Below are 144,179 nucleotides of genomic sequence, written 5' to 3' on the forward strand. Positions count from 1 at the left end.
ACATCTAAATACATCATTCAATTAAATATCATATTTATTTAATTTTTAATCATTATAATAAACATCTAAATACATCATTCAATTAAATATCAAATTTTGTAAATAAATTAAATGAACAAAAAGTTTCTAAAAAATATTTTTAAAAAAATTAAAACATATGAATTAATAAATAAATTTTAAATCTTAAATTTTGGTTTCAATATTTTTTATAACTACCAAATTTATCATATTTTTAAATTTGATTTCAATCATTATCTTAAACTAACAATCTTATCATATTTTAAATTTTAAATTTTGGTTTCAATATTTTTTATAACTACAAAATAAAATATATTTTTAAATTTAATTTCAATCATTACCTTAAACTAACCATCTTATCATATTTTAAATTTTGGTTTTCATATTTCTTATAACTAACACACTTAATATATTTTTAAATTTGATTTCAATCATTATCTTAAAATAACAACCTTATCATATTTTAAATTTTAAATTTTGGTTTCAATATTTTTTATAACTACAAAACAAAATATATTCTTAGATTTAATTTCAATCATTACCTTAAACTAACCATCTTATCATGTTTTAAATTTTGGTTTCCATATTTCTTGTAACTAACAAATTTAATGTATTTTTAAATTTGATTTCAATCATTATCTTAAACTAACAATCTTATCATATTTTAAATTTTAGTTTCAATTTTTTATAACTACTAAATCAAATATATTTTTAAATTTGATTTCAATCATTATTTTAAACTAACAATCTTATCATATTTAAAATTTTAAATTTTGGTTTCAATATTTTTTTATAACTACTAAATTAAATATATTTTTAAATTTGATTTCAATCATTATCTTAAACTAAAAATCTTATCATATTTTAAATTTTAAATTTTGGTTTCATAATTTTTATAACTAACAAATTTATTGTACAGTTAAAAATTATGTTTCAATATTTTTATAACAAAATTTAATTATTAAAAATTTTAGTTTAAATATGTTTTGTAACTAAAAAATTTAAATTATTTTTAATTATGATTTCAATATTTTTCATAAGTAACAAAATCAATATCTTTTAAATATTTTTTTCGATTTGTTTTTAAAAGTTAGACAAATATAATATATCAATATTGAAAATTCATTGTTTCACCAATTTAATCTTAATTTTAACAATCTAATCTATTCTTAGTAATAACTAATATATTTTTTACAAATAAAAACAATACTTAACATATAAATCAGAAAAAATTATAAAATTTCACTAACATTACAAAACAACATTACATTACGAAACAATTTAAATAATAATTGACAAATAACAAATTTCCAAATAAACAAATTTAGAAAAAGAAAAATTGAAAAAAAAAATTATTCAACAAAAAAACCCATACGAATCAGCAATCCATATGACACATACGTATTGGCGATCCCTATGAATCATACGGACTGATGATCCGTATGGGATTTTTTTCCAGAAAAATGTCATTTTTTTGTTGAAGAAAAAGAAGAAGAATCACAGCAGCACGGGAAGTGGAGGAAGAAGAAGAATTGCAAGAAACAACCATGAACATGAATGGTGATAAGAAGAAGAAGCGTCGTAGGAAGAAGAATATGAACAAGAAGTGTCGTAGGAAGAGCAAGACAAAGGGTTGTAGGAACAGGAAGAGGAAGAAGAAGGCCGTAGGAAGAGAAAGAAGAAGGATGCACGTATCGTATGGACGAAACTGTAGCTTTATTTATATTATTAGGGTGAAAGACATTTTTGCCATTTCACCCTACGTGCAGGGTGCCCCGGCAAAAATGCTGGGTGCACCAAGTAACACCCTAAGATGGATCAGTGCTTTGAAGATGTTCGGTTTTTTTGTCTTTTTGGTCGAAAGATGCTTAGGCATTTTAGTCCCAAAGTGAAAAAAAGCCTTTCGTTGTTGGACATGGTGGCGCTTTGGTACATACTTTTTTTTGTTTTAAAAACTCAATGTTATTTTATAATTTGTCACTTGGAGGATGCTTTTTTTTTTTTTATCTTTTTCTTAACTATCAAACCAATCTTATAACTTTAATGGATTTTTTTTTCACATATGAAGTTGCGTTTGAAGATGTAATAAGTGTTGCCTGGCTTTTCGGCCTCCCTTCGAATAATCCTCTATCTTTTTAATTTTTTGCTCTTTGAGACCTTTTCACCCAAAAAGTTGAGTGTAACCCGGTAGATACCAACAAAGAAAAACCCATAAATTAAGTGCAGGTTGTATAATTTTTCTGTAGGAGAAGTGTTTTAGTAGGGGGAAAAACATGTCTAAAGTTTTATGATGATTAAACAAGTTTTTAAATGATAAAAGTAAAAATTGTCATGTTAGTCTTTTGCATCAATTTCATTACATTACTAGAGGAAAGTGGAACTAAAGTCATTAACCTTAGTCAAAATCACAACACACAATTATATATTATTTACAAAGTTATTAGATATTTATAACTTTATTAATCAATTATTCATTACACTAAGATTCGACTATGTAAAGTTTATAGAATGAGGAGAGAACATGTGGAAGCCACAAGACCTTTGTGTCTATTTCTCTCCTTATGAAAAATTTCGGTACAAGAAGATGAGTTTTCCTCATCTAAGTGCATTACATAGTTGCATTCATGCACACCCGATTAGGCAATTAGTATGCATATTTCCCAACGGATACCACATATTTGGAATTTAGGGCCACTCCAGGCGGCAGGGTCTTGAACTTGTCCAAATTGGGGTTCATGCTTGCCCCACGATCAATTCCCTTTAATTATTTCATTTTTGTTCTTTTGCTTTTTAGTGATTATTCCATAACTAATATCCACACATGACAAAAACAATTGGGATGCGTATTTAATTAGATTGATTTTAAATGAATATATCATCCACTTGAAGATTATGTAAGAAACAAAACCCAGTTGAGTGCCTTTATTTCTTTCAAATACTATGAGTATTTTTTATAAAAGACAATCTTATTAGAATTAAATACATTTTTTTTTCAAAAGTTAAATAAAATTATATGATTAATACAAAATTTTATCTTTGAATTTAACATAATTACATATTTAAAATTAAAATTCAAGATCATTCATTAAACTTGAAAAACTACCATATATAATTTAGACGGCAGCTGAGTATAGCCAATTATCCTGTACTTTTGCTATGTATAATAATTATTGCCACCTTGCCTTTTGAAAGCACTAAAAAGTTTGGAATGCATGATATCGATCATCTAGTCTCCTTTGTTCTATCTTTGTCCTTCAATAAACTACACCACTTAAAATTTGAATGATTTTTCTTCCTCTCTTATGAGTCTTATCAAACTCTTAAATTAAACTGAAAACATAATTTATTTTGGACAATCAAATGATTCAAATGTTAGATTATAGGTATAAATTACAATTATCAATATCATATAACATGATTGATAAATAATTTTATCTTTTAAGTATGTAGTTCTGGATTCAACATCTGATTCATACATATGAAAATGTATGTATCTATCGAAAAACATTAATTCCTTAAATAAATATCAATACCTCCTTAGATTACTTTTTAACTTTCAACTCAGAAATACATTAGTTCACACAAAAAAATATATAAAATTACAATTGTACAAGCCTTTGTTTGGGGAATTATCTAGGTACGCCAACCTTCTCACGGCGAGTATAAACTTTTAGATTTAGAAGTTAGATTGTCTGAATATTCGCTGATACTTTGGATTCAGGATTCATATTCTTTTAAAGTTACCAAAAGCTGTAGAAAAAAGTTAAAATATCTAGTAGACATTTTCATAATTATCCACTATTGTTATGAATTTTCTTTATATTTTAAAGTAATAAACTATATCTTACATTCATTTCTCAAGGTAAGGAGTGCAACTTATTCTCAATATTATTTTCTAAGGTGCGTGGGGTGGGCATTTTTAACGGTTCAACGAAACTAGGAATTTTATGCTGGCAAAACAGAAAGTGTCTCTTGCTTATTTGTACATTGTGTATCCCCTCGTGTATGTAATTGTGGATTGGTTTTGCTATTGTTGGGTCTAAATCGTCCATAGCAATCAACAATTTTAAGGAACCAAAGTTACCAAACCATGGATTTAGAAGCTTAAAAACAACTTACATAAAATTAAATGATTTTGTCAAAATGATCGAGTTTATCGTTTGAGATTGAAGCCATATTTTTCCAAGGACAGCTTAAAAAAAAGGTAATTTTCGGCTAAAACTAATATGCATTTACCAGTCATTCAGAGCACTTAAAACATATGCAAACCCAAGTTTGACAAAATGATGGATTAATTGGAATATCTTTTTTATATGGAAAAAGCATCTGATCTTAACAGTTTATATGTACCATATAATCTAGTACAAGCGTTGAAGTTTCATAAAAAAGTGTAAGCGATGAAGGAAAGAAAAGTAACTACTACAGAATGGTTCCGGTGACTATAGAAAGAAGATCGATACCTAATTTGCATACATAAGTTTGTTTCTGGGGTAGAAATCTTTCTTTATATATTCTAAGAAAAACACACAAAAAATGTTTTCTAAATCATTTATAAGAGCATCTTTATTACTAAGTTCTTATTGAGTTCTTATAAGTAACAACTTGCTTTTGTTGAATTCTTCCATTAGTGAGAAATGACGTGGCTGCCGGCTTGAAGAATTGGTTCTTATATAAGAATTCTAAAGATTTTTGTCATCATAAAAATAAAATTTCTCTTACTCAAATGTAGTGTAGAGCTCATATTGATTATACCATTAGAGTAAAATATGGAGTTCTTAAATCTTAAGTGACAATAAAAGTCTCACAAAAAGTGTGTTAAGAACCCAAAATGGGTTCTCCAAGTAAAGTTGTTCTAATAATCTTGTACCATTGTACCTATAAAATGGTATTGAGTAATTTTCTTTTTTATAATATGATATCTTGTTTATCATCTCCTTTTTCACTGCCTTCTTCTTTGTTGCAGCGAGAATAAATACATATGAAGATACTTTGATACTTAAAGTCATAACTGTTTCCAATATAATAAATGAGAATGAAGAATGTGTTACTTTGAGAATTTGGATCCATGAGTCTTACCTTTAAAGTTAATGATAGTGCTATGGTTAGATGCTGATGAGATTGATAGTGATTATATTACTTTTAATAATCTATTTCCTTTAATTCAATGGTTCGCTTGTGTATGATGAGGTGTTTGGCTTAGACCAATGGATGTTCTGTCTATGATGGTAAACATATGTAAATGTCTTAACTTTTGTACATGAGATGTTTCACTACAATCAAAATCAAAGGAGTTTTTAACCATACTCTTAATCCTGAAGACATGGCAACAGGATCGGATAGGGATGAGTATTGTCTCCCCAACATATACCTGTCCCGATACATGACGGATTAAAATTTGTTACCTCATCTCCGTACCCGTTGGGTATAGGGTATCTTCGTCCTTGTTCGATCCTCGGTTTAGATTTGTAAAAAAATTATATTGAAAATTTGATTTTAAAAAAATTTGATTGTTACACATTTATTTTTAATTACTTGTATTTGCAGCGCATTTGTCTACAAAAATCATCAAGAAAAGAATATTAAATTATTTAAAAATTATAAAAAATTAACGAGTAATTAATAAAATTTTAATAATTTCATCATCAGGTCGGGTACGGGAATGAGTATGGGACGAGTAGTGACATTCCTGTCTCCGACTCCGATCCCGATTAAAAAAGTCGAATAATCCCCGAACTTGTACCCGGCCAATTCAGATATTTCTTGGCAAAATCGGTTTGAACGGATACTCACGAGTACGAATTTCATTACCATGCTTGAACAGTGACCTGAGATCCCCTCTAGATACAAATCTTATTCAATTTTGACAATAAAATTCTAGACATACATCAATTTAAAACATTTTTTAAAGATAAAACTTGATGAAAATTCCCTACTTAATCACGTTAGGATATTTAGATTATCTAAATCTGAAGTGTCTTAAAGAATGAAAAAAAACATATATAGTGTGGGTGACCCACTAGCTTTCAGAGAATGATTTTGGGAGTCTCATGATGAGTTGATGACCACACCACCGAACACAAACAACTCTACTGTGACAGATCTATACAAAACTACGCTGATAGGGACTCAAAACGGCACCTTTATCCATACTAGTTCAACTGTGATTAAAAATATCTTGTGCTGGTTGGTCACCAAGAGGTGGATGAGTTGTACCCAATTTCCTCATCAACGTCGTTGTTGAACTAATAGTACATTATTAGATCTTTCAACAGGTGATGAATTCAAATTAATACTATATTTAATTATGCGTGTATGTTTACTTTAACCAATCCAATTTGGTGATTAATACAAAAAGGTTGGAAGGTCAAAGCATATTAAAATATCATGAAAGCTTAGATTGTAGGTTAGCAAAATACTTAACCTAATCAACCCATCTTTGATTGTAGATATCCCCATCACAAGATAACCATGATTTTGGTCTTTTGCTTGTAAGTGAGTTATATCCATTGGCTTAATTTGCTGGGTTCAAATAAGAATTGTTTTGATGTTATCCTCAGCATCCATTTGGTTTGGTTGCCAAGTTTCATATTTTTTATTCGGTTAAGAAATTACAGTATAAGTAAAATACTTTTATTAAAAAAGGAAGATATATTGTTAATAGCAGTACATTTTTATTTAGAACATATTCGACAAGATATTTGTTAGTGTTGAGCTAAGCTAACTATTTTTACTGACCAAAAAATTTGTTTCACTGTTTGATAAATAATTTTTTTAATAATTTCTTAATAATTTTTAGTGTTTTTTTAAAATATTATTTAAAATGTTAGTTATTAATTTTTTATATTTTCTTCTATTTTTATCTTTCATATATTTATTTAGTTTTTTAGTTATCCTTTTTAAATAAAGAATTTTGTTAAGCAATATTCTTAAAATATTAGTTAAATAATTAAAAAAAGAAAATATTTATTATGTAAATTATAGAAGAATGTAAAAATCAGTGGGAGCGTAATTTTTTGCTTTCCAATAAAAACATTTTTACTTTAAATTTTTTAACAAATTCCTCTAGGGCTTGGGTTAACATTTACATTAAATAAATTATAATTTTTTTATTATTTTTTATTTTATATTTTTCAGTCACTTCAAAAATTAATTTTATTAAAAATTTATAATTTAATAAGTTAATTTTTTAGTTTGTAAGCAGTGACTCACTTTTTGAGTTTTCAACTAATTTTTTAACTTGTTTATTTTAATAAAATATTATATTTATTATATATATATATATTTAAAACTTTTTTGTTTTCTTACTATATGCCTGGAAACTAGAAAGGCACCGTGCAGTTCTGAGAAAGAGCCAATTGAATTATTTTTCTCCTTCAACAGTCTGACTTTATGAGAATGAGTGAAAATTAAATTTTCAACTTGAAGCTAGATTTAGGTAACTGGGCCATTCTATGTTGCTGCTTTATACGGAACGAGAAGAGAACCATAGTTCACGTTACTCCAATTCAGAATATATGGAATTGGAAGAAAAGTCACTTTATTATTAAGAGTGAAAACAAAACCAAAAGCGAAAAAGTAAAGAATAAAGGAATGAGGAGGAATGTCAATTTTGAGTTATCACTTTTAGTTCGTTCTTTTATTCAAAGAAAGGACTAATACTACTAATTTTTCAATAAGGGTTTGAAAATTTTCAATTAGTATATCTTAATATACGTTTTATTGTATGCTCTAAAAATTAAAACACTTAATTATTTCCCCACTCATGGTTTTTTTTTTTGTTAAACTATCGTTTTCTCATTGTTGATGATTATGCCTTCATAACTTATGGATAAGGAATCAAATAATGTGTGTATTTAATTTATTGATAAACGTTATTGTACGAAGCTGAAACATTTCAACGTGGTTTTAATAAGTCAGACTGAGAGATATAAATACCATATGCAATGGAAAAGGTACAATTCTGTCAGTTGGTGTGTGAGACATTTCAGCGTTTTATAACTTACATAATGGGTATTTATGCTGCTCAAAATATGAGGTCAAAATAGTACTATAAATTACCTTTATTTATCACAAATTTGAATTATAGTACTATTAATACAATTCGTTAAATTTATAATGTATATTTTTAATTGTGAAATGAGATTACCTTTAAAATATAATTTCTATATTTAAAGATATTTATTTATCACAATTTTGAATTATAGTATAGTTTATAAACTGAAAAATATTTATTCATTACAAATTTTAATTATGTAAACAATATTTATTTATCTGATACAATTCAAAAACTAAATTCTAGTTAAAAGGAGGTTGCAATAAAATATCTAGAGTGTTACACCAAAAAAAAAAATCTAGGGTGAGAAACTCAAATCACGATTTGAAGAACATTATTAATTTTAAAGATGTCTTAACAAACAATTATTATTTCACCTTAAAATTAGTAATTTTTATTCTAGGGTATAAAACAAGCAAGGAATTATATATGTCATCACGTTAGTATTTACAAGTTCAACAGTAAACTTAGCCATTAAGAGTTAACCACTCGCGTTATTAATGGATTAATAAACCATGGACATGATTTCGAAATTTACTTAAATATTTTTTTTTTGTATACGGCGAAATTTAGTTTATTAAAGTCTGAATATTCTGTAACAAAAAAATGGAAACATAAAATAATAAATAAAAATATCCGGAAACATTAAAAAAAAGTAAGTAGCAAAATTCATCCGCAACCAAAAGTATAATAGAGTAATAAATTGATACTTGAAAAATAAAAAAAATAAAATTTAATTTCTAATTATAAAAAAATTGATAAATTAATCATAACTTTAATAATTAAATTTGATTTTTTTTTAAAAAAAACTAATTTATAATCACCTTGGACACGAAAGTTGCTTATTTAGGCTTTAACAAATATAAAATTAAAATCCAACCACTCCACCCAATTTCTTCTTCTCTCTATCTAACATCTTCCAATTCCTTTCGCTATCAGTGTCTTCAAATTTCCCTCGTTTCAGAGTGAGAGAAGCTCAAATCGTTTGGAACGACGTCATTCGGCGAATTCAAAGCTCGTTGAATCATTCGTCGCTCTCTCTTCAGAAATCGAGACTCCGCTTTCACTTGTATATCTATCTTCAAACATTGTTCTTCGCTACAAATCGAAGCCACTGTTGCGGTCAGAGGCAAAAAGGTTAGGTTACTCTCTCTCTCTGTTCTGCGCAAAGCGTTTCCGAAAAATGCATCGGAGCGAAGGGTTCTCGTGTGCTCCGATCGAGGAATCGCCGGCGGCTTGATGGAAAAGGTGCCATTTTGCGCTCCGGTCTTCGCCATTCCATGGAGTTCATGGTTCGGTGTTGTAGCTCGTGCGCGCTATCCAGATTTCGTTTTAGCCTTCGATTCGCCATTGTTGTTTTCGAGGTGAACTCTCCTACTTCACGAGTTTATGATTTGTTTTTTTTTTTGTGTTCGTTTTTTTGTTTAATTTTAGTTCAATGTTGTTCTAGCGTCTGTGTCTTTGGATTTTCTAAGTAAGCTACTGAACTATGCTTAGGATCTAATTTGTAGCTGAAGATTGTGAGTGGAGATTTAGAAGAGAATTGATGTTTGAACGTTATATTTTCGGACCTGAAATATGTCATTTATTGTTTAAATGTTTTTTTCTCGAAGATTTTGTTCTCTGTAACGTATATTTACATGATTTGATGAGGTAAAAAAAGAGAGAGAAAAATAAGATGAAGATTTAGGTTGTGTTTGATTTCTATTTTTCAAAAACTGTTTTTAGTTTTCAAAATGCTACTAAACAAGGTTGTTCTGGTGGATGGTGGTGCAAGGCACAAAGTCGAGTGTGAAATTGTGGGAGAGGTTGAAGAAAATGAAAGCAGGAGAAGAATATGAGAAAACATCTCTCAGCTATTTCTGTTTTTTAGTTTTTAAAACACTTTTTTTTGGAAATTATTTTCAAAACTTGTTAGTTTTTGGATGAGAAATTGATTGCTAAGTAGTGAAAAATTGTTTAAGAAATATTTTTTTTATTAAAAAAAGTGAAAAGAGAATCAAACATGTCTTTAGTAGCTTCATAGTAAGTAACATTGAGCTTATCGGTTCAAATTTTGAAGTTTCTATGTTGATGATATCTTTGTAGCTAGTGTTTCATTGGCGTTTTTTCATATAGTCATTGCTTGAAAGAAAAAATTATTAAATTAATAAGTTTTGTTTCATATTGTTTGTTTAATATATTGCTTTTAAGAGTGTAAAGTGTTGACAGTATAGTTGCTAAAAATGGATATCTATTGTTAATTCCTGCTTCAGATTGTATTGATATTGGCATGGTTGGAAGTCAACAATGCAAAGCTCCAAGAACACCAATTTCAATGGGGAGGTTTGGAAGGGAGGATTGAGAACATTGCCTCACACTCTTGCATACATGACCAGATACTTCAACAGAGAAAGCGACCTGGTCGCAAGGTTTATTCAGTTACCCCACAGGTGTATGAGCCTGGTCTCTCAAAATCCCGCCAGCATAAAGGTAGGGCACTACTTGGTGTATCAACATCATTGGAGTCACAAGGAAATGAAAAGCAACCTATTAGGATATATCTAAATTATGATGCTGTTGGTCACTCCCCGGACAGGGATTGTCAAAAAGTTGGTGATATTGTCAAGGTGAGTGTTTAAAATGAATGAGAAAAAAAAAAGAATTCAGTGTTAACATTGTTATGCTCTTTCACATATACTCTTGGTACAGTTAATCTTAATCATTAGTTTTCTATGAACAGCTTGGGGAGCCTCCCATGACTTTTCCTCCTGGTTTGCCTTCTTGTAACCCTCTTGCTGATCCTCCAGTCTTTGGTGATTGTTGGTATAACTGCACTTCTGAAGATATCTCGGGAGAGGACAAAAAACATCGCCTTCGTAAGGTTTGTTGTGATCCCACTTCTCTCTCCTTTCAATTATGATTTATTTCACTAGGTTGATAATAAAAAAGTCCTACCTGGTGCCATATAGAATTAAAGATCTGGCTATATGTATAGTCCAGAGAATGGCCAGATGTGGGCCTATAATAGGTAGCCTTTCCTTGCATTCAAGAGGATGGTTACATGGCTTGAAACTGTAACTTCTGAGTCACATGGCAACAGCTCCAACCGTTACACCAAGGCTCCCTTACATTTGACCATTAATCTTATGTGATTCTGTCATCTTTGGCAGTTTTCTATTTATTGTAGGGCATGGTGTTGCTAGAGCTATAATAATAGTTGCAGTACTAATATTTACATGAAGATTGGATAGAGATATTTATCATTTGTAGAAACTTATTGTAGGCATTAGGTCAGACAGCTGACTGGTTTAGGAGAGCTTTGTCTGTTGAGCCTGTCAAGGGAAACTTGAGATTAAGTGGGTACTCTGCATGTGGACAAGATGGAGGTGTGCAGCTTCCTCATAAATATGTTGAAGGTATGATTCATTTGTTGCATGCCTTTTGTTGAAAATGTAGTTCTTATAATGCTTGTAGTTAACGGTACTTGTGAATTTATGGAGATGACCTTTTTGTTCACTTTCCTAGAGGGAGTCTCTGATGCTGACTTAGTTCTCTTGGTGACTACAAGACCTACAACTGGGAATACACTTGCTTGGGCTGTGGCATGTGAACGTGACCAATGGGGCCGTGCTATAGCTGGTAGATTATCCTATAGCTGTGTTGGTTTAAATGGTGGTCTTTATCTTGCATTTGGGTTGCTTTGGACCTGAAAGTGCCTTTTTGTTTGTGTGTGTGTGTGCAGGACATGTTAATGTTGCTCCTTGTCATTTGACAGCTGAGGCAGAGACTTTACTTTCAGCTACTCTGATACATGAGGTTTGTTTAGTTTTTGTGGATAGAAGTGATGAGATTGGAAACATGGCTGGTAATTTTGTGGCTCTGTTGATTGTGTTTGATACTTTTCAGGTTATGCACGTTCTTGGTTTTGATCCTCATGCCTTTGCTCATTTTAGAGATGAAAGAAAAAGACGCCGTATTAAGGTATTTGCTGCTTGTGTCGTATGATTTTTTTCCCCTTACAATAGAATGGTATATTCTAGATATATAAACCATTGGTTTTCAAGCATACTTTACTCCATGTCTGGTTATTTGAATTTTACAATGAGTAACATGACAACTTTTCCCTTCTTTAGATATAGATAGTTGTTTTTGTTCCCCTTATTGTAATTTAATTTTATTATAGTTTACTTTGTTAGACATGAAGTTTGGAACACTTGATAATTCAGTTTGTATTGATGGGGACAAATTTTTATAGTTCTGGAGTTTGCATACACTTTCAATATCATTGATTTGTCTTTAACATGAGGAACTTCAATGAGTGCAGGACTTTTTGGGGAAACTTTGCAAATTTGTGACATTTAACCTAACCCTTTTCTTTTTAAGCGCTCCTTTTCCATTTCAGGTATTTACATGGTCACATTTTGGAAGCTCATCATTACTTGTCTTTACAGGTTACCGAACAAGTAATGGATGAAAAGATTGGGCGGACGGTAACACGTGTGGTGCTTCCTCGTGTTGTCATGCATTCTCGACATCATTATGCGGTAGTTGCTAGGGAACATATTCTTTATAATTTCAATGTCATTTTTGCTTTTTATATTTCCAATGTGATATTCATTAGAAGATTAAACTAATGATTGATGAATGTTTTATTGGCAGGCATTCTCAAGAAATTTTACTGGCCTAGAGTTGGAAGATGGTGGAGGACGTGGCACATCAGGTTTTTAATTTAATCATTTTTTTTCTTAGTGTAACTGTCATCCTCCTTTTCCTTTGTTTTTGCTCTTTCCACTGGAATGCTATAATTTTATTACATCGGTAAACTGTTTTTGCAATTCCTGGAGCAGGCTTGAATTTCATTTAGAACAATTTATTTGTGTATTTAAATTTCCAATCCATCATCCTTCCTCTCAACCTTTTTTGTTTGTAAGAATATTACTATCCCAGTGCTTAAGTCCAACCAATACTAGTAGTAAGACTAGTGAAAGTTGCAGTATCACGTTTATAAAAATATGCTCTAGTGACATGAGTTTTATGGTTTCAAATTTATATATTATGTGCAAAAAGAAATATTGAAATATTTTTCCCTTCTTGGTAAGATTATAAACAAAGCATTAGCTTTCAATTCTGTTGCTTTTTCCTAAAAGACACTAAAAATAATCAAACAAAAATATGGGGAAAAAAAATGGTTTCTCAGAAAATATGATGCATGATGTTTAAGTGCTTCTACCTACCAACAATTTCATTAATCCAAGTTTGGTAATTGGCTTACAGGGTCTCACTGGGAAAAGAGACTTCTGATGAATGAGATCATGACTGGTTCTGTGGATACCAGATCTGTAGTTTCAAAAATGACATTAGCTCTCTTAGAAGATAGTGGATGGTACAAAGCCAATTATAGCATGGCAGACCGACTTGATTGGGGTCGCAACCAGGGTACTCAGTTTGTTACCTCCACTTGCAATCTCTGGAAAGGGGCCTATCATTGCAACACAACACAGTTCTCAGGTTGTACCTATAACAGAGAGGCAGAGGGTTACTGCCCAATTCTAACCTACAATGGAGACCTTCCTCAGTGGGCTCAGTATTTTCCTCAAGCTAATAAAGGTATGCATTTTCATGTATTCATTTCTAATATTTAAGGCTATGCAAATCTGTGTATGATCTTGAACTGTTGATGCCTCCCGTCTATTGTCAACCATTGCTCAAGCCAGATTATTTTTATATGTTTATTAATGGAAGACTAGCCAGACAGCCCAGACTTTACAAATTCCAATTAGAACATTATAGTAGGATGGATAAGAGGGTAAGGTCAAAGTGGGTAAAAGGTGGACAGTTAATGGTGTAACAGAATTAAAAGTTAGTTACTGTCGTAAGTATGAAACAGAATTATATAAATAGGAGGGGGCAGTTGTAGAGGCCGGGGGAATTTAAGAAGTGGAAGGAAAAGGAGAGCCAAGGATTTTCAAATTTCCTCTTGGAGTGCTTAAGGGAAAGGAACTCCCTGAATCTACTTATCCTGTATACACCCTATTCTCATTTATATCTATCTTCTCTGGACAGACTTGAGGAGGAATGATAGAAGTCTCGTATCTTTTACCTTCTTTTCATAATCATATTCGTTTCTTATCTCTGGTCTTGTTCTTGCAGACTGTCGAGCAATTGTTGTAGTTTCAAGGCTGCTATATTCTAATTTATTTGGAGCTGTTTCTTTTATTGTCTTATTAGTCATTGTTTTTTTTTGTCATTTGTTGGAAAAGTAAATGGTTTTAAAACTAAATGATGAGTTTACTAGTGAAATTGAAATTTCGTTATTCACTTGTGTTGCAGGTGGACAATCCTCATTGGCTGATTATTGCACTTATTTTGTTGCATACTCTGATGGATCATGTACAGACACTAGCAGTGCACGTGCGCCTGATAGAATGTTAGGTGAAGTTCGAGGAAGTAACTCTAGGTCAGATTTCTTCTTCAAATTTATAATGTGGTCTGTTTTTACATGCAATTTAATATAAGACAAGGTGAAGGAATTCTAAATGCTGTTCCTTTTCATGCAGGTGTATGGCCTCATCATTAGTGCGCACAGGATTTGTACGAGGTTCTCTGGCCCAGGGAAATGGTTGTTATCAGCACAAGTGTATCAACAATTCTTTAGAGGTATAGTTTAGAGTTTTAATAATTAGGCAAATGCTGTTTTTCTTAAATCTGTCCATATTTGAGTAGAGGATACTTCATTAATATTTTGGACAAATTGCTACCGCTTCTTGTCTTTTCTCTGGCCTCTATTTGAATTGATTCTTACACTTCCCTTCTCTTTCCTTTATTGAGAATCCACTGAAGCTCCTTGTTTCATACAGGTTGCTGTGGATGGTATCTGGAAAGTGTGTCCTCGGGCTGGTGGACCCATTCTGTTCCCTGGTTTTAATGGTCAATATTTACTGTTGTTTTGCTTGTTTACACATTAATGTTAGATACCTAGTAAGTTGAGGGCTTGTTTTTTATTATATTTTGCAATAGGCGAATTAATCTGCCCTGCATATCATGAGCTCTGTAACTCAGAACCAGTGGTCGTGTCTGGGCAATGTCCCAGTGCATGTAATTTCAACGGAGACTGTGTTGATGGAAGGTGCCACTGCTTTCTTGGATTTCATGGTCACGATTGCAGTAGATGTATGCTCTCGTTTCCCACAGTCTTAACTTTAGTAATCTTTTTTGCTTTAACTGCTAAAATACTACCTTCTGTCTAGTGGCACAATATAGTTTTACTTTTCCTTCTATTAATTCTTGCTCTTTTCACTTATCCCAGGTTCCTGCCCCAGCAATTGCACTGGCAATGGCACGTGCCTCTCCAGTGGAATATGTGAATGTAAAACTGGCTATACTGGCATTGACTGTTCTACTGGTAAACTCCAAATTCTATCAGTTTCTCATATTTTTTATACTCTATAATATCGTTAGTTTCTTTATAATCTAAAACATACCTTGTAGTTTCTTGCTTAAACTGTAATAGTAGATAAATAACACCAACCTTGTAGCATTAGTAAGGTAATCAGGGATGAACTTTTGAATAATATTTTACGTTGTTAGCCAATATGAAGGATATTAGAGTACTTGAACATATTTACTGTATTTAGGATAATTAACCTGTTTTATGTAATTCATGAAGGCTTCTAGTTTGTGTACTCCCTCCACCACCCCTGAATTTCTTAATTGCATTTACATATTAAATAAAACAGAATTAGTCAGTCTTTTTAAACAATACTTTTAGTTGGAAAACATTTATTTAGTTATTGTCCAACCATAATTAATTTGTTGACTTGTCCCTGATATTACATGCAGTTGTCTGTGATGAGCAATGCAGCCTTCATGGTGGGGTTTGTGATAATGGAGTTTGCGAATTTCGCTGTTCTGACTATGCGGGATATACTTGCCAGAACAGCTCCATGCTCCTCTCCAGTCTTTCAGTTTGCAGAAATGTTCTGGGAAATGATATTTCCGGGCAGCATTGTGCTCCCAGTGAATCTAGCATACTACAGCAGCTAGAAGAAGTGGTTGTCATGCCCAACTACCATAGATTATTTCCTGGTGGGGCTAGGAAACTATTTAATATATTTGGCAGCTCCTACTGTGATGAGACAGCTAAAAGGCTTGCATGCTGGGTAAATTATATCTTTCATGCCTTCTTTAGATCCATCTTTTTCCTTTTGTAATGTAGTATTTTAATTTTCCCTTTACTACTTATTTCACACATTTTGATGCATTGTGTGTGACTTTCCATCGGATAAAACAATAGCACATACCAAATTTAGTTGGTTTTAATATAATATATAATATATTGACAATGGCTATTCCGTTAGTCACAAGGTAAACCTGTTTTCCGACTAACCAAGATGCTGATCCTAACATGTGCCTTTTGAGGATGGCAGAATCATAAACTATAATTCATTCCTAAATCGTATAATGCTTAGTAACCCTGTCTCTAGAACTTTGACCATTAGGTGGTAATGTTGCTTATTTGACTAAAGATCTTGGTACTTAATTTCCAGATCTCAATCCAGAAGTGTGAGAAGGATGGAGACAACCGGCTACGAGTATGCCATTCTGCATGCCAGGCTTATAACCTAGCATGTGGAGCTTCACTGGACTGCGGTGACCAAACCCTTTTCAGCAGCGAGGGGGAGGATGAGGGTCAGTGCACTGGCTCTGGTGAAATGAAATTGTCATGGTTAAATCGACTGAGAAATAGTTTTTCTTTGAGAAACAGTTCCTCCAAAGGAATATCTGTAAGATATAGGCAGTTTTAGCTTCAACTGTTTTCTCTCTTTTCGGGAAGGGGGGGTTTGGATTGTAATTGTGAGAGTAATTGGTGGCATGTAACGTCGTAGATTTAGGTCCCTTGCTCATCCAAAATTGTCTAGAAAAATGGGGGATGAGAAGGTTACAGATTTGGCTTTCGAAGAGAGCCTCTTGTAGAGAAAATTGAAAGTCTTTGGAATTGGATGCCATGAGGGAAAAGAAAACGAAGCTAACATGGTTAACTGACTTTTGGCCGAAGGCCATCAAAAGGGAAAAAAAATGCTTCAGCCTTTTGTTTTTAGTGTATTTGGAAAAGACCTTTCGAGGATGCTTGTGATACGCTCTGACACTCGTGATTGGTTGAAATTTGTAGAAAATCATCAATTTTAATTTTTTTATTATTTAATGATTCTCGCTCCAAATTTAAAAGTGAAATTCACTGAAAATATTGTTGATTTTTAATAAATTTCAGATTATCACAAGGGTTAAAAAATAGTGTAAGCTAACATTCCTCCCGGTTTTTTTTTTGTTGGTTTCTACGCCCTGTTCAAGGAATAACTTGGTGCTCCGAAAAGAGTATTAGAGTGAGAATAGTAGTATATTAGATATGAAGTAAATTAGAACACGTTAATTTTAGTAATATCTTTTTAGAAAACAAAATTCGCACTAATCATCAACTCAACATTGACAACTTTTGAAAGCAATTAGTATCGAATATTCATGATAAACACTAAAATTGATTAACAAAAATGACTAGAATTAAAGTTAAAAAATAGCATGGTACACCAGAAGAGGAAATTATAGCTGGACTATATTTCTGTCCTATTGACAAGAGATAGCAAAAACAAACAAATATATACATAATGGTCGGAATTGTAGAGTTAAATAACGTAGCGAATGGTTATGGAAAAATTAGTTGGAAGTTAAAAAATTAATTAGTAGTTAGAAGCTGATGATTGGAAGCTTTTAAGTTAGTTTATTAAATTATAAATGTTTAATAAAATTACCTGACAAATATAAAATTACATAAATGACATATTTAAAAAAAGTAATAAAAAATTGAATAAATATTTGAAAGATAAAACATAAATAAAATAAAAAATTAAAAGTTAAGATTTTAAAAAATATTATTTTTAGTGATGTTTAAAAAAATATTAGAAATTATTAAAAAAGTATTAGAAGTTACTTAAAAAAAATTATTTATTGAACTGTCAAATAAATTTTCAAACTGATAAAAAATTAAAAACTAACTTATAACTTATTATTAGATATCATTAATTGTGGGATCTAATAAGTTTTTCTACTTATTTTTTTTCATATCTTTTCACTGTGGCGCCTCTTTCTTCTGCTGTTTGTCATCTCTACCTTCTTTCTTGCTGTCACGCCTTAATGGGATTTCACTACGAAAGGAAACTTGCTTTCTTTATATTTTAATTTCTTTTAATCATGTGAATTAATTAGAAGAAAAGTTTTAACAATAATAAGAATAAGAAAGTGATTCCAAGCGGGAAGAGAGCATAGAAATAACAATTTTCAAGAATAGAAAAGTAAGTTAGAATAGCATGCTTTCTTTTAAAAATGGAAAAAATAAATGAACACTTCAAATGCTATTAAACACCCAGTGAGATAGAGACAAATATAAGTATTATAGGATTTATGATGTGATAGGAATAAAAATATAGAAAAAATAAATAAAAGATATTGATCAGGTATTTAAAATGAAAGGATGTTTATTTATTATTATTCTTTAAAAATTGTTTAGTTTGGAGAATAATAAATAATTCTACACTACAAATTATCTTTAATTCTCCTCATTAAACTTGAAACTAAAATAAGGAAATTTAACTAAATTTAAAATTTAAAATGGAAGACACCAAATTAGATCGATTCCTATTGAATTATCATAGAGATTATATTTGATAAAATTAACGATAAGTTAACTTAACACTTATAAGTTATAAGGTAGGAGTTGAAAAGTTAGAAATTAACTTATTTAATTGAAATTATTCAACAATATTAATTGATAAATGTGAAATCACATAAAATATATATTTAACATGTTTTATATTTAAATTTATTTTTAATACTAATATTCTTAAAAAGTAGGATAATATTTTTTAATTTTTTATTATAAGAAAATGGTTATGACAATCATTAATATTTTGCATGAGAATTGATGGTGGAATTACAAAGTTGTTATGATAATCATGTTGTTGAGTTTAGGCGTGGAGCCTCATTTGTGGGAAGGGTCACTTGATGAGTTTTATTTAATGCACAGTTGTGTTAGTGGGTTTTAGGCGGGGGATTAATTGTGTTTTTATTATGTGATTGGAATATTAGATTGCATATGAGTAAATTTTGGTATTTTTTATACCCATCAATATAAATTCTTTGTTCTACCAAAAAGAGCAACTTATTTTAATAAATTATTTAAGGCAACTTATGAAAAATAAATTTGTATTTCAGAGAAACTTATTTTAATGAAAGTAACTTTAGTGAAATAAGAATCACCAAACATATTGTAAAATGTAAGTATTACCAAACTCTCGACGGACACTTATTATTTCAATTACAATTCTGTCTTGGCTTATTACATTACATTATCTAGAATCTATGATCATACTCATAGTTTTATTATTTTGGTCTATAGTATAGTATAATTTGGTGTATCCACAAATATTTTTTTCCATGTAGATATTAATGAGAAGGGCAAAAAGTGATAACATAATCAGATCCAGAACAAGTGCAAATGCTTGAAGGGTCATCGTAAGCGTAACTGTAAGCCGCGGGGCACGCATTCTTAAAAATCTTCGAATAACGCGTCGGCGAACACGTCTGCGGCGAGGAGTGATCGCCGGTGCAGCAAAACTCCGCCGTGTTGAACGCCGCGCATGCGCTCTTGCACGCCACCACTGCGCCGCCGCCGTCTTTCACCTGCAACTCCGCTGGACACGCCGGGTTCAAGTCCTCCGAGCACCCCGCGTACTTGCAGTCACCGGTTCCGCCGGTAGCCCGCACGCCCACGCCCACGTTGTAACCGTCCACCAGGCTCACGTCGTAGAAGTCCTTGCCGCCGGATCCGATGGTGAACTCCGCCAGCGTCGCGGGCGGAACGCCGCCTCCTGTGCACCTCATTCCTCCGGCGCAGTATCCGGTTAAGCATTTTCCGTTGCCGGAGGCGTCGAAGTTGCACCCGGTCCGGGGCCATAAGCGGCCGGACCAGCCCGACGGGGCGGTGAGCTGGACCGATGAACCCGGCGCCATGGGAAAACCGCCGTCGCCGATGGTGGCGGCACCGTTGCCGGAAAGTGTGCCCGGCCAAACTGTGTAACTGCAATGATTCTCCAGGGTAAACACGGTGGCATATGCTACATTGCCTGCAAATATATTCATGCATAAATTCATTGTTTAATAAGAATAATAAATTGTAATTTTACACATATTTCCAAGGAACTCATGTATAAAAAAAACTAATTTTATGCTAATCAGAAAGTTTTATTAATATTATTTCATTTTATTAATTTTAAACAAAAAATAAATTTAATTCTAAAATATCCTTAGAACTTGAGTAAAAAGGTTATTTAAAATAGAATTAAAATTAAATAAAAAATATTTTATAAATGATAACATTAAATATAAAAAATTAATTGAATTTATTTATATTAAAATTCACATAATCTGCTATTAATGAGAATCTAATCCAAATTTTAATTTATTTATTATTAAATTTTTAATGTATTTATTATTAATTTTTTTTACCTCACATGACAAACATAATATGCGATTAATGGGAATCTAATCCAAATTTAAAAAAAAAATCCAAAATGCAATTAGCAGATCGATCATAAAACTTTTAAATTATAATTATGAGAATTTTAATTATCTTCAATATACCGTCAATTACTCAGAAATTAATTATGATAAGTATAAATTTTAAAATAATTATTATAAAAATTAACAAATTAATTAGATTAGAAATTTGTATTACAGTTCTAAAACATACAATATATTAAAATACTATAATTCTTTGGTTTCTTTTCCGTAAAAAAAATTAAAATTCTATGGTTTCTTTAGAGCATACAATATATAATTGATCTCAATGTTACGGAAAATAAATGTAGCTGGTGTGGAAGACCTTTAGTTCACGGCTGCAGTCACACAGTTTTTTAAAATCTTAATTACAGTTTTAGACAATCTAAAATGCATTCGACTAAAATTTAAATATTATAATCACAATTGCAATTAGAAAGAGTAATTTTATTTAAAACCTTAGCATATATATATATATATATATATTTGCTAGTATTAAGTATTAACAATAATTGAATGGGAAGCAAGGGGATCATTGTTTACCTAATATAAAGAGGAGCAGGTGGAAGAGTGCAGAGGTTTTTGAGTTTGGGATTAGGGCCATGATTTTGATAGAAAAACAAGTAGAGAAGGTTGAGAATGGAAAATGGAGAAGTAGGGAAGCCAATTTATAAGTATTTGGAGGAAGTTATGAAGTAGTTCTTATTTAAGAATTGGCCTCAATCTTTCTGTGAGAAATTTAATATTGTTGGTCATCATCTTGTTATGGGATGTGCCAACTCCAAGAGTCTTGGTTATCCACATACATTTGCCATATGTAAATAACTGACCTTTAATAATTATAAATTCTCTTGAAAGAGATTTTTTTATTGGGTTTGACTGATGAGTATCCTTAGGATATTGCTTTTAAGGAATTAAAATAAATATTTCTTATGAAGATTATAAAAAAATCTAAAAAAGTTATGAGTTATTTTATTTTATGTATTTCAATAAAAAAATTATTCTTTTAATTTCTTAATTAATTAATATTCTAATAACACTTATTAATATTTTCTATTTTATTTTATGAATAATACATGTCATATCTCAATATCATAATCACATTTTTATTATCTTTTTCTTTCCTATCACATTATATGGTAGCTATACTTTTTTTTTTCTTTCTAAAAATAACTTTTATTTTTTCTCTTCCTTGATGTCATCTAGTACGGTGATATGTTATTTTTTCCTTTTTTTATTATTAATGAAACTTACTAAAGCTACCCTCAACACTCGCTCATTTTTTAGAAAGAATATGTTAATAAAACTTACGAAAATTTGTTAACGTGTAGTCACTTGTTTTTTTAGACGGGATATTTAATCAGCAAGTTACAACTTGGATTTTCCAAAAATCTACCCAAGATTTATAATTTGTTAAAATACTACTCTGAAAAATAAATAAACGCAAGTTATTATATCCCTTTATTAATACTTTTAATAGTTTCTTTTACAAATTTTTATTTAAAAAAGTACCTCATCTCTTGTTCATATGCTCAAATTAATTGTATGTTCGGAATAACTTATTTATGATGTATTTTGACTTATGATATATGTAACACCCATGGATTTACAATTATATTTGCATTATCAAGCTCAAGTACATCATCCAATAGGAAATTAAGTCTAATCTCTTGGGTCCATATATATCCAGGAATGAATCGGAAGAATAAAGGATGAATGAGTACCCTCAATTGTTTTGATTTAACAAACAAAGCGATAAGTTTCTCAAGTTAGAATAAGCAACACGTTTCTTTATAATAAAATGATGACTTTATTTTATAAAACGACGATAGAAAAATGCTTCCTTTTATATTATACGTATTGCATCTATAGTTTATATGCTTAGTTTCCAAATCCCAATTTTCCAAAATGAAATTTTTACAAAGAAAAAAGATAAGGAGTTGGTAGTTGAAGAAAAAAGATAGAGATTGTGAGGTTGAATCTCTCTTACTAATAATAATCAACATCAAACATAGTTCATGTAAAAAACATTCAAAGGTGCAATATCTAGTAAATAAAACTATTTTTGAGTGCATGAATAGGAAGATTGGAAGAAGAAATTGATAAATGTAACAAATTATATGATAAAAAATAAGAAGAAAAAACAAGGTAGAAGTGAGATCGAAGAGATGTTTGATATTTCCGATAATAATAAAAATCCTGCTCAAGTTACAACATCTACAAAATGGTGAAGTTAGTAGCTCTTATATCAGACTTTTTTCATACACGAAGATCAAATCGCTATCAAAAACAATCATATCCTAATGGAGAGAATGGATATTGCTTATACCGTGATTAATGTCCCAAATTTCATCATAAAAAATAAGATTATTAGCCAACATTTTAACCCAAAGAGAATCTTTGTTAGTTATTAGGCTCGAGACCAACTTGCCCCAGTAACGTTACATTCATGAGGTGAGAATCTTGAATGCCCAAACCTCCATCCTCCTTAGGAGAAGTCACAACAGATCAATTTATCAGATTGAAATCCCTTTTGTCTCTCCAAGACGACCAAAGAAAATTTCTAACAATTCTGTCCATGTGTGCTATCTGTGGTTTATGAGAATTAAACTTGTATAATTTAAATATAAAATTACATAAATGACATTTAAAAAAAAATAAAAAATAATAAATATTTGAAAGATAAAACAGAAATAAAATAAAAAATTAAAAGTTAACGTTTTAAAAAATATTATTTTAAGTGATGTTTAAAAAAATATTAAAAATTATTAAAAAAATACTTAAAAATTTATTTATTGAATGGTCAAATAAATTTTCAACTAATAAATAAAACTAAAAACTAACTTATAACTTATTATTAGATATCATTGTGGGATCTAATAATTTTTTCTACTCTTTTTTTTTCCTCTCTTTTCACTGTGGCGCCTGTTTCTTATGCGGTTTCTCATCTCTACCTTCTTTCTTGCTGTCACGCCTTAATGGGATTTCACTACAAAAGGAAACTTGCTTTCTTTATTAATTATCTACTTTAGGTACAAACAAAGTAGCAAACGAATTTTTTGGGCGATGTCGAGAGGGCGAGGGAGGCCGAAAAAGACGGCGCCATCGTCACCGGCGAGCCAAACAAACATTGTTGAACAAGCGATCGTGAACAACCAAGATGAAGATTCAACAAAGCACCAAGTTGTGGAGGAAATCGAAGTTGTCGATGACGATTCATCTGTTTCAATGCCAGAAACCCTTATTCCCAAATTAACATGTGATGCACAGGGTGATCTGAAAGAAGAGAGGAAATTATGGATAGATGTTCTCAATGATAATAGAAACCCTGCAAAAGGAATGGCGATTGAGTATGTTCAACCAACCTTGGTGGATGGGGAGATTGAAATCGCTATAGATGAGGAGGATATCGTGTCTGAGAAAAAATTCTGGGAAAATGCCTTGGTCATGTATGTCCTTGGTGGAGAATTGAGCATGAATGGGGTAAAGCATTTCATCACTAAAGCATGGAACTTTGTCCAACTGCCTGCTATCTATTACCACGATGATGGCTATTTTTTGTTAAAGTTCAACACGCACAAAGACATGGATGACGTTATGTTAAGAGGCCCTTATACAGTCAGAAATATGCCCATGCTGCTTAGAGAATGGAAACCGGGATTCAACCTGAAACAAGATATGCTGCGAACATTGCCGATCTGGATACAACTGCCACAGCTGCCACTCCATCTTTGGGGAGCAAGGAGCCTTGGTAAGATAGGAAGTGCCCTTGGGAAACCGATAACAACGGATGAGTGCACCGCTAAAAAATATCGAGTATCGTACGCTAGGATATTGGTGGAGGTGGATGTTACTCAAAAATTGCCAAATGATATAACCATCAGAGATAGCGAGGGAAAGAAACTAAAGCAGCCTGTGCATTATGAATGGAAGCCGATGTTTTGTGATAAATGTCAAAAGTTTGGACATCACTGTGAAGAAGTGAAAGCAAAGAAGGTCTGGCAGATGAAATCCAAGCAAGGTAGCACTTCTCACGCTCAACCAAAGGAAAATAGCACTGGTTTGTATAATATAGAAACTGTTGACAATGGCTTGGAGAGTAAAAAAAGTGTTGAAAATGGGCTGAAAAGTACACAGGCTGCTGGAAAAAATGCAGGCTCATCTGGTGTGAAAGGTACAAACAGTGCAGATTTTCAAGCGAATACATCTACAACTGTCCTTAATTTGGTAGCATCTGGTGATATTGGGAATGTGGCTGAATATACCCATGAGTGGTCTAGCAGGAGAAAAAACGGTAAAGATAACGGGAAAAAAATTGTAGTTGATTGCACGCCTAACTTGATCCGATGCACGAATGGCTTTGAGGCACTAGAGGATTTGAATGACCCTCTAGTGTATCAAGATGGTGCTCCATGATAATTAGCTGGAATGTTAGGGGGCTTAATAATGTAGGTAAGCTAAAGGAGATAGGCTCTCGTCTTCTAGAGCTTCGGCCTACGATCACGATCTTAATTGAGACAAGGGTAAAACAAGTTAAGGCTCGCAATATTCGAAATAAACTCAGGTTGCAAGGTGAGTTTTTGGACAATTATTCTAGCCATTCCAACGACAGAATCTGGTTAAATTGGGATACTAACAAGGTTACCATAAAGTATATTAGGGAGACAAGTCAACTGCTCCATTGTGGCGTTTATGATCTGACAGGTAATTTTCTTTATTGGATCACAGCGATCTATGCCCTTAATAAGCTGGATCAGCGTAGAACTTTGTGGACTGATATCGAATGTATTCATGGCAATCAACATGGTCCTTGGGTCTTGCTTGGTGACTTTAATAACGTTTTGAAAGCTAAAGATAGAGTTGGTGGTAATTTGGTCACCGAGTCAGAATATGAAGACTTGGCAAAAATGATGCGAAATACGGGAACTTTTGAAAAGGATAGCATGGGTGACTACTATACTTGGTCGAATAAGCAAACTGATGGTATGATCTATTCTAGAATCGATAGGGTGTTGGGGAATGTGGAATGGTTCCAAGACAACATGGACACAATGCTCCAAATCCTGCCTCCGAGCGTATCGGACCACACTTTACTTTGTTTGGCTGATCCAGGGAATACTACAGGTCGGCAATTTCATTTTAAATTCTCAAACTGTTTGACAGATTTGAAGGAATATCATAGCACTGTTAGTAATAGTTGGAACGAACCATTGAATGGTAGACCGATGTATGTGCTTTGGGAGAAGCTCAAACGGCTCAAACCTGCTTTGAATAAAATCAACAGGCCTCTGCATCATATCCAGTCTAGAATAATGGAGGCTAGACAAAATCTGCAACATGCCCAACAAAGCCTTGTAGAAGATAGATGGAATAGCAGTAAAATTGATACTGTTAAGCGGTATACAGAGGAGGTTATCAATTGGAATTCCCTGGAAGAGAAAACATTACAACAAAAATCCAAAATTGATTGGCTTCGATTGGGTGATGGAAATAACTCATATTTCCATGCTACCATAAAAGCTAAAAAGAGTTCCAAAAGGCTGAATTTGCTGCATAAGGATGACGGTACGGTTATTACATCTCATGACGAAATTCAGGACGAAGTCTTAAATTTCTATGAGGGTTTAATGGGGACAAAAGATGGTAATGTGCGTCATATTAATATTATGGCCATGAGAGGGGGGCCTCAACTTAGTATGGAACAGAGGGAACAACTTGTAGCCCCCATTACCGACCAAGAAATCCGTAAAGCGTTGAATGGCATTGGTGACACAAAAAGCCCGGGAATAGACGGTTTTGGAGCAAAATTCTTCAAAACCAGCTGGAATATTATAGGGAAAGATGTGGTGGCTGCTGTTAGAGATTTCTTTGAGAATGATCGGATCTACAAGGCTTTCAATTGTACTTTGGTAACTCTCATTCCAAAAAATGAGGAAGCCAAAACTATTAAGGAATATCGACCTATTGCGGGGTGCACTACAGTATATAAAATAATTTCTAAAATTATTACCGCTAGAATGGGTAGGGTGATGGATAGTATCGTTGGTAAGAACCAAGCTGCTTTTGTCCCCGGCCAACAAATTCATAATCACATTCTACTTGCTTACGAGCTGATTAAGGGTTACTCTCGGAAAGGTGGGACTCCCCGCTGTATGATGCAAATAGACCTCCAGAAAGCTTATGATATGGTTAACTGGGATGCACTGGAATGTATTCTTAAAGAGATTGGTGTGCCTCAACAATTTATCAGATGGATCATGATAGCTGTGACCACTATTTCTTACCGTTTCAATGTCAATGGCTGTCACTCTAACCTTTTGCAGGCTAAGCGTGGACTCCGTCAGGGAGACCCCATGTCCCCCCTCCTCTTTGTTATTGTTATGGAATATCTGAATAGAATTCTGTATGACATGCAGAAGAATCCTAATTTTAACCATCATGCTAAATGTGAAAAGCTTAGTATTACTAATCTGGCTTTTGCAGATGATTTACTTCTTTTTTCGAGAGGTGATCCAATATCTGTGGATCTTATGGTGAAGGCTTTCAAGAATTTTTCTGAGTCCACTGGTCTTATTGCTAATCCTAGTAAATGTAAGATTTACTTTGGTGGTGTGGGGGACGATAGCAAGAGGAATATTCTCAATCTTACTGGTTTTACTGAAGGCCCTCTTCCTTTCCGTTACTTGGGGGTCCCGCTCACTAGTAAAAAACTTTCTATTCACCACTATATGCCTTTAGTGGATAAGATAGTGGGGAGAATCAATCACTGGAGCACTAATCTTTTGACTTATGCAGGCCGTGTTCAGCTTATAAGGAGTGTGACGTTTGCTATTGCAAATTACTGGATGCAATGCTTTCCTATCCCGAAGTATGTTGTTCACAAAATTGAAGCTATTTGCAGATCTTTCCTCTGGACAGGAGGGCAAGAGATAAAGAGAAAAAGTCCAGTTGCTTGGGACTCTGTGTGCAAACCGAAGGATTATGGAGGGTTAAACATCATTGACCTTTCGGTTTGGAATAAGGTAACTATGCTGAAACTCCTTTGGAATCTTAGTGGCAAATCGGATAGTCTTTGGGTGAAGTGGGTAAATGCCTACTACTTGAATAAGGACACACTGATGAATGTGAGTGTAAAGATTCACAACTCTTGGATTATGAAAAGTATCCTGAAGCATCGTAGTAGCATTTTGGATATCCAATCTATATGGGACAGCATGCTAGAGAAAAATCGATTTGGTATGAAGGAGGTTTATAAAAGTCTTTGCACCAACACTTCAAAAGTGCGCTGGCGTAATCTGTTTCGGGGGAATACAGCGAGGCCTAGAGCTCTGATGACTCTATGGCTTGCTTGTCATGGGCGGTTAGCCACTAAAAACCGTCTGAAAAAATTTGGTATGATTGAAGATAGTAAGTGTTGCTTTTGTCCTGCTGAAGAATCTATTAATCACTTGTTTTATGGCTGCCCGGAGCTTAAAATTATTTGGACTAAAGTTCTTGATTGGGTTCAAATTAAGAGAGTACCGCGTGAGTGGAATGATGAGTTAGAGTGGTTAATTTCATCCACAAAAGGGAAGGGAAAGAGACATGCAATTTTGAAACTAGCCGCTGCTGAAACTTTATATGGAATCTGGAGATACCGTAACGTTAAGAGTTTCGGTAATACTGTTGATAATACAAAAATAGCGGATAATATTATAGATATGATAGTTTACAGAGGTTGGTATAGTGGGTATCTTAGAAATCATATAGCTAATCTTACGATGGGTTAATTGCTAATCCTAGTAAATGTAAGATTTACTTTGGTGGTGTGGGGGACGATAGCAAGAGGAATATTCTCAATCTTTTAATAATGTGAATTAATTAGAAGAAAAGTTTTAACAATAATAAGAATAAGAAAGTGATTCCAAGCGGGAAAAGAGCATAGAAATAGCAATTTTCAAGAATAGAAAAGTAAGTTAGAATAGCATGCTTTCTTTTAAAAATGGAAAAAATAAATGAACACTTCAAATGCTATTAGACACCTAATGAGATAGAGACAAATATAAGTATTATAGGATTTATGTAATAGGAATAAAAATATAGAAAAAATAAAAGATATTGATGAGGTATTTAAAATGAAAGGATGTTGATTTATCATTATTCTTTAAAAATTGTTTAGTTTGGAGAACAATAAATAATTCTACACTACAAATTATCTTTAATTCTCCTCATTAAACTTGAAACTAAAATAAAGAAATTTAACTAAATTTAAAATTTAAAATGAAGTACACCAAATTAGATCCATTCCTATTGAATTATCATAGAGATTATGTTTGATAAAATTAACTGATAAGTTAGCTCAACACTCATAAGTCATAAGGTAGGAGTTGAAAAGTTAGAAATTAACTTATTTAATTGAAATTATTTAGTAATACTAACTAATAAATATCAAATCACATAAAATATATATTTAACATGTTTTATATTTAAATTTATTTTTAATAACTAATATTCTTAAAAAGTAGAATGATACTTTTTAATTTTCTATTATAAGAAAATGGTTATGATAATCATTAATATTTTGCATGAGAATTGATGGTGGAATTAGAGAGTAGTTATGACAATCATGTTGTTGAGTTTAGGTGTGGAGGCTCATTTGTGGGAAGGGTCACTTGATGAGTTTTATTTAATGCACAGTTGTGTTGGTGGGTTTTAGGCGGGGGATTAATTGTGTTTTTATTATGTGATTGGAATATTAGGTTGCATATGAGTAAATTTTGGTATTTTTTATACCCCATCAATATAAATTCTTTGTTTTACCAAACAAGAGTAACTTATTTTAATAAATTATTTGAGGCAACTTATGAAAAATAAATTTGTATTTTAGAGAAACTTATTTTAATGAAAATAACTTTAGTGAAATAAGAATTACCAAACATATTGTAAAGTGTAAGTATTACCAAACTCTTGACGGACACTTATTATTTCAATTGCAATTCTGTCTTTGCTTATTACATTATGTTATCTAGAATCTATGATCATACTCATAGTTTTATTATTTTGGTCTATAGTATAGTATAATTTGGTGTGTCCACTAATATTTTTTTTCCACGGAGATATTAATGAGAAGGGCAAAAAGTGATAACATAATCAGATCCAGAACAAGTGCAAATGCTTGAAGGGTCATCGTAAGCGTAACTGTAAGCCGCGGGGCACGCATTCTTAAAAATCTTCGAATAAAGCGTCGGCGAACACGTCTGCGGCGAGGAGTGATCGCCGGTGCAGCAAAACTCCGCCGTGTTGAACGCCGCGCATGCGCTCTTGCACGCCACCACTTCGCCGCCGCCGTCTTTCACCTGCAACTCCGCTGGACACGCCGCGTTCAAGTCCTCCGAGCACCCCGCGTACTTGCAGTCACCGGTTCCGCCGGTAGCCCGCACGCCCACGCCCACGTTGTAACCGTCCACCAGGCTCACGTCGTAGAAGTCCTTGCCGCCGCCTTTGCCGGCGGATCCGACGGTGAACTCCGCCAGCGTCGCGGGCGGAACGCCGGCTCCTGTGCACCTCATTCCTCCGGCGCAGTCTCCGGTTAAGCATTTTCCGTTGCCGGAAGCGTCGAAGCTGCACCCGGTCCGGGCCCATAAGCGGCCGGACCAGCCCGACGGGGCGGTGAGCTGGGCCGATGAACCCGGCGCCATGGGAAAACCGCCGTCTCCGAGGGTGGCGACGCCGTTGCCGGAAAGTGTGCCCGGCCAAACTGTGTAACTGCAATGATTCTCCAGGGTAAACACTGTGGCATATGCTATATTGCCTGCAAATATATTCATGCATAAATTCATAGTTTAATAAGAATAATAAATTTTAATTTTACACATATTTCCAAAGAACTCATGTATAAAAAAAACTAATTTCTCGCTAATTAGAAAAATTTATTAATATTATTTCATTTTATTAATCTTAAACAAAAAATAAATTTAATTCTAAAAAATCCTTAGAACTTGAGTAAAAAAGTTATTTAAAATAGAATTAAAATTAAATAAAAAATATTTTATAAATGATAATATTAAATATAAAAAATTAGTTAAATTTATTTATATTAAAATTCAATAATTTTTTTTATATAAGAGTCCAAAGAAAAAGCAATTTTTAATGTATCTATTATTAAAATTTTTTACCTCACATGACAAACATAATCTGTGATTAATGACAATCTAATCCAAATTTAAAACAAAAAAAAATCCAAAATGCAATTAGCAGATCATAAAACTTTTAAATTATAATTATAAGAATTTAAATTATCTTCAATATACCGTCAATTACTCAGAAATTAATTATGATAAGTATAAATTTTAAAATAATTATTATAAAAATTAACAAATTAATTAGATTAGAAATGTGTATTACAGTTCTAAAACATACATTGTACTACTATAACTCTTTGGTTTCTTTTCCGTAAAAAAAAACAAAAAACTCTTTGGTTTCTTTAGAGCATACAATATATAATTGATCTCAATGTTACGGAAAATAAATGTAGCTGGTGTGAGAATGGCGGCTACAAAACCTGAACTGAAGACCTTTAGTTCACGGCTGCAGTCACACAGTTTTTTAAAATCTCAACTACAGTTTTAGACAATCTAAATTGCATTCGACTAAAATTTAAGTATTATAATCACAATTGCAATTAGAAGTAGTAATTGTATTTAAAACCTTAGCATATATATATATATATATGGTAGTATTAAGTATTAACAATAATTGAATGGGAAGCAATGGGATCATTGTTTACCTAATATAAAGAGGAGCAGGTGGAAGAGTGCAGAGGTTTTTGAGTTTGGGATTAGGGCCATGATTTTGATAGAAAAACAAGTAGAGAAGGTTGAGAATGGAAAATGGAGAAGTAGGGAAGCCAATTTATAAGTATTTGGAGGAAGTTATGAAGTAGTTCTTATTTAAGAATTGGCCTCAATCTTTCTGTGAGCAAATTAATATTGTGGGTCATCATCTTGCTATGGGATGTGCCAACTCCAATCCTCTACTCACTCACCGAGAGTCTTGGTTATCCACATTTGCCATATGTAAATAACTGACCTTTAATAAGTATAAATTCTCTTGAAGGCTAATTTTTTTATTGGGTATGACTAATGAGTGTCCTTAGAGCATAGAGCATTGATTTTAAGAAATTAAAAAAAGAAATTATTATGAAGATCATAAGAGTCTAAAAAGATCACAAATTGTATAATTTTACGTATCTTAATAAAAAATTATTTTTAATTTCTTAACTAATATCCTAAGAATATTTATTAACATTTTTATTTTATTTTATGAATAATACATGCAAAATCTCAATATTATAAACACTTTATAATTAATTAACACATTTTTAAAAATATTTTTCTTTCCTATCACATTATATGGTAGTTATACTTTTTTTTTCTTTCTAAAAAAACTTTTATCTCTTCCTTGATATCAACTAGTACGGTGATGTTCTATTTTTTCCTTTTTTTTTATTAATGAAACTTACTAAGCTACCCTTAACACTCACCTATTTTTTAGAAAGAATATGTTAATAAAACTTACGAAAATTTGTTAACGTGTAGTCACTTGTTTTTTTTAGAAGGGATATTTAATCAGCAAGTTACAACTTGGTTTTTCAAAAAATCTACCCAAGATTTATAATTTGTTAAAATACTACTCTGAAAAATAAATAAATGCAAGTTATTATAATAACTTTTAATAGTTTCTTTTACAAATTTTTATTTAAAAAAGTATCTCATCTCTAGTTCATGTACTCAAATTAATTGTATGTTCGGAATAACTTATTTATGATGTATTTTGACTTATGATATGTGTAACACCCATGAATTTACAATTATATTTGCATTATCAAGCTCAAGTACATCATCCAATAGGCAAGTCTAATCTCTTGGGTCCATATCTATATCTATATCTATATATATCCAGGAATGAATCGGAAGAATAAAGGATGAATGAGTAGCCTCAATTGTTTTGATTTAATTAACAAACAAAGCAATAAGTTTCTCAAGTTAGAATAAGCAACACGTTTCTTTATAATAAAATGATGACTTTATTTTATAAAAAGACGATAGAAACTGCTTCGTTTTATATTATACGTGTTGCATCTATAGTTTATACGCTTAGTTTCCAAATCCCAATTTTCCAAAATGAAATTTTTACAAAGAAAAAAGATAAGGAGTTGGTAGTTGAAGAAAAAAGATAGAGATTGTGAGTTTGAATCACATTCTAATAATAACCAACAAATTAACACAAAGGTGCAATATCAAGTAACAATTATTAACACAAATGTACCATTCAAATACAATTATTTTTTAGCTGCAGACCTATCAAACAAAAGCTTAAAATTAAATAGTTCGCCAATGTTAGAAATATTTCGCAAATCTGAAGTGTAACATATGATGAGATTTTAGTAGTCAAAATTAAATATTTTAAAACGAAATTTGTGCTAAATATCTTGACACTTAATTCCCATATCGTAATCAAGAAGTATGAGAAAGGATGGAGACCATAGATTAAGAATATGTCATTCTGCATGTTAGGTTTATATAATCTAGCTAGCATGCATGTTTGAAGCTTCACTGTCACTGGAATTGGATTGTAAATTTTACAGGGTTATTGTAAGGAAAAAACGGTGGCATGTAACGTAACATCTTGGATTTAGGGCCTTCTCATCCAAAATTGTCTAGGAAAAATGATGGGATGAGGTGGTTTCAGATTTGGATTTCAAAGAGAGCTTCTAGTCGAGAAAATTGAGAAAGAAAAAAACTATGCTTCATTCTTTTTCAGTATACATATATATAAGAAAGAGGCACACAACATAGGAGCTCAAGGCAAAGACAATTTTCACATTCTCTATAATGTTTAGTTCTACTATTGAACTTTAATTAATACTCTTCTGTCAAGATATAAATATTATCACTATTGATATGGCCCAAAAGCCAAAGTAGGGTTGTTTATATATTTGTTTGATTTTGCCATCTATTGTCAATAGTGTAACGACATAGCTCAACTATGATTTCCCTTTTTCGGAAATTTAGATATGTTTGAATATCTAATGCTATATAGTATAATATTGGTTAAATTATTTACTATTTCAATTCTAGCTCTGTACAAACAAACAAAAAATATGTACCAAAAAATCTAGCTAATAGTTGTTTACTAATAATAATAATAAAAATCCAATAGTTGTTTTGCGCCCAACTAGTTATTAAATTTTCTTACTTTCGATATTTTTGGGTAAAATTGAACAGGACCTAAAGACAATCCATCCACAAAATAAAAGTAGGAGAAAAATGCACGACACCAAATTAAACAGATTTGAAACAAAGATATTGAATCATCACAGAATTTGCAAAATGTAGGTAATACCATCGAAAAAAATCAACTATTTTTCAATTCATCAGTGTTATAAATTGAAAAGAATACAAACAAAACAAAGATATATTCACCAAACCAAAGAAAAAAATATAGATCAAAACCCCAATGGCCAAATCCAATATTTCCTCCTAAGTCCTAATTTCAAAGATGAATGGAGTGTATAGTGTATGAAAATTAAGACGATCCCGTGGGGCAAAATGTGATACGGTAATCAGATCCAGAACACGTGCAAGTGCTCGAAGCATCATCGTATGCGTAACTGTACGCTGTGGGACAAGCTTTCTTGAATATCTCCGAATGATGCGTCGGCGAACATGTCTGCGGCGTGGAGTGGTCGCCGGTGCAGCAAAACTCTGCCGTGTTGAACGCTGCACACGCGCTCTTGCACGCCACCACCGAGCCGGCGCCGTCTCTGACCTGCAGCTCCGCCGGACAAACGCCGTTCACGTCCGCCACGCACCCCGCGTACTGGCAGTCACCGGTTCCGCCGGCAGCCCGCACGCCCATGCCCACATTGTAACCGTCGACAAGGCTCACGTCGTAGAAGTCCTTGTTGCCGTTGCTGGCGCTTCCGATGGTGAACTCCGCCAGGGTCACCGGCGGAACACCGCTTCCGGTGCACCTCAGTCCGCCGGCGCAGTCTCCGGTGGTGCATTTTCCGGCACCGGAGCCGTCGAAGCGGCACCCTGTCCGGGCCCAAAAGCGGCCGGACCAGCCGGCCGGCGCGATGAGCCGGACTGCCGAACCGGGTGCCAGGGCGAAACCGCCTCCGCCGAGAATGGCGGCACTGTTGCCGGAGAGTGTGCCGGGCCAAACTGTGTAACTGCAATGATTTTCCAGGGTAAACACTGTCGCATTTGCTACATTGCCTGCAAATATATTCATGCATAAATTAAAAAATTATAAAAAGTAATCTAAAATCCTTTCACAATTAGCACATAATAAAATTTCATTAATTATAATTAAAATTAGGGTTTTAAATTTTGAATTTTCTGGATGATATGATATTTTTGGAATTTTTCCAGATATTAAAATCCATCTAATAGATTGAACTCTACTAATAAACTTTTGAGTAAAAAACCAAAAGCTGACTTCCCTCAAATTGACACATATATATAAGTATTTTTTTATATATAATTTATTTCATACTCAAAACATTAATACCTTGAGTTCACGGCTACAATTACGGTTTGATACAATTTATAAACTACTTATTTAATATTCAGTCACAATTGAAATAATTTAAAACATTAGCTCATATCTATACATATATAAGGTATTAAGTATTAGCATGCATGTGGGTTAGTGGGGGGATATGAATATGAAGCAAGGAGATGGATCGTTGTTTACCTAATAAGAAGAGGAGCAGGTGGAAGAGTGGCGGGGTTTTTGAGTTTGGGATCAGGGCCATGTTTTTGATAGAGAAGAAAGAAGGAAGAATGGGAAGTTAGGGGTGGCACTTGGAAGGAAGAATTGAAGTGGTGTGAGAATGGGAAAAGAGGGTGTGGGGAAGTGAATTTATATTGGAACTGTTTTGTATTTGAGCGTAATTGCCATTTAAGAATTGGGCCCTATCTTTTCGTGAGAAATTTAAGAATGTGGGTCATCTTGATATGGGACGTGCCAACTCCATTACCCCTCCACTCACCAAGACTCTTGGTTCTTCGCATTTACCACTATTTGCCATTGCTAAATAACTTAAAATAGTATGGCACGGTTAATAGTGAAAATTGTATTTATTTTTTGAAAGGAAAATATTTTTAAGATAGTAAAAAGAATTTATTAAATGATTTTATTAACAAATAAATGTTTAAAAGTGAAACACATAATCCATTTACAATTATAAGTTTTTTTTTTAAATCAAACAATTAAGTTTCTAGTTTTCAACTTAATAGAGAATTGTTTAATATTTAATGTAAATTATGATAATAATTTAGATAAATATATCAATTTTAGTTATAATAAGATTGTAATTCATAAGATAATAGAACAACTTTTGATAAAAATGTTTTCAATTCAATAATAAGTATATAAGTAATTTCAATAATAATAAGAAATAGAGATTGAAAAAGTTGAAGTTTTGAAAAGAAATGAAGATTGAAAAGAATAAAGGATTTAGAAATGTATAGTGAAATAAACAAACATGAATTCATAAAAGTAGGAAATTGAATACATACACAATGACGATGACCTACTGAACATTTACCAATTTTGATGGTAAGTGTATTAATATTTTGAGGAATTAAGTGATTGTGTATCAAATCTCCTAAATTGACGGTCAACCATTTTATTTATAAAACTAATGGTTGAATTATATGATTTTGATCGTGTACAGATACATCCCTATATAAATTAATCTAATATTAATAACTGTTTTCGTGTAACTTCTCAAATACTTTACTTTCCAGCGCTTTCTAATCCCAAATGTAAATGAAGTTATCGAAATAAACACTCTTAATCGAAATAAGTTCTTGATTGCATATCAAGTTTCTCAAATTCTTTTCCTATTCCGTCTTTTTGAAGGAATTCTATGGTCGTCTCTAGATAAATAAATCGAAATTTAATTTTTATAACTTAATTAAATTTTAGATAACAAAGGTAACAAAGACAAAATAATTGTGAGTAATGGTACGGAAAAAAACTATTTTTGAGGGCATGAATAGGAAGATTGGAAGAAGAAATTGATAAATGTAGCAAACTATATAATAGAAAATAAGAAGAAAAAATAAGGTAGAAGTGAGATAGAAGAGATGTTTAATATTTCCAATAATAATAAAAAAAAAATCCTGCTCAAGTTACAACATCTACAAAATGGTGAAGTTAGTAGCTCTCATATCAGACTTTTTTAATACACGAAGATCAAATCGCTATAAAAAACAATCATATCCTGATGGAGAGAATGGATATTGCTTATAGCGTGATTAATGTCCCAAATTTCATCATCAAAAATACGATTATTAGCCAACATTTTAACCCAAAGAGAATCTTTGTTAGTTATTTGGCTCGAGACCAACTTGCCCAGTAAGGTTACATTCATGAGGTGAGAATCTTGAATGCCCAAACCCCCATCCTCCTTAGGAGAAGTCACACAGATCAATTTATCAGATTGAAATCCCTTTTGTCTCCCCAAGATGACGAAAGAAAATTTCTAACAATGCTGTCCATGTGTGCTATCTGTGGTTTATGAGAATTAAACTTGTATCATTTAAAAAAATTATTTGCGGGTAAACATTTTTATGCTAAGGTGTTAAATATATTTTGTTTTAATTTTTTTTAATTTCCTTAAGATTATTTTGTCTCCCATGAGGTCGCTTTGCATAATTTAGTTGAGATCCTCAAATTTCAATATCGTGGATTCGGCCAATAAGTGCTTTTAATGACATTCAAATTGCATTCTAAGCTATCGAGTTCTAGTAAGTAACTTAGTAGCTTGTGATTGCTTCGCATATGTTAGCAGCTCACACATTTAATCATTTATTAGGAAATACATCAAGTTAGTTTTTCCATTTTTTTCTGTCAAAAAGGTTCTTGAATGACATCAATCGATCATCAAATGGGGAACTTGATTATAATTATCATTTATTGACCAATTTAATGTTAATGAATATTTTTTAGATTTAAATGTAATTATGATCTTTATGTTTAATTTATGATTTTAGTCACTCTACTTTAAAATTAAGATATTTGATTTTTTTTATTTTAAAAAAAATTATGATTTTAATTTTTTTTATAGATATTTATGTCTTTTATTTAGAAAATTTACATTTTTTATTGGGAGGATAAAATATCTTAATTTTAAAATAAAAAATAAAAATTGTGAATTGATTCCAACAATATGACCAAAATTACATTTAAACTATACTTTCATTCATAATATCGTATTAAATTTCACATTAAGAAAAAAATATAAAAATTAATATAACGATGGAATTCATATCATGGCACATAAAAATTAATAAAATATAATAAAAGAATATATATCCATTTGATCTAATGCAAATCATAATTATCAATAAAATAAAAAATATAATATGTGTAAAATAAATTTATATTATTTAATTATAAATTATCATTTAAATTATTTTAAACTAATTATGATATATATAATGCATTGTAATTAAACAACTATTTAAAATTTGTTAGACTGTCAATGCATGATCTATTTTATCATATAGAATTCGTAGTCGCGTGCAGAACATAAAAATCAATTCAAGATAACCAAAAATCATAAATTAAGAAGTAGTTAAAAGATTTTAGATTAGGCTTAGGATATTATATTATATTTTAATGTTATTTAATTCCTTAAAACCAAATGATTTTTATTTTTGTGAAACCTGAAAACCAAATGATAACTCTTGTGATTTGTAAAGTTGTTATTCAATGACTGACACCAATTAGGCTATATAATTATATCCCTCATTGGCTATGGAGGCAACGAAGAAATATCTCAGTCTTCATTATTATCTTCCCTTTAGCTCTCTCTTTATTTTCACAGCAAAATGAAATTGGGTCTTAACTTAAAAAACAAAATTATGTATTAATAAAAGGGAATTAGAAACTGCCACAAGAAATGCCAGAGACCACCCACAGCATTACAAAGAAAGTTTGTTCAAACATAGATAGTAACCACCTAACATCATAACACGTTCCCACCCCAACTCGTGTATATATGCAGTAGACATAAAAACCTGCATCACAACACGTCCCCTTTAGCTCTCTAATGCTAGTTTTCGTAGCATATAGTAGTAGACATTATTTTGGCTTTCGAACAACGAACTATATATGTTAAAAAAAAAAAGAAATTTACTTTATGTTATACAGAGCAACACACTTATTTAATTGAATGTGTAAAAAATATGATTTAAATATGTGAAGAAATGAAAATTTTATTAATTTATAGTTCATCTCCAAATCATATTGATTATAATTTATAAATTAATAAGGGTGTGTTTGATTTATATTTTTATTTCCTGAAAATTGTTTTTATTTTTAAAATATTAGAGTTCTGAAAATATGTTTTATTTAATTTTTTGTTTTTTATTTTCATGAAATAAAAGTACTGAAAATTCATGATATATTGATTTCTTGTTTTTTTGTTTTTTTAGATTTGTTTAAAATTACATTCATTATCATTATCACAATTTCATTTTATCCGAAATGAGATTTTTGTTTTCAACTGCACCTTATTGTTTTTATTTTCTGGTTGTTTCTTGTTTTTATTTTCACTGAAAAAGTTTTCAAAAATTCAACCAAACACATTTTTATCATCATTTTCTGTTTTCAGTGAAAATGAAAACAGAAAACAATCAAACCAAACACTTCCTAAAATTTTCATTTCTTCAAAGTCGGGGCCACGTAAGTTGCAAAGGCTGGACAATGGAAGTTGGCAAAGAGAGGGAATAAATCATGACCATGGAATGAAGGTTGGGATGATGGTCTTTGTTCCAAATTAAACTCTTTCCTTTTAGAATTTATGTATGAAATTTTTTTATAAGTTCTTTTTTAATGTATTTAAGTTTTATAATTAAATTATGATATAAATTTTTATATATTAACCTTATTGATTTAACAGTTGTATATCGAAATATGTACCCGAATCAAATTAAAAATGACTGACAAATCTTTTATCTTTCAATTGTTTTTTCTTTAGAGAATGTTTGTTCATTAGAGATTTCAATTGTTTTTTCTTTAGAGAATGTTTGTTCATTAGAGATCTCTGAAGGGGTTGGATTTAGATTTGTTCAAATCCATGATCCACTCAATCAAAATTTAATGGGTTAAATTTTTTTTTTTTAATTTTTAATACTCAATCACAAATTGAGTTGAGTCAACCAATCAGAATATTAATATTTATTAATTATTTTATAAAATCAATATTTTTTATAAGCAACAATTTTATTAAAATATACTTGAATTCAACACATCAAGTATTATAGAACAAAATGAGAATATATATTCATTATCCAAATTTATAAGCTAATATAAAAATGATAAAATAAAAGTAAGCAAATAAAATTCAGCAGGTCACAATGTTACTCAAAATATGGTCACAATGTTACTCAAAATATGCGTGGCCTAACTCTCAATTAAATTTATTGTAATTGCAAGTTATAAAATTCATTTTAAACTTTCAAATCTTTCGTCAAATCATATATTCTTATTTTTTTTTTTTAAAACTTTCCTGTACACAAGAAATACTAAATAACTTAAATTTGTACGAGCACTTAATCACTGAACCCACTAATCATTGTTATGACTTATAGTCTAATAATAATAATATTTTATTTTTTAACAAAATATATATTATGTATATTTTATATAAATAATAATAATAATTTAATATTAAACAAAAATTTCATGGATCAATTCAATAAGTTTATAAATCAAAATTCATGATCCAACTCAAGAGTTTACGGATTTAAATAAATTGATTTGGATTCGATCAAAATAACAAAATATTCAACTTAAATTATTTGGATCAATTCAGATTCAGATTTATACGTGATTCATACTCGTCAACACCCATAATATCCATATCCCATCAGCCTTTAATTGACCATTTTTGTTGTCACTAGTCGTCAATAAAAATTGGCTTTGGGAAATAGTTATATCAAATACTGATTTTAATACAAAACACCAGTTGTAAAATGATCCCTTCGATTTCCTGGTTCTGTCTGAGCAAAATTATGGGGTAAAAACAGCAACAAATAATTCACACTTCAATATCAAGTTCAAGACCAAGATCATACATTGAGAACACTATTCACTCTTTTGATTCTTGCTGTTATGGAGTGCATGGACATAGCTACTTAAAGGCATCAATTGAAAATTGAAGCGGGTTGCAAGAGTAAGATATGCACAAGATAGACCTACATACAGTTTGAACCAAATGACAGAAAAAAATGTAAAATAAATAAACATGGCAGTAAAAGAAACTATCACCATAAAAGAGAGTAGGCTCTTAAATCTAGAAATTTCATTTTCATTTAGTTGGTTAGGGAAATGGCCTTGAATCTTGAAATCCGAAAGCAATTGGTCCTTGATCTGGAATGTGTCGATTAACCAAGAAGCAGCTTTGGTTTCAGAAGCTGGAATCTCCTCCACCGGAATACGCCGCACATGCAGGTGCACTTCTGAAGGGTCAACACCAAAAACATTGTCCAGAAAGGAAGGACACTGATTCTTGTATGCAATTGTCACATCGTATACTGCATGTAATTGAATGACAATGTTCAACAGACTTTAGCCGAGAAGAATTGAATAGAAAATATCACACATAGTTACAAAATTGTGCAAATAGACCGCAATTGTCATGTCACAAAATCTTTGAACATATGGTACAAGCCAGCTTGGATCAGTGAAATAGCATTAGAGATATGGAACATGAACATAATGAAGACACACAAAGCTCAATAGTCACAAGATGAAGAAAATGCTAAATACTAAACTAACATTTGCCGATAAAAAAAAACATTTGGTAATACAAATTGCATAATTTCATAAATAGCCACCACAGAGTCATTATGAATTGACTATAGTATATTATAAAAAAGGAGCAGAAATTATAATAGAAACCTGCATCCAATGAGCCTCGCAGAGCTTCCAAGCAAGCATGAAACCCCTTTGTTTTCGGAAGTAATACATTTGTCAGCACAGGGAGCCCAGCTTCAGCAGCAAATTTTTTACTAGTTTTACTCTTCTGATCACTACATAATAAAAGCAAACAATGTGTCAAATGTACCTCTCAATTGAATTATATAATTGCGTTTGTAATGTATAAAAATATGATCACCAAATTTCAGCATGCTACACAAAACACAACGTCAAATGCATACAGACAAAATGTCAAATAAAATAATTTGTGGAACTAAAATGAGTTAGTGTTACTATCTAATGATGATAAAAGAAGTTGGAAATTAAAAGACAAGATTCAAGGTGAGAGGGATATAAGGTTATACGTATAATCAGTTCCTTCGGGAAAAAGAGCTAGCCATAAGGGATCTTGAGGGTCCTTAAAGGTTGAAAGTTTTTGTTGCAATATTTGCTCATCTATCTCCCACTTCCTCTCCACTGCAATAAACTCCAGAATGTGAAATCCCCAACCAAAGATAGGTAGTTTCATCAAGCTGCTCTTAAGGATGTATTTTATGCATCCCAGCCTCCCCTTTCGAAGTGCGAGATCCCACAAGTACATCCAATCAACCTCAGTTCTGTGATTAGCAATAAGTAAAACACGTTCCTTCATTGGAACACTATCCCCCGAAAACACAACTTTAGTTTTGTTAATCTTTTCAAATAGTGAGGGCCACAGAGACAGCCAAAGTCCAAAGATGAATGACACTGTCTTCCTACTACAACGTACGCTGAAAAGCCGCAATCCTACAACTGCCACTGGCACAAAATAGACTAAACACATAAGAGCTGTAGAAAGAAACACCACTAAACATATCAGACCCCTTAACAACCTAAATGGGGTCAAGGGGCGGTGCTTTAATCTATTTTCAGATTTGACTGGCTCGCAAACTTCCATCTTCTTCAAGAACCTGTTGAAAAAACTTCCCTTCTGCAATAATGTACTTTAGTGTTATTTGATAATCCCCATTTCTGGACAAGTATATTAATAACAATATCATGGATCCACATTAAAAGTAGAACTTGTTTATCAAAACAGCAAGTATTTGTTATATCAAAGTATAAAAATCATTTAATACTTATTTTTCAAGTAACTAAAAGTATTCATAGGGTATATTAATTGTTCTCTAACCAGAGTCTTTCAATAGAACCCACTGTCAATAAGCTAATTGGGAAGTAAAGTATTTAGTATTTGCAACAAGTCCCACCCTGATCCAGAAAACAGAAATATAAGAACATTCACTTGGTTATAAAATTCTCTGTGACTATATAGATTGGGTAAGCCTATATTCACTGAAATAGTAAAAGGAAAAGTGAAAATCCAATCTTAAAATTAGTGAAACCAATTACATGGTTTTTGATGTCCAAGCAGAGAGGAGGCAAGGTTTCAAGTTAGTTCCTATTTTTAAAGTGACCTTCGAATTTGCTAACATATTGCAGCAAATTGCAGTTATATTTAGTAGTTACAATTTGCTGTATAGAAGTTACAAATGGATTGTAAAAGATGCTTTTCCAAAGACATAAGTAAGTTGAGGTTCAGTATTGCTTTCAGTAGACATTCCCAAGTAGCAGAGGAATAAGACAGTAAGTACCTATTCCTTTTAATTGCAGAATGATGGATTGTACAGTAGCCTGAAAACTAGGAAAGAATACATTCCAATTTATTAGCCAGCGAAGATGAAATGCCAAATCATCAAACATGGACACAGTAAAATCTCCAAGCACACCATAATGCAGCAAGTGACTAAATGGCAAGTACGATTAATGATTAAGAAGGAGAGGTATATATTTCTGCCAAATATTTGTTTTCATTTTTTTCACTTATAATTTTTTAAAAAATACCACCTTAATTAAAAACAAGGTTTTATTATTATCTGTTTTTCACTGATTTTTACACATATTTTAAAAACAAAAATCCAAATGAAAACAATGCAAAGACAGAAAGCATTTTTTAAAACTAAATGGTATTACCAAGGTTTTAAAAAAAAGGTCTGGGCCACAATTTCGGCCGCAACATCAAAGTTTTTAGACAATCTGCAACGAAAATTGTGGCCACAAAAGCCACATTCGTCCGTAATTTCCCGAAATATCAAGGACTACGACAAAATTACAACTAGGATGAAATCGCAACTGCCACTGCAATTTTAAACCTTGGGTATACTAGTTGAGAGCAAAAACAAAAACACAAAACGGAAAAATAATACAGAACTTGTTGAGGTAAGAGAAACACCTCTGAAAAAATAACAGGGGATTGAAACTTTCAAGACATTTCTGCTAGCAACACAAGATGCCCCTTTATAGAATTATACAAGTCACTGCCTCTAACACTGTGCACTCCAAAACCATCTTTCAATCTTGTCTTATATCCAATCAAATGTTCAACCAGAGATGGCAAATTGAAACCTATCTTAACACACCGAATTCTCTGGATTAAGACCCCAAAGAATAATATCCTCCAATCTATCAAGCACAAGTTATTGGCGAATGAATAAGTACGTTTGGAATCTGAAACCTTGTTTGCAGAGAGTATATATCAAAAGTTATAACGTGATAAACATAAATCATATCGTGGAGAATATTCGAAAATTCTAAAAACCCTCCTATAATACCGGAAATTCCAACACCCCCGTGGTTGAATTCAATTCTGAGCATGATTTTAAATTGCGGTTGCAGTGAGTCAGAAAATCTTTTCATTGTGGCAGATAAGGCCGTAATTGATGCGGTTGCGGTCAGTCAAAATACCTTCCTTTGGGGACCAATATTTGATTACTAAGCAAGCACGATTTAAAATCCTCAAAAGAAAGAAAGAAACACGGAATTGAGATTCGATTAAGAAGACATAGACATAATAAACACGCAAGAGAACAGAACAGATTTATGAATAATAGATAAGAATATGAAAATGAATAGTTTGGTTGACTTTAAAATAATAAAAAAAAAAACTCACCTTGCGAGGGAGATTCTCAGGGTTTCCGATATTTGAATCGGAAAAGTTATTTCTTTTTTCTTTTTTGGTTCTGTCTTTGGTTGTTGTGAATGGATATGTGTTATTGAAATGAAGAAGAGTAATGAATGAATGAATGAATGAATGAATGAAACAGGAATAGGAATAACGAATAAATCAGAAACTGGGGGAGAAATCAGAAGCGGCGCAGCTCAGGGAGGTGTACAGTGTCATTGGTCAATACTCAATACATAGTGAACAGTTTTTATTTTTTTTATATGAAAAATAAGAGTGAGACAAAGCCAAATTGCCTACGTATTGGGGCCCACTTTCAGATCCCGATCCTGTTCTACCGACTACCAGCGCTTCCCTTGTCATTACTCTTTTACTTATTTTAACCTTATCTTTCTGTTCATTCATTTTCTCTCTTTTATCAACTAGCACGTTCAATTCATACTAAAAAAAAATTCTATTACTACACTAAAATTTGTTCATTATGTATTGAGTATTGACCAATGACACTGCACACCTCCCAATATGTGTTTTTCTTATTATTTTTAAATATGCTCCCATGCGATTTTTAATAAATAGTGTCTTAAAAGTACTTATTGGTAAGATCTTTTAAGTATTTGTTGAATCTTACTAGTTGGTCGTAGTAACTCTTTTATTTTAACTAAACTATTCAAGAAGAGAAATTATATTTGTAAAATAAATTATACAACAAAATATATAACTAAGAGAGAAAATAAAGATAAATTTAAAATATAATAAATTATAGGATGGAACATAAAAATAAATACAAAATCTAATAGTGTATAAATTATTATAAAAATTATCATACATTTATCACTTCCCTAAAAAAAGGAGTAGTACTTACTCTTAAGGAATTGAACTACTAGGTAGTATTAAAGAGTCAAAATAATTATTACTCGAAAAAATTATCTGTTAATACATTAAATTTACTTATTTATTTATTACTTTTAATTAATTAAAAATGTTTATTTAGTTCGGTAAAAGTAAAGTGTAGAACAAAAGTCTTGACAACAAAATGACACCCTTTGATCCACCAACTTGCTTGCAGAAGACAACTTGTTATCATTTTTATGGTGGAATGTTGCTGTTGGCGAATCGTTCGAGGAACTCCCCCAAGACCTGAAAACACAGCATGGCATTGGTAATGAACATTCATTATTGTTGCGGTACTTTTTCGGAATTCTAATATAAATAAAAATAATTAATTTAAAAAATTAATGGATATTATTTAATTTTTTAATCTCAAATAAAAATAAAATTATTTTTAAAATATTTTTTTATTAAATTTTGTTATCATAAATAAAAGTAAATCATTAAAATTAAATAAAATATTTTAAAAATAATAATATTAAATATAATAAAATTAATTAAATTTACTTATTATATTTAAGTTTAATATATGATATCACTTTTTTTTATTTATATATAAGTTTAGAGGTAATAATTTTTATTCATGTTTCCCATAACGTTGAGAATAATTTATCGACCTAAGTTAACTGCTGCTACACAACATTTCTTACACATGGACAGGGTGACTGACTAAAAAAATACTAGTACAATGTTAATTAGGATTTTAATCAAAATATTAATTAAGAAATTAAAAGGATTAAATTATTATTTTAATTTAATTTGGTGTTCTGATTTTTAAATGATTTAATTTTATCTTATAAATTTCAAAATCAGTTCAATTAAGTAATTTCATCTAAATTAAAGCTAACCATACGCAGTGGGGACATGTCTTGCTTTTACACTTTTTGGCTCTCTAATAAGTGCTACTGCACTAGTATTGCACTAGTAAGTAGTTTTCACATACTTACGATTTTAAGCCTCCACTAATTGTTATTATTTTATTTTATAATCAACGTTTAGAAGGTTCGTGGCGACAGAGTGGTTGCAGATCTCACTTCTATTTCGCAACATTTGACAAGTAAAGAAGCCAAATTTGGGCTTTGTATTTTTAACTAAGGGCAATTTCATAATTTTGATTTTTTTTTCCAACACCATATATTTAATAGTTTGTTTGTTTTAAGAATATTTTTATTTGTAATCTTAAAATATCTTTATTTTTATTTTGTTTTGAAGATTTATACAAAAATATGAAATATTTTTATTGCCGATATTTCCTATGCTATAATTAAATTTAGTCGATGTAGTAGTCTTATTTGTCTATTTCTTTTTTTTAACACTCTTTTGTTAAATAGTACTCTTATTTTTGTGTATTTATTCAATTTGGTTTGAATAAAATGTATTCTTTAAATAAAAGCATATCAAACCACGATGTTATTTCTCTCCTTTCAATTATGTGAAATGACATAAAGCTATGGCAATATAAAACAGAAGATAGACAAAACAAAGAAAAATGTGACAATTTTGGAAGAGTAATAAGAAACGTGGGTTAGAGCTTCCCCTTCTAGAAGACCTACAAAGATAGTATGTCAATATTTCGATGCAACCGCTGTATAATAAGACTTATTTGTTTGCTAGTGGTCTTGTATGATGTATCATGTAATCTGGATTGTATAAGACTTAAGGGTACAACTTGTATCCAATTTATCAATATATATTTGTTTTTGCCGGAAATAAAAAAACAAATTATACTCCTCTTTCTTATATTCATGACTTACTATTACACTCACCACTAGGGAAAGAGGACAAATGTATGTTTTTGCACGACATATGGGACATCAACATCGAATTAGAAAATAGCATCAAAATTTGAAAACCAATGTTCACTAATTGAAGTTCCAGAACCAGTATTTGAAAACCAAGGCGTCGCAACTCCCAACAACCTGGCCGCCGTTGCCGCCACCGCTCCTGTTGCCGTCAAACTCGTGCCCACCCTTTTGCTTCAGATTTTGTGGTGCTCGCGGACCAGCTCAAGAAGGAGAGCGAGTGGGAGACTCTCAAGGCGGCCATTAAAGCCAAACTCCGAGTGTTGCAGATCTGAGAACTGCCTGCAACTGCCAGTTCTTACTGGGTTTAGTTTTTCAAATCTAAGAGGCGTAGGTGGCAAGTTGCAGATCGACAGTCGCAAAGAAGAGTGGCGGCGCCGACTGGAGGAGCGGTGAGCGCTGGAGCAAGAACGACAACGACGGGGTGTGGGTGTTGGGTTCCGGTTATGTGAGATTTATCACCTGCTACATAAACATTGTTCTACGAATGTCCCGTGAAGTGATGCTTAACAGACAAAACAAATAACAATTAGTTCAAAGCCAGCTGGAACTCGTCACTTTCTTTTCTGCAACCAAGGCAAATGGGATCATAATAATCATAATTTCATATTCATCACGCACTAAACATAGTCAAAACACACTTCCACTCTGTTTTTTTTTTAAAAAAAAAAATTATCCTTTTGCAATTGCATCTTTCACTATCTTTTTTTTAATCTTCATGTAAAAACCAAAAACAATCAACAATACCTCATTCTTTCCTCCTTTTGAGGTTCTGACTTGGAGGATCTATAGCTTTGTCAGCTTTGGTTTCTGCACGTTCCCAACTTCTTCTTTTCCCTTTTTTATCATAATTTCTTTGCTTAATCGTTTTGGGTTGATTGTGAATGGCCTGAATTTGCGAACCCCATTTCATCACTTGTAGAAAGTTGCAATTTTGTTTTAACAACCAAGGTGTAGTTCAACATCTCCCCCCCCCCCCCCCTCTTTGTGTTGTTTTTTTTTAGATTCTCATGATATTGAGCTTTTGTCCATTTTTTCTTTTTATCATCGTACATGACATATGCAGCCTTATCGATTTAAGTTAAATCACGTTGACTTACCGGTTAACATGATTTTATATGGATATTTAATGTGCGTTAAGATGAACATGAGTAAAATTGATTTTGTAAAATTAATTTAAAAGTAATGTGATTTTTGTTTGGATATTTTTATTATAAAATTAAATTAAAAGTAAAACTTAACATAAATTTTTTAATCCAATGTAAAAATTACTCAAAGTTACTTAAGTAAAAAAATCTTAAATAACGTGAAACTAAACATGTAAACATAGATCTAAAATCAATTCTAGATCAATTTTTTAATGTCAAACTAAACACATACTTACATGTTTGTTTTTACATTGAAAAATTGATTTTGGGTCTGAAATTGATTTGATTTGACTTTGACGAATTGATTATGAGTCCAAAATTGATTTTGAATACATTTTCACATGTTTGGCTTCACGTTGGAAAGAATTTAAAATTAATTATGGGTTGAAGTAACTTTGAATAGCTTTTGTGTTGGATCCAAAATTTTGTATTGAATTTTACTTTTAACTTGATTTTATAATAAAATATCCAAACATAAATCACATCACTTCAAAATCAATTTTAACTAAAATCAATTTTACGAAATCAATTCCATTCAAAATTAATTTTACCAATGCTCATTCAAACATACACTAAGTTGAAGCAATTTTAAGTGATTTCTACATTGAATAAAAAAAATTATGCTAAATTTTACAAACTAGTCAAAACATTCGAACATAAATTACTTCATCTGCCAAGACCCAGTCACTGTTAGTCGTTATTTACGATTAACTTTTGTATTGAATAATTATATGAAATTAGTCTCGTTCCTCTAATTTATGATTATTTTTGTAGGAATTGTACATATTTTCATGATTAGTTTGATTTTATATAGTAGATATTCTCATTTTGTGAATTAATGTTGAAACCACTTCAGTTTCAGGCTAAAAGAAGAGAAGGTTCATGAAGTTGATGTTCCGCTAAGCGAGGCATCCAACTCGCTTAGCGTGTTGGGAAACCCTAAAAGAGGATCAGTCAGAGATGTGCTCACCTAGTGCGCCACAAGCTCGCCCAGCGAGTCGTTTGTCTCTTCTCGTGCTCAGTGCGCCTAGCTCGCTAAGCCAAAATTCACTTATTCGCACTTAGCGAGCCAATCTCGCTAAGCGAGCCTTCAGAATCTAAAACGTCAAGGAGCCTTTAAAACACTGAAGTTGGCGAAAACTAAAAAAGAGGAGTCGAAAAACAAAGCCAAAGGAAAAGCTAGGGCGACAGAAACGAAGCCACCAAGAAAGTCTAGGTTAGAGGAGTTAGATTAGGGTTCTAGAGGTTGAATGAGACATCCTCAACCCTCCTTAGCCATTTTCTTCCCTCAAAATCTGTCTTTTGTATTGAAAGTTCATTACTTGTAATGGAAGGCTAAACCTCTTGGTTGAGGAGTTCTGTTGAACCTTTGATGTAAAATTCTCTTACTATATGTTTAATGTTGTTTTTATGTGTTCATTGCTTCTATCCATGCTTATTTTTTTCATGCTTGTGGCTTGATTACCCATTTGTACGTATAGTTAGGATTTTTAGTATTGGGAAGTGCTTTAAAGCCTTAGAACTTGATAGAGCAAGCTAGAAAACTGTATGTCTAGGAATGAAGTGCAGCGATTTAGTCCATATTATGCTGTAAACTTAATGTAACTCTTTTAGGCGAAGTTTATTGAGGGATTAAGGACGAGGTTTAAAGAGAGTTAGGCCCATTCACTCGAGGGATCTTGGTTTGGGTAATTTCTCAGCATAAGAACACTAGGATAACATTAAATAAAGAAAATTATATAGCAATATCAAGGTTGATTCAGTAGAACAACCCAACGCTTTCTCACTTGACTATTTTTACTTCTTAAACCGTAGATATTTAGTTTATAGTTAACTAGATTTTCATACAAAAACTCAACTTGTTATTCACTTGCTTTCAATTTATACAAACAAATGTTTTCTCACTAAATATACAAATTTCTGAGCGAAACAAATTCCCTGTGGATACAATACTCGATTCTTACCATTTTATTTACTACTTTGAGCGAATCTGTACACTTGCCAACGCATCGCGAACAATCACCTGCCTGATAACTCACTTCTCGGCGTTTACTGTCAGCGTGCTTCTTCATGGCATCTTGAGCTTTCATAAGCTTCTTGCGAATGGCTTGGAAGGTTTCTTCTGTATCAATCAATATATCTTCAACAACATCGATATTAGAGGACCATACAATGTATTCTGGAAAATTGAAGGGTTTGTGACCAAAGGTTATCTCATATGGAGTGGTTCCTATTCCCACATTCCACGAGGTGTTGTGGGACCATTCTACCCAAGGGAGAAGCTTTCCCCATGTGCCCGACCGGTGATGAACAAAGGCGCACAAGTATTGCTCAACTATGTGATTCAAGACCTCTATTTGCCCATCACTCTACGGATGGTATGCAGAACTCATTTGCAGTTGTGTCCCACTTGACCGGAAAAGTTCTTGCCAAAAACGACTGATGAACAATGGGTCTCTATCGGAGACCAAACTACGGGGAATCCCATGGATTTTGACCATGATTTCCATGAATAATGAAGCCATCGTATGCGCAGTGTGAACATAGGGTAACATTCCTAGATAAATACCTTTAGAAAAATGATCAATGACCGCGAGTATGATTGTATTTCCATGGTACGATGGAAGTCCGACAATGATGTCCAACGAGAGATCTTTCCAAGGTCTGTATGGGACTGGAAGAGGGCATAATAATCCAGCTATCCTCTATGTTTCATATTTTGTAACTTGACACTCTACACATTTGGCCATAAATTGTTTAACATCATCTCTGAGTCCGGGCCAATAGAAGTTTTCCAATATGTGGGCTATAGCCTTTCCAACCCCTGTATGGCCACCCGTAGGTGTGGCATGATACTCTGTGAGCAAGGTGGAGATTATCAAAAGTGCCTATGGTAACCAAATACGACCCTTGTTCAACACCAGATCATCCGAAATTGAAAATTGTGGGTGTTTGGCCAGATTATCGAGGACATCTTGGCAATGGCAGATATATTCTTGATGATTGTCAAGTTGTCGATGAAGTTCTTCCAAAAAAGTTAAGGACGACACAGACAGGATCATGGACAATGATGGATCTTGTTCTGGCAATCTGGATAGAGCATTAGCATCTTGGTTATGTATGCCGGAACGATACTGAATTTGATAGTCATACCTCATTAATCGTGCCAAATACATGTGTTGCTCCAGGGTTTGAATCACTTGGGTTAATAATTCCTTGAGGCTGCGATGGTCGGTAATAATGGTGAAACGGTGGCCGAGAAGGTACTGGCGCCATTTCTTTACCGTCGTTGTAATCGCAAATAATTCTCGTACATACGTAGAAGCACAAAGAAGCTTCGGGCTGAAGGGTTTGCTGAAAAAGGCAATGGGGTGCCCCTGTTGAGATAGGACCGCACCCATTCCTACCCTGGAAGCATCAGTCTCGATGGTGAAGGGCAGCTGGAAATCGGGCAAGGCTAGAACAAGTGCTGACGATAAGGCCTGTTTAAGTTGCTCGAAAGTTGTCTGAGCTTGAGTCATCCATTGGAATGGCTCGATAGTGGTGACCTTGACCAAGGGAGCTGCAATGGTAGCGTAACTTCTGATGAACCTACGATAAAATCCCGTGAGGCCCAAGAAGCTCCTCAAGGCTTTGGTAGAACGAGGAACTGACCATTGATGAATGGCTGCCACCTTCAAAGCCACTAGTTCAACCCCCTTCTGAGACACGAGATGACCAAGGTACTTCACCTGAGATTGAGCAAAGAAACATTTAGACAATTTCAAAACAAATTGATTTTCAAGAAGCACCTGAAATGTTGTCTCTAGGTGACGTAAGTGATCCTCAAAGGAACCACTATATATGAGGATATCATTGAAGAAGAAGATGATGATGAAGTGTTAGAGGTAAGGTCGAAAAATCATGTTCATGGTGGCTTGGAACGATGACGATGCATTACACAACCCGAATGACATTACTTTGAACTCCTAATTACCATGGTGTGTTCGGAAGGCTGTTTTGGGGATATTTGCGGCATGCATTCGAATTTGATGGTATCCCTACAACAGGTCCAACTTTGAAAAACATCTAGCACCTCCCAATTCATCCAAAAACTCGTCAATCGTGGGAATGGGAAATCTATCTCGGACTTTGAGTGCATTCAAAGTGTGATAGTCCACACAGAATCTCCAAGAACCATCATGTTTCTTCACGAGCAATACCGGCAAAGAGAACGGGCTCGTACTGGGTTGGATAAGGCCTTTTTGAAGCTTAATTTCATGCTTCTGATAGTAAGGATAGCAGTAGTGGTGCACGTTGACCGAGGTTGAGTGCAGAATCAGGTGAATGTGGTGGTCAGTGTCCCTTGTCGGAGGTAGAGCCTGAGGATTTTGAAACAATGAACCAAATTTAGTGAGTAAGGCTTGGATTTCTAGGGGAGGGTCTGTGTTGGCTGAGGGAGGATTTGAGTCCGAAAACACCGCAATGTGAAAGTATAGAGCATTGTCCTGTTTGCGACATAAATGGCGAAGTTGCGGTGGGGTAAGGAGTCCTAGGTGGCATCGTTATCTCCCCTTAATTCGACTAAGCGCCCTTCATGAAAGAGTTGCATGCACAAAGTGTTATAATTACTGAGAATTGGGCCTAATGATTTAAGCTATTGGACACCCAAAACTACATTGGCACCCGATATCGGCAGGACATAAAGATCCACTGTGAATTTAGTAGTCTGAATGTCAATGATGACTGCTTCACATAGGCAATTGCATTCCAGGTGTTGGCCATTACCAACCATCACCCGTAAAGGTGTAGTTTCCCGATAAGGTAAGCCCAGCTGGGTGACGAGCTGTTGTTGAATGAAGTTGTGGATACTCCCATTGTTGACCAGAAGGATCGTGTGGTGGTCGGTGATCATGCCCTTCCGATGCTAAGTGGCCCGTTAACGAATTGAGACTGATTTGGATCGGGTACGGGTCAGGGCTGTCGGGCGGGTCAGGAGGCAGGTCAATTGGGTCTATATTAGACCACAAAGGGTCTTCCTCTTCCACGATTAGGAGTAAAACCCTAGAGGTACAACGGTGACCTCTATGGTACTTTTCATCGTAATTGAATCATAACCCACACTCATGGTGTGAGGTTATCTCGTCCGGGGTCAGGCGCTTCAAGGTGGGTGGCGGCGGTCGAGGAGGCGAAGGAAGAAGTGGTGGTAACAGTGTGGCATGAAGAGGGCCTGGTGGAGTGGGTTGCGAAGCGTGTGTCCGCGACGGCTGGCGGTGGTCCAGAAGCTTCTCTTCCTAAAGCTGCGCAAGGCTAGCAGCCTAGACCAGAGTCAAAGCCTGGTGAGCTTGCACTTCACGGTGAATATTTGGCGTTAGGCCCGAGATGAAGCAGCTTAGAAGGAAAGGAGGTGGAAGGCCGATGATGCAGTTAGACAAATCCTCGAACTCCGACAAGTATTGTCCCACCGTTCCCCTCTGAGTGAGCTTAAATAGGGTAGATGTAGGGTCTTCGTATTGGGAAGGGGCATAACGGGTTTGCAAGGCTTGTAGGAAAACAAGCTAGGAGGTAAATTGGCCATTGCTTGTCATCCATTAGAACCAAGCAAGGGCCCTACCTTCCATGTAAAACGAGGCAATGGTTAAACGATCGTGTTCTGGAGTGCCATGGTACTCTAAAAATTGGTTGATCTTGAAGATCCAACCAAGTGGTTCAGTGCCTTCAAACCTGGGTACATCTAATTTCATTTTGTGTGTTGATGCAGGGACAGGATGGGAATGAGGTAACGGAGGTGGCGTTGCTGTGGAGGATGAAAGCAAAGGAGAGACACGATGAAGAAGCTCATTGATCTTCAAGGTCATGGAATGCATTGATTCACCCAAGTATAGCTATTGATTGGTGAGATGGACAAGAGCACCCTCGAGTCTGTCTAAGGATCCCGAGACTTTGTTGGGATCACCCATGAGGACAACGAGAGCACCAATGATAGGACCTCTGATGCCAAACTGACTTCGAAGGTCATGACCTCCAGGAATTCAAGGAAGAAGAAGAAGGGAGATTAAAGGTAATTGTATATTTTACATTCCTCTTGTTATTTACATAGTATATTTATAGTGTTTCCTAGTAACAGAATTGTGCTGATAGGATTCTAGGAATATTACAATAACCAAATTTGTTAGGCTTGTCCCCTATGGGCAGACAAGCATCAAACAAGATTACTCGGTCAACTCTATCCATTCTCCCTCAAACATAATCATTGAGGTAAGATGGTTTCAAAATCTTTCTTTTGGACTTTTTTTCTTTTTGCACCCTCCTTTTTGGCTTTGTAGCTACTGCACCTGGTGCTGCTTCTGGTTTCTTATCATAGTCTGTGTTTTTTTCTTTTTCTAACTAAGGAAATGGTTCATATTATACTCTCTTATTACTCTTGTAGTTCTCCTCTATGATTAGTTTATGGGATCTGGCTTGCATCCACGTGCAAAATTATGAAAGCAAATACAGATACAGTTATTAGTTTGATGCATGTAGTTGTGCTAATCTTATTTGAGAAAACCATTTAGATGTGTACTATAATTATCCACCAACTTTCTATATTTTATCGGTGTTATTCTTATTAGTTCATTTGTTGTTTCAGATGCGGTTTAGATGTATTGAAGATGTGTAGAATCATATTGCTTTTGTGCATTAATCATGAGTCTAGAAATTTAAGTACCTTGATAACTAGTTGCATTCATCTTGTATAACTGCAGTTTGGTGTTGATAGATCCCAGCCTGTTCATAGTTTGTTAGGATTAAACGTTAACATTGATGTGCGAAGATTCTAGCCTGTTTTAGTGTGTTTGATTTTCAGGTTAGAATCTCTGAACCTTGGTTTGGAGACAAAGTCTTCAAGAGACAAGCTTTTGCCCAAACTATAGTAGTTTTCAAGAACAACACTTGGTCACATAGGACATTAGGACTAAACATTTATATGATATAGTTGGCATTAGTTGGCATTAGTTGCCTATTATTTTTACTTTTCCAAAATGGTTTACCTTAAGTGTATAGTGGGCACGTGCTCCGTATCAACAGTTTGTTACCTTATTATGCTAAGAGCCATATGTTTTTATGGCATGTTTGAAGACTGAAAGTCTCTATATCTAATACCAAGGCAAGGTTTGGTATTTGGTTAACGGTTTTTACATAAACATTCTGATTTATGACTCAGAACTCGCAAAAAAAGAAGAAAGAAACAATGGAACTAAAATGGATAGAACTAAAGTGGTTCAAGTTGATTTCACTAAAATGGATAGAACTAAAGAGAACAAATCAGGATATGAGGTTGTAACCTTTGAAATTATTATACTTGTAAAAAAAAATATTCACGTCTTTGAAATTAAAATTCAAAGTTTTTTTTCTGTCATTAAAGTTCAAAGTCAATTCGACGACAGCCTTTGTTGGGCATTGGATTTTTTTTCCTCTTTCATTTGGGCCCATGACATTAAATTTAATTGCATTGCTTTCAACTATGGCATGAGAATCAACACATTTATGCCACCAACCAACGATAACAAACATTCACACAAAATAACATTAATGAAAGTAAGTTACACTAAAAGAATATAGTTTTACCAGAAAAAAAAAGGTGTTACAAAAATAAAAAAGCTAATATGTTATTTATAACCAAAACACCCATAAGCATATTTTATATTTTAGAAAATTATTGCGTGTACCATCAAAAATATTAAATGTCTGAAATAGTTCCCTAAATTTAATTGCATTATTTGCTTGAACTATATGACCTGAGAATCATACCATCTATTATTTATACTTCTTCCATCTGATATTTTCAAGAAAATTATTAATTACACAACTTATAACATATAACTAATTTTTTGGACAAATATAATTATAAACATATTTAAGTGATAAACTAATAAATAAAAGTATTATTAAAAAAGAAATTAATATTTCTTAATTTCTAAAATAAAAATATTTTGATATAAACTAAAAAACTTAGAAAACCATATAGTATAAGATAAAAGGAGTATAATCACATGGCTTCTTTTGTTTGGGATTGTAGTAAGTAGTGCTAAAGACTATGTGACATTTTTGTTCGTGGGCCTTGTCGAATATCCCTCTAATTATTGTATTGTTCCGTGTTCAAAATTAACCAATATGCTGGGAGGAAAAAGAAAATTAGAAGAAGCACTATGCGATATGCAAACACAACTATTATAGCGACAATTTGCAGTCTAAAGCTAATGTAAACGTCATTGCACACTGCAAGATATCATTAGTGGATGTGGACGCCAACATTTCTTTCTCTAACTTCTTTTTTTCTTCTTCTAGAAATGAGATATTTCCACAATGAAAAGTCAATCAGATTAACTCACTATATCATTCATATGAATTTTATTTCTCCCAATAAAAATTTCCACGTACACAGCCTCTATATCTTGTAATTATAACAATGCTTGTTGTTTATTTTTTATGAATATATACTTCTAAAAATTAATATGTTTAGTTCTGCAACTAGTTTATGAGATGCTCATCAGTATCACTTTCAAAATTACATATAGTATTTTTTGCGCTTTTCATTCATTGGATGTGATTTTGTTGATAAATGTTCAATATTTGATCTTGATTATACAGGCCCTTTTCGAGTAAGGGAGAACACCAGAGAAACTAGCATGAGAAGGGGAAATTTAAAACGCAATTGATTCTTTTTCAAATTTTTGACAGAACAATTACAAGGAATTTATAGCATAGGCATGGTGGTACCAATTCAACGACCAACCAAAAGCAGTAACATAATGCATAAACAAAAGGAACAAAAGGTAAATAACCACTTTTGTCTCGAAATGTGTAATTTATTGATAAATGTGTCCATAAAAAATGAAAATATAAAATTTAGTTCATAAAAATGTAAAAAGTGTAACAAATATATCTTGTCGTTAACTTCCGTCCGTTACCGCTAATAAAGTCACCAACGTGACACAGAAGGACCAATTTATCACTGAAATAATTGTCAACGTAGATTGTCAGCATATGAACATGTTTGTCATAATATTTTTTTGACTTCTGATCTTTCGACTCCGTTGACAAATACGTCCCTAAAAGATGAAAATACAAAATTTAGTTCAAAATATAAAAAATATGACAAATATATCTGGATGTTAATAATAGATTGTAACTTATTATTATTATTATATGTTTGTAATTTACTGTTATTCATTTAGTACTTATACAATATATTTTTGAATTGTCTTTTCATATATATATTATTATTATTTTGATTTTTTCGTCAAACCTTAATCTTTACCGTTAAAAAAACTTTATCTTATATTTTATAATTTTATCAAATTTCTACTAAATTTCTCACTTTTAATCTTTAAAATTATTCTATATCCTAATTCCAACTTAAATACTATAATATTTAGATTGAAATTAATATGTCATGTGTTTCGAGTAGAAAAAACACAACGAGTCACATGACCAAATTTATTTATTTATTTATTTTTAAAAAATAATATAATCAACTTTTTTTTTAAAAAAGAAAGTCTCATAAAATTTAAACTAGATAAAACTAAAGTGAAATTATAAGTCTTTTTTCTTAATCAATAAAACGTATATATATATACCTCAAATGTGAAAGAATCTTGTGGATAAATCTTATGTGCTTTCACTCGAGATAATATTTATTATACATAATATGAATGAAATGAAAAATAGTTACTAACAAATAAAGAACCCAAATAAATTTAAATAAAAAATATAATAATGCTCAAACTAATACAAATGTTAACTTAAAAACAAAAACTAGTACAAAAGTTTATTACTTGCGGAACGTAGAGTTGTAACTCTTGCTGATTTATAGGCGACAACAACCTTCCATTCCATTTGACATATTATGGAAGAACACATGATAAAGATTAATAATTAATTGAAGAAACAAAAAATTTCAAGAAATAAAAGACTTTTATTTTTTAAATGATAACTCAATTGATTAAATTTTGTGAGACTTTTTTTTTAAAAAAAAAATAGTTGATTAATATTTTATTCTAAGATAAATAAATTTGGTCTAGCAGCCGATTGTGTTTTTTTTTTTACTCAAAACTCTCGACATATTATTTTCAATCTAAATATAAGGTTACTTAAGTTGAAATTGAGATATGAAATAATTTTAAAAATTAAAAATGAGAAATTTAGTAAAAATTTGATAAAATTATAAGATATAAGATAAAGTTTTTTTAACGGTAAAGATTAAGGTTTGACAAGAAAATTAAAATAATAAAAATATATATATTAAAAGGAAATTTAAAAAACATATTACATAAGTACTAAACAAACATAAGCATTAAATTATAAACACATAATAATAATAATAATAATAATAATAATAATAATAATAATAATAATAATTAGTCACAATCTATTATTAACATTTGGATATATTTATTGCACTTTTATATTTTCTAGGACTAAATTTTGTATTGTCATCTGTCAACGGAGTGAAAAGATGAAAAGTTAAAAAAATATTATGACAAATATGCCCCTATGCTGGCAATTCACGTTGGTCATTATTTCAGTGACAAATTTGTCCTTCTGTGTCACATAGGCGACTTTATTAACAGTGACGGACAAAAGTTAACGGCATGATATATTTGTCGCACTTTTTACACTTTCAGAGACTAAATTTTGTATTTTCATTTTTCAGAGACGTATTTATCAATAAATTACATATTGAAGGACAAAAATGATTATTTACCCTATAAAAATGCTAACAATGTTAATTGTTCTCTAGAACTTCCTGATTTATTTACTTGGGCCTGAGCCTAATATCTAAAGGAGAACATATGAAAATATTGGGTAGGGCTCATAACAGTCTCTTAGACTACTCGTATGCAGACCCAACACTGGTCCTATCATTACTCCACCCTTCCACAACAGCCTTGTCCTTAAGGTTGTGATCATGGCAAACCAGCCTTGAGAGTAGAAGCTGGCCATTGAATCCCTAGATCAGCACATGCAGAGGATACGATTGCCGAGCTTGCAGGGACAACAACAGGAAGTTGAGAAAATGCCCTCATATTGATAGGTTCCTGAACTGAAGCTACATAACCAAGTATTGCAATACCAGCATACAACTTAGAGAAGTCTTTTGATCTCTTCAATTCAAATGACAGAGAATCCAAAACAGCACCACAAAAAGCTGGAGTGTAAGCCTCCATATCAATGAATATCTTTTTTCTGAACAGAACCTCAATGGTCTTTAAAGTGGGTACGATAATTCTGTCAGATTTCTTGTAGTATTGTTGAAGATCCCACAGGATGTCAGCACTCAGCAGATAGCATGTATACCCTAGATGTTCTTGTATTAGGATCTTTTGATTCAACCTCTTCTAGATACTCTAACAGTGCCGAGAGTGATACCCTCTTCAAAGAATTTTTCAACCCACCAATAGATATAACTAAACCCTGATAACACATCTCTGCTATAACAATCAAATTGAAGTAACCGTATAAAGCGTGGGTAAGAATAGGAAGGAATACCCCATTTTCCATCTGTTTCCTTAGGAATGATTTCTTCTAACATTTCAATATGTTGCTGGGAGTTTGCTTTTTTGAAGGTTGGGCAAAATTCAATGCCCCTTTTTGGTTAGTATCCACATAATGCAACTTATCACTTCCACAAACAATTGTACCAAGAAAAACTGAAGAAAAGCATGCTGAATCAACTCTGAATTTTTTCTGAAGGACATATTTAACATTGAAGCTAGCATTATCTGTAACAAAATCATTTAAAAATGATGAGACGTTCTTTCCTGATTCCAAACTCATATCTTTGCATCCACTACTTCATCCTTCATACTTCGTCCCATAAAGAGGTGTCATCTCTTCAAATTCCTGACAGTCCACATTCATCATATTGGATATCGACTGAAGCAAAATGGAACTTTCATCAATGTACAATTCAGGCCCTTCTTGCATGGCCACATTATCAGACATGTTCCCACAAGCAGGAAGAGGTGTATAGTTCCTCCTAGTCCCAGAACATTGAAGGGGCATTAAAACATCTGTTGTTTCACTTTTCATAGATTTCTGTGTATCGTAAAAGCAAGTAGGAAAAATATCTAAAGACAAATTTTCCTTCAATTTATCCAGCTGAGGTGAACTCCTTAAACTACCCTGTATTTGACTAGGACATTGGATTGAGTAATTTTGAGTAGACAATAAATAAAAAAAAGCTGATATTTAGAGAGCCAAGATGAACAACACCAAGTGCGGCTACAGAAACAACATCAGTAGTCCTAATTCTGGTAAAAACTGAGATTGACACCCATCAACAAACTCAAAAGGCAAGCCAGAACCTGCAACTTGATCATCTGCACAGTTCCGCCTATGTTTTCCAGTAACAGCTACATGTTCTAACAATGCTAATTGTTCTCAAGAACCTTCTGACTTATTTACTTGGGCCTAAGCCTAACATCTAAAGGAGAACATATGGAAACATTGGGATAGACTCGTAACAGTCTCTTAGACTACTCATGGGCAAACCCAACAGTGGTCATATACTCATATCATTCGATTAAAACACTATTGGCTAAAAAGATAACAAATATCGTCTTAAATACTGTTTAGATAAATTTCTCTATAACTGTTTATAGAGAAACAAAATAAAAACATAAAATGAATTAAACTTATTTCATAAGCTGAAATCAATTTATATACTTAATTTTTATAAAAAAATTCTTTTATTTAACTTTTCATTCAAATGCATACTTTCATCTCTTGAGGTAGGTACCTAATATTACTCAGAAGATGGAAATAAACTCTCTACATCAACATTCTTTTTCTTATATTTTTTCCAAAAAAAAAGAAGAATTTATATAAAATTGACAAGGAGAAATATAAATTAGATTCATTCAAAAACCTCTCATAAACATTCTTTTTAATTATAAACATGGAATCGTCCATCTCGATCTATAAAAAATATTCAATTTAAAAATATCGTAAAAAATAAAATTTCAGATTTTTTTTTACATATCAAAGTGATGGAAAAGAAAAAATATCTTTTAGGTTCAGTCTGTTAAGAACCTCTTATATCATGTATATATTCTTTGAAAGAAAAGCTAACTGCACAAATTTGTCGGCTACCATGATAATTTATAAATTGATTTTAGTTTATTAGATAAGTTTAATTCATTATACTGCATTTTTATTAACTTTCTTACTATAAATGTCGATAGAGAAGTTTATTTAAATAAGATTCTATTTCAATTACATGAAAATATTTTTTAATTATAAACACATTTTTTATTAGCAAAACCATTATAAATTTGCTTGATTTTCCTTCTCCATTGTTTTCTAAATTTTCCCTTTTCTCTCCCTTCTCTTTTGTTTCATGTATGCATTAGATTAAACAATCAGAATTCTTTTTGCTTACATTCTGATTTCTATTCCATACAGATGATTATGGATTCTAAAATTACTGATAACACACGGATAGCGATGAATGTTTGCATCTAAATAAAATCAAGTGCTACATATATATATGTGATAAAAATAAATAAATATAGGCTTCAAGAAAAGATAATGAAGAAAAATAATATAATTGCATGTTTGGATTGACTAGTTTTTAGGATATAATAATTTATAAAAAAAAAGTTCATATAACAAGATTTGGGTTGTAAATTATTTTAAATAAATAATAGCTACGCTAATACAAACACACACACAATGTGTTAAAAGAAAGTGTATCAATAGGTTACTCAAAAGTAGTCAAAATATTTGTGAGAAGGTTACAATCTTTTGATGTTTAGATATACATTCAGGGTTATTTTTTAAAAAAGTACATAACTTCAAATAAAAAATAGAAAATTGTAACTTTTATGTATAGAAGTTTTTATACACTTATTTTGAAATTCTTTTAACGATATTTGTAATTTGTGTAATTAACTATTATTAATAGATGAGACTTGAGAGTTGGTTCAGTGTGTTTGGATATATTCCCCTTTGAGAACTTGCAAGCTTTTGTTCAATTATGTTTGGAGGTTTCAATGGAAAATCCAAACAGACTATTGAAGCACTGAACTATCTAGATTCAAAATCTTGAGTATAAGGGTTTTAATAAATTAATTTGTACTATTTGTATAAATATATATAATGAGAATATGAGATAATGTACAGAACACATGCAATGCAAAATGGAAAGTAAGGTAGCAAAACATGTCCACAGGATGTCTGCATGGAGAATGTGACCCACTCCTACTTGGACTACTGTAATCCATATATAACCAATCTTTGACCCATCCATTGCGCTAGAAATTTTCATTTTACATGACGGAGGCGGAAATAATTTGTGCATGAAAATCAAATTTGTATCCTGAAATTAATTTGAAAAGGAATTATAAACAGTGTCATGGGCTTCACTATTTATCCGATTGCTCTGAGCAGAGCACCGACATTACTTACATTGAACTAAGACCCTACTTAGAGAAACTTCATAAAAAATTTAAGAGAAAGACTATGAAGATAAAATAAATTGAATATCTTAATTTAGATAACTAAAATCAACTTATCTACTTAAATTTTATAAAAACTCTCTCATCTAATTTTTTTCAAAAAATTAAAGTATACAAGCTAATTAATTTTAACTTTTTATATTCTTATTTTCTTCTTTATAAATTTTTATGGATAAATTTATTCAAATAAGACCAATTTCATAATTTGTAGGTATGGTATAGGCTGTGTATGCAGAAAACAAAACCTGATGAATTACCAAATGAGCCAACTCATGAAAAGACTGACTTTTGAGACCATTGTGAGGTCAAGCGCGTTTTAATTTTTGCGTTGGGATTCAAATGCCGGTGCTCCTATATTTTGAACTTTAGTGAATAGTGATATCATTGCATTTTCTTTTAGGAAACATACAAAACTATAAATGCAAAAAATAATTCGAGTGGAGGGGGCCAAAACTGAAAACTTGTCTTCCTTTATATATATCCCCACGTGCTTTTTACGCGGTTTTGATCACTTCATAGTTCAAACCTAAATTCAAGCCTTTCTTGTTATTCATAATGTAATAGTTTTTTTTTTCCTGACAGAGGCAAAGGCACATAAATTCTTCTCTTATTCGAAATATATGTCATTGGCGGTATTTCGTTATATTTTTTTTTTCTTTTTATATTATCATATGGGGTGGGAGGGGGGTTGGTGTGCTGAAGCTTCATATAAATTTGTTTTGGCATAGGAATGAAGGATATGGTTATATATAATTAATTAATATTGTGAAGTTTAAACAAGTAATGAAGAAGCTGCAATGTGTCAAATGTGATCAAAAGCCAAAAGGTTCTGATGCTTTCTTTATCCCCAAAGTTAAAACGTCAAATTGCTTGCAAACTACGTGTTGCCTTTCACTTTTTTTTTTTAACTCGATTATTATTGTATTTTTAAGGTATCTAAGAAGGACTATAATGTGCTGCTATAATGGGACTACACAAGAGCAATACTAGCTAGTTTATGGATCTCATGTCTCACTTTTTTTTATAGTGAAATAAAATAATCTTGATGGTGTTGTTGGGGGATAACTTAAGGCTTAGAAGATTTTAATTGAATGCAGGATTGGTTCCCAGTCCCATAATAATGACAATAGTAACTCAAGATCAAGATCACGTTCTTACTCTATTGGCCTATGCGCTGACGGAGTTTGAATCTATAAGCAAACCAAAAGATCCTCAGTTGATATACTGGCTTAAAAAAACATGTAAGCATAATTAATATATAATACGTAGGTTGATTAACTGTACTTAAAATATAGATTCCAGCGGGGTTTTCTTTTTAATTCCACTTATATTCGTGTAGACCAGGTTAGAAAATCGTTGACATTTGCCTTCGGTAAGAGTAGATATACATACTTTATAACTTATAAAGCATGTTTACTTTTAAATATATAATATAATGTGTCTGAAGATAAATTTAATTATTAGCTGTATCCAGAGGAACAAAAATACTACTACTTAATTAGCATGTTTACTTTAAATATAAAATATAATGTACCTAAAGATAAATTTAATTATTAGCTGTATCTTGAGGAACGGAAATACTACTACTTAATTAGTTGCTAGTTACTAGGGTGTGACATGATTAATAAATAATTTTGTCTCTTAAATATATGATCATAAGCTTAATTTTTTATTAATGTTTATGAAAAAATAAATTTTGGAAAAAATCAATTTCTTAAATGAATCTCAATATCTGAAAAATTAGTCATTGACTTTTTGGCTGAGAAACACCTTGATTTACACAAAAAAAACTTGCTAGCTAGTTAATTATTATTGAAATCAAGTGAGTCAATTAAATGAAGATGGTGTTAATAAACCAAGTATAATTTTTTTTTTATGTTTTTCATCCTCATAAAATTATAATATGTCATTTTTTAGCCGAATGAAGATTTAAATATCCGAACTTACACATATAACTGTTTATATATATAAGTTATATGTACAATCAATATAAAAAATATTATATTTGTATCAGTTATATATATATAATTAATGTAAAAATCATAATCTATAAACCTATATTTAGGTAAAAAGTAATTGATTTAAATTTTGTGAGTACGAACAAAATACTAAAAATTTTGTGATGAATTTTGAATATTTTCAAATTTATGAACACAAAAACATATTTTAGCTATTTTCTTTTTATTGATTTTTATTTGCTGAATTTATGAATGTCCCACTCTCTATTTGATAAGATATTTACCTACATTTGATCTCATAATAAAAAAAATGTTAAAACTAGTGCTGTAAATCATTCCTCTAAATTTGAATATTCCTTGGTGGATTTGTTTTATTTTAGAAATATTTCCGTGTGGAAATGCTCCCAGTGGAAGATTCGGTTGCTATGACATAGTTTTCGGAAGAATGAATGCGTAATAGTTCCACTAAATAAAATGAAATTAAATGTCATGACCATGAACCATGAACAAGATTCAATGTGTATTTGGAGATAGCCGTAAAAGCAACGCTAGATGCAAGATCCACAGCAAATATATATATGTTTACGGTTTACCTAGGGGATGCTCTTTACCAGTCTCGTGTCACTGTTACTTTAGCATAAAGTAGTCATTTGGTGTCACACAAGTTTTATGAACAATGTTTATCACACAATTGATTAAAAGAAAGAACAAACAAAACAGTAAATCACAGACATAAATTGAAATAAAAACCGTGATAATTAATATAATAAGTGTGTGATACTATTTTCATTTTAGAAATTGTAAAAGAAATCAAAATGAAAATACAAGGGAGGGTGAATGTGAGATCTGTTTGACACTTTGTCATATTTGGATATACATTTTCTCATTCATGGTACTTACTAAATACAAATTAGGTACGTTCTCCTTGTATGTCTAAGTGGATAAGCCTCATTTCCCTTCCCATCCGGCCAGTATTAATATTGAGTGCATAGCCCATAAAATGACGCAAGCTATAAAGCATAAGTTATTAATTAGACACAAAGGGAATTCAAGGTCAAAACCTTAGGAGAAGTAAAGGGCGAGGGTCCCCATCCCATAGCCAAATAAAATGCTATGGTAATGATAATAAGCTCAAAAGGAATGTGAATTATTAACTAGGGTTGGATTTAGGGGAGACGTTAGTCTTTCACATGGTGAACATAAATTTGAATTCTCAATGAAAGAGATAATCATTTAATATTTGATCCTACGTGAGAAAAAAAAATGTGAATACCACCAACTTCCCCCTTCATTAATTCACATATATTCTTGACTTCCCATCTCTGACTAAACACTCTGGCTAGCCCATCCTTGCTCCCCTCTCTCTTTTTCTCTTCTTTTATAAGTTTAACTTTGCTAGCGCTCAAACTCCAATTATAAGCCACCCCTTAGATCTCTCTTTTCATTCTCAAATCTCAACACAAACACACACCATGAAGTTCAATCCAAAATCAAAACCACCACCCCACTTATTATACTTTCTAATAATCCTCTCCCTATCGTTCTTTTTCCCGTGTGTATCCTCCTCTAGAAAACAACAATTCAAAGAAGCCCCTCAATTCTACAACTCCCCAAACTGCCCCTCCATCGAACACCACGACATATTAAGCTCCTCCGAGGAAGCCGTCCACGTGGCAATGACACTCGACACGACATACATCCGAGGTTCCATGGCGGCGATCCTCTCCGTCCTCCAACACTCTTCGTGCCCCCAAAACACCTTCTTCCACTTCGTGTGCTCCTCCAACGCCAACGCCAACGCCAACACCAACACCAACGCGTCCCTCCTACGCGCCACAATCTCCAACGCATTCCCCTACCTGAATTTCCAACTCTACCCCTTTGACGACGCCGTCGTTTCAAACCTCATCTCCACCTCCATCCGCGCCGCACTCGATTGCCCCCTCAACTACGCGCGCAGCTACTTGCCAAACCTCCTCCCTCCCCGCGTGAAGCGCGTGGTGTACCTCGACTCCGACCTTGTACTCGTCGACGACATCGCCAAGCTCGCGACAACCTCGTTGGGACAAAACAGCGTTCTGGCGGCGCCGGAATACTGCAACGCCAACTTCACCTCGTACTTCACTCCCACTTTCTGGTCGAACCCTTCTATGTCGCTAACGTTCGCGGAGAGAAAACGAAAAGCGTGTTACTTTAACACGGGGGTGATGGTGATTGATTTGGAACGGTGGCGCGAAGGGGATTACACGAGGAAAATTGAGGAGTGGATGGAGCTTCAGAAGAGGATGAGAATCTATGAACTTGGTTCGTTGCCGCCGTTTTTGCTTGTGTTTGCGGGGAACATTGTTTCGGTGGATCATAGGTGGAACCAACATGGTTTAGGAGGGGACAATTTTCGAGGTTTGTGTCGGGATCTGCACCCTGGTCCGGTGAGTTTGTTGCATTGGAGTGGGAAAGGGAAACCGTGGATGAGATTAGACGCTAATAGACCTTGTCCTTTGGATGCACTTTGGGCACCTTATGATCTATTGAAAACCTCATTTTCTTTGGACTCTTGAACAAATTTTCAAATGTGAATTTCGGATATTTGTTTTTTTTTTTTTATCAGTAGTTACTTTTGTTAGTAAAGAAAACAAATATTACAATCTTTCTCTTTTGTTTTTTTTCCTTAACCATCAAATTCATCTTATATCTCCTTGAGATATTCGTGTAACATAGTATATACAAAGCTTCTTCATTTCTACGCTGCTTGGGAAGATTGGATTGAAGAGACAGCAACATAACATGGGTCCAATTATAATTCACGAATAGCTTGCTTCTCATCGGACCAAGATGTTCAAGCGCACATACATTAAGATGTGAAGGAGGTGAGTGGAGTGGGGTTCGTGAATTTTTTTTCCAGTGACGGGGGATTGTACGATTAATGTTGTAACAAATAATAATAAGTTTGTATATAGTCAAAGATCGAGCTGCGTAATAAGTTTTGTATCCGTTTATTCGGATTAATTTCTTTTTTGGTCTGATAATGTGAACATAGTGAGGATTTTTATAGGAAATTTCATTTTCCGTGTTCAGATCCTTTTTCTTTACCTAGCTTGTATTTTTCTCCGTTTTCTGCTTTACTATAGTAATGCTGGGCATGTTACTTTGTTCCTCTAATATTTGAGGATGTTACTATAACAGAACTGAATTCCAAGCAAGACGAAGGGATTTATTCGTTATCAATTTCTACATTTTCTGGGTGAAGCTAGAGAGAAAAATGTGTAAGAGGTCACTGAGAGCCAAATCTTAAAACTAATAATGCCAAAAAAAAAAAGTGAATAAACTTCAATTTCATCCTTAAACTATTCTTTTCTTCTAAATGTGATCCTACAGTAAAAATAAAATAATATAAGTAATCTCCTAAGTATTATAATTCATTAAACTAGTTCCTAAACAGAATAAAATATACCAATTTATAGAAACTAAACTACTAGATATTTAATACGTAAAGGATTACTTGTATAATTTATTACTTTAAGGATTACATAAAAGATAGAATGATACATCAAAGATAGACTAAATGGTTTATCTAAATAGCATAGAATAGAATGATATTGTTAAAATCTTATAGTTTTTAATAAATTTTAACTAGTAGGATAATATTTATTTAAAAGAGTTAGGAAAAATTATTTGGTGATCTTTTTTTTAGTCTCTATAACATATATTGATATAAAGTATTTAATTGATGGTTAATTTTTATTAAAAAACTTGATGGACAAATTTTTAGTAGGATCTTTGAGTTTTTTTACCTCATCTCCACATGATTTTTATATTAATCTCCACATAACATGTAATAAAGTACTATTAATTTTTTTATTGAATTGAAATTTTTTAAATAAATGTCATATTCATCGAAACTATAGACAAATGGTAGTCTTAAACCGTATAATAATTTATTATATTAGAGAGATATTAATAACGTGTTGTTATTTTTAAAACTTAGAAAAGGAGGGACAATCACTTATTTCCCAGTAAGTGGCCACATGCATGATTAGATTGATTTTAATAAGGATAATTTCATTTTCAAAACATTTGTATACAATAATTTTTATAATTAGGGAGAAATAAGAATACAAAAGATTAAAATATGAAATTAGATAAATAATGTGATGATAGAGATACAATAAAATGTTATAAAAGTTTATGTAAAAATATATAGGTTATCCATATATTAAATTAATTTAGTTATATAATATAGATTTAATTATATTTTTATTCCTCTTATTATCATCAAGATTTGATATTTGTTCCTTTATTTTAATTTTTTTTCAGGAATTTTGATTCATCCATTAATTTGTATATAATATTTTATATAATTACATGACACTGTCCTATGTTACCATGTTAATATTTTTGTTAGATATTAGACATTTTAAATTACTAGATAGATAGACTAAGATTATATAATTAAAATAATAAGGGAACTGAATTCGTCCAAAAAAAAAAACTTACAGAAATTAAAAATGCAATTAACCTTTTGGCTGTTTGGAAAAAGAAAAAAAATCAAATGTGATGGTTTCTTCATTTCTGTTTCCCTTAAATTTGTTTTTCAGAGTTTGTCTTGATAGGAATAATATGAGGTTGGAAAGGTGTTATGCCAGCTGATTAACTTTAACAAGAGAAACAATGTCATGTGCAAAATAATAAGCAATTGACAGTGAAAAGAAAGAGGAAAATGATTGGAGGCGGAGAAACCATGATTGAAATTCGAAATTTAATAATTTGAATACTAAAATATATATTCGAAACCATGATTGAAACAATGTCATGTGCAATAATAAGCAACTGACAGTGAAAATCAGATGTGGACGTCGGAATGTACTGTACCATCCTGCCCCTACAAATCAAAAACAAAAAGGAAAAATGAAAAGTAATTTGTTGAATTCATAATATAATTAAATTACATAATATGACAATGACAATTGTGTTGCTATAAAATCTAAGGTGAGGTGTCGCTTGTTTATGCTCGCAAAGGATTAACAAATGATTCACCCAAAATTACAAACAATTGAGCAAGTAATTCATTTGTCGTGGGTACAGTAAACCAGCTTTTCATCTGACAATTAAATTAAAAATATGTCTTGTAAAACCATAAACTTTGAAAAATAATACTAGACGCTATGGTAACATAATTTACGATAAACCTAATGGTTTACAATGTATTTTTTAATTCAAGATAAAAAAAAAAAGCCTTGGCATTGGAAAGGCTTGGTAAGAAAACATTGTTATTCCCAAGAACACATGAATGTTAAGCTTCTTTTAAGACAATATTTTTTGTTAAATTCACTAAAAAAATATTTAAAACCCTATTTCTAATTTCAAACTAAATTAATCAAAATATGCATCACAATTACAAAAGGTTTTCCCTAAACCAAAATTCAATTTTCATAGTATATTTTTGTCTCTGCTTCATAATTTCTCACGACATTTTGGTTAAAAAAACGAAAAACACATTGCCAATATATAACCATATAAAAAGTCTTGCTAAATCATAGAGATTCACTTGACAACCAGTACGATATCCATGCGATTCACTTATTTATTTTATTCCTTAATTAACTTGTTTTCAAAGTTCAAACCATAAAACAATTATTAGATATTTTTTACGAAATAAAATAAAGTTGCCACAAAATATTTAATTGAAAAAGGAACAAAATACAGAGAAGGTGTCGATAGAGGAAGAAAAACAACTCATGAGAACGTCAAATATCAAATCCAAAATTGGAAGAGAGATGCGTCAAGTGGGTAACATGATTAGTACGGATACACCCCCACATCAACACAGTTGTTGAGTCCCATCTTTTTGGTGTTTCTCCACACTCACTCTTACTCACCTGTCTTTGTTCTTAGGAAGGGAAATTCAAATCTAACACAAATTTTGGTAATTAATTACCAATGTATTTTGATGCCTTTATTGATTCAAGCAAGTAGTAGTAATAAATTAAAACTAAGTACATGTAGGTAGTACAGTGTACAATTAGTTATGTAGTAGTGTTTTTCATAGGGCCCTTCCAATCACAATGACAATCTCTACTACCTACCATCCTCGCACGAATCTTTGTCTCCTGTTACATCCCTTGCATTAGTGCTAGGTTGAGTCTATAAAATATTGGAAATTTTATGACAGTTTTGTTTCTATTAATTTTATATTTTTTTTTCTTTTATAGACGTTGATTTAGAGTTATTCTATAAAGATTTTTCAGATCTAGATGTTGCACACTTGCACCTTGCATCATTTAGTGGGATGCCTATCAATGCATTGGGAAGCTTTTTCTTTTTATCTAATGTATTAGAAAGAAAAAAGTGATTATTTTTTGTGGATATATTGAATCTTCAATATCAAATTTTCACTTGTGGTGTGCTTGATAGGCTAGAAATAACTTGTAAAGAAAAAAAAATGAGTGAAACTAAACAACTTATATTTCTACACTATTTTTCATCTTTTATTTTCTCACTTACTTCCTCTTATTATGTTTCCTTCATCTCTATGGTGTGAGTTCTCATGTGTAGTTAAACAGTATATGCTAGTTCATATTAGCCTTTGAGTTTTCAAGTGCGATTTAAATGCGTGCTAGCTCACCCTTAAAAAGCTAAGCTTATTGATTTTGTCAAATTCAGAACTAAGCTGTTTTACTTTGTACATTTAGTTTAATTTAATTTTGGTAGAGATCACAAGTATTTTTCATTATAGCTAATTTTATTTTAATTTAGTAAGACTATTATAAGTGATCAAGGTCTTTTTGTATGATTGATTCAAGAGTAAGACTACTAAACTCAAGCTTTAACTCCACCAAATAAAAATTATTTGAGTAATAGTTTTTATAAAGCAAAAATATCATATATATTGGTAAAAAGGTCCAATATATACCTCTATCTTTTAAAGTAAAGAGAAAAAAAGTTTCTCTCAAAATTTACTTTAGGTTTCATTCATTATCGAATGACTATGTCTCTATATATCCGAATATTTAATGTAACTGTAAATTCAAAACTTAAACTCGAGATTACTAATTAAAATATAATAACTTTACACCAATTCAATAATAAAAAAACTAGATTAATTTATTATCACGACTCACTCTTAGATCATGACCGACGCACAGACTATATATATGTATATATATATATATATATATATATATATATATATATATATATATATATATATATATCTCAATCCAACAATTAGATGTCAAGGCCTCAGGTCACAATACAAACCCTTGACGTATTGTCCAATATATCCCCTAATAGCGATGTTGGTCAAATTTTAAAATAAAGGAATTCTCTCTAAATTTATTACTACCATTATCCCTATAGTTGTATTATACTAGAGTCACAAAAAAAACCTCTCCATCAGACGCAATGGAGACCTTCCAAAAGATAATCAAATTCCTGGATAAGTCAGCAAATCCCAAGAAGTCAACTACTCCACTATTTGTGTATTTGAGAAAATAAAATAAAATAAGGAAATAAGTCACAAAGACTTAGTGAGAGCATAAAATACAAACCGGACAGGAATGAGAGCACGACATAGCACGAGTCTTAACATTCAAAAGGAATTTAAATAACATTAAATAAAGAAAAATAAATACAACTTGTTTTCAGAAACTATTGTGTACTCCCTTGAAAAATTTTAGAACTATACATAAAGTTGTATTCAAGAATAATAATGTTATGGTCAAACTTTCATTCCACTATGTGCACATAGATCACATTATCTCTTTGTTGTGGCGAATGGTAATTATAGAACTACGACATTTAGCTCGTAAGTTACATTATCTCTTCGTTACAATGAACGGATCTTTAGGAACTATGGGTATTCAACCCATTGGTTGCGTTATCTCTTCGTTGCAGCCAACAGAAAGTATAAATATACTATGAGTAATTGACTCATAGGTTATCTCTTCGTTGTAGTGAACGACAATCAATCATGAACTCACAATAAATAAAATAAACTATAATCCAAGTACTCCTAAAAATAAATTACAATCAAGCGAAAATAAACATTTTTCCTTTATTCTCAAGTACTCCTAAAATTTCAAAGATCACAAAATTGTTGCTAAGTAGATTAGCTACTCACTCAAAAGAACACAATCAACGCCTTTCAATACTCTTGGGAAGATCAACCACCATATTTTTTATAGGATCTAAGCATTTAAAATAAGAGAACAATAGATTAGACAAAATCCCAAAATTTAGCAAACCTAGGGTTTTGATTAAATCACAATAATCCCTAATACTTAGTTTTCTAATCCTTTTCACACAACCCATAACCAAACAATGCTATAAAGTACTCATTTAACACAATGTGTTATAAATTTTTACCTTAAAGAGATCAAATAAAAAAATTAAGGAAATGAGTGGTATTCTTTTTTTTTTTTTTCTCCAATCACATTCACGTGCTTGGGAATGACACAAGGATGCAATAAGCTTGATAAATTTTGGAACAATGAAAGAAGATGATTGAAAGGTTGAGAGATGAAAATTTGGGAAGAAGAGATAGGATTTGAGAGATAGGGGTGGGTTATTGAAAAAGAAGAGAAAATTTGGAAAATAGGGGGGAGTGGGTTTCGGGTGGTTATAAAACTGAGGATGGGTGGTTATATATATATAAAGAATCTTCAAATTTGTTGTGCCTAATATCTCTAAGACACATCAAGATTGCGATATCTATGCCATATCTATTAATGGTTTGATGGCTACCCAGACATATCCTATGTGTAGGTATTTGTATTTAAGACTATGTTCATAAATTGAGTTTTTTTGAAAGTAAATGAAAATTTTCCCGTATATATATTGTCCTTGAGGAATATTATTTTCTACCATCTTAGTTACGTAATTAAAACTATGTTTATCTTTGATTTTCTCATGAACATACGGTGTGTCCTAAAGGATTTTAGAATATTCTAGTCATCCATGTTTTGATTTATTTCTTCGAATCAGTCTTACTCATCAAAGAGATTGTGTTTTAGAGATATCTCATAAGTTTGGTTTTCTTGTTCATTGAGCAAATTTAAGTTTCTTAATAATAAACATGACATATTAAACGTGATATATATATATGAAATAGTACGTTTCATTTATGATCAAATCGATCATATTGATTAATCCAATCCGACTTTAATAACATTGTGTAAAAGCAAGCTAAAAACACTCACATTAATGATGATACACAATTACTTATTGCATCATGAAGAATTTTCTTAAGGTTCTTGCTAAGCAGTGTACTTAGGAAATGCGAAAAAATAATAATCATGGAGAGCGTAATTTTGTGCATCTAAAAAAAAATTTACTTCCTTAACTAGTGGTTAACATTTGTATTTTCTTAATTCATTTGATGAATTTTTATTGTTAAGATCCAACACAATATTCTCTTTAAACTGGTATATAAGAAAAAAGTTATTTTATATCTTAAACTTAAATATAAGTAAATCTAATTAATTTTACCCATAATTAATAATATCATTCATAAAATATTATTCATTTAATTACAGTTTTATTTTTAAAAACTCTATTTTCTTTATAATATAAAATTCATATGAAGAATATTTTAAGAATAATTTTATATTTTACTTCAGAGTTTTTCAACTAACTTATTTACTCGTGCGACAAATTAATCAATCAGTTTAATTTAATGATCCTATTAATGTGGTTTTAATTAAGCGACAGTAATTGTCACTCTTAATACCAAGCCGTCATCAAGTGGTTTTTAATTAAGCAATGACAATGTCCTTTTAATTCCAAACTTCCATGACTTTTCCTCAAGTACACTGCAAGGACTTTATTCATTGCATACGCAATGTTGATGGAAGATAATGACAACATTTTATAGCAACGATACTTATAAGATGAATTAATATAGGATTAAATTGATTCTCATGCGAGATCTTCTGTCAAAGACAAAAAAAAAATGTTACTACGTGGCTAGATTGACCTCTTCTCTAATAAATAGTACATCCATATCTGTTCCAAGATCAAATAATTAATTTAATTAATAACAATAAATTTAGAAAATAAATTTATTCTATATTTATATATATTTTTTAAAAATATCATTTTTAATTAATGTTTTTCTTTTTTCTAAATACATGTTAATATAATATCTCTTATTTAATTAAGATAATGTTTAACCTAAAAACAATTAATACATGAAATAATATAGATTAAGACTTATATAGAGGAATAAATAAGTTTAAAAGGTTGTATTTTATAAATAGGAACGGAGACGTAATAGTTTTCTGTAATAATTAATAATTTTAATTAATTGCATTACGACTTGATCCAATTGGTTGTTCCGTATCCACTCAAAGAAACTCGTAGATTGCGCAAGACATTTTACAAAAAAGGAAGAAAGCATACTGATGTTACGGTTACAAAAAAGTTGAAAGTTGTTAATAGTAATAATTATATTTGGTATTTTCAGAGTCTAACTTTTTCTCTTTTTGGCAATTACCTAGCCTGAATTTTACGTGGTCATCCATTAATATTTATTATATAATAGCATTTTCAAGAAAAATAAAAAATAAAAAAAATAAAATTTAGCCTCTGGTTTTTTTGGTAACCTTTCTAGTTTAAGATTTTTTACTTTCTAGTGGGACTCTAGAATATTTTCATAAGCTTCAATCTTTTGGATTGATGGTATAATCACACTCAAAAATTCTTGTTTCTCCTCAAAAAAATTTCTTAGATCAAAACATATTGATAAATTATTTTGGTGGTACATTAATAGTGGTGACAAAACTAATTATTCAACTTGATGTGGGCTGCAAACCGTATTTTCTTAGAGAATCTTGCAGAATGGGTTGAAAAGTCTAGATTCAATTCAGACTTTTAAAATAAGGTGCAAGTTTAATAAAACCATATTTTCTTCGAGAATCTTGCAAGGTAAGTTTGAATTAGCTCATGATTGATTCTAAGTTAAAGAAATCTAAATTTAATTCAGAAAAATCTGGTCCAACATTTTATTATGTGGATTTACCACCTTTGGGCACTATCAGCTCCACTTAAATAAGCGAACTAGGACATTATCAAAACATCAACAAAAAAACCTTTCCTAGATACAACTATATAAGAAAACACATATACCTAATGAAATTATCATATTCATATTTACAATTTTACATGATTTTAGTCTACATTTACGTTTATAGTGTAAATTTAATGTACTTTTAGAAACACTGAAATTGCGGTTTTTGGGTCCAGGCCATACTGGGAAATGATTACAGTGGGTAATATCCGATTTTTAGAAACGGGTGTGGGTACGAGAATGGATATCTTCATACTCATCCCATATTCGTCCTAATATGTGTAATAATTAAATTATTTTTATTTTATATAACATATATTATTTAATTAATCTTTTGTTATTATCTGTCCTTGTAACTGAAGTGCATACTCATGTCATTCTGTGATTTTTATTATAATAATTAGTTAACTACCAAATCACGATTGATTCTTACGTTCTAGTGGGATCAAATATGCATATGGTAGAGTGATAATGTCTTTTTTTCTTGGATATATATGGTGACATTATTTTATAAAAAATCAAATGTTATTGTTTGATTTTTTTTTCTTCTTAAAATTAATTTTTGAAGTTATTTTATTTTAATTTTTTAAAATTATAGGATGAGTATATCGGATATCCGTCAGGATGGGAAACCAATCATACCTACTAGGTATGGAAATGGATTTTGGGAGGTGGGAATGGAAAATCAGATACCCATTCTCATCTAGCTCTGTTGCCATTTTTAAATAGGATCACATTAAAATGGTTTTTTATTTATTTTATTTTGTTGTTGTGAAAATTATTAAAAAATATCTAAGTCCCACATTGATTGTCTTAATCCTTGAAGTGCAGTTTATATATCGATTAGACAACTTCACTTAATGTCAATTGATTTTAAATTCTGAATTACACATTTCGGAATCAATAAAAGGAATAACGGAAAATTCGAGCTCATAGAATTCTTAGAAGTAAAGAAGTAGCAGCCACAGGAAAGAAGAAAAGAATCCAGAAATTACAATAGAAAAAGAACATTGACATCTACTTTGCAGTTCGTCCTAAAACGATAGAAAATGGTTTCGTCAATCATCATAGAAAATAGAAAACCGCGTCAAACAAAATTACCAAGCTCAACCTTTACAATTCGAGCAAGGTTTTGTTTAAAGCCAAAGACTTCCATTTTATTATTAAGAAGTTCATTTTAGAATAAAGTAAGGCACACGTTTCTCACTTGTAAAAGACATGAAGAGCATAAATTTCTGATCATCAAAGATTAAGAGCCTATTACAGCGATCTTTGGACTTAAGGCCGATAGTTTTGTCTTAATCATCGTTATTTTGCTTCGAAGAGTATTAAAGTTGGAAATTTCTTAAAATGATCATGTTAGAAACAATGTCACAATTTGATTGTGATATTTCTTGTATATGTTAGCAACAACATAGTGCATACCGCAAACAATATATTTAACACATTGGTGTCAATTAACCTCACAATCTCACATTCATTATGCTCTCTCATACAGAAATCGAAATCATAGAACTAATTAAGTGGCCGGATTCATTTTTTTATGTCTTGATCGATACGAATATTAACAATTCCCAAAGGAAGAAATGTATGCATAATGGTACTTGATTATTAATTGATATTATTATTCCATCATAACTATGATATAAAAAATCAACCTATGTATTAAACTTGTCCATACTTATACTACAAGAATTACTATACATCTCCATCCTTAAGCAACTATGTATTATATATGCATCACATCACCAAGTGTATAAATTAATTGACGTAAATTTTTTTTAGTTTAATTAGTAATAATTTTGAGTTTAGATATTAGATATACAATTGCCTAATTGCGTTAAATCATGGCGCGGAAAAAGAATTTTACCGTTCATAATTATTTTATCTAACTCAGCATAATTATCTCTAATATATAGAGATATATGTGTTTATATATATATATATATATATATATATATATATATATATATATATATATATATATATATATATATATAACAGAAAATAGTTTTTTTAATCATCAGCAAATATGAAAATATGTATTAAACCGTACGAAGTAACAAAGGTCACATTTTTATCCCAGAACAGTTATCTGCAGCAATGTTTCATTGAAAATCAGATCGACAGCTAGCTTAGCCCTGTCCAAATTTCTGAATGATCAATTTATGTTAAAAGTCGGAATGATGGTTAGCATCGATCTGCATGTGTGTGGTGCCATTGCTGGAGCTTTGTAAGTTGCCATTTATGTGCTTCTCTTGCGAAAGATCAGACTGTTAATTTGATTTGCAACAATACCGACATAAAAAAAAAAATGATTTGCAACATTTGATATCACCAAGAAAGATTGAAAGAATCATTAATTCAAGATCAAAATGAGAAATCAGCTAGCGTTGCAGTGGCAATCCAAATGCAATAATAATAATAATAAAGTCATGCTACTTTAACAATCATATCATATTGTTAAGTTTGTAAAACAAGAAAAAGCTGAATGTCACTACGTGTTGTTTGCGTTTTGGAACGTCATTTTTTTATGAAGTTTTCAGAGCTTCCTCGATTATTTATTGGAGACCTGCATGGTGACAGCTGGTATTTAATTTCTCTATAGTTATAATTTTATATGAATGGGACAGAATTATAAAACAATTTTAGTATGCATCATTATTAATTTTAAATTAATTCTAATATATATATATATATATATATATATATATATATATATATATATATATATATATATATATATATATATATATATATATAGAACCCACACAGACTATATATATATTTTTGGTAGATATGACGCATATATAAATGACACTTAAATTCTTCTAGTTTGATATAGATCCCTCCTGTGAAAAAGCTGCCCCTGTAGAAATTTGCTTTGAAACCGATGCATCAACCGAGGATAAATAGCAGAATTCTAAAAGTGTGAAATACTGAGAAATTGATTTTTAAAAAATAAAAAATTTAAATTTAATCTGAATGTATAAAAATTGTGAGAAATTAAATTTATATAAATATTTTAATAAAAAATTGATTAAAAAAATTTATAACTTAATATCAAATTAATCCTTATCAAATATAATTTATTGTTAAATTAATTCTTAAATATTACATCTTAATGATATAAATAGTTTCACAAATTTAACGACATATTAATTTATTATAAATTTTATACATTTAAAGATTAAATTTATATTTTTCATCTTTAAAAAATTAATTTATTTTCATATTACACTTCCAAGAACAAATTTAATTATTTACCCCATCAAATAATAAGGACTTCCAAGGCAATATTCAGTATGTTTGGATCTCTATTCCAACACACTGAACGGCCGTTTAGTTCAATCCATCAAAAGAATAGCTACCCCGTTTGGGCACATTGGAACGTGTGTTAACAAGTATTCAAACACACTATTTATTATGATAATAACCATTTTGCATTATCAAACTTAATAAAGTAAAGTATCATTATTTAAATTTACTTCATATCCACAAAATATTACTTTAGTGTACGTCTATATTATATACTAAGGAAGATATTAAATTTGATAATAGTAATTTTAAGCTCTCATCATCTTTTCACTAATAACCATTTACTAATATATGCATTACAGTTCACACTATATAATAAAGACAAGTAGTATCCCCTTTGTCACATTGACAACAATTTCCTATCAATAACTGGTGGAATCTTATGTTTGTGGGATCCAAATTGTTTTCACTTAAGCAATCAATTTACAAGTGAGGTTTTTGTTGGAGTGGAGGGTGTGTGGAGGGAGAATGGATGTGAAATTGTAATAGTTAATGTGTATGCTTCTTGTGAGAGAGGGAGGAGAAGGAGTATGTGGGAAGAGTTGAGGGAGATAAAAAGAGTGAGCAATATTGCACATTGGTGTATTGTTGGTGTGATCTCAATTGTATGAGGAAGGCATGTGAGAGGGTGGGAGTGGGTGGTGAAGATGATGGAAGTGGGGAGAGGTTGGAGTTCAACAATTTCATCCATGAATTAGGGGTAGATGACTTACCTTTGGTAGGAAGGAGGTTTACATGGTATCGACCTAATGGAAGAGCAAGAAGTAGATTACAAAGGGCTTTGACCTCAAGTGATTGGTGTCATGTATGGCCGAGATGTACACAATTTGTTCTTGATAGAAATATTTTGAATCATTGTCCTTTCTCTTCAAGAATAAGATTGTGGATTGAGGACCTAAGTCATTCAAGGTCCTTGATTGTTGGTTTGAAGATAAAACTTTTGTCAAAGTTTGTGGAAGATGCACGGAGGAAGCTAAACTTTGAAGGATGAGGAGCCTATGTTCTTAAAGAAAAATTGAAAGCTTTGAAAAAGGAGCCAAGACTAAGGACACTTTGGGAATTTGGATAGCAGACATGCAAATCCAAAGTGAAATGAAGGAGTTGGAGTTAAAAAAATATCCAACCGACCTTGATGAAGACAAAATGATAAAGGAAAAGATGCTACACGAGGAATTTTGGAGGGTAGTGAATTGTAGAGAATCTTTATCTAGACAAAAGTCTAGGGTAAAGTGGCTACTAGAAGAAGATAAAAATTCAAAGTTCTTTTATGACAACGTAAATTGGGTAAGGAGGAAAGGAATGTTAAACGGGTTGAATTTAGAAGGATGGTTGGGTGGATGACCCATTGAGGGTGAAAGTGGAAGTTGAGAAGTTCTTTGAGGAAAGATTCAAAGAAAGAGAGAAAGCTAGGCCAAAGTTGGATGGTGCATGTTTTAATAAATTATCACGAGGATAATTGTCTGTTAGTGGCCAATTTGAGATGTTGGCCAAAATATTCAATTCATTTTATCTTCTTATTTTCTTCTCTAAAAGTTAAGTTGCATTTATATTTATTCTAAAACTGATCATAAATAGAATCTGTCTCACGCTGTTTGTTTTTCGTGGCATATGCATCCATTTTCTTCTTTAACCAAGATATGCCATGCCGGTCGACTGATGTATTAGCTAGTCAAAGTTGAAATGGGTGATTAATCACTACAAGATAAGGCTATGTGCCTAAGTGTATATATATATGTCATTATCGTTAATTTGACTGTGATTATGAAGATTCAGTTTATCTTTATAAGTTGGATTCTTTTCACATGGCTAGTTTTTTTTTTATAAAAAATAAATAAACAGTGCTTTGTTTCTCATATATCTTTGTTCGCATTTATTTTTTATATATCATACGATACGATAAACAATTTTGTTTTTATGTATTAGAATCATGCAATGGTGTTACTCGTTGGTGGAAGCACTATACATCTATCATCAAATTTTAAACCAGAGGGTACTATCTTCTGAAAAGACGATTCTTAATTTACACATATTGGATCTTCAAAATATTAGAACCAACTTTTCTTCCATCTATAATTATATAAGACATTTCATGGTTATAGTATACATTTTAACCTCATTACTCACCTCTTAGGCTCAATGACTTTGGCATTGGAGTGTTTACTTAAGTAAACACAAGTCTCGCTACTCATCGAAAGTCACCGTCAGTGTCGCCTGCTTCCTAGCTCCATCGCATTTGGAACTTTTCGAACTATTAATAATAGAGTTTAAATTTTACATTATCAACTGATTAATATTTATTTTAGATATGATTTGTAAAATAATTATAACAAAAAAATATAATTTTACCATATTTAAGAGTACATAATTAGATAATAGTATAATTTTTAATAACATTAATGCATTCATAATAATGTTATTTTTACATATAATATGAGGTGATTCACATCTCCAAATTGATTATTAGTACCGATCAATTAAAATTTGGGTGTTATCATGTAAATGAAGTGTGTTGAAATAATGTTATTAATTTTCACATATTTCATTGCTTTACCAAAAAAAAAAATGTATTAATTTTCACAACATTATTGTACATTGCGTGCACGGTAAGAAAGAATGGAACGTAACAACTTAAACTTGAATTTTGAGTAGCATATTATATCATTCGCATCTTAAAGAATATTCATGGGTTAAATAACCATATCAAACTTACTAGTTTGGTTCGGGTCAAGTTTTATCAAAGAAAAAAACTAAACTAACTTAATTAGTTTGGTTTGTGTTATCCAAGTGAGATCAAATTGAACCAATGAATAATTCTACTCACACTCATGAAATGCATATATATGCAAACCACTAGGCTTGACTTAGTGGTGAAAGTTTGGAGTAATATGCAATCAGATTCTAAGTTTGAATCTACGATTATTATACACACAAAAAAATTACTTATATACTCGTATTACACTTATTTTCCATATTTTAATTAACTTAAATAAGATCTTTTATAATGTGTTTGATTGGAAAATGAGTCAAACATGAATATTATTGTAATACTAGCATTAATGACAAAATTTTAATAAAATTGAAATTTATTTAATGATTAATCTCTCTTAACATATATTTCATACATACAACTTAATATCTGCTCCTACCCTTTTCTTATTATTGTACTTTTGTTTTTCTTTTTTCTTCTCTACCTCATTCTTATTTATTTTGGCTTCTTTTGAATCAGCGGACTACTGGGTTGTGTTGGCTACATCAAAGTTTTGTTATATTATTATGTAATCATACATTTGATAAAATGCTCTTTTCTTACTTATAGTATTTTTTAAAATCTGACCACTTTTTTTTTCATTTTAAAATTTTTATAATTTTAATTTAATCCTCTGAAAAATATCCTTATATTTGATTCTCTCATTAGTCATCAAATATTTGAACAATTCCCCTCTTGTTTGCATAATATTGTGGTGTCCAAATTGACGCAGTATAAATAGCAACTCATCTTTGACAGTGACCCAATTAATATAATAATTAATCATAAGTTCTTGAAAATGTACTCACCACAATCTAATCAGTAAGATAAATCATGCCAGCTTCGAGCTGGCTAGATCGTTGAGAACGAAAATATAAGGACACAATTGAAACCTTCCTTCAAGTGACCATATATTTTTATGCATTCTCTCATTCTATTCATGAAAAAAAAATTCAGATTGTTCTTCATCTTCATATTTCTCTAAGTTTACATCATAGCATAATATAATATGTAGCAACCCCAAAACTGGGTCAATTAAATATGATATCATAGTTCATGTAATCCATCTCTAAAAGCAAATCAAGGTACGCAAAACTGTGGTCCCACCCAACAATTGGCAATTAATTGCCTATTGTTTTCTGTAATATATACTGAATTAGTCAGCAAAATTTTCACGCGTTATTATTGAATTCTAATATAATATTGGTAGCATTAGCATATGTCTCAAACTCGAACATCTTAAATTATCACACACTCAAATGTTCTCACCTTGTTTTTCATAGTCTTGTTTCGTCAAGAACACAATCTCACCATGAATCATCATGTTGTGTTTCTCTTCACACTAACCTTTCTTCTTCTTTCTTTTAATGCCAAAGCACAGCAGAATTACTCAGGGAATTCAATACTAAGTTGCAAGAATGATGACAAAATGGGGCCTTCACCTTCCTTCCTTTACACTTGCAATGGCTTCAACAAAACCTGCATGTCCTTCCTCATCTTCAAATCCAAACCTCCTTTCAACTCCATAACTACAATCTCCAACCTCACATCATCAAACCCAGAAGAGCTTGCAAGAATCAATGATGTCACTGTGCTCAAAGTGTTTCCAACTGGGAAAGAGGTGATTGTCCCTTTGAACTGTTCTTGTTTAACTAGGGAATATTACCAAGCTGAAACCAAATATGTATTGGGGCAATCCCCAACATATTTCACGGTGGCAAATGATACTTTTGAGGGTTTGACCACTTGTGATACCCTCATGCGTGCTAATTCATATGGTGAACTTGATTTGCTTCCTGGCATGGAACTGCACGTGCCACTCAGATGTGCTTGTCCTACATGGCATCAGATCACAAATGGCACCAAGTATTTGCTGACATACTCAGTGAACTGGGGTGATAGCATTAAAAATATTGCTGCAAGGTTCAATGTAGCAGCAGGTAATGTGGTCGATGCCAATGGTTTTTCCACACAAACACAAACTATTTTTCCATTCACAACTGTACTAATTCCTTTGCCAAGTGAACCTGTGAGTTCAATGGCCATAATTGTCAATGGTCCACCAGCTGTGTCACCTCTTCCTGTTTGCAGCTCAGAAAAGTGCAACTCAAGGAGGAAACTTTACATTGTTATTGCCACCACTGGGGGTTCCATGCTGGTTCTTTGTGTTGTCTTATTTGGGGGTTTTCTGTGCAGAAAGAGATCAGCAAGGTTCATTAAGAGAGGTGAGCAAAGTGAGAAAGCAAAGAAGTTGTCTTCGGAAGATATCCGCGGCAAGATAGCCATCATTGAACATCACTCCAAGGTGTACAAGTTTGAGGAAATAGAGGAGGCCACTGAAAACTTTGGTTCAAAGAATAGAATTAAAGGTTCTGTGTTTCGTGGAGTATTCGGTAAAGAGAAAAACATATTGGCTGTCAAGAAAATGAGAGGAGATGCATCCATGGAAGTGAATTTGCTGGAAAGGATCAATCATTTCAACCTGATAAAACTGCAAGGTTACTGTGAAAATGATGGTTTCCCCTATCTTGTTTATGAGTTTATGGAAAATGGCTCTTTGAGAGAATGGCTAAGCAGAAACAGGTCGAAGGAGCACCAGAGTTTGGCATGGAGGATCCTGATTGCTCTGGATGTTGCCAATGGTCTTCAGTATCTTCACAACTTCACAGAACCTTGCTATGTGCACAGGAACATAAACAGTGGAAACATTCTACTGAACAGAGATCTAAGGGCCAAGATAGCAAACTTTGCTCTTGTTGAAGAATCAGAAAGTAAAATAACTTCTGGTTGTGCCGCATCACATGTCGTGAAATCGAGGGGTTATACGGCTCCGGAGTATCTGGAGGCAGGGATGGTCACTACCAAAATGGACGTTTTTGCCTTCGGAGTGGTGCTGTTGGAATTGATCACGGGTAAAGATTCTGTTACCCTACACGATGGAAGAGAAGTGATGCTTCATGCAATCATAGTAAATCTCATTGGTAAAGAGAATTTAGAAGAGAAGGTGAGTTTGTTCATTGATCCTTGCCTCACTGTCACTGGAAACAGTGAGATAGTATGTGCTCCCCAGCTAGTTAAACTTGGTCTGGCATGCTTGATCCAAGAACCAGCAGAGAGACCAACCATGGTAGAGGTAGTCTCTAGCTTATTGAAAATATATACAAGTTATATGGAGCAAATAATACCACCTAGCATCAGCAACAGTCCTAGCATGGAGAGGTGAAATGATAGAAATTTCGCTAAACTGATATGGAATGTACACTTGTATTGCCTTTGCAATTAATTTGTATATATTATAAGTATTTTCACGTAGAATTTTAGTTTGGTTCTTTAATACAGAAGTTATTTGCCCCTCCTGCATCTGTTTTTACTTTTTACCAATCATAATAATTTTCCACGGTGCCCACCTGATTCCTTATTTGCTGAATAAAGCTTAATGATTCCCTATAAACAAGCTAGCTGAAAAGGAGAAGGAAAATAAAAGTCATAAATAAAGACGTACTTCGCTAGATATTGTGAGGAAACTAAAGTTTTTTTTTTCTTATTTTTGGGAGATAGCAGCGGTTGGAAGTTGGTAATGCCAAAAAATAGCAGTCTGATAAATCAAAAGAAAAAATGTGAATGAACGGTATCAATAATTACAAGTACAAAAAATCAACAATTCGTGGAAGCTTATGCCTAAGCACCTTGGCCTCGGTTTCTAATAATAACAGGCCAGGCTTTATATCTAGAAATAATGAGAAACAATCTGTTAAAAGGGGTATCTTTGTACTTAATATGGAAAAGTCCCTGTCATCCTGATATGATGAAGGGTCCTTTGTAGACCATATTTACTCACTGCTTTTTGACCTGCCCTAAACCCACCTCCATAAACAGGGGAAATGTCTGATTCAATCTGGTGTTTGAAGAACTCCCCAAGCTTCCTCTCAAACTGAGGTCTTTTACCTTTTCTAGATGTATGTGATGCAGACGAGGATGAGGCTGATACAAAGTTGCTGCCTGATGCAGAAGAAAGTTCAGACTCCAACCACATATGAGACAAAACCTGACAGATACCTTCTTCAACATCTTGACTTAGAGTCCGATAACCTTCACAAGTTAGCATGAATTTGAGAGACAATCCCAACGAAATAACACTGGTTTAATAGTAGGTGATAAATCTCAACTGCTAAAATGAATCCTAATGAAATAGATTCCCAACAATAAAATAGTACCTTTAAGCCGCAGCCATGCATGCATCATCTCATGAGCTAGGATTGATCCAGTAAGTAACCTGTGAAAAGAAGAAAAAAATCATGTATAAATAAAATCAACTGATGAAGACAAAGTTGTTGTGAAAGAAATAGGGTGGTGGGGAGGAAGGATTTTCTTTCGGAAGATATATTCTGAAAGTCAGGAGACTTGAGCAAACATTCAAAAAAGATAATCTTGCATGCATAGGAAAACTATTATATAATTCAATATAAACAAGGCAACGCTTGCTTGGCTGCAGATATTACTTTTTAAATCAACTTCCTCTTCTAATTCCAAAAGAACACAGGTTTTTACATTAAGTACGAAAGAGAATTCACAAAAGCTAAATCCCACGGATACAAAAGAGGAAGAATGTTACAATTAGCAGCTTTTAGCTCCTTTCATTTTATTAAGTCATGTTAGCAAAAGCTCTGTGTAAAATACACTGCTTTTGTCTAACATACAAGACTTAATTGTACATTAGTCTCTTATACTATCATCATTTTGCAAATTTGGTCCTCCCAATTTTTATCTCGAATTTGATCCCTCATTATTTTAATTGTTTAGTTTTGGTACATCAGTTAACTTGACAGCCAATATTTAACAAAATGTTGACGTGATATTCTATTGCACTGTGCCACTGTCACGTCAGCACATCCATACTGATGTGACACTGTATTGCACTGCTATATCAGCATTTTTGTAAAATATTGGAGGTCACATTAACAAAAACTTACCAAGATTATACAATTAAAATAGTAAGAGGATCAAATTAGTGAAAAAATTGGGGGGGGGGGGGGGGGGGGGGGCAAGTTAACATAATTACGAGAGTAAGGGGACCAAAAGTGAAATTATGCTAACATATAATATTATCTAGATCTCTCCAGCTGAACGCATATTACATTTTCTGGTTTCATGGATCTTTTGTTAACAGTTGTTTTCATACTTGGGAAACTTTTTTGTCTTTTAGATTATTATTTATCTCCAAGTTACACAAGTTGCAAAAGCACTAAATTATTATTACCTTGGAAGACCATATAAAATGAGAATTGCAGTCACATCGCAGCGTGTAGTCGGTCTGTATGGCTGTGCTCTCATGTCCATTGTTGTCCCAAGTCTAGGTCGTCTCGAGAACTGATCAAGTTTAAATGCAATGTACCATAAATTGCTAATTATTGGTTCTAAAGAAATGTTATCATCTAACCATTAAAAAGAAAAAATGTCAGTACATCACCAAAACTGAACATAACAGGAAATCTTACAGTGCTGAGCTCCTCTGAGAGGCAGAGCCCTCTGGTTTCCGGCATGTGATAGTGGCCCTGCCCAAGATAAAGACTCAAATATGAAAATGGAAAAACACTGTTTAATCATGAACTAATAATGAATTAAAGCTTCATAGGTGAAAGCATGTTGACTTGGACAGTATTATTTATTGCAAGCATTAGACTTCCAAATGTGAATATGCTTTTTTTGTTTCCTTTTTGCTCTTAAATTTTCTATATCGTGCTAGTCATATTGAACTATTTGACATAGCATGTGGTTAACATATCACGAATAGAAAAACCTTCATCAGAGATAGCATTCTCAAAGCTATCAATAGCAAAAGGCATTATTTTACTTTTAATATTAGTTGTGCAGACAATGCCAAACACCAAAAAATAGTTCCTAGTATGTCAGACAGCTGAATGTCATTACAATCAAATTATCAGTTATTATATTTATAGCAAACAGATGGAAATGCATTTTCTCTTACATTCTTCTCTCCTTCTCTTGCTTCATTCAGTGCTTGTCTTTCAACCAATAGAAGTGGAATTTGTTGGTCCAGTTTCATATTTAGGCTTTCATAAAATCTTTGTATATCAGCATGAAGGGGTTGGCATTCATTAGTATCCATGATAGCAGAATCAAGACACTCTAAGCAGAGCTTCCGGCCATCCTTAAGAGCAATATATCCTGCCTCTTGGGACTGCATATGATGAGAGAAAATTTTACATTCTATTCACTTTGCACTGTACAAGTTCATCCACCTTTCCCTAGGCAAGACTACAAATAATATTTTATCAGATAAATATACTCCATCCATACTAACCTCCATTCGCTCGCAGCTGCAACAGCGTGTAGTACCATCATGTTCGTGAGTAGGGCAATATTTCTGGATCCAGAATGGATGTGCCCTATATTCAATAAGACCAGCAGGATTTGTTGGAATCTGTGAAAAAATATATATTACCAAAAACCAACAACAGGCAATGAGATATAAGGTTGAAGTCAAGGTGAAAACTTAAAAGCATGTCTTTTTCAAAATCTAACATGAGAGTTATAAACAACTACAATCATGAATGACTCAGACAATGTCCACAAGTTTGGAGAAACAAGGTGATTCCAGTAGCACTTTATACTACCTCCATGATCATTTGTGGTAAAAACAAAAGCCTCACCAAGAACATGAACTATAAATTTCAGAAATATAAGCCCTAAACCCTTTCCCTTGTTCTTCTCTCATTCTCCTCCATCCTAGCAGCAAAGGTTTGCCACATCTCTCTTATTTTTCTCAGAAGTGGAAAGTTCCATTGATAGTGGTTCATGCAACTCTAGAGAGTGATCCACTCAAGAATGGTAAATTCCAGTGAGAAGGTTAGTTTAGTGGCAAGAATGTCAATGCCACAAAGGTTGAGGATGGTGAAAATTTGTCTCAGAGAATGTTGTGCAGCTATTTTGGTTCAAGACGTGGAATGTGGGGCTGAGGTGTTGGGAACTATCCATTGAGGAGGTGGTGCTCACTGTGAAAGGAGAGGTGTTGTTTAGTTGAGAATTGAGATTGAAGGCGGCTTTGTGGTGGTGATGAGCAGTGAGGTGATTGCTGCAGGGTGTGTAGGCGATATTTGGCAGATATAGCAGATGGATGGTCATGGTACAGGGTGTGCTTCACAGTAGCAGAAGCTGGAAATGTTGTGGTTTTTGTGATGGTTTGGATAAAGTTAACAAGATGATGGGAATGTTGGCTGACACAAATTTGAGAGTGGTTAGGTCTTATGGTTTGACGTTCCTTAGTCTTTATATGCTGATTCACAAACCATGTATTGCTGTCGTTATTTATTCCTATTAGAAATTAACTACCAGAACTTTAGTATCTTGGTTGTTATGCACGTAGGTGATGCTGAGTGAGAAAGAGATGTGAGCAAGTGATGATGTGCAAGGGAATCCTGTTCACTTTGAAAGGGTAAAAAAGGAGAACAAGGGTGGACACATCTCAAGGAGGGAATTGACACCCATACTCAACACAGGAATGGCATTGTCACATCTCAGGAAAGTGAAAGCTACCATATTTCCACAAAGAAGAATTGAAGGCTCTCAATCTCATCCTTCCTGATTCTATTTTTGAAGGTGAAGAAAATAGCACAAAGAGGGTGACAGGGGTATAATTGTTAGTAGCAGCAAAGGAGAATCAGATCTGTTAATCAATGTTAGCTAAAGGGGTGTTATTAGGGTAACAAGTGACAGGTCAAAAAATAGCATGGGTGTGCATGTCATATAAGCAAATCTAAGGGGTACCAAGTGCAATTTTCCCTAAAACTTGTTAAAAATACTTACGAAGTGCTTGCAGACATCACATTTTGGATGGTAGCTTTCCTTATAGCATGATTTATGATAAGGGTAATTCCCAGATGTGGAAAACTGCAATAATAATATGTATAAAACAAAGCATTAAGTACAGAATAAAAACCATATATGAAAACAAGCAATGTGGCCGGTAATGTTAGCACCTCGTAATCAGAGATTGGTAGGTTGCAAGCACGGCAGCGGAAGCATTCAGGATGCCAGAATGCATTCAAGCAATTCAGATATCGTCCATAACCAATCTCAGTATAGCAGCCAGCACAAATCCTATTATGCAAATAACTAATCAACTTAAATTATGTGCATCACATGTATTATTGATAATATAGAGGTATAGCAAATTGAACGAAGAGAATAATTTCTCCAACAATCGAAAACAAACAGGAAAACATTGGTTAGAAGTTTTCTCCCTTTACGAGCATTAAGCGTGATGGCTAGACATATGATACAACCTGACAAATAATCGTATCTCTTCTTTGCAAGTGGAACTTAATTCATAGGGACTTGTGGGTATCTGTTACTAATTCATCGTATAAAAATTTGGAGTCTAGACATATATATTAATACTTGGCTCTATATCAGTTCAAATGCAGCAGTCTTCACTCTACTACTGTATCTTTATGATATGTTTGGTACAAGGTATTTGAAGAGGATAAAAAGGATGATTATTTGTAATCAGTCATAGCAATATCAGTTAATAAATAATTCAATAGGACCAACACAAATAAGTGGGAATTACAAGGAAAATTTGTTGGGCACCAATTAAAGGATATAGCACACATTAAAATAGATCATTCCAGACAATCCAGCGGTGGCAGTATATGACACAAATCAAGGTGAGAATTGATAGAACCAATAATTATGACCCTATGGTAAATGGTGAATAAAAATACTTTAGATGATTCTTTCAGCATATCCATTGAAGTGGTGAAACAAAAAAAGTATTGAATTATGATGCCAAATTCATACATTGTCATCCCCCAACATCTCATACCTGGACCCCATGGGGAAATACTGAATTGGTGGTTGATACATATTTTCATTTCCATATCTGGGAGGAGACTCCAAATTTAGACTTTGTTCTATAGCTCTGGCAAGTTGTTCATCTTCTTCTAATTGTGATCTGTAGTCTATAAAACAGACAGAGAACCTTGTTAATGTAAAACTGTAATATATTTCATACTAAGGTAAATACAATTTAGACAAGACAAGATTACTTTTGAGGAGGGGAGGAGGGGTAATATATATTTAAAAAGGATAGATATAAAAAAAATGTGCAAATTAGTCAATCTTCACCACCTCTAGAAAACATAAGCAGAAACTCCCGTGGCAAATAAAGAGCAAAATGGTTACTATCTTGGACTTAATGCAAAACAACTCTAATTTTTAATACTTCCAAACACAGTGGTAAATGGTAAAACAAGAAATGAGCATATAAATGGAAGTCAAGCTACCAACTAACTAACTAAGCCAACAATGCAAAATATCAAATTGCCACAGATTTTGCACAAAGAAAAGCGTGGCAACCACATTTACAAGCACATTTAATCAAGACATTCAATAGAAAGCAATTGGTTCTTTCATTTACCAAATGATTTTGGTCACAGATTTCATATCAAAAATCTCATAATTACAAAATGAAGACAAAGGGGGGACAATGGAAAAACACTATCAATAACTAGAAAAACGGCAACACTGAGTGTTACAAATTCAGAACTTCTCGAATTGCATTAGTCCATACTTCATAGTTCATAATTAGCAGCAGTCACATAGACTGTAAAGACTCAAACAAATGAAACGGCACACACGCAATTCTCTCTGTTGCAAGAATACACAGCAATGGAGTTACAAGGTTGGTTTGGTGGTTGAAGGGAGAAGGTGAGAGGGAAAGGTCATGGGTTCGAATCTCTTCCACTAACAATTAACATTTGTCGATAACAAAAAAAAAAAAAAAAAAGAATACACAGAAGCAACAATGTTTGAAGAGCTACAATTCACTCACCATTTACATTGTTGTTTGCTTTCTGAGTCTCTTCCACCAGAGACAGTGCAATAGCACGATCGATATCTTCATTCTCGTTCTGGTTCTGGCTCTGGTTCCAAGCATCCTGCAATTCAAAACAAGTTATAGACAGTGAGGACAAAACAGTAACAACTTCCAAAAACATTATTGGTTTCTTTAAGGAGGAGAGTGAGTGCTGACATTTGTTACCCCCGAAGTGGATGGCAAGTAATAACCCGCATCCTCTTTATAGTAATGCCCTTCCGAAAGCTTATTATGATCGGAGCCTTTAAAAATTCTGCTAAGCCAACCCATTCACTCACTCAAATTCGCTATAACTTCATACTCAGAAGAAAAATAAATAAATAAATAAAAATTCTCCTGCACATATTGCAAAACAAGAGCAAATTAAAAAAAAAAAAAAAACAAAGAATATTATCAAAGCTGAATGTATCAATTAACAATTGGATGCTGCAAAACCTTGAATTATGAGTTTGGACTCACCTTTGAACAAATAGCGGAAGAATCGAGGCTCAATTGAAGAAATTAGGTTTTGTTTTTGGTGCGAAGTGTGTGATCTAATAACTTACAAGGTACTACAAAACTAGAACAATTTTGTTTAGTTTAATTTTATTATATTTTTGGTGTGTGTGTGTTTTAAGGTAAAAGAGGAATAGTTCAAAAACGAATGGGAAAGCGAAGACTGAAGATCATTGACAATTGCAGAGACGATAAGGGAAGGGAAGGAAAGTAGAAGTGCACGCGATTTGAAAGTCAAAATAGAAGAAACGAGGAGGCAGCGTTTGTTTGGGATTAAAGAGAAATGAAGAAGGAAGGAAGAATCAACGAAAAATGGAATTACAAGCTGGAGGTTGGTGGGGTCCTCCTCCTTCTTCTTCTTCCCTTCTCCTCAAGGAGACCTCAAAGGCCAAAAAACACTTCTAAAGTTTCTTTATTGTTACGGAAGAACAAGAGGGAAGAGAGTTTTATTGCAGCCCAAATTATTTATTTGCTTTTTTAATCTTATTATTATAATTATTTTTAAAAGTTTAATTTTATTTTTTTATCTTATAAAGGTTATTTATTTTTTATTCAATTTAATCTCCAGATTCATTCTAATTATTTAACAATTAATTTTTTATAGAAATAAAGTCAAGAGGAAGGGAAGAAAATTGAACTAAAAAACTTTATTTTTAAATAATTAATGACATCGATCTTAAATAAAATAATGATCAAATTAAATTAAAAAATTAAATAAGTTTTTTTAAAAGATAAATAATTAAAATGAAAAAAAAAATAAGATAAATAAATTAATCAAACTTTTTAAAAGATTAAAGTCCAAAGTCAACTAAAAAATAAGATAAAAAACTAAATAAATTATTTAACTATTAATTAATTAATTTTGTCGTTAACTGTGTTGTTGCTTTGTGGGTGGATATCAAGTATTGGGCAAATTTTGTAAATAATGAATTTCTTGTTAAAAAATTACATTTTTATTTCTAAAATGCATTTTTTATACAATATCATTTGAATTCAAAATTTTAGTTAAAAATATTGATTTGGGTATCACTGAAATAACTATTTATTTATTGGTTTGGGTGGCGTTGTGGGCGGTTGGGTAGAAACGGCGGAGAGAGAATAGAGATCCGGAGCTGCATGGATTACTAACACCACGCGGGGATTAGTTGTCATATGGTGGAACCATAGGGGGCGGGGACAAGCATCTAGAAGAAATTATAAAAGCAACAAAAAATACTAATACTATTTCAAATCAATTGATTTGATTAATCATTAGCTACATGTTGGTTTGAGTAAAATTCAGCTTAGATCTTTTAAATAATATTTGATTTCAGTTTTGTGTGCAAGAAAAAATATGATAAAGAAAAATATTTAATTAAATTTACTAGCAAATATTAGATACATAAAATTAATAAACGTGATAAAAAAATATTACATACAACAACTTTAAAATTTAATTTTATATTTAAGTTTTTTACATTTTAGTCCTTATATCTAAAAATTTAATATTTTAGTCATAAGTTTTTTTTAGTCTTTATTTCTCTATTTTGTCATATTTGAAAAACATAAATTAGACACTGAAACAAGATTTGAACATTCATTATTACTAATATCATGTAATTTTTTCTATTTTAAACATTGTAAAATAGGTCATTTCTTTAACTAACACATGCTCCTTCTAAGATTCCAATTTCCACATCAAAATTCAAAAAATGAACAAAAAAGGTGAAGAAAGATCAAAATGAAAAGGATATAAATAAAAAATATGACATAAACAAAGATCATTTGATAAGTTTAAAAAAAGGTTTCTTATAAAAAAAAAATTAATAAAAATCAAAAGGTTCAAATCATAAAAAAATTCTCTCACTTAAGTCAAAGCTCAAAGTTTAAAGCCAAGAAAACACAAGTATTTTTTAGTTCCTTGAGCCTAATTTATTAACTTAATAATAACTATATAATAAAATAATGTACAATAAAAATTTCATCATTATCCTATTTTAAATTTTTGACATGGTACAATTTAAGGATAATCTTGTCAATTTAAGCTTTAATTATACTATTTTCAATCATTTTTTTATCAATTTTAAAATTTGAGCACGTGTCATCCTGAAAAGTAAAACAACAAAATAATATATTTTATCAATTAATTTTAAGATTAACACACATTAATTATCTAAGAAATACTAATTAAGTACAAAGAGAAAGATGATGAGTTTTAATTATTTTAAAGGTAATCTTGGAAAAATAATATATATTGCAAGTAAATTTAATGCTACTAACTAAATTAATCTTTCTATTTCTATAAAGGCAAGAATTATTTAGGCTAAATATAATTTTCGTCCTCTTATTTTTTTAAAATTTGTGATTTTAGTCCTCTATTTTTTATTGAGATATTTCGTCTCTCATTTTTAAAAAATCTACAATTTTAGTTTTCCATTTTTAAATTTAGACATTTTGTTTCCCACTTTAAAAAAAAATCCTCAATTCTATTTTTCAATTTAGACATTTTGTTTTCTACTTTAAAAAAAAATCATGATTTTAATCCCTATCATCAATTTCAAATGTTAATGTGTACTTTATTAACGTTAACTGATATGTGTCTATTTATTAGTCATGTAGTAGATAATTTTTTTAATTATTTAATTACTAATAAACTTAATTTATATAAATAAGAATCATAAAAAAATTAGTCAAAAGAAATAAAATCATGAATTTTTTTAAAAAAATTAGAGATGAAAACTTTCAATTAAAAAAATGAGAGGACTAAATTTTTTTTGAGTATTTAACACAACTTCATAATTAAGACTCAACAATATTTTTTTACTTGAATTTTTTAATTATCAATTATTATATATTAAGAAAATTTTAAATTCAACACTAATAATTGCTTAATGTTACTTTAAAAAATTAGAAATATATAAGTAGAATTTTCAAATTCTTTAAGTTATGATATAAATGATTGATTTTGTCTCATACATTCTATTATTTATTTTTAAATAAAATACTTATACACATAAATTATTTTAAACATGCATATAAACAAGGAATGTGCAGCCTGTGCGGATGCACGGATTACCAACTGATTATGTCTTAAAATGAGTTTAACACATTTGGACCTTCACTAAACAAACTTAAGCCCGATTAGAAACCTTATTACATTTGAATTCGCAAAGAAGCAAAACATAGTTTACTAATGCTATCAAGGTCACTTAAACAAGAATAAAAGTCGCTAAAGCAAAAAAATGTTACACAATGTAAATAACAATTTTGCCTAAGCTATATATTATTTGGGATGGGATCAAATGATGTTAAAGTATCAAAATTAACTCATTAACTCAATAAAAAAGTAACGCGCTCTCTAAGTCCCTCACGCGTCCTCTCATTAACATCACCTCTCTAATTACTTTTTTTTTTCACACATGGTCATTCGTTCCTTATTTAAATCTATTTGAATTTGAGTGTGCATATTTTTTTTAATATTAACCGTTATATGCTTTGAATCGGAATATTAGAGTCACTAGTTTTAAGTAGACAAAAAGAATAAAAATTAGATATATAAAAAAATCACTATCAAAAATCTATTGCAACTCTCAGGTTAAGCCTTCAATTTCCGTCCAAATAGATAACACAAAGAAATTCTGGAGAACAAGGTCATGTGAAGGGCTTTTAGAGAGAACATCGCATTTTTAAAAACCAAAGAAATTTCCATCCAAATAGATAATTCAAAGAAATTTACTTTTAAAACCAAAGAAAACTATGCCAAGGGAAAATAAAGGGATGAGATCTGGTGTGAAACTTAATTTGATGGTGTCATTTAATCTTAACCCATGTTATTTACATTTATTTAAATTGATTGATTTATTATGTTCACAAAAAGGTTTTTTTTTTCCCTTCAAATAATACAAAGTAGTCTAGCCTTTTGTGAGTAATGTTATATCCTTTAAAATTTTCTATTATTTTATAAATAAAATATTAAATGAAAAATAATTACATTTAATGTTTTGAAATATAAGATTGCAGTCATGAATACTTTTTTCAGATTATATCCAATCAATACTTATTATAGGATAAAAAGAGTAGGAGAACTAATACGGTAATATATATGTTAGAAAATTTAATTTGAAATTCTTTAATTTAACATACTTTCAAAAAACTATTGATCTAACCTATTTAATAAATTAAAAAAATTAACCTTAGCTGTAATGCATAGATAAGATAACCTATAAAGTGTAACACCCGTGACCAGTAACTTGATACTTTTGTAAGGAAAAACTACAAATTAGACTAATGTGATATATATTTAACTTTAAAATAAAAAGCTATACTTTTTTATTTGTAAAAATTAAAAGATATATAATTTTAAAGTCTTTTCTATATCTTTTTTCTTTCTAATGAATCAAACATTGTTACGTATTCATTTGTTATCAAAACTGATTGCTAGAAATATTATCAATTCATTTCCCCAATTATTTTGTTGTGTGAATTTTGAAGACAAAGAATAATTCATTCAATGTTTAAATTAACGTATAAAACTGATTTAAATTTTGTAACTTTTTATAAAATATTTTAAATTTTATTGAAAATATGATCTGACCTCATTATTATCACAATTAAAATCATTATTTCTCTTATATCTTATATATTATTTTAGGTGTCAATTAGTATTTTTTTAATTATTTATCTTTTTACTTTTGTATAGATAAGAAATAAAGGATGATTAGACAAATAAATTTTATAAACATATGCATCAAACAATTATAATAAATGTGCAGCATGCAAAAATGGAGTCAAATGAAATTTTTTTCATGTCATTGTTTCAAAGGCATGAAACTTTAAGCACTCACTTTTCATAACTTTTTCATTTTGCTAATCAATTATTGACTATTAGTATTTACATCACAACCTTTTCATAGTATTCTTGAGTATATTACATTTATATATAAAATCAAACAATTAGACACCAAGATAATTAAGTTAATAATAATAATAATAATGACATCAAAACTTATATTGAAGCTATCTTAATATTATTTTAGATTTTTAATTAGTTGTTCTTATTATTTTTCATATAAGACTTGTTTAATTTTGCTATTGACTTCTATTTGGTAGAAATCACACTTTTCTTTTTGCATACTTCCTTCATGCATAGAAATCAAAAGCTTTACTTCATTAATATATTTTTTAAGGATCAATTAGAAGAGGTGCATTTAAGGATTAATATATTTTTCTATTCTTTGTTTGAATCTAACAAGGCATGTGAAGTGCGGGTTGAGAATCAAACATTATATAACAACTCATTTGTGTTTATTATTATTATTATTATTATTTTCTATGCACATATGTAACTTTACATTTTTTGTTTCTTATTACTATTATGTTAATTAATTTTTTATCGTTATCGTTCAACTATTTTATATATGTTTTATACTTTTCCTTTTTTGCTATATTTTAAACAAATAATGCATACAATTTTACCCTGTCTTGTTTTTAATAATAAAAAAATCAATAATTAATTTGGCTTTTACTTTATATCTTCAACTTATAAAATTATTTTTTAACATGACATGAAGAGACCTTATTATAGATGATATTTAGAGTGGTAGTGCACTAGTGATAAATTCACTTAAGTGTTTTTCAAACTATTTTTTCATGCGTATATAATACTGAAAAAATGACAATTAAATTGATGCAAAAATCTCACTGGTAATTTATAGCAAAAATCATGTAAATAGTACATAATTTACAATATTAATTAAATTTAATATATAAAAACTATAAAAATAACATAATAATAACAACAACAACAAATATTATTCTTTATATTTATGTTACATAATGAATATTTATTATTCTTTAAGATCTAAATTTATATGAATAAAAAATCATAATATTTCGTAATTGACCATTACGAAAAATATTTACTATTATTACCATTCAAAATTATTATAATAGTTGTAAATTATTCAATAATAGAATAGTTATAATTACTAAATAACATTATTTTCCCAAATTTATTAAAAGTGAAAAAAAGAACATAAAAAGTAAAATATAATAATATAAAACAATTAGGACTATATACAAATAATAATTCTTACATAGATAAATAATTCTAATAGTAAGCAAATAAAACATATAAAGTCTCAAATATAAAAAAAAACTGATAAATATCCTTAAAAGTAATAAGTAATGAAATTAAAATCGAAGAGCTGGTAGTAATAATAATAGTAAAAACTAATATCTTGAAAATGATTAAAATATCAATTTAAAATAAATTTTTAATTTTTTAAATAAAAATATTTTAAATTGACTAATTATAAACATAAAATTTAAGTACTTGTAAACATAGTATTCCCAATAATAAAAATGAATATTCAAATTTATATAGTTATCAATTTATAAAATTATTATATATATATATATATATATATATTAATTTATACATTTTATATAAGTATGACGTCATTATTATTTGGAGAAAGAAAAATCAAAATGAATTTTAATAGCTTAATATTTTTTCAAACAACATCTCCTCAATTAAAAATTTAATTAATTATCTCTTTTAATTTTAACTTATTATATTTAATATCCTATTTAATATTTTAAAAATTAGTTTATTAATGAGCATATATATTTTTAATATACAAATACTAAATACATTTTTATATATAATTTAATCGAACCGTGCATCACTCGAGGATTTAAAATCTAGTTGTTAGTGATATTAACTTTAGATTATCTCACATTTACATAGGAGAATGCTTGTGCAGATAAAATTGTCGCTTTTGGTCTTAGTTTAAATGATTTTTGGTGGTGAGATACAATCCCTTCCTTTGTTAGCTTCGAATTCTACACGAATGGAATAGATCTTCCTAATTATGGATTTAAATTATTTATGATTTTATGGGCATGGGTGTATGTTTCCTCATATCTTTTGTTTGTTTTTTTTTTTTTTTTTTATCAATGAAGCTTGGGGCAGCTTGGCTCTAGAGGAGGAAGGGTGTCAACATAGTTGAGATGTTTTATTCCTTTGTTATTTTGTGTTTCTTTGTTTTGTGTGAAAAAAAAAAAACAATTGCTTAAAAGAAACTAAATTTCTCACTTTTTTTAAACTAAAATTAGTGATGGTAAATTTATTTGAAGAACACACTAGAGATTCTTAAACACTAAAACATTAAGGCCATAAAAAAATTTATCATGTCTAAAATTTCCACAAGAAATAAAATAATCAAATAAAAAAATTGTCGGCTATAATAGGTCAACTTCAACATTGGTGGCTTTAGTTGGAACTAATCCAAGGTAATCGCCTCAACCAATCAAAACATGAGAACATCACGCAAAACAGTCAATTCTCAATAAACCGACCAGAAGACTTATGTGTCCATATACGGCCAATTTCAAATTCCATAAACCTACAAATTCGCACATTTCTTTGAGTTATATATATATATATATATATATATATATATTGTATTAATTAATTAATCTAACTTACAAATCAATGTTAAAATAGAACATGAAATAATAGACACCCGTGGTAAAAAAACATTTTTTTATAGGAAAAAAATTTAAGAGGAGGGAATAACGTATAAGTTAAAACCAGAAAAATTTTCAAACTTAAAAACACTTACATTTAAGTCACTCTAAAGATATGAGTAGAAGTTCAAACTTACAACGCATTATATGCGAGATTCTATCTTATTTCACTACACAAATTCCTTAAGGTTAAAAAATAAATAATAACATTAATCACGAAACACTTTACACTCGTCAATAAAATTTTTGTAGGGTTAATATCAGTGAAGGAAAAACAAACTTTGTCACTAATACATTAATTTCTTGTAGATAAAAAAAAATAATGTTATACTTTTATATATCAGATGTTAATTTCCGCACATAGCTAGCTAGATTTGTTCACTACAACTTGGTTTAATTAGTTGGAATTTGACGAAGTCTTAAGCAGAGGTGTGCCTTAACTGGTTTATGATCAGAACCGTAGATTTCATCCATCGACTCGTACGAATGTAGGGTTGCTTCCATTTTGTTTTCGTCTTCAATTCTGAACAATATACGGTCTGTCCATGCAGGCACTCGTATCTGTAACAAGACAAAATGCAGGTATGGCAAGGGATTACACACAGTATTTTGAATTACTCATATATGTATGTATAAATTAAATACGTACAATGTATTAAAAAAAAGACACTTATTGAATAACAACAACAACAAAAAGACACACATATACATCATGCGTGTATACGCAATCAACTTACGTTGAACGTCAGAAAATCACATTTGTAAAATGTCACACGAAATTATAAACTTAATTAGAACAACTACGTACTTTGTGCTTTATGGATTATTTTTTCCCCCTTTTTTTATTATTTTTACTTTATTTCCACTTAATTTAGAACGTTACTTCGTAGTGTTCTGAAGAAAACGTATTTCGTAATGCTATATGTAATCTAACCTTGGAATTATTACATTTAAGTTAATATAATTTTTTTATAATAATTTAATATAATTTTTAAAGATTTTATAATTCAAAATTTATTTTTTTAAGATGAATTACAAATTGAATTTTTTTTTTAAAAAAAATGAGGGTGAATTGCTTTATATATATATATATATATATATATATATATATATATATATATGTTTAAAATTCGGAGGATGCATCACATTCTTAGTTTGCATTTAGAATTAAAACACTAAAAATATTAGTGATAATAAGAAAGTGAGAAACAGTACAAAAAATATTTTCATGATTGACATATGATTATCAGAGTAATCGATCTCAATTTAACAGTAGAAAAAAAAAACGGCATACACTATCCAAATATATCCAATATAATATCAAATTTATATATGATATGTTAAGTCAGAATATCGAAATATTTTTGTCCAATACATGAATCCGAGTCCTTCCATGCATAAACCAAAGAAAGCTCCGCAAAATATCTCATACACACAAGCACAAAATGTTTAAAAATTCCGTGTACTTCTCTTATTTGACTATAAGGCCAGCTGTTATTTGAATTTTAGCATTACGTAGCATATAAGCTATAGCATATATAATTATTTATACATGTTGTCTGGATAATAAAAATCACACATAATCTAACCATGCATGGCGTATTGATGTGGAGTTGAAAAGTGTTACTCACCTTATGACTTGTATCATAATTGCTACTTCCTTTATTGTACTTATAAGTTGGCTTGAAATTCAATGTTCCCTCACAAAAACCGTTGAAAATTTGTCCTCGACCAGCTTCCTGTAAGAGTTGATCTTTGCCATGCAACCGCTGAAATAGCCAAATAAGGAATTAATTACGTGTGAAAATATTCAAATTAAGTTGAAAACTATAGTTCGTTCTGACATAAATATATGAAGGGTTGAATTGAATGGAGAGAACGAGGATAGTATTGGTGAACTAATTAATTACCCGGTGAAGGTTTTGCTCTATCAAACTTCTAGCAGGATATGTATCAATCCCTTGAAGCCTGTAGTTTAGATCTCCTAACCAAATTGTAATATGGGATGGTCTAGAATATGGGTTCCAGAACTTTGAAAAGAGGGAGTGTGATATATGCCTGCATTGTGAATTTCTTTCTTCCACGTTGCGAGCATGAGCTGCAAATTAAAAGAAAACTAGTTATTACTACAATTCAATTTACCTTTCGCAACTACTGACTTGGCTCATTGAACACATGAATTTAATTACATAATTACTATAACTCTATAAGGAAGAGTACTTATAGTCTCATTAATTTATATTAACAAAAAAAAAAGTCTCATTGATTAAGTGAAATTTTGGAATGCTAAAAATAGGGTCAAATACTGAAAATACAATGATTTTCAGCTGAACTTCTTTCTACAATGAAAATTAGTTACCGTAATTAATGGCACCTGCTTGCTAGTAATTATAGGAGAATAAAAAAAATCATGAATAATATAATTTTATTCATTTCAATAATAAAAAATTTAGTTAACATTGGTTAATATTTTTCAAAGATTTTTAAGAGAACAATACTATTATTACTCCTTGACCAATTTGTTTGTCCTGAGAAGTTATAACAAGATCCTTAATTACCAGAGAGGTGGCACGAGATGAACACCATTCGAATGCCTTTGTAGTTGATACGGATGGCTACAGCCCCTTTCTTTCTTCCAATTATTCCTCCACAGCCCCCAACAGATTGTTTGTCTACCTTCAATTCTGACAATTGAAATGAAAATGATCACATTATTTAGTGGGTTTTACAACAAATTAATACTATTAACCACAAGAAAAACTTTGATGCAAAATCTCACCGTTAATGAACGATCCAGCATCCTTTAGCCCAAACAGGTATAACTGCAAAGATTGCATGATAACTTTACCTATCAGGCTTCATTTCAAAAAGAATGAAGGAAAAAGATAGAAAAATCCAATAAGTTCACATACACAATTCGGAAAACAAATGTTTTGTAAATGATTTAAAGAATACTTAACATTTTAGAATTAGAATTTGAACTTAATTTAACTTTAAAAACTAATTCAAAAAATATTAATTATTTTTTACTTATATATACTATTTTAACATGAAATTTATAAGATTAAACATTTAAACATGATTCCGTAATGACTTATAACCTATAAACTTATATATAGGTCCAAATTCCAATAACAATCAGTAACATAAACTTTATTTTCATCTTAAAATTTGAATTTAGATCTATCTTAACCTTTAAAGTTAACTAAGAGAAAAAGAATTATGTTGTTGTTTTATTATGAAATCTCCAACAAAATATACTAAAACTGAGCATGGTCTTTTATTGATTTTTGTTTTTGTTTTTGAAAAGCTTTTTTATTCATTTTGTACTTAAGTTGACAGCAGCGAGTTTAAATCTGACATTAATTAATTCAAGAATTAAATTATGCTGTGGACGTAATTGGATCAGGTGCTTACCATTATATCAAAAGATACAATTGTACGTAAGACATGACCTAATTAAATCTTTTTACTCAAGATTTTACTAAGCATGACCATTGTTCCGTATATTCCATTCTATTGGGTCTTGGAAATCCAATAAAAATATATGTGTTGACCCATAATTAATAATTTATAGGTTACATTTTTCATTAAATAATTTTTTAACTTTCTTAGATAAGTTTAAGGTACACGGTAATAATATGTATTTATTTTCACATCTAGAGTGGAAAAGAAATGACATGTGATAAAGATATTCACTTATTCAGTAATTCTTGATTGAAGTCCCTAGCTAATTAAGGTTGATTTTATAATTCTATATTGTCACCTGGCCTATATATACATTGCTTAATACTTATATTATTGTCAGTACATAAAAAGAGTGGCTGTACTTACAATGTATATGTTTTCTTGACAACATATATATAGCTACTAGGATTGGATAAAGTCTGAAGGCTTATGCATTTTTATAGATTTTCAATCTTAGGATTAAAACAAAACAAACCGAAACAGAAAGAATGAAAACAAAAAGTGTGGCCAATATCTTACGTATGACTTTCATCAAGAGCTGCTGAAAGCAGAGTTGCGACTTTGTTTCGTGGACATGGAGGAGCCTCTTGCAAGCCAACAGCTAGAAGATCGAACTCGCGGTTACTGCCAACCATTTCAGCAAAATCTTCAAACGTAACCTAATTCACAGCAAATGAACTTCCATAGATGAACATGAAAAAATTAAAATGAGAACTTCTCACAAAGTTTTAAGTTTATTAATTAAGATAATAACTAGTGTCCTTAATTAGGATATTAGTTAAAAAATTAAAAAAATTATTGAAATATGTAAAATTATATTGTCAATAATTTTTTTTTATGTTTTCTACAAAAATATTTTCTCTTTTTGTAGTTCCTTAAATAGTGTCTAAGGCACTGGTTAGCAACATCTATTAATTAAATGAAATTAACCATAAGTGTTAGTAATTGGGTGCACCTGGCCATTCATGTTCCAAGTAACTATGGAGATGCAAAGATCTGAATCAATGGAGAAACTGCAAGCTTTTTCCACGCCCACAGTTCTTATCCCTATGTGAGAGGGTGAAGCTTGGTTATGAATGAAACCCATTGGCCTTCTCTTCGACCTTGTTTTACTTCTTCAAATTGTAGAGAGAGAGAAAAAACAAAATGGATATGGTGAGAATATTGATTAAAGAAAATGAATAGGTAATGTTAATCAGACTAATTTCATTCATAAACATGATGGATCATACCCTTTGCAAAGTTGGTTTCCCATATTGTGTGTGACGTGATTGGCAAAATGAAAAACAGGGATTTCCAGATATATACAAGCAATTTTGAGTGAAAAGTCACTTTTAAGAGATAGAGGGAGATGGAAGGATTTTAAAATTATTGACCTGGTTATTATTTGAACCATATATATATATATATTGGAAGCCACAAATCACAACTTCTGTACTATTCTAGAGATTGTCAATCATTTGAAATTTTCGAATATATATATGTGGTCTTAATTATTTTTCTCACGAGTTAGGTCGGGTCTCGTTGGGAAATGACAAAGGATCGAGGGAAGTTAAAACAAAGTTGAAAAGGACCATTCGACCAGCCAAAAACTATCCACGTATGCCATGCAATTTACGTCAAGTAACTCTGCCTAACTAACTTGTGTTGAAAAATCATAGAAAGGAGCACCCAAAACTGTTTCGGTTCTAGCCCTCTATATATGGCTTCAACCTCCAAAAGTCTTTTTTTTATTTTTGGTCTCTATTCTTTGAGATAAACTCATACTAGCTATCATATGTATGAGCCAGCAAAAGTCAATATAAAATCATTCAGCAGATTTATGATATCTAGTGCATTTACCAACTATCGATTTTTGTAGGAAATTGGTTCCCTTAAGTATACTATAAAAGCGAAAATAATAAATGTAATGAGAGAGACAAAAAAATATTAAATGATCGAGTGTAGAGAATGAGGTATTACCTCCTGTATTTTTTTTTTTTTACATAAACCTTTTGTATTTGCTATACAAGGTCTAATTAACTACTACTTTATCAAGATTAAAAAATTTAAACAATTTAGTTGATAATATCAAATTTATCATAAATTATTTTTTTTTTCAAAATTATCAATTCGATATAAAACAAAAAAATATTAATAGGTTATATTTCTCATATTGTCATTGTAAGATATATACATACTGATATAAACATGCAAATGAATTTAAATGTCATATTCAGATCAACAACGGAAGCTAAGCAGCACAAGCGTACCACCAGCTATTGCAGATCAAACACGAAATGGTGTAAGCACGAACCCGAAGTCAGCTTTGTTTTTCTAGATCCTTACTTACTCTGAATAGATGGTGTATTTTTCTGAATAGAGAAGTAGGCTTGGTGATACAAAACTGAGAGCACATCATCCTATTTATAGAGTTTGTCCATCACAGAGCTTAACCAATTTGTATCAGAATGTGGGTTTGAGGATAGGAACGTGAGTTTGTTACTAAACGTTACAGAGATAAGGATTTAATGTGGGAGGAAAATGGACCAAATTCAGAAAAAAAAATTCCCAAAAAAACTACAACGGGAAAAAGTAGAGGAAGAATGTGGACCCATACGAAAATTTCATTATTCTCCCACTTGGTCCATTTAACTCAACATCAATCATAACAAGAAACATAATATGAGTTATGACGATAGTTCCTCTGATGATGAGTAATATCTTCCATATACCACAATATATCAAGTCTCTCAACACTAGTTCTCAACTTAATGAATAAAACATATGTTTATTCTAGATCTAAACTGAATGATTTTTCTCGAAATAAATAAATATGTGCACAAATCCATATGAGAAAATATCTAACTAAATAAGAGTTTCATTGAAAATAACAAATGTATGTACAATGAAATTACATCATGGAACCAAGTTTCATTCGTACTACATGATCCTTAAAATTCTTTGGTGGCATGCCTTTAGTTAAAGGATCAACAATCATCAACTCAGTGCTAACGTGTTCAATGACCATTTTCTTCTCTTTAACACGTTCTTTTATGGCTAAGTACTTGATGTCGATGTGCTTACTTAGACTTCCATTTTTATTGTTTTTAACCATAAACATCGCAGTAGAGTTGTCACAGTACAACTTTAATGGCCTGGAAATAGAGTCCACAACTCTAAGGTCAGACATGAAACTCTTCAACCATACACCATGCGAGGTAGCCTCAAAACAAGAAACGAACTCAGTCTCCATAGTGGAAGTAGCAATTAAGGTTTGCTTGACACTTCTCCAAGATACAACTCCATTGGCTAACATAAAAATATAACCAGATGTTGATTTTCGTGAATCAACGCAACCAACAAAGTCTGAATCAGAGTAGTCAATCACTTCCAAACAATCAGTTCGTTTGTACATGAGCATGTAATCCTTTGTCCCTTGAAGATATCTCATCACTTTCTTTGCAGCTTTCTAGTGATCAATACTTGGATTACTCTGATATCTTCCCAAAACTCCAACAGCATATGCAATGTTAGGTCTGGTGCAAATCTGAGCATAAATAAGGCTTCCAAAAGTTGAAGCATATGGAGTATTTTTCATGTGTTCCCGCTCAAAATCATTTTTCGGGCACTGACTTAAAACGAGTTTGTCACCCTTCACAATGGGAGCTATACTTGGTGAACAATCTTTCATGTTAAATCTCTCTAAAACTTTGTTAATATAAGTCTCTTGAGACAAACCCAAAATGCCTCGAGATCTTTCCCTATGGATCTTAATGCCAATGACATAAAATACCTCTTCCATATCCTTCATATCAAAGTTCTTCGAGAGAAATTGTTTCACCTCATATAGCAAACCCTTATCATTAGTTGCAAGCAAAATGTCATCCACGTATAACACAAGAAAGCAAATCTTACTCCCATTGACCTTTTGGTATATACATTGATCTATGATGTTCTCTTCAAAGTCAAATGAAGTGATGACATCATGAAACTTTAGATACCATTGGCGGGAGGCTTGTTTCAAGCCATAGATTGATTTATTAAGCTTGCAAACTAAGTGCTCACCTTTAGTAGAGGAGAATCCTTCAGGCTGTTTCATGTAAACCTCTTCGTCTAGATGACCATTAAGGAATGTCATTTTCACATCCATTTGATGTAACTCAAAGTCAAAATGAGCTACTAATGTCATAATTACTCGGAAGGAATCTTTCTTAGATACTGGAGAAAAAGTCTCTGTATAATCAATTCCTTCTCTTTGAGTGAACCCTTTGGCAACAAGTCTTGCCTTATGTCTCTCAATGTTGCCTTGTGAGTCTTTCTTAGTTTTAAAAACCCATCTACATCCAATGGCTTTTACACCACTAGACAACTATTTGAGATCCCAGACTTGGTTAAACGCCATAGAGTCTATCTCATTTTTCATGGCATTGTGCCACAAGTTTGATTCTTTAGAACTCATGGCCTGTGAAAATGTTTCAAGATCATTTGCAGTTCCAATGTTGTAGTCTGATTCTTGCAGATACACTACACAATCACTAGGAATCACTGACCTTTTGACTCTAGTAGATCCTTTTAATGTTACCTCATCACTTTCTTGAGGAACTTGTTGCTCAACCGGTTGTTCAATAGGTTGTTCAATATTATCTTGATATTCCTCATCAATAACTTGATCTGTATGATTGTTTCCAATAATTTGTTTAATATTATCAACTTGATCTTTATTTTTAAAAATAAATAAATTTGATCATGTGGCTCGTTATGTTTTTTCTACTCGAAACACTAGACATATTAATTTCAATCTAAATATTAGAGTACTCAAGTTAAAATTGAGATCTAGAATAATTTTAAAGATTAAAAGTGAAAAATTTAGTAGAAATTTGATAAAATTATAAAATATAAGATAAAGTTTTTTTAACAGTAAAGATTAAGGTTTGGCGAGAAAATCAAAATAATATATATATATATATATATATATATATATATATATATAAAAGACAATTCAAAAATATATTGCATAAGTACTAAACGAATAGCAGTAAATTACAAATACATAATAATAATAATAAGTTACAATTTATTATTAACGTCTGGATATATTTGTCACACTTTTTATACTTTTAGGGATTAAATTTTATATTTTCATCTTTCAGGGACGCATTTATCAGCGGAGTCGGAAGACGAAAAGTCAAAAAAATATTATGACAAATATACTCTTGTGCCTACAATCATTTTAGTGACAAATTTGTCATTCTATGCCATGTAAGTGACTTTATTAACGGTAACGAATAAAAGTTAACGGTAAAATATATATTTGTCACATTTTTTACACTTTCAGAGACTAAATTTTGTATTTTCATCTTTGAGGTCACATTTGTCAACGAATTACACATTGAGGAACAAAAGTGATTATTTACCCTTTTTTTTATCTTAACACAAGTATCCTTCATTAAGTTAGAATAATCTTACGTCAATTGATTCATGTGTTTAATGATAAAATTAACTTATTTTTATACCTTTATATTTTAAATTTTAAAATATAAAAAAAATCAATATATTTGAAATGTTTTAAATCTTGTCCATTTCTATCAAAATCTCTCCTATTGGAGGGAAGCAAAAATTGGATAACAAGTTAAGATATTTTGTTCCCTTTATTTTCTTTCAAATTATAAAAAGTTCTCTCCTCTCTTGTCTATTTCCCTTACCAAACAATATAGGTAAGGAACGTGCTTTTTTTTCCTTCCATTTTGGTGGATGCAAGTTGAACTCTTTACTATGCTTTAATCATATTTATTATGCTTGCCTTATTACTGTACCCTGTTTTTGTGGTCCACTGTACCCTAATTTTGATTCAATGGTCTTACACGCAACATGGAAGTTGTTATCAGAAGAATATATGTGAAATGGTGAATTTTTCACCCAATAATACAAAAAATTAAATAATTATCCAAATAATACAGTAGTTCCCAGTATGTTAACATGCACCTAACAAACATGCATGCAGATCCTGAATCGCTTTCTTGCATGCATTATTTTTCCTGAAATCCATGGCAACGACAACTTCACCCCCGTTGTAGCATCATCTTCCCACAGATCAAGAACCTTTACGAGAATGAGAGGGTTCCTTCACAATCAACCTATATTTTAAATTAACAAACCAATTTTTCTCATGTATTACTACTTATTAGTGAGCACAAGGGGTTAATTATTTGTACAATATGTCTAGAGAACTATATATGGAAACTAATAACTACGATAATGAGATCCCATAGGGAAACAAGTCAAAATATAATATTTGTCATATCTCCATTATAGCTCCATGCCAACATACACTTTCCTTGAGTTATTGCATAGCTAATTCATGTATGGATAATTTTTTTTTTATTAATTATGTTATTAGTGTGAAGTATTTATTGTCTTTTTCAATTATTAATCTTTAATAAAAAAATCTTACATATTAACCACGTTTAGTGAGTTCTCTCCCTTAATCATGTTTTTTTTATTTATAAAATTTGAATCCAAGAACCAAGAGTATTATCATTAGAATTAATGACTTCTTGGTCCATGACAATTTTTTTTTTAATTATTTGTGATGGAAAAATTATGATTATATTACCTGATATATAAACTTAACGACAAATGATTTGTTCCCCTGATCTTAGTCGATCTCCATTTGACACATTGTTGTTAATTCTTTTTTAATTACAAATTGAAAAACATAAATATGTATTACTTGGTCGAAATTATAGACATGCAAGTGGTGGTATAAGCCTACCTAACAATTTTTCCCTTGACCATCTCGGACTTGAAGTTTAATCATATTTTTATTGTGTTGTTTAAAGTTGTACGTTATTCTCTAAGTTACATTTAGCAAACATGGTAATCATAATTTAAATTACATTACAGTGGTAGCATTAATTGATATTTTAAATTGATTGCAGACGACAAAAAATGATATTTGATCATTAATTATAGGCGTGACTTCTATTTTGTTTATTTTTCTTCTTCTTCTTTTTGTTGGGACCAGCCTTTAATTTGATGTTGGGAGTTGCAGATTAATTGTGGAATGGAAAATTATTAGCTGGTGTTCATGATATTCAGAGGATTAGGTATTTCGTGGCGTTTCTACTTTGGTTTTGATGTGTGATTCCTTTTTCTCATGGTCCCAACGAAGAAGACAAGATAGAGGATTAGACCTTAATAATTGTACCTAGTACCATGTTAATGACTTTTTGGGCCGATTATAAAAGTAATTTGTTTTAACCTAAGGTAGGTTAAAAAAAGAAAATATTACATTGAAAAATTTTAAAGAGGAAACAAAGGCACTGCTGAGATGATCTGTAAATGTAAAACTCCTAGAGAAGGATAACATTGAGAGAGAGGGAGGGTGTGGAAAGGTAATTTCATTTAAAGCTAAAAATAAGTTATTTTCATCCAATTTCTTTATAAAAAAAATTGTTTTTTTTATGCTTTTTTTAACAATTTTTTTCTCCATAAAATGTGTTTGGTTTAAAAATTGTTTCATAAAAGTTGCAATTATGAATATAGTACAAATGATATTTATTGAGAAAAATTGCATTGAATCCAAGTCCAACAAACTTTAGATGAAACGTGCGTAGCCACCACCTTATCCCGTGGCAACCCCCAGGTAGATAAATGGTTTCCATATTGACCAGCTTTGCGGACATTATTATTCAATCAGGTCAAGTCATAAAAAAAATGGTGATATTCGTTGGTTGGTGAATTTGAGTGTAAAGAAAATAAAGATAAAAAATAATAATAAATATGATAAATAATATAATAAAAATAGAAATAGAAATAGAAGAAAAGAAAAGTACGTTAATCATTGTAATTCCGCTCAAAGGCCTGAGGTGACCGCACTGATCCATCTATTTCAAAATTTCAATGTACAGCATAAAGCTACAATTTAAAATAATTGTATATCAAATCAAGCATATCATCAATAATTTTTTTTTTATAATTGAACTTTATGCATTTGCTCTAATCTTTTACCATTTTTTTGGTATATGAACAAATTGAGTGATAATTATAATAAATATAAGAGAAGATAAGTTATACACCAATAATATAAAATCATTTTATAAATCACATGTATAATATTTTTTTTTTACAACAATTTTCTTAAAAATTATATTATTAGTTGACATTTTATATTAAAAGTGTATAATCATTAAATTATGATATAATAAAAAATTTAAGAAAGAAAAAGGAAAAAAAGATGTGAAATGAAATAAAAAAAAAAAGTGAGTATATATGTTAACTATTTTTCTATACCTACGTCCTTTACCTACCATACCAACCATCTTTCTTTCATACATTAATTGCAACTCGTGCTTCGACCTCTTCCTCACTCTCACTCACCATTCCCATATTCATACCCCATTTCTCATTTCCAACACAGTGTAGTATATAATAAGCTAAATCAATCTTTGTCTGATATTCAAAGACCACTTCAAATTCTCATTTCTTAAAAAAGGGTATTTGAAATTGATATTAGTAGCAGTAGCACAAGTAGGTGTCCGATTCAGTGCCAAGTAACCTACTAACCAAGCCAATGGATTCTCCCTTACTAGAAAACATTGACAACTCTACTACTTATGTTGAGGAGAAGAAGACACTGAACTCTGTTGTTAAGAAATTCGGGTTTGAGTCGAAGAAGCTATGGAAAATAGCAGGCCCTGCTATCCTCACCTCTATATGTCAGTACTCACTTGGTGCACTCACTCAAACATTTGCTGGCCTAGTTGGTGACCTTGAACTTGCAGCAGTTTCTGTTGAAAATTCTGTTGTTGCTGGCCTCGCCTTTGGAGTCATGGTACTCAAACTTTGTTTTCCTAAACTCAATTGTGTTTGAAATCATGTCATGAAGAAATTTGATGCTTTGATTCAATTCATCAGTTTAATTTTTATGCATGGTCGGTATAAAGGGTTAATCAATGAGAAATCATCGTTGCCGTGACTACTAAGATAGTCATTGTATAATTCAATAGCCGTATGTTACTTATCATGCATTTGTAATTGAATGATATTGTAAAAACTTTGTATATTATCCATGCATAGAGTATTTACTCTACATTTATTAGCAAAAGAGGCAGAGGTTTTTGAGAAATCAACATAAAATCATTCACTTTTTTATTTAATAGCTTAAACTATCGATTAGATGTTGTTGTGTTGTTGAGTTATGTGTTCATTCATGTCCATAGCATATAGATGTTAAGTTCATGCATTGATATATATATATATATATATATATATATATATATATATATATATATATATATATATATATGTATGTGTGTGTATTAATTATCAGCAATGCTGAATTTTACTTGTACCAAATATCTTCGTAAAACTGGTCTAATTATATATTTAGAAAAGTTAAAACTTGTCAGAAAATAAAGTTGAGTATTGATATTTACTTATTTAGTTTTCTTCTTCATAAAATTGGTTTAAATTAAGAAAAGTAAAAAATTGCCGGAAAACACAGTTGAGTATTGATATTTATTTCTTTAGTTTTCGACTTTTCGTTGCCTGTATATTAATAACAATTAGCTATTTTTATTTATTAAGACTTAGTGCTATTTATACAACAATTTACATAATATTTCATTTATTTATTACATCTAATATTTTTCTCTCTTTTCTCTTTTGCCTTTTCTTTTCATGGTATATATAATTTATTGTATGAGTTATTTTAACTATAACATTTCTCTTTTACTAACATTATCTTCGGACTTACTAATGTTTAAGAAAATACTATTTTTTATTCATAAGTATAAAAACTATTCTGAGTTTGTTTTTTATTTCAATATTTATACAGTAAAATGAAAAAAAAAATCATTTGGATGAGTTAATTAAGATGTGAAATTGATGGTTTATTTTGTAATTAATTAATTATGTTTTTGTTGAGATCAGTTGGGAATGGGGAGTGCCTTGGAGACTCTGTGTGGGCAAGCATATGGTGCGGGACAGAGCACGATGTTGGGTGTGTACATGCAGAGATCATGGGTCATCTTGTTCGTCACTGCCCTTATTTTGTTACCTCTTTATATTTGGTCACCTCCCATCTTGAGGCTCTTTGGACAGACGGCTGAGATCTCAGATGCTGCTGGTCAGTTCTATGCATCACTTCATATCATTCTAAACTTATTACTTTAGGAGACAAAAATACTACTCCCTCCTTCCACATTAATAAACGTGTTAAATTATTTTACTCAGACAAAACAATAATAGATGAGAATGATAATTTTATAAAATTAACCTTATATTATTATTATTTTATTTATAAATTTTATTACTCATCATTAATATATAAGAAATCTGAGTGGAAAATATAATATTATATTAAAAAAGTTAAAATGAGAGTTATTTTAAGACAATTTTTTTTTACATCATAATTATAATAGGATCGAGAAAATAACAATTATTTAATTTTCTTTATTCATGAAAATTGAACTCAAATATATTGAGGATTTGAATCTTGCATCTCCCAATTTTTTAAAAATCCTAAATTTCTCTTTTCATATTATATCATGTGGAATGGGGTTTCATAATAATAAAAATTAGTTTTCAGAATAAGTGTTTCATAACAGCAAAAATAACTTTTGAAATTGACGTTCTGTACTAGTAAAAAAAATAGCTTCCGAAATAAATGTTATATAACAATAAAAAATAACTTTCTCTTATGAAATAAACATTCCAGAATAAATGTTTTATAACAGTAAAAATTAACTTTCGAGATAAACATTCCACATCAGTAAAAAAGATAACTTCCAAAATAAATATTTCATAACAATAAAAAAATAATTTTGATTTTTAAAATACGTATCCCATAATAATAAAAAATAACTTTAAGAATAAACATTGCAATAGTAAAAAAAATAGTTTAACATTTTCAAATAAAAATGAAAGTGCAGGATACACATGAGAGTACAGCATTCAAATCCCAATACATCATTTTATGTGGCCCACAGTCCTCTTGGGCCTTGGCAATTATTTCCCCCTAAATTTCAACAGTGCGTCGTATACAAGAAAAATTAATTTGTTATTACAAGTAGAACGATAAATGCATGTATGTACTAATCCTACTACATGAGAATGAGACTTTTTCATATAGCGTAGGATAATTTTAATTCAAAACTACTTAAATATTGGGGAGAGTAAGTTATTGTCAATGAAGGGGTTTTTAAATAGAGTAAGTTACTTTTTTCTTTAATTAAATCGAAATCTTAGCTAATTTCATTCATAATGATAGAAACAGTACATGAAGGAATTTGATAAATAAAAAAAATAAAAGCATGGTTGTTAGCATGAACCATGATGCTCCTGGCAGATGATGAGTAACATGATTGGTTTGTCGCTTTAATTTACAAAATTCTCTTCTGAGTTTGGAAAAAACTTTAGACAATCTTTATATTTATCTAAGAAATTTTTTAAACCAAAGCTGTTTTTACAATCAAGAATATGTCTCGATCGTCTCTAATACAGATGCCTACACCAAAACCTTGATGTTTTGGTTGAATAATGTTGCGTTGATGTTGCATTTTACTCACCTCGCTTTGGTTTGAACCAATGATTGAGAGTTGTGTTCTCACCACCTTCAAGAATATAGAGTAAGTTATTGATAACAATAACAACTTATTACTTTAAATATAAAATAAGTGTAGTAAAAACAGAAATGATAAAATAAATAAATAATATTAATTACTATTATATTTTATTTTCCTTAAAAAATTATAAATGCACCTGACATATATATGATTTATCTTTAATTCATTTTTAAAAAGTTGAAATTTATTTTAGTTTCTTATTTTCTTCTTACATAAATACTTATAAAAAAAGTTATCCAAACATAATGTAAGCCTTAATTATTTCTGCTGAGTTGTCAGTACTTAATTCCCTCCATCCATCCATCGGCCCTTGTCTATCCAAACATAATGTAAGCCTTAATTATAAAAAAAGTTATCCAAACATAATGTAAGCCTTAATATAAGCCTTAATTATTTTCTTCTTAATTATTTTTTTAAAGATAGAATAATAATAATTAATTTCCCTTGTGATTGGCTGAAAACAGTTATAGGTACTTACTATGATTTACTTCTAATTAATAGATGAAGTGGATTTTTTTATACATCAATAGATAATGTGATTATTTTAGTTTTTAATGAACTTTTAAGAGTTTTACATTATCCTATGTAATAAAAAAAAGTAGATAACAAAAAATAATTATAAAAATCATATATGGTAAGTTAGAAAAATATTAGCCACATTTTCTTTTCTTATTAATATCAATTAGTTGAAATTTATTGAAAACCACAAATTTAATAAATACTACATCTCATTAAATGATTTACTTTGGTGGTTTAGAGGAGAGATTCACCATAATTTATTGAAATGTTTACACATTAAAATTTCTTTTTATCATAATTATAATTATTATTATTATGAGCACATTGTATTTATTTACTTGTACTTTATTTTTGTAGGGAAATTTGCTCTGTGGATGATACCTCAGTTGTTTGCATACGCTATAAACTTTCCAATGGTTAAGTTCCTACAGGCACAGAGGAAAGTGCTGGTGATGTTATGGATATCAGTAGTTGTTTTGGTGCTGCACACATTTTTTAGTTGGTTTCTTATATTTAAGCTTGGATGGGGCCTAATTGGAGCGGCAATTACTCTCAACACATCATGGTGGGTCATTGTGATTGCACAATTGTTGTACATTTTCATCACTAAGTCAGATGGAGCTTGGAATGGGTTTACATGGCTAGCATTTTCGGACTTGTTTGGTTTTGTAAAGCTTTCTCTGGCTTCAGCTGTTATGTTATGGTATTTTTCTCTAGCTAACTTCATTTTGCATTGGACTTGATTATATATATTTATATTTGCTGAAATTAAATATGGTGTTAAATGTGAACTCTTGCAGCTTGGAGTTTTGGTATTTGATGATACTGGTGGTGATAACAGGGCGTTTGAAAAATCCTCTAGTACCAGTTGATGCCATATCTATCTGGTAAAAATTTCTCTACCCTCCCTCTTCAGTCCCTCCAAATTCACTTTGTGTGGAGAAGTTGAAACTTGAAAATATAATAGACTAAAAGTTTTTTTTACCCTTTAGTTAGTTCCTATTTAAATTTTATTTGTTTTTAGTCTTCAAAGATTACAAAAATGTTGTGTTTTGAGTCCTTGATCAGAGATTAAAAATGCATCGTTTTTTTTATTCAATATAAAGATTAAAAAATAAACAAGGACTAAAACAAATGAAGAAAATGACAAACATTCATAATTTCATATAGCAAAAATATAGAATAAATGATAAATTTAATAATTTCATATAGCAAAAATATAGAATAAATGATAAATTTAATTTTTGATATTGTGATTTGTTGTTACTGTAGTCTTCAAAATTAACCAAACTAAAAAAAGTCTCAAACTATTATATGTCACTTAGTCTAAAGTTACATGTACCAAACGATTAAGTCTAATATCAGAGACTTTTTTAATAATCAAAATGATGATTAAATTAAGCAACTTAAACAAAAATTAGGGGCCAAAATGCTGGTTAAAATTAGGAATTTAAATGGAACATTATAATTTCAGTTTTTTTTTTTAAATTTTGTTAAATCAAGGACTAACTTTTAATTTAGTGGGCCATGAGAAGGTGATATTCACTTTCTAGTTTGGGCTTATGGGCATGTCACTCATCTACAGTTTTGCTGTGCTTGCAAGTTGCAATTTCATAACCGAGCTAGTGAATTGCAATGCTTTGCTTAGTCAATGCCAACATATCATTCCAAGTGCCACTATATTGAGTGAACATAACAAAATCTAAGATCAAAATCGATTACTAATACTTGTTTCCATGTTTGCAGTATGAACATAAACGGTTGGGATGCCATGATTGCAATTGGGTTCAATGCTGCTATAAGGTGACCATCTTTCTGTCTGTTCCTTTTCACAATACAGTTCTAGTCACTACATATATAGAAAACCCCTATGTTCCTATAAGCTAATGAATAGTTGATTTTGAAATTTGGATTGATTTTCCATGAATCACATTGGGACATAATTTCTCACTAATCATGTGGGGACATTATATAGGGGTGACTAATGGAATATTTCCAAGTAGTAGTAATGATACTTTTACACGCCCTTCGGTTTAAAGGAAAGAAAAAGATGAGAAAGTAAATTGAGAAGAAAAAAAAAAGGATTAAATTATTCATTTGGTTTCTAATTCTTACTTTTTTAATTCCTAGTTTGAAAATAATGTTTTTATTTTTTATTGTTTACATTTTAATTCTCTTTTAGTCTATGTAATTTAAAAATGTTCTTTTTAATCCTTATAGATTGTATTTTTATTCTCTTTTAGTCCTTTTAATTTGAAAGTGATATTTTTAGTTCATATAATTTGTATTTTAATTACCTTTCAATCCTTACTACAAAAAAAATATAAAAATAATTAATTACAAATTAATATTTTTTTATTACAAATTATCTTACGATAAATTAGTTACAAATTACTTGTTAATATTTTTTTAGTTAATTGTAATTGATAATATTACTCATATTTTGATGTTAAGGACTAAAATAAAATTAAAATATAAATAATAAGGATTAAAAAGACCACTTTCAAACTATAGAGAGTAAAACAAAATTAAAATACAAATTATAAGAATTAATTTTAAAATTATAGGGACTAAAAAAGAATTAAAATATAAACTATAATAACTAAAAAATTATTTTCAAACTATAAGGATAAAAAAATAAAAATTATGAAACTATAAAAACAAAATAAGTTAAAAAAAAATATTTCAATTAAAATAGAATGAAAAGGTATGAGAATACACATATTTTTAAAACTTCATCTCAAATATACTCAAGAGTAATTAAACCAAATACTATGTTAATTTATGGACAGTGTGAGAGTATCAAATGAGCTGGGGGCTGGTGATTTCAAGGCTGCAAAGTTTTCAGTGTGGGTGGTTTCCATCACATCAGTGTTCATAGGTGTTGTTGCCATGATCGGAGTGCTATCAACCAAGGATTACTTTCCCTACTTGTTTACCACCAGCGTTCCTGTTGCCAATGAAACAACTAGGCTTGCTGCTTTGCTCGGTGTCACAGTGCTTCTAAACAGCCTTCAACCAGTCCTATCAGGTTAGTTCCACAAACTATGAACACAAGCAAAGTACATTATCCAATCGAGGATTGTATTGTTTTTTATAAGTTAAATGCAATTTTTTAAGCACTCTTAGTGTTGTTTTTAAGGAGAAAACTTACATGCAATTTTATAGGTGATTGTATATATAAAAGTTATAAGATTGATTTGATGGTGAAAGAAAAAAAGAAAATTGTGGATTTGTATATGTTATTGATATTATTCTTATATTAGAATTGACGTTTCATCTAATTAATTTGCATAATAAAAAATTTCATTGAATGTTAATGTAGATTATCTAAAGAAAACTTGAGTTATGATTGAGGAACAATACTAACCATACTTATAGAACTGCAATTAAGTTTGTCTTGTTTCTGACTAGAATTAGAATTTCGTCTCAATAACCTATGTGGATCTTTAATACAAACTTTTATTACATAGATTAATTAGTTGAAACTTCAATTTTAATTATAAAACAAGAATAAAAATATGTTAAGAATTACATTTAAATTCTCTTTTTTTTTCTTTCTATTTTATGCCATTGTGGTCTCTGGTTTTAGGTGTTGCTGTTGGGGCTGGCTGGCAATCTCTAGTAGCATGCATCAACATTGTGTGCTACTATGTTATTGGATTACCGGCAGGGATAATATTGGGATTTCCACTTGGTCTTGGAGCAGAGGTGATGTACCATCACTACCTTCTCTTGAAATTATATACCAACAGATTTGAAATAAAGTACAACAATATATTAGAAGGGATTCATAATCAATAGCATTATCAAACTTAATTGTTTGTTAGTGACGATAAGTTTGCAATTTATTATTGTACTTTTTATTCTTACTCTTTATGCCTGTGTAATTCAGGGTATTTGGTCAGGGATGATTGCTGGCATAGTTTTGCAGACTACAATCCTTATAATCGTCACTTCAATACGCAACTGGAAAAAAGAGGTTGGTACTTTCCACATTTATTGTTTTCTTTCTATTTTATTTAATTCTGCTTTAAGGAAGATCCAAAAGTAAATGTTTCGGTTGTGGGTCCGAGGGAAGCAAACATTAACTAGATTTATATGAATGGAACATTAGCAAAACCTTAATATTTATATTTATGAGTATTTTATTTATTTATATGATGTCTTGTCACACTTGCATTTCAACATATTTTAATTTAGAGTTAGGGTGATGGGAATTACCAATTTTCTTTTTTACAATTTACAAATAAGTAACCTGTTTTTAGTTCAAATTTAATTTGTTGCCGATGGATTTCACAGGCTGAAGAAGCAGAGAGCCGCGTGAAAAAGTGGGGAGGAGCAATTGCATATGATCAATGATGACTTTTTATCATAGTTGAGAATTAGGCAGAGATTCTATTAAGTTGTATCAATAATGATTGAAAATTTTTAACATGTATTTGAATTTTAGATTATAGGTCAGCTTGTTATGATTTCTACATAGATAATTCATATGATTGAGCACTGATTAAACAAGTGTTAAATTAAGTTATTTAAACAAAAGAATCTCAATTATAAATCTCAATCTTTCATGCTCTCAAGTCGTCTCTCCAAAGCCTATCCAAAATATCTAAGCCTCCTTTCCACACCAAAAATCAAATCAGAAATCAATCAACAATTTTAAATAACAATTGTACCAAAATCTCTTCAAGTTAAAAACAACAATAATAAATCAGTGGCAAAAGCCTCCTTGTTTTTCATTTTTTCTTCTTCTATAGATTCATGTTTTATTCGGTTCTTTTTTTCTCTAGTGTATGGGAAAGATTGGAAAAAAATAAAGTTGGTGGGGGAGTAGGGATAAAGAAGATGAAGGTTAGACAAAAGGATAATATTGATCTAAAATTAAATAATGAATAACCAAAATAATTTTTTCAAACAACATTTGTTTCAGAAAATGATATCGGATTATAAGGAATCACATTCTCAATAATATTATAACCATAAGTGTTATTATTGGAACTATTTGAAAATATATTCGATTAGATTTTAATATTTTTAAGAATATTTTAAAATATAAAAGAATTAAAAAAACAAAAAGTTAGAGTAAAAGTTTTGATTGAGTTAGAAAATAACTTTTCATATGACTTGTTTCTTTAAGTTTTTTTTTTTTGAAAAGCACATTTTTAATAAAATAAATAGTTTTATATTCTTTTCATATGATTTTCTAAGTTATTTTTTTAAAAGGCAATTTAGTATTTTTTTTTTCATAAGTAAACCTTTTTTCCTTATTAAAAATACTTTTTTGTTAAGTTTAGACATTGATTCAATCTCGTGAGGATATAACTTTTTCATCCATCATCATCGGAATAAAAGTAAAGTAAATCATGTTATTACCACTTTCTTGTGAATGAAGAATATTTACGAACAAATTTTAAAAACTCATAATAAATATAAAAATATTACATTTTAAGGAATAAATTTTCAATCCGTGAAATAAATATACTTTTACAAGATAAATGATGAAAACAAAATTTAGTAAAAGTAAAAGAAAAAAAAATTATATTTTAAGTTAACAAATAAAGTTAAAAATGTAAGACCTATTTTTCTTCACAATGTAAAATAAAGATAAGATACCTGGTGCATATTTAGGTACAACTTTATTTTTCATTTTAATCATTTTTAAGAGTTTCATAAAAATAATCGTTATTACAAATATACATATAAAATATAAGAATTCCTTTCACTTTCATTCTCTTCCAAAATCACAAAACCAAACAAACTCAAAAATGTCTTGAATGCAAGAAGAAGAATGAAATATTATAACAATAAAATAAATTGAATATAAATTATTATAGTGTAACATAATTGATAAATAATATTATAACATGTAATAAAGGTTTGGTTTTCAAAGTTATTATGTATATTCTAAAAAATTAAAAGGAAAGATAATCCTTTAAATAAAATTTAATATTTTAAGAGATTAGTCAAAGTTTTTTTTTGGCAAATTAAGTTAAAAAAATTTAAAATAGCAAATTCTATGTAAAGTATGTTTTCAGAATTTTTGTTTTTTTTGACATTCAACACTAATTGCCAACTAGAGAGACATTAAGAAAAATATTGATATGATAGATAAAGTAATTATTAGGAAAAGAGAAAAAAAAAATCATGTATTTGAGTTAATTAAAATATTGTGTGCCATAAATATTTTTCTCTATTTTTTTTTTCTTTCAGTCTTTGGTTAAATAAATAAGATTTAATTATTATTTTAATTCTTGACTTTGATATATATTTATTTTAATATCTGAAATTTAAAAATATTGTTTTCAAATTCTTAAGTTTTGAAAAATTACTTTTTTTTGTATTTATATAATAAATTGATATTTTTTTAATAATTTTAAAATAAATATTTAAGTAGTTAAAAAATAAAAATTAATTTAACACAATTAAAAATTTATGATACGACAAATTCTGAGACTAAAAACATTAATTAATCCAATAAATAAAACGTCTTAAATCGTTATCCCCTTGTTCTGGCTACATCCTTGTGTCGTCGAGCTTCTGTTTTGCAAAGGCAGTGGAAGGAACACAATGGCGGTTTCTCTATCGGCGCTCACAACCTCCCTCTCTTCACTCTCCTTCTCTTCCCACATTTCCCAGAGACCCTGCACTCTCTCCTTCGCCAGAACCGAATCCCTCTCTCTCTCCGTCTCCCCCTTCCCCAAAACCCCCTCCTCCCTCGTCGTCACCGCCACCGCACTCGCCGAACCGGAAACTGAGGACCTGAAGAAGTACGTCAAGTCGAGGCTCCCAGGTGGATTCGCCGCGCAGACAATCATTGGCACCGGCCGCCGTAAGAGCGCCATCGCTCGCGTCGTTCTTCAGGAAGGAACCGGCAAATTCATAATCAATTACCGCGACGCTAAGGTATCATCCCTCCCTTTCTTTCTTTCTGTGTTTGTTTCAAACTATCACCCTACTTTCTCGGTTTTCGTTGATTTTATTATTATTCCCAAATTTGAGCTGTGTTCTTCAACTTGCCGGAATGAGAATGACATCGAAGTATATTACGTTTTAGTTAAATTTAGTTGTTTACCCAACTAGATGACTAGGTTCCTTAAGCATGCTGATAGGAATTTGATTCCTTGACCATGCGTATGGAGGGGAGAGATAAAACCTACTTTGGTGATTTCTATGTCTCGAGGTTAGTGTCATGGCTTCCCACTGTGGGGATACCTTGCTTCCATAAAAAAACATTTGAATTGTTTAGTTTATTAAGTTAGGTCCTGGTTGCACAAACTTATCAAATAAAGAGGTTAAAATGAATTGATATTCTGTCATAAGTAAACGTGTACTTGGAATAAACTTCTCTGCAAGTACTTATAGTAAAAGAAATTAAGAAGCAAAATGGAATAAGCTTATCTCATAAATTAAAATTAGCTTATGCATGAGCTAATTTATGGAAGTTCTATCGTATTAGCTTCTCCAAAAGCTGATTTTAACTTGTGCATAAGTTAATTTTAACTTATAGGAGAAACTTATTCTATTTTTCCTTCTTAATATCTTATCTTGTAAGTGCGTATGGAGAAATTTATCCAAAAAGGTTCTAAATCGGCTTATGTACTTAAACTTTTTTTTTATCAGCCAATGTTAGTTGTTAGTATTTTTATCAGCCAATGTACTTAAACTTTTATAAAAGTTCTCTCATCTAAGTTCTCCAAACACTAAGGTGTATTAAGTTGATTTTAATTTACGGGAGAAACTCAATTTATTTTACCTATTTTGTTTTCTTATAAGTGCTTATGGAGAAGTTTATCTAAACAAGGTCTTAGTTATTTTTGTTAGTTGCTATATCAGTAGTGTGTTGAGTTAATGAGTTAGAGGGTTAGAGCTGCTGATATATGTATGGAAGTGCAACACTGAAATTCAATTGATTCAGAATCTTCTGATATTCTTAAACTCTCTAGTCTGTGATATGGTGTTAGAATATAGAAATTATCTTCCTGCCATACCTGTTATTGCTCATCAATGGCTTTCTTTTCGGCCATGGATGACACCTCCAATTTATTCTTTCTTCACCCTTTGGATAACCCAGGTCTGAACCAGTGACAATTATGGCAAATTGCTCCGTGCCATGAAAATCGCCTCAATCAAGAAAGCATATGGATTTGTGGAGTGCCCAATCTACAGAGCCTATGGTTCTGGTGCTTCGCTGCTTCTGGATGGCAGAGTAACTAAAGCATCATTTTTACTTTTTGCTCCTCAATTTTGTCTCTGAGGGAATTAATACAACTGCAAGCATAGTGGAGCCGAAGCACATTTTAAGCAGCCTAATGGACCTTGTGTTTTCAGTTGGAGGAGTTGATTAACTACTTTCAAGGGTCACTTAATGTGAATCAGTATTGTAACAATTTGAAAGGTATCTAGGAAGAGCTGGGTGAGTATCTTGTGAAGGCGTGGCACTTTTTGAATACATCCACATGGAGTGTGTCATGTGCTTCCTCATGGGCCTTAATGATGCTTTCTCCCAAGTCAGAGCTCAGATTCTGCTGATGGATCCCATATCTTCCATTAACAAGATTTTCTTCCTGATTATTTAGGAAGAAAACAAAGTAAACTTGGTTCCTTGACTTCTCAATCTGAAACACAAATTGCATGTGCTGTGCAAACTTCTGCTTCACTAATCATGACAAACTTCTACTGCCAAAAACAAGAACACAAAAAAGGATGGACTTTTACGTGATCGTTGTGGGATCTGTTGTTAGGTGGGGGGTGGGGACTACAACTTGTTTTTTTGCTAGAATGGGTTCTCTTTCACTGAACTCTGTCTCCTTGTTCACATTAACTTTGGCTTTGCGTGGTTGTGTTGATGTGGAAATAGGATGATTTTCACTCATCTTTCTTTTCCTTCACCTCTACCAAGCATCCCTTGAGGCGTGTCATTTGATTTGATGGCTCTAACTTGGTTTAATTTGAACATCTGGCTGGTATTTGATTTTTGTATAAGTTCTTCAATTTTCTTTATGAAATAATTAGTATTGTGTGTGTGTGTCTTGTACTGTTTTATTTTAAATGAAATTTGTATTTCATATTATGAAGTCTTTGTTATTCACTATTTATAATCATACGAAGAAATTTCTCACATTGTCATTTTGAGGATCTAATACATGCTTAAATTGGAATCAGATAACGTTCAAGTTATTTGTAACCTGAGTACAACCTCTTTACAGGCATGACTTGTCTTTTAGGAGCTTTCATTTTTTAATGGATTTTTACGCCATAGCTCTCTCTCTCTCTCTCTCTCTCTCTCTCTCTCTCTCTCTCTCTCTTATATGAGAGTGTTTGTGGTTGATAAGTGTTGTCCCCATTTAATCTTCTTTTGTCTGATTTATTTAAATGTTGTACAGGAATATCTTCAAGGAAATCCATTGTGGCTTCAATACATTAAGGTCCCCTTAATAACTTTGGGATATGAAAGTAATTATGATGTTTTTGTCAAAGCTGAGGGTGGTGGCCTGTCTGGTCAGGCTCAGGCAATCTCTCTTGGCATTGCTCGTGCCTTGCTGAAGGTGAGCGAAGATCATAGAGCACCTTTGAGACAGGAAGGACTTCTTACCAGAGATTCCAGAGTGGTTGAGAGGAAGAAAGTTGGTCTCAAGAAAGCTCGTAAAGCCCCTCAATATTCCAAACGTTGAGGTTGGGATGTTACATGTATGGTCTGTCTTTTCTTTCCTCCTGGTGTCTCTGGAAATGGGTTACATTTGGAACTATTGATTGTTTTCATTTGTAGTTGTAGGCTTCCAGTTAGGAAAAGTAAAAGAGAAATTGAAAAATATCCCAAGGCGTATGTATTCAGAATCCTGCTCTCTGTTTTCCCATCTCTTGTTTCCTTGATCTGTATGGAATTGGGAATTGTAGGTATGTAATATTTGCTTTGTCTCTCCCTTTTACCCCCAACCAAAATCACATGTTTTACTATATTGCAGGTTTCTTTTCAAGACCTAAATTATGTGATCTTTTACTCTTCATTTCTTGTGCCTATTTGTACCTTCATTTGGCATATTGAAATGTTTGAAACAATGACACGTGAAATTTCTTACTATCTGATTGGCTGTGAAACATAGACATAAACTTAGACATCATGCTCTTACAAGAACAACTCTTTTACATGACTTGATCTCAATGTTGAGATTCCCACGTAATACCCTTTATTGTGTGGGGCTATGCAGGGGAACAATACGGATATAAGAACAACACCAAGAAAAAATTGGATGCGCAGCATTTTGGTTCCCATGCTAACTGCTTCAGTATTCCTGTTATCTATGCCAACTCTATCTCTATCCATCGTAAAGGGGAGGCTATACCATTCCTTTCTATTTAAGAATAGTTCTACTCTTTAAGTAGTATTGAATATTAAATTCGTTTTATATTTCTAATATATTAAATGTATTTAATTTTTTATTTAGTATTTTTTATAAAAAAAAGTAGGAAAATTTATACGAGGATTTGATATAATATTACTCATCTATCAAATAACAAATAATTCTAAATCCTCATGCTACATTCTTCTACAAATCTTTTTATTACCTGTTTTGTATGATAAATAAATATATATTTTTTGTTTTCAAGATATTAAATATATTTTCCTTTTATTTAATATATTTTTTTATAAAGTATTAGAAAATTTTGTAAAATAATTTATAGGAGGATATATCATTACTTTTAAATAACCAATTTATGATTCGTACAAATAAGAAACTGGAAAGGCAATCAATTTGAGCATTTTTTGTTACTTTGATTATTTTTGTTTAATGTTATTTTTGACCAATTATATTTTAATGTTATTTTATTTCAACACATCAAGTTCTAAAAGTTTTACTTTAACTTTTATGTTTTTTAAAGTTTTTTTATGTTTTTTTTTCGTTTTCCGTCCATAGTTAATATTCGATCAACTTAAAAAGTATTAAAATGAAACTTTCAAAAACATAAAAAATTAAAATTAAAATTTTAAAATTTAATAACTTAATGTATCAAAATAAAATAAAATACAATACAATGAATTAAAAGTGACATTAAATTGATTAATTTCAGTGAAATTTTTCCTCTTTTTTACACCTTTAAGAGGATTAAGATTAATTTCATTTGGAATACACACCATCATTATTATTATTAAAAATACTAAGCAGGAGAATCATGGTCTTTAAAAACTTATTTAATTTTCTCTCTTTTAAAGTTAAATAAAATTAGTATGGTTGATTTAATTTGTAATCATTGAATTATGTTGTGATGTGTAAACGCGAGAAAGAGGATTCAAGCTAGATGTGTGATGGTTTGTGGTGGTTCACGGTGATCAACTCCAATAGTGGTATTGTAGATACTTCAATAACCAAATCAAAATATGTATGAGAGTAGAGAATGAATGAAGTTATCATACTTAATTTTTTTCTTAAAAAAAAACAAAGAAGTTATCATACCTAAAAAAAACTCATTTATATAGACATATTTGGCAAAAAAGGTGGTTGAGTTTGTTAAAGCCACATGTAAAGTCATGTAATTGAATCTGTTTAGATTTGATTACTTAAGTGAAGATATTATTTTTATTCCGATTAATGTGAATCAAGGACAAGTATTAGGTTTAGATATTAGTCTTAAATCTTAATATTCCTTAGCACAGTTAATTTTTGTTGGGTTTGTTCAAGTACTTTGAGATCAGGGTAAAATAAGAAAACTTAGTATGATTTCTATAACAAATTTAATTAAACCTAGGCTCTAGATTAATTTCAGCCATAAGCTTTCTACATTGAAATGTATATTACCAATGAGAATTTTTTTTTCTTTTTATACCAAAAGGAGAAACTGATTTTGGATGATAGCCAAAGGGATATTCAACAAATGATATTATTATGCTAAAGTGAGTGAATACGTAAAATAAAAAAAAAGTAAGGATATATTTAATATTATTGTAATTTAAATTAAAATATGTCCTAATTGTAACTAATTTAAAAGTAAGGATATATTGTTTACACCATCACTTTGGGGAATAAAATAATTAAATAAAACTTAATACAGACAAGTTTTTCTTAATCTCAATAAATTAGATAATCGGATGTTATATATACTAACGGAGTAAAATTTTATTTTTATTTGATTAAATTATTCCCTAGTTTCATAATTTTTATGTTTTTAGTTTTTAAAATATTCTTTTTAGTTCCAATCATTTATATTTTAATTCTCTTTTAGTTCTTGTAATTTAAAAATATTCTTTTTAGTCTTTATAGTTTGTATTTTAATTATCGTTTAATTCCTATAATTTAAAAATTATAAGGATTAAAAAAGTAATAATTATAAAATTATAGGAATTAAAAAAATCACTTTCAAAATTAAGGATTAAAAAAGAATTAAAATATAAATTATAAAAATTAAAAATACTATTTTCAAACTATTAAAACTAAAAAAATAAAAAACATAAAACTATAGAAAATAAATAACTAATTTAATCTTTTTATTTTTACACGAACTGAGCATTATTTAAGGCAGCATAAGAGGACCCATCATACATAAAAAGCTGATTACCCAGTGCTGGCACACGCACAAGCACGATGAAAGTAAATCAAATCATAGGCAGTTTTTAGGTCGTTAAATCTCTGAGTTGGACAGACAGCGATAACCTCAAATCATATCATTTGCTGTTTCAATTTCCGTCTTCCACAATGTTCCACAACAACAACAACAACAGTGTGTCGATCTCCGTCTCGGACGACGAACCCGACGAGCTGGGTCGGATGCGGATCCGCGCGCGGCGGAAGCGGAAGAAACTCGGGAACAGACGATTGGTGAGGAAGCTGCTCCTCAAATACTGGATGCTTCTCATCATTGTTCCCGCCCTGGCTTTGCTCGTTTTCGAGGCCACCCGAATTGCCCGAAGTCCCAGTTCAAACACAGAAACGCGCAACAATAAAGCTGATAGATCGCGCAAGGAACCCCCTGCAAACTTGAATCGCCTCGATCCTACCACCCATGTTGTCGCTGGTGTCAGAGAACGTAAGTCCCTTTCCTCTCTCTTTCGATATTAATGTACCATTTAGGAGTGTTTAAGAGTAAATGAATGTGATTGTATAAGTTATAGTAGTACTTAGTGCATTAATGATTAAATATGTCTCACAAGTGGTTAATATTGTCATGCTGTTATTGAAATGAGTGTATAATAATGGTTAAATATGTCTGACAAGTGGTTAATAGTGTGTTGAAACTTGAAATCCCTGTCTAGGTGGGGTCAAGCTCAGTGGTGTGTGAGTTATTGGAAATCTCCTGATACATTAAAAAAAAAAAACTTGAAATGTCTTGTGTGCTTGTTATACTAATGGATAAGTATGTCTCGGAAGTAGTTATTAGTGTCGTGAGGTTATTGGAATGTTTAATGGGGATTAACTTTGCCTCTCAGAAGTACTTAAGAGTAAATGAATATGTGTATACAATTTTTAATCTGTACTTGTGGCACTAATTGTTAATAGTAGTGTCTAAGGTTATTGAAATGTCTATAGCTGTGACTTAAAAGTTGTTAATTGTCCGGGTGGATGCTGGGTGGACAATTCTCGGTGGGATGATTTTAATTTTTCATTTCAAGATTCATAAGATAGGGGTGTTCAATATGATGTGTGATTTTAATCCCTATCAGGTTGCTTGAAGCTCCTACCACCTGAGAAGCTTGAGCAACTGGATATCCCTGTGGAAGAAGAATCTTCTAGTGTTCCTGTTGGTGAAGTTTTATACATGTCAGAGAGTGATAGGTCTTTTGTAGGAGGGAGTGTTACGTTGTCTCAATTGCGTACAGAGGACACGAGGTTTAATTTGTTTACTGGAAATCAAACATTTGACCAGAGAGATCAAAGTTTTGAGGTAATGAGCTGGGTTTGGTTCACACTTTTAGCTACTTGCTTTCACTGCTTGGCCATTGTTATATGTATACTCTACCCTACCCTTTGCTTCTTCATCTTCATGCAGGTGAAAGAAACATTGGCGGTACATTGTGGGTTCTACAGTGTGAATGGAGGGTTTAAGATATCTGATGAAGATAAAAGTTACATGCAAGGTTGCAAAGTTGTTGTATCTACTTGTGCATTTGGTGGTGGAGATGATCTGTATCAACCCATTGGAATGTCTGAGGCTTCGCTTAAGAAGGTTATATAAGCAGTATAAAAGTTTATCATTAATAAACGTTAGAAGTCACTGATCTTATTTGTCAAATCTATTTAGTGGTATGCAGGTTTGCTATGTAGCATTCTGGGATGAAATCACCCTAAAAGCACAGGAATTAGTGGAGCGCAGGATTGGGGAAAATGGATTCATTGGAAAATGGCGTGTTGTTGTTGTTCAGGATCTTCCTTTTGCCGATCAAAGGTTGAATGGTAAAATTCCCAAGGTATTAAGTCTTTGAAGCCTGGTGTCTTGTGTTTGTATGCCATTTGCTATGTCTTGATAGGTATTAAATCAGTTGTCCTACCCATTCCTTCTCTGAAGATTCTTATTTTTTCATACCCTGCTACGGAAATGCATGTACAAAATGGTTGTTGTCATTCATTAACTCTCTTTTTAATCCACATTACTTCCATCAATTGTGCACATCGACATATGCTTTTTTGTCAATGATAAAATAAGATATATTCCTTTAATAGATCTCAGAAAATTTGGTCTTTAACCGAGCTGAAGGGTGTTGTGTGCATGTAGCCGATCTCACATAGTGGGATAGGCTTTTGTTATTGTTGTATATGCCTCGAATGCTCTGTTATTCTCTACTTGTTCTTTATTTTGGGGTGTACTATCCTCTGATAAAACTTTCCTTTGTTCCCTTTTTAAACTATGTGTGCACTTGGATATCTTTCAGATGTTAAGCCATCGCCTTTTTCCTCAAGCAAAATACTCAATTTGGGTAGACTCCAAGTCCCAATTCCGGAGAGACCCACTAGGTGTGTTGGAAGCACTCCTTTGGCGCACAAATTCATTACTTGCTATATCAGAACATGGAGCTCGCAGTAGTGTCTATGATGAGGCTAAGGCTGTTGTCAAGAAGAACAAAGCCAAGCCAGAGGAAGTTGAAGTGCAACTGAATCAATACAGAAAAGATGGCTTGCCTGAAGACAAGAGATTTAGTGGAAAAAAAGGTATGCACTGATTTTTATTAGCTAAAATTAATTTTGACATTTTTCTTCTTTTCTTCATAGAAGAAAATTTGATGTTCTATTTCATTTAAGGTTTTGCTATATGTCAAATTGTCAATACGTGCCAATCCTCTCATTGAGTCTGTTGCCACACTTTGACTTACATTGGATTCTATACCCTCCTTTGCACCAAAGTTTTGTAAAATGTTCGATCAAACTTGTGCTGTGCAGCTCTATGTGAAGCCTCTGTTATTGTGAGGAAGCATACACCAGTAACTAATCTATTGATGTGCGTCTGGTTTAATGAGGTGGTTCGCTTCACTTCTAGGGATCAGCTCAGCTTCCCGTATGTCCTGTGGCGGCTGAAAGCATTCAAAAACATCAATATGTTTCCTGTTTGTACTCGCAAGGATCTTGTCAATAGTATGGGCCATGTCCGCAAGGCCAAACCTTTGCAAAGCTGATTTAGTAAAATTTGTTGAAAGCAATGAATGCCTACCTGCATTTATCTAACTCATTCCTTATTCCATTAGTTTCTTTAGCCAATCTGAATCAGGTATATGTGTTCTTTTTCTGACCTCACCCCCTTTACTCTCATAGCCAGTGAATGGTTATAATTTGTATTTAGTATTTATTGTTTACTGTGAGTTCTTTGATTAGGTTATTTCGGAAAGGATATAGAAAGGCAAATCAAACAAAGAAGAGATTTTGCTTTGAACCTGTTTCCCAACACAAATTTCTATAATAACAACAACGTTTTCATAAATTGTGATATTGCTTTGCCCATTTTATTTTGTGAAAATAAATAAATGCTGCCATATGTAGTTGTTGGAATAGATATCTCCTGTCAGACATGCAGCAATTACTCCAGGGGCAGCAAATGATGGCAAGGAAAATGGTCACATGAGACACACAAAGAGATAGTTAGGCCCAGAGCAAAACTTCAAACCACTGATGCAACAGATGCGTTGTCAGTTCGGTTATGCATTGTTGATACACCAGTGGAACACAACATAAAGCATAGAAAGAAGCCATTGAAAATCCTGAGATAGAGAAGTTACATGACGAGAGGGAACCATTTTAAGGTTGGGTAGTTTTTGAGGAAATGGCTTGGATTAAGTTGTTGGTGGATGTCAATTTTAATGGTCATTTTTAGTTTTCTTTTTAATCTCAAAATTGAAAACTCTAACTCATTACTGTGATTAAACAATTTTGTCTTCATGGTTAAAATCCTTAATGGACCTAAGGTGAACAACACCCATCCTATCAGCTAACAAAAAGGGTGCTAATTGGGGAGGACATTGTTGCCTTGCAATTAAAATAAGTTAGGCTTAGTTCATAATTATCCTCAAGAACAGCTTTAATCAATATTTTATCATCAATTTTTCGTAATTAATTAAAGTGTCACATTTAGGTACCTAACAAGAAAAGGACACGGGTATTGAAGTTATTACCCACGTAAGTATGAATTCAGATATGAAGTTTTTTTTTTTTTTTTTTTAAGTTATGAAGACGGGTACTATATACTTTATCGAAACTGTTTCCATTACCATTGCTATTTAGAAGTAAATAAATGTCATGTCAATCTTCACAATCAACTTTTGCTTCTAAACCATCGCCATATCTTTGGTTTCCTTCCTTCATGCAAATCCTTCGGGCATAATATTCATAACGCGGGTGAAGTAACATCATAACATGTAGGAAATAATTGTGTTCGCAATAAAACTTTATAAAATTGTCGCACCCCACCAATAGCACAAAAATCCAATGTTTACGACTTCAAGCATAAAGTTCGTAACATGAGCGAAGTAAGACTATAACATGTATGAAATGTGGTAACAAATTCTGACCAAAGGGTCGTGCTCATCTTTCTTACACATGCAAAAAAAATTAAAAGGTAAAACTTAAAATTAATCTACTAAACAAATAAATAACTAAAAATCAATTTATTGGTGAGGAGATTTTATATCTTATTAGAAAAGTTGAAGAAAAAAATAGACAATCTCTTAACTTGTGGCTGATACTAAAATTGATGTTAAAATGAACATAACACAAGTGATTTTTTTAAAAGTAAGTTCACTATTTTAGTCTATAGAAGAGTTCTAATAACACACTTTCTTAATGTAAATCCATTATTTTTCATTTGGCATTAATTTTTGTTCTACATTTTAATTTATGCAATTCTAAAAAATATTATTTGAAATTATAATATATAATTTATTCATCAGTAATCAAATGATTAAAATTATATGAAATTACAAAGCTATATAATTTATTAACTCTATTGAGGTATTTTTTTTTTAAAATACAAGAAAAAGAATTGTCCATTATTTCTCAGTTCATCCTACTAGAAATTTGGTTAAACTTGTTTCTATACAATTATAGTGACCAACATACCAAAAAACCAATAATAGGTTTGATATTCTCTAGCCTCCAATAATTCTTTTTTGGCAAAATCAGACCATGTGTACTTTTGCTCCCACAAAATTAATCCATTTTTAAAATAAAGTGATACTTTTAATTATAAAATTTCATGTCTAAATCAGATATGAAATCTCATATCTCCTTTTAACAGAACGGGTGAATCCCCGATAATTCTAGAGTTAGCTAATGTTGGAAACCTTCATAATTAAGGTGATGAGCTGTAAGCGTGTTTGTTAGCGTCCATTGAAAGTTGGTCCACAAACAGATAACGATTCCTATTCAGCAACTTCCACCGACTTTAGAAAAGCCGCGTCAACGTCTTTTTTTAATTCCATCATCACCGTTAGATTTTCCACCTACTGTGTAATCTCAGCCGTCCATCCTGACCCACCCTTTCTATATAAACATCCCCATGGCCAAGTTCTTTTCATCTCACCATAGTAGATGGTTGGTAATATGGCTTAGCGTAATCGTTTAGGTTTCTTCTTCTTCTAGTTCTGACGCTTTTGTCTGTTGCTCTTCATCATTTCGGTTACCTCTGGTTGATTTTTTCGATCTGCTCCCGTAATCGAGTTGTGGTATTGGTTTTGGTTTGTGGATTGTTATGCTTCTTCCGATCTTAATCGAGTTTGTGTAGGGTTTTTGCCGATTGATATGCTTTTACCGGAATGAAGATCTTGAAGAAATTGATAGTCTAGCGACTTCTTTTACATCAATTATTTGAATTAGGATATAATTCACTTCATTTGATCATGGATAATTATCTATCTAGTTGTTGATGAAGTTGAACTGTTTGCGTTTGATTGGTTTGCAGCACGATGAGATCTCCGTGTCCGATTGAAGATTAAATTCATAAAAGATGCCATGCCTCATACGGTGGATTTAAACGGCTAACACTCGATAAACCTAATTTCTTCTTTGAGTTTCCTCTGTTATTTAATTTCCCTGGACTTGATCACGAAACACACGGATTGAATTGTAAACCTGTTTTTTATTTTTCTCCAGCGTAGTGTTCGGAATAGTTTCGCATCAAGCCTCGTCCATGATTTGGTGGTGTCTACTAGGGTTTTGAGTATTCTTGGATTTGTCTTTTTTTTTTTCTATGCTTCTTTTACTTTTCTCGATTTAATTCTCCGTGACTTCCGCTTGGGTCTTACAGGGAAAATAAGCAACGGATGTGTGGTAGGCTGTGGCGGGAGATTATTGACAACAGACTTTCTGTGTGAAGCCTTAGGTTTTATTACCCTTACATTCATCATTTGATTGTTTGTTCGTTTATGCTATCTAGTTTATTGGGTTTTGATCTAGTTGTTTGCCGCTGTACGGTAACCTGGTAGTGTGGGAGTTCTTGTGTTGGTGGGTTTGTAACAGGAACAATCAATGTATTATGCATTTGGGGATTGTTACAATGTCACAGGAGGAGTTTGGGACAGCGCGGTTGGGTGTTTGACTCTTTGATTTGATGGCGTCTTGGTTTGGAGAAATTCTACTACTCCTTTTACTGTTTTCTTGATAATTTTTAGTAGTCTATAGTATCTCCTCTCCTAATTGAATATCCTCTTCATCACAGCGGCACGAGACCTCCCATTTGCAATAGGAGTGATTTCTTCAGTTACCCAGGCTGAAATCTGCAGGAGCATGGAAATACTGGTTCAATAGTGTTATTGTGATAAAATTTAGCTAATTTGATCTAATTTTTTTAATGTTGTGTGGTGTTCAATTGGGTTGGATCTTAAATGTTTTGCTGTTCACTCTACTAAATTTTTCTAGCAATGGGAATTATATTTTACAAGCATGGTTTGGGGGATCTTAAATGTTTTGCTGTTCACTCTACTTAAGAATGTTCCTTTTAGCAGATAAGTTTATTTTGTCTTGTTTATTTGATTGATCATGCTAAATGTATTGAACTTTTTATCATGTTATTCTGCAGCTTAGTATTTTAAATTGTGTTGTGCAACAAAATAATTGGATGAGACATTGAGTTGCCTGGAATTATTTATGATTTTCTTTTTTTTAAGATTAGTTTTTTTTTCTTGCTTCTTAGATGAAGCTTTGTTGATCTAGGTTTGTGCACTTTGGTGTTCTTAGGTGTAGCTAAGTTGATGATGGGATCTTAAAGAAAATGTGCTTTCATTTTGCCAGAATATGTCAGCAAGAGCTCAGGATGATCTGATTTAATTTCTTTGATTAGTTTGTTCTATCTAGATTTTCTTGTGATCTTTTTGTTTTGTAGTTCTGAAAATAAATTTTTGATTTTCTTAGGAGTGGCAAAATTGAAGATGGGATCTTATAGTTATTCCTTTAATTTTACCAGAGAGCCCAGGACTATTTGCTTTAATTTCTTTGATTTCAAAACCTTGTTTTGTCTTCTTTTTGTTTCCTGCATCCAACCCACTTGAATTGAATTTTGAGCTTGTTTTTGTGCAGTTTGTGTTTGGAACGATGTTGTGTTGGAACATTGAAGCTCTTGCATGATTTAGGTGACTACCTGCAGTTAGAATTCTTGGTTTTATCTTTTCATTTTTAGACTCCTTTATGATGACAATTTTAAGTCAACATTTGACAATTTAACTTTACAGATTAATCGATGAAATATGTCCTGGATTTGATATCACTACCATTTCCGAACTTCCTATATGGATTAGATTTTTTCATCATAGGGAATTGTTGAATTTCCTTTCTTTTATCTGTATCAGGGCTAAAATTACCAAAGTTTTGAGACCCCAAAAGTGTTCCCTTGGACCAGAATATTTTCCTTACTTTCTTTGTACTGATTATTTCCTTCTTCATGTGGATCTCTTATATTCTTGTTAATTGAACATTTTTTGTGAATCCCAGTTCAAGTGCTTTTATGATTTACGATAAAAAAATCTTTTTTACTGCTGAAGACCTTCCTTTTTGGAAATGGAGTAAAAACATCTCTTGTCCTGTTTTCTGTATTTTGTATCAAAATACAAATGCATGTACAAGGTTGAATCAAACCTAAATAAGCTTCTCTTGCAGGACTTGCCATGTAATTTCTAAGAGTAGTTTGTGTGTGTTGTGTTTACATACCTATGCATATATTATTTATTTCTTGTTCGTAGAATTATTGCTTTTTTGAAATTTGATTCTATCCTGGAAAAATTGCTTCATATCTTGCCTTGAAAATGTTTTCCCACAAAGCCTTCTTCAATTTCTTTTTTTAGGAGGTTTATTAATCCTTAAAAAATTTTGGTGTTCAACTTTCACATGAAAATAATTTTTTCTGTATTATTTAATTTAACTTATCTTTGAATACAATAATTTCCTTGTATTTAATTTTCTAGATTGCTCAACCATCCCATTATTAGGTAAAATTAAGTTTTCTTTTCGAATAATGATCCGAAGAAACCGGTATTCATGTGTCTCTCCAATCATATTAATATTATTCTGCACTTTATCATGGAGATTTTTTACCTTGAAATGGTGATGTTCATATTGCAGTGTGCTGGAGTATCAACTTTGCATTCATTCTTGATAGAGAAGATTAGAACGGCTAACAAGTGTAGATAAATTTAAGTTTTCTTTGATGGGGATCCTTTGGTTGCTAGGTTCTGAATTTGATTATGGGGGCATATGGATTGAGTTCTTAACCTCTTTTCTTGTGGTGTAGTGTTTTGAGTAGGTTTGGGTTAAGCCTCATGCTTGATTTGGTGGCATCTACTCCCTGGATTCTGATTTCTCTGATTTTTCCTTTTGTTTCTACTTTTCATTTACCTAGTATGAGCTTTTCTTGATTTACTTCTCCATGATTTTTGCTTCGATCTCTCAGGGAAGATCCATGAATGTGTGGTGGGTTGTGGAAGCAGTGGCTGCCTTATTACATGATTTGGTTATCTCTATTCTGGATTCTGAATCTTGGATTTGATTTCTACTTTTCAATGATTACTGAGAGCTTTATTTTATCTCCGTGATTTTGGGTTAATCTACCTGTGTTATTTCGTCCTTGGAAATTATCTCCCTCAATTCTATCTTTCTTTGTTTCATTATGGGCATTTCACAATTTAGTGCTTCATGATTGCTGCTTGGGTCTCAAAGGAAGATAAGAAATTTTGTTTATATTTATCTTCTCAACAGGAGCAATAAGGGACGGGTTTGGTTGGCTTTCACTTTGGTTTCGAGAATCTGCATTTGGGTTTGAAGAACTATGCAAATCTTCTTTCATCATTTTCTTGATAATTTTTATACGAAAGAAAAGATATATCTAGGTGTTGAACTACTTGTGCTTATTTTGTTTGCAGCACGCTGAATTTGCATTTAAGATTTCTGTTTTGGATTGAAGATTAAATCATGAAAGATATTGTGATTCTTGATACAGCGAATTATAATGGCCGACAGCTCTGGATATTAATTTATTTCATGTGATTTATTTTATTTCTATGGACTTGATCACGAAATATATGGATTGAATTGTGATCCTGTTTTTTCTGCATTGTAGTGTTTGGAATTGTTTTGTGTAACTTCCTGCATTGCACCAAGGCTCGTGCATATGATCTGGCGTGTTGTCTCTTTGGGTTTTTGAATTCTTGGTCTTATTTTGTTTCTATCCTTGATTGCTTTTTTATTGTTTATAGTTTTTTCAATTTTATTCTCCGTGACTTCCACTTGGGCCTTACAGGGGAAGACAGGCAATGGATGTTTAGTCGGCTGGGGAAGCAGTGGTGGGAGACTATTGGGTGGACTTCCTGTGAAGTCTGAGGTTTTATTTCTCCATAATTTTATTCTCTTGTGTTTGTTCTGGACTGGCTATATGCTATCATGTTGGTCGAATTTGACAGATTAAAGTAATGGGTAGTGTCAGAGTTATTGTTTATTTTTCTAACAGGAACAATAAGAGTATTGGAGGCACTGAAGTTTTTGTGGAGAGTTTGTTTGTTGCATTTGGGTTTGGAGAACTCTGTGACTCTTTCATCATTTTCTAGATAATTTTTTTACTAAGATATATCTAAGTGTTAAAACAGTTTGAGTTTATTTGTTTGCAGCAAGCTGCGTCTTCATATGAGATTTCTGTGTTGGATTGATGATTAAATCATAATAGAATTCTGTGTTCTTGATACAGCAAATTAAAACGGCCAACAGCTATGGATGAATTAATTTCTTTGATGAGTTTCCTTTGTATTATCTTTTTCATCTGGACTTGATCACGAAACATAAGGATTGAATTGTGAACCTTTGTTTTCTGCAGTGTAATGTTTGGAATTGTTTTGTGTAAGGTCTTGCGTTGCATTGAGCCCCGTGCATGATTTGGCGATGCCTCTCTGGGTTTTTGAATTCTTATATTTTCTTTTCGTTTTTATCTTTTGATGTTTATTATGAGCATTTAGGATTTTAGATTTTATTCTCCATGACTTCCCCTTGGGTCTTACTGGGCAGATAAGCAAATGGATTTGTTCAGCAGGCTGTGGAAGGCAGTGGCTGGAAATTATTGAGGGACTTCCTGTACAGTCTTAGGTTTTATTACCCTCACATTCGTTATTTTCTTATGTGTTTGCTCTGCGTTTGATGGTGTACGGTAACCTGGTAGTGTCAGAGTTATTGTGTGTGATTCTAACAGGCACTATAAGAGTATTGGGAGGCACTGGAGTTTTTGTGGACAATTTGTTTGCTTCATTTGGGTTTTTGGAGAACTCTGCGACGATGTTCAGCAGGCTGTGGAAGGCAGTGGCCGGAGATTACTGATGGACTTCCTGTGAAGCCTTAGGTTTTATTACCCTCACATTAATTATTTTCTTATGTGTTTGTTCTGCATTTATTGGTGTACGGTCACCTGGTAGTGTCTGTTATTGTGTGAGATCCTAACAGGAACTATAAGTATTGGGAGGCACTGGAGTTTTTGCGGACAATTTGTTTGTTTCATTTGGGTTTGGAGAACTCTGATTTCACAATTTTTTTTTACCAATTTTTAATATGAAAGATATTTCTAGGTGTTTAACTGTTTGTGTTCATTCTTATGCAGCATGCCAAGTCCTGATATGAGATTTCTGTTGCCGATTGTTGAAGAATAAATCATAAAATTAGAACAGATAACAGCTCTGGATGAATTAATGTCATTGATGAGTTTCTTCTTTCTGTATTATTTATTTCTCTGGATTTGATCACGAAACATTGAATTGAATTGTGAGCCTGTTTTCTCTGCAGCATAGTGTTTTGAATAATTTTGTGTAGTGCCCTTCATCTCATCGAGCCTCATGCGTAATTTGGTGATGTTTCTCACTGTTTTTGAATTCTTGGATTTTCTTTTTGTTTCTATCATTCTTTGTTTATAGTTATGAGCCATTAGTTTTTCAATTTTATTCTCCTTCATTTCCAATTGGGGCCTTACAGGGAAGATTGACAATGGATGTTGGTAGGATGTGGAAGCAGTGGAGATTATTGACGTACTCACTGTGAAGCCTTAGGTTTTATTATCCTTACGTTATCTTTGTTTTCTTAATTGTTGTTTCTAACAGGAACCATAAAGAGAGAGTAATAGGGAGCCAAGAGAATTTGTATATTACTTTGTTTCTTCTACAGGAGGAATATGGGTAGCGTTAATTTCTTCATAGATGAACACCAAGTTTCCTGGAACTGACCTACCCAATTATATCAGCAAGAATTGAGGAACATTTGATATATCATCTCACATGAGTTTGTTTTCTTGTTTCTTAGATGAGGGTTGCTGGTTTGTCTTGTGTTTCCATGCGTTGAGTCTGAAAATGATTTTTATGTCCTTTGGTTTTACCAGATGATATCTGCAAGAGATCCAGGATTTCTTTCATGAGCTTGATCTATCTAGTTTCTTAGTTGATGACTATTTATCTAGGTAACCTGTGTTCTGTAGTTTGGAAAAATGATTTTCCCCCCAGGTGTAGCCAAATTGAAGACGGGATCTTTGAGAATGGCATTTGATTTTACCATGTGCTGAAGTATGTTCACAAGATTTTGGTGTGTCAAGTTGCCATCCGTTCTGCAAGCAGCAGCAAATTAGAATGGCTAGCAAGTCTAGATGAATTTGGTTTTTCTTCAATGGGATATTCATTATTGTTAGTTTCTGAATTTGATCATGAGGCATATGGATTGAGTTTTAAAACTGTTGCAATGTAGAGTAGAAGTTTTGTGTTGCGTTCTGCTAAGCGTTGAGCCTCAGCATGATTTGGTGATGTCTACTCTGGATTCCAACCTCTCAGATATGTCTTCATTTTGCTTTTAGTGTATGCGCTTTTCTTGATTTCTTCTCCATGATTTCTGCTTTGGGTCTCACAGGGAAGTCAAGTAGCGGAAATCAGGAAGTGTGGTTGGTTGTGAAAGCGCAGTGGCTATCTTATTTAAATGATTTGGTGATCTCTACCCTGAATTTAGAATTCTTGGATTGTTCTTTTGCTTCTACTTTTCGATGGTCTAGTATGAGAGCATTTCTTAAATTACTTCTCCGTTGTTTCGTCTTGGGTCTCGTGATGTGGGATGGCTGTTGAAGGCTTGAAGCAGTGGCTATCTTATTGCTAGTTATACCACTCGATTTAATCATCTACTTTCATTTATTCGTATGCTAGATTCCAGATGAGTTTTATTTCCTGATGTTGCTGATTGAAGATTGAATCAATAAATTATTATGCCTTTCTTTTGAAACCGTGGATTAGAATCTGGCTACAGATAAACTTAATGTCTTAGATGTTTCATTTTCTGGATTTGATCACAGGGAATATGGATTGAATTGTGTGCCTGTTTGTTCTGCAGCGGTGGGAGAGTACTATTTAGGTTCTGGTTTTTATTACCCTTGATTATCTCATGTTCATTATGGACTGGCTTTCCTTATTGTGGGTTTTGGATTTATTGTTTTTGACAGTGTAGGGTTCTGTCAGAGTTAGACTTGACTTGATGTTTCTTTTTGGGAAATGTACGAGGATAACTGGTTCTTTATAGGATTGGCCCCGTATGATTTGGTGATGTTGGATTTATAAGTGTTTAGTTACTTATTTACTTCTCAATTGATTCTCTGTGTCATGAATTGTGGCTATAAGACGTTGTTATTTGACTTCTCAATGGACTACTATATTGGAGAGAGAATATTAGACAGTCTTTGTCAGGTCAATTTTTGTTATCTGCAACTTTGGTGGTCTGAAGAACTATGCTGCTCTTTTATAATGATCTTTAAATATATCCTCTTAAAATTGGATATCATTTGTCAGTTCAGAACAGTACATTGAGGACAGTGAAAAGTAGAAGCAGATTTTAGGATTCTTGATCCTAGGTGTTTGCTCCAGACCTCATTAGTCAAAGGCATGTAAAAGTTTGAATTGACATTAATGGTGATATTTCCTAGGAATATAATTTTTATTTGAAGGATCAAATTAGTTTAATACTTGTACTGAAATATATAGATATTATTTTGTTTATCATGATAGCTGTCTTTTTACTAGAATTGCAGCGTGTTTTGAAATTTTTGGTATACCTTCGATTATTTCCTAAAAAATCCTTAAAAATGTTCGATAGTGAAATATTTACGACCTCTGACTAGAATGCTGATAATGTTAAAATGACCATGCTGAATTGTTGATACTTTGATTCTAATCATGTTGATAAGTTATTGGTTTTTAATTATTATTGTAGAAATTATATTTTTGGGCGACTTCTATGATAATGTAATTGGTAATAGTTTGTGGTTTTTTTAGTAATTTTTGGGTAATGTATTAAATTTTAAGTTATTCTTATTGTTCTTTTGAACAATTCTTGTAAGTAATTTTGTACTGTTTTGAAATTTAAAAATATTACTTCTACTTGAATGTGAAGATGAATTTTAACTCTGTATTATAATTTTGGTAAATTTTTAGATGAAAATAATTTTAATAAACCTAAAAACCTGTTAGACTCTTTATTAAAACTTCCATTTGCTAATGATTTGAGGAATAATGTGTTGTCACAATTTGTATTGCAAGAGTTAATTTGTAAATTGAATTATTAAATTATGAGTTTAGCTGTGCACAAGTACAAAGATCAGGTCAGCCAATTTAGGTGTGAAATGTATACAGGTACTTTAGCTAAGCTTAGAGAAATGGAGCAATTTTACGCTGGAAGATCATTCATCAGGTTACAAAGTCGAATCCAGAAGGAACAACAAATCAGCAGCAGCTATAATCACATGCCTTTTTGCTTTTGCTTTACTTGTTACTTGTTATTTCGTTCATTATTTTTCTTTACTTGGTTATGTTTTTCTAAATTGTAAGTAGTTGTACTCAATTTTGATCATAGTGAAATTTGTTTGTTACTATGCCCGTGGATGTAGGTCTATATGACCGAACCACGTAAATTCTCGTCTCTATTTTTTTTTTCTTTCTTATTGGGTTGCTTTCTTATTGGGATTACAAAAATCTTTATCAAGTAAATAAATAAAAAAATTCGCTTATTGAATTGGAATTATGAATATAAAAAATAACGAAAATTGTTGATTTCTCTCTATATCTCTTTGAAAATTCAGGATTTGAATTCTTTTTTATGCATTGCCATCACTTGAATGAATATTTCAATACGAATGTGGTTAATCAAGTATTAAGTTAAATAATATTAAAAGAAGTTAACTTTTGTCCATGGACTGAGATATATGCCAGAAAAACAAACAGACGTATAAGCCAAAAATCATCGACTATCACTTTCTGAATTATCCTACCAGGTGTTTGAGTTTTTTTTTTGGGAATCTTAGTTTTTCACTTTTGATATCCGTTTAAAGTGAATAAAATTTTTGGAAATATTTTTTAACGAGTTTTCTGTGAAAATACATGGCAAAAACTAGGAATTTTATTTTTTAAAATTTAATCTTTTTCTTACTACATTAAAATATTATGTTATTCTTGATAATATAATTAATAATTAATTGATAAAAATAACACATAATTCTTCAATTATTATGAAATTTATTTAAATATTTTTTGTGGTCAATCAAACAAATTTTTCTCATTTCATAATTTTAGACGAAAAAATTTCTTTTCTATCAAACGTTTCCCTAATATTAAAAAAAAATGGAAATTTTGCTGATGGTGATGATTTCAAAGAGTAAAATAAAATGAAAACTTTGCTAACTTAAAAAGAAAATATACATCTTACTAAATATGAAATTATTCCTATTATCTTTTAAGATGAATATTTTTAATTAAGTAATTCATTTTCAATATGGAATATTAAATATCTATCATTTTAAATTTAATGTTTGGATAAAAATTTAAAGAAAAATTAAATATCAGTTATTTTAACAAGGTATTTTAATCAATAATCATAAAAATGAAAGAATTTCAATTCTTTCACGCACACTTACTTCTCCCTCTCTCTTCTTTATGCATGTTATTTATTTCTTGCCCCTACTTGCATTTGCTCTCTTATGATTTTGAGGCCCTTGCTCTTGCTGGCTTGCGATTTTAAGACCTCCCTCGTGTTGACGATAAGTCTCTCAAGTGGTTCATACAAGATTGGTTTCGTTTTTCACAACTCTCTTTCACGTTGAGTCTTTTTACCAAGGGTTTTATTTTTGTCCGTTAGACTTTAATATAACACTAAATTTGAATCAAATCAAAAAAATCTTTTGAGGTTAGGTTTGATTTAACGGTTCTTTATTTTTTTAAATATATTATCATAGTCTATTAATTAAACTTATATAATTATTATATTATATCATTTTAAAAAAGAATTTATTTATTTATGTTAAATTTTTTTAACATATTTTAGTTAAAAATTATTATTTTTACTTTTATTTAACATTAATATAAAATGATATTTTTTACTCTTTTTATAACATAATAGTAATTTATGCATTACTTGATATTTAACATTATTTTTTAAACACTATTAGTACATCTTTTCTTAACACATAAAAGTAAAATATATCTTGATGATAATGCAGAGAAAATTTAATAAATTATTTAATATTTATTACAAATTATCATAATACAAAATTATTATACTAGAATACAGTGATTTGGTTTGTTTGATTTGGTTTTTAGTAACAAAATTCGAAAATCAAATCAAACCACAAAATATATACAGTTTTTAAAATTTTTGTTTTGATTTTTTTATTTTTTTTGGTCA

The 144,179-nt window shown here is 31.3% G+C and overlaps 12 protein-coding genes and 3 long non-coding RNA genes across 33 annotated transcripts; 8 read left to right on the plus strand and 7 right to left on the minus strand.

Moving 5' to 3' along the window:
- The first annotated feature begins 8,942 nt into the window (after window positions 1–8,942).
- On the plus strand, window positions 8,943–17,250 carry LOC100807772 (leishmanolysin homolog). The gene is made up of 17 exons (XM_041009267.1): window positions 8,943–9,435; window positions 10,327–10,680; window positions 10,794–10,934; window positions 11,337–11,469; window positions 11,579–11,692; window positions 11,796–11,869; window positions 11,960–12,034; window positions 12,505–12,597; window positions 12,713–12,773; window positions 13,328–13,660; window positions 14,384–14,510; window positions 14,611–14,710; window positions 14,911–14,980; window positions 15,071–15,223; window positions 15,360–15,455; window positions 15,893–16,212; window positions 16,600–17,250. The coding sequence occupies exons 1-17, from the start codon at window positions 9,352–9,354 to the stop codon at window positions 16,855–16,857; spliced, it is 2,586 nt and encodes an 861-aa protein (XP_040865201.1). The 5' UTR covers window positions 8,943–9,351; the 3' UTR covers window positions 16,858–17,250.
- Window positions 17,251–19,376: 2,126 nt separating this feature from the next.
- Window positions 19,377–21,298, minus strand: LOC100808305 (pathogenesis-related thaumatin-like protein 3.5). Its single transcript, XM_003545239.5, has 2 exons — window positions 21,203–21,298; window positions 19,377–20,226 (listed from the first exon to the last, which is right to left on the minus strand). The coding sequence occupies exons 1-2, from the start codon at window positions 21,261–21,263 to the stop codon at window positions 19,547–19,549; spliced, it is 741 nt and encodes a 246-aa protein (XP_003545287.2). The 5' UTR covers window positions 21,264–21,298; the 3' UTR covers window positions 19,377–19,546.
- Window positions 21,299–29,594: 8,296 nt separating this feature from the next.
- On the minus strand, window positions 29,595–31,573 carry LOC100808830 (pathogenesis-related thaumatin-like protein 3.5). Its single transcript, XM_003545240.5, has 2 exons — window positions 31,425–31,573; window positions 29,595–30,449 (listed from the first exon to the last, which is right to left on the minus strand). Exons 1-2 carry the CDS (start codon window positions 31,483–31,485, stop codon window positions 29,758–29,760), a joined length of 753 nt encoding a protein of 250 aa, XP_003545288.2. The 5' UTR covers window positions 31,486–31,573; the 3' UTR covers window positions 29,595–29,757.
- A 2,466-nt stretch (window positions 31,574–34,039) lies between these two features.
- LOC100809378 (pathogenesis-related thaumatin-like protein 3.5) lies at window positions 34,040–35,540 on the minus strand. Its single transcript, XM_003545241.5, has 2 exons — window positions 35,402–35,540; window positions 34,040–34,920 (listed from the first exon to the last, which is right to left on the minus strand). The coding sequence occupies exons 1-2, from the start codon at window positions 35,460–35,462 to the stop codon at window positions 34,226–34,228; spliced, it is 756 nt and encodes a 251-aa protein (XP_003545289.2). The 5' UTR covers window positions 35,463–35,540; the 3' UTR covers window positions 34,040–34,225.
- A 5,203-nt stretch (window positions 35,541–40,743) lies between these two features.
- LOC100808657 (probable 1-acyl-sn-glycerol-3-phosphate acyltransferase 4-like) lies at window positions 40,744–44,871 on the minus strand. 15 transcript variants are annotated; one of them, XM_041008809.1, is made up of 5 exons: window positions 44,631–44,871; window positions 43,276–43,315; window positions 42,010–42,442; window positions 41,627–41,757; window positions 40,798–41,259 (listed from the first exon to the last, which is right to left on the minus strand). In XM_041008809.1, exons 3-5 carry the CDS (start codon window positions 42,294–42,296, stop codon window positions 40,811–40,813), a joined length of 867 nt encoding a protein of 288 aa, XP_040864743.1. In that variant the 5' UTR covers window positions 42,297–42,442; window positions 43,276–43,315; window positions 44,631–44,871; the 3' UTR covers window positions 40,798–40,810. The 15 variants fall into 15 exon arrangements, with proteins under 15 accessions (NP_001241383.1, XP_040864743.1, XP_006595611.1 ...); XM_006595548.4 differs by having other exon boundaries at window positions 42,010–42,614; XM_041008808.1 differs by having other exon boundaries at window positions 43,276–43,322.
- Window positions 44,872–47,199: 2,328 nt separating this feature from the next.
- Window positions 47,200–48,579, minus strand: LOC106795744 (uncharacterized). Its single transcript, XR_001384523.3, has 2 exons — window positions 48,080–48,579; window positions 47,200–47,898 (listed from the first exon to the last, which is right to left on the minus strand). It is a non-coding gene; the product is annotated as an uncharacterized lncRNA (long non-coding RNA).
- Window positions 48,580–54,607: 6,028 nt separating this feature from the next.
- Window positions 54,608–55,196, plus strand: LOC121173487 (uncharacterized). Its single transcript, XR_005888493.1, has 2 exons — window positions 54,608–54,717; window positions 55,091–55,196. It is a non-coding gene; the product is annotated as an uncharacterized lncRNA (long non-coding RNA).
- Window positions 55,197–65,931: 10,735 nt separating this feature from the next.
- LOC100810442 (probable galacturonosyltransferase-like 1) lies at window positions 65,932–67,995 on the plus strand. Its single transcript, XM_003545242.5, has one exon. The coding sequence runs from the start codon at window positions 66,394–66,396 to the stop codon at window positions 67,477–67,479; it is 1,086 nt and encodes a 361-aa protein (XP_003545290.1). The 5' UTR covers window positions 65,932–66,393; the 3' UTR covers window positions 67,480–67,995.
- Window positions 67,996–83,479: 15,484 nt separating this feature from the next.
- On the plus strand, window positions 83,480–85,273 carry LOC100809197 (lysM domain receptor-like kinase 4). Its single transcript, XM_003544381.3, has one exon. The coding sequence runs from the start codon at window positions 83,480–83,482 to the stop codon at window positions 85,271–85,273; it is 1,794 nt and encodes a 597-aa protein (XP_003544429.2).
- A 395-nt stretch (window positions 85,274–85,668) lies between these two features.
- On the minus strand, window positions 85,669–92,870 carry LOC100809736 (protein DA1). Of its 2 annotated transcripts, none has more exons than XM_006595881.4 (12): window positions 92,408–92,870; window positions 92,105–92,241; window positions 91,904–92,009; window positions 90,896–91,031; window positions 90,048–90,168; window positions 89,875–89,958; window positions 88,373–88,492; window positions 88,037–88,249; window positions 87,546–87,602; window positions 87,308–87,417; window positions 86,265–86,323; window positions 85,669–86,139 (listed from the first exon to the last, which is right to left on the minus strand). In XM_006595881.4, the coding sequence occupies exons 2-12, from the start codon at window positions 92,216–92,218 to the stop codon at window positions 85,823–85,825; spliced, it is 1,437 nt and encodes a 478-aa protein (XP_006595944.1). In that variant the 5' UTR covers window positions 92,219–92,241; window positions 92,408–92,870; the 3' UTR covers window positions 85,669–85,822. The 2 variants fall into 2 exon arrangements, with proteins under 2 accessions (XP_006595944.1, XP_003544430.1); XM_003544382.5 differs by having other exon boundaries at window positions 92,105–92,284.
- Window positions 92,871–100,138: 7,268 nt separating this feature from the next.
- On the minus strand, window positions 100,139–104,808 carry LOC100810977 (type IV inositol polyphosphate 5-phosphatase 11). The gene is made up of 8 exons (XM_003545243.5): window positions 104,656–104,808; window positions 104,379–104,538; window positions 103,943–104,082; window positions 102,735–102,811; window positions 102,514–102,639; window positions 101,866–102,053; window positions 101,587–101,724; window positions 100,139–100,516 (listed from the first exon to the last, which is right to left on the minus strand). Exons 1-8 carry the CDS (start codon window positions 104,676–104,678, stop codon window positions 100,349–100,351), a joined length of 1,020 nt encoding a protein of 339 aa, XP_003545291.2. The 5' UTR covers window positions 104,679–104,808; the 3' UTR covers window positions 100,139–100,348.
- A 6,812-nt stretch (window positions 104,809–111,620) lies between these two features.
- Window positions 111,621–120,095, plus strand: LOC100811167 (protein DETOXIFICATION 33). Its single transcript, XM_003544385.5, has 9 exons — window positions 111,621–112,238; window positions 113,339–113,534; window positions 115,909–116,254; window positions 116,352–116,438; window positions 117,298–117,354; window positions 118,344–118,582; window positions 119,144–119,262; window positions 119,447–119,533; window positions 119,854–120,095. Exons 1-9 carry the CDS (start codon window positions 111,978–111,980, stop codon window positions 119,911–119,913), a joined length of 1,452 nt encoding a protein of 483 aa, XP_003544433.1. The 5' UTR covers window positions 111,621–111,977; the 3' UTR covers window positions 119,914–120,095.
- A 1,954-nt stretch (window positions 120,096–122,049) lies between these two features.
- LOC100811697 (30S ribosomal protein S9) lies at window positions 122,050–125,632 on the plus strand. 2 transcript variants are annotated; one of them, XR_005888180.1, is made up of 3 exons: window positions 122,050–122,457; window positions 124,938–125,448; window positions 125,517–125,632. XR_005888180.1 is itself a non-coding variant. In NM_001361131.1 (2 exons), the coding sequence occupies exons 1-2, from the start codon at window positions 122,122–122,124 to the stop codon at window positions 125,223–125,225; spliced, it is 624 nt and encodes a 207-aa protein (NP_001348060.1). In that variant the 5' UTR covers window positions 122,063–122,121; the 3' UTR covers window positions 125,226–125,630. The 2 variants fall into 2 exon arrangements, 1 of the variants encoding a protein (NP_001348060.1); NM_001361131.1 differs by having other exon boundaries at window positions 122,063–122,457; window positions 124,938–125,630.
- A 2,458-nt stretch (window positions 125,633–128,090) lies between these two features.
- LOC100812230 (probable hexosyltransferase MUCI70) lies at window positions 128,091–131,451 on the plus strand. Its single transcript, XM_003544387.5, has 6 exons — window positions 128,091–128,571; window positions 129,206–129,426; window positions 129,532–129,708; window positions 129,794–129,949; window positions 130,412–130,688; window positions 130,917–131,451. The coding sequence occupies exons 1-6, from the start codon at window positions 128,241–128,243 to the stop codon at window positions 131,147–131,149; spliced, it is 1,395 nt and encodes a 464-aa protein (XP_003544435.1). The 5' UTR covers window positions 128,091–128,240; the 3' UTR covers window positions 131,150–131,451.
- Window positions 131,452–133,288: 1,837 nt separating this feature from the next.
- On the plus strand, window positions 133,289–142,413 carry LOC102664496 (uncharacterized). Of its 3 annotated transcripts, none has more exons than XR_005888469.1 (3): window positions 133,528–134,759; window positions 135,537–135,589; window positions 136,903–142,413. It is a non-coding gene; the product is annotated as an uncharacterized lncRNA (long non-coding RNA). The 3 variants fall into 3 exon arrangements; XR_005888471.1 differs by having other exon boundaries at window positions 137,749–142,413; XR_005888470.1 differs by having other exon boundaries at window positions 133,289–134,759; window positions 135,537–142,413.
- Window positions 142,414–144,179: the final 1,766 nt, after the last annotated feature.

Source organism: Glycine max, chromosome 14 (assembly GCF_000004515.6).
Source record: "Glycine max cultivar Williams 82 chromosome 14, Glycine_max_v4.0, whole genome shotgun sequence".
Lineage (NCBI taxonomy): Eukaryota > Viridiplantae > Streptophyta > Magnoliopsida > Fabales > Fabaceae > Glycine > Glycine max.

Bases quoted from the DNA above. Each gene is read 5' to 3' on its own strand.
- LOC100807772 (XM_041009267.1), top strand. From the start codon at position 9,352: ATGGAGTTCATGGTTCGGTGTTGTAGCTCGTGCGCGCTATCCAGATTT. The intron at 11,470-11,578 runs GTATGATTCATT...TCACTTTCCTAG, and splicing joins TCCTCATAAATATGTTGAAG to AGGGAGTCTCTGATGCTGAC. The intron at 12,035-12,504 runs GTATTTGCTGCT...TTGTCTTTACAG, and splicing joins GAAAAAGACGCCGTATTAAG to GTTACCGAACAAGTAATGGA.
- LOC100808305 (XM_003545239.5), bottom strand. From the start codon at position 21,263: ATGGCCCTAATCCCAAACTCAAAAACCTCTGCACTCTTCCACCTGCTC. The intron at 20,227-21,202 runs GTAAACAATGAT...ATATATTTGCAG, and splicing joins CCTGCTCCTCTTTATATTAG to GCAATGTAGCATATGCCACC.
- LOC100808830 (XM_003545240.5), bottom strand. From the start codon at position 31,485: ATGGCCCTAATCCCAAACTCAAAAACCTCTGCACTCTTCCACCTGCTC. The intron at 30,450-31,424 runs GTAAACAATGAT...ATATATTTGCAG, and splicing joins CCTGCTCCTCTTTATATTAG to GCAATATAGCATATGCCACA.
- LOC100809378 (XM_003545241.5), bottom strand. From the start codon at position 35,462: ATGGCCCTGATCCCAAACTCAAAAACCCCGCCACTCTTCCACCTGCTC. The intron at 34,921-35,401 runs GTAAACAACGAT...ATATATTTGCAG, and splicing joins CCTGCTCCTCTTCTTATTAG to GCAATGTAGCAAATGCGACA.
- LOC100808657 (NM_001254454.2), bottom strand. From the start codon at position 42,581: ATGGAAGTTTGCGAGCCAGTCAAATCTGAAAATAGATTAAAGCACCGC. The intron at 41,758-42,009 runs GTATAACCTTAT...TTTATTATGTAG, and splicing joins CCCGAAGGAACTGATTATAC to TGATCAGAAGAGTAAAACTA. The intron at 41,260-41,626 runs GTTTCTATTATA...AATTACATGCAG, and splicing joins GCGAGGCTCATTGGATGCAG to TATACGATGTGACAATTGCA.
- LOC100810442 (XM_003545242.5), top strand. From the start codon at position 66,394: ATGAAGTTCAATCCAAAATCAAAACCACCACCCCACTTATTATACTTT.
- LOC100809197 (XM_003544381.3), top strand. From the start codon at position 83,480: ATGGGGCCTTCACCTTCCTTCCTTTACACTTGCAATGGCTTCAACAAA.
- LOC100809736 (XM_006595881.4), bottom strand. From the start codon at position 92,218: ATGGGTTGGCTTAGCAGAATTTTTAAAGGCTCCGATCATAATAAGCTT. The intron at 92,010-92,104 runs GTCAGCACTCAC...TTTGAATTGCAG, and splicing joins CCACTTCGGGGGTAACAAAT to GATGCTTGGAACCAGAGCCA. The intron at 90,169-90,895 runs GTATGAGATGTT...TTTGCATAATAG, and splicing joins TATTTCCCCATGGGGTCCAG to GATTTGTGCTGGCTGCTATA.
- LOC100810977 (XM_003545243.5), bottom strand. From the start codon at position 104,678: ATGGGAAACCAACTTTGCAAAGG. The intron at 101,725-101,865 runs GTAATTAATTAG...TGGCTATTTCAG, and splicing joins TAGAGCAAAACCTTCACCGG to CGGTTGCATGGCAAAGATCA. The intron at 100,517-101,586 runs GTGAGTAACACT...GTCTTGTTACAG, and splicing joins ATTATGATACAAGTCATAAG to ATACGAGTGCCTGCATGGAC.
- LOC100811167 (XM_003544385.5), top strand. From the start codon at position 111,978: ATGGATTCTCCCTTACTAGAAAACATTGACAACTCTACTACTTATGTT. The intron at 113,535-115,908 runs GTCAGTTCTATG...TTATTTTTGTAG, and splicing joins TGAGATCTCAGATGCTGCTG to GGAAATTTGCTCTGTGGATG. The intron at 119,263-119,446 runs GTGATGTACCAT...TGTGTAATTCAG, and splicing joins CACTTGGTCTTGGAGCAGAG to GGTATTTGGTCAGGGATGAT.
- LOC100811697 (NM_001361131.1), top strand. From the start codon at position 122,122: ATGGCGGTTTCTCTATCGGCGCTCACAACCTCCCTCTCTTCACTCTCC. The intron at 122,458-124,937 runs GTATCATCCCTC...AATGTTGTACAG, and splicing joins TCAATTACCGCGACGCTAAG to GAATATCTTCAAGGAAATCC.
- LOC100812230 (XM_003544387.5), top strand. From the start codon at position 128,241: ATGTTCCACAACAACAACAACAACAGTGTGTCGATCTCCGTCTCGGAC. The intron at 128,572-129,205 runs GTAAGTCCCTTT...AATCCCTATCAG, and splicing joins TGTCGCTGGTGTCAGAGAAC to GTTGCTTGAAGCTCCTACCA. The intron at 129,709-129,793 runs GTTATATAAGCA...AGTGGTATGCAG, and splicing joins CTGAGGCTTCGCTTAAGAAG to GTTTGCTATGTAGCATTCTG.